Source organism: Seriola aureovittata, chromosome 18, assembly GCF_021018895.1.
Source record: "Seriola aureovittata isolate HTS-2021-v1 ecotype China chromosome 18, ASM2101889v1, whole genome shotgun sequence".
NCBI lineage: Eukaryota > Metazoa > Chordata > Actinopteri > Carangiformes > Carangidae > Seriola > Seriola aureovittata.
This window is the reverse complement of record NC_079381.1, coordinates 12,604,156-12,720,205: the sequence shown is the minus strand read 5'-3', so window position 1 is coordinate 12,720,205 and position 116,050 is coordinate 12,604,156. Positions and strand designations below refer to the sequence as shown.

Below are 116,050 nucleotides of genomic sequence, written 5' to 3'. Positions count from 1 at the left end.
GTAGTTGAATCAAAATGAGACCGAGAAATTGTGAGTGGGTGTTGTAACTGGTAGTTCTTTTCTCTTTTTATATTTCACATCTACTTTTTCACGCCACTGAAGCCTAAAATAATGATAACATATGAGTTTCAAGCAGAGACTGCCCCGTTGTCATGGAGGTGCAGATCTCCAGCTTCATCACTGCAGAGACACACTCTGTACCAGGCCCCTCTGGAGTGTGTGACAAAAGCAGCAGATGGTGATTGAAGGTCTACAACACAGCTCTATATCTGATACTCAAGACCCCCTTGGGATCCCAACAGGAAAACTACAGCTAGAAAGCATTCCCGAATCCTTCCCCTAATGGTTACGAGAAAGATTCAGGCGTGACGATGCTCTTTTAAACTACGCACATAGTGTAAATGATCAAATTAAAGATGGCTGGACTCCATTTAGTTGCTTCTGTCATAGTTTGCCGTGGGAGACTTAATGTTTGGACTTTTAGACTCTTGTTTGGACATTTGTTTTATTTCCTGTTTTATTTTGAAATCACTCCCCTTGTGTCTCTCACATTAGATCTACTTCTTGTCTTTGCCCCGTTTCCCTCCTTTGTGATTGTCTGCCCCGCCCTAATGTGTTACACCTGTGTCCAATCACCCACACTTCCCTTGTGTGTTTAGTCTCTGTGCTCCCACTTGTCTCTGTCAGTCTGTCTGTTGATGTCTTGTCGAAATGTTCCCTTGTTGTATCCTGATGAACTCCAGCTTAGCTCCTGTTCACTTTTGTTTTGGATTTTGAGGTAATTGCCATTTCACCAGTTTTGTACTTTTCCTTTTGTTTATTAGAATCCTGGCTGCTCTCAGGTTCTTACTAAGCTTAATTTTATTCCATTTTATTTGAATGAGTTTAGTTTAGTTTTTTTTTTTTTTTGGCCTCAATTTATATGCGAAGGTCTAATCTGTTTTCTTTTGGAAAAAAACTTGTTTACAACCCAAAATGCAGCATTCATTTGGCATGTTGCTCTAAATGTCAAGTCAAGAGTGTGATGTTTGCTTGTTTATACCCCTTGGACATCAATTATACATCTTCTTTGGCTTGCCCTTCAGCTAGATGTGTAACCCTTGAACATGGCATGAAAAGAACAGAGGCTGACCTCACTGAGAAAAAGGAATATACTCATTTGGCTCCACATGTTTTGATACTGTTTATTATCCTCTGCATGTTCTTGGTGTATTGGCCTTGGCTCATCAGTTGTTACATTCACCTGTTGCTGCTGTCTGTAGTGAAAGTTAACGTCTGCTTTTCAATGACTGAGTTTCAGTGATTGCTTTCCCTGCATCGAGCAGCAGTCAGTGCTTTACTGCAAAACGGAGAGGTTTACCAGAGTGAGAATTTTGTCCTAGATCAATGATTGAAACTGTTTTGTGTGAGAAAAGATACTTTTTTTTTTTTTTTTTTTGTTAATTTCTTAAAATTAAAGTAAATTCTATTGACTGAAGGCCTTTCCTGCTTCCACCACATTGCCTTGTGGATTCACCTGACTCTAACCATCTTTCCTTGTTATCTTCTGTCTGCTGTGATTTATAGAGCAAAGGCCTGTCCTCACTTCACCCTGTAGATCTTGCCACATATTCTGCCACATATTCTACCACCTGAGTTTTGTCTTTGTGATCATGCGTCAGGCAGCAATGCAGCAACCCCAAACTGTTCTCAGATGTCTCACTGCGAGTATGTGGAGGAGAAAATTACATTTGTGTTGTTGCTTTGTGAGAGCAATTAAAATGAGACAGTTTGTTTCTTCTCTGCTTGACTTCTTGACTTTGATGAAAAGTTTCTGTAGAAACTTAAATGAGAGCTTTAGAGGAGCCGGAAAGTAGATTTTCTTACCTTTGGACAGAAGCAGGCTAAGTGTTTCCAGTTTTTGTGCTAAGCTAACCGTCTTCTGGTTGTAGTGTCATACTGAACAAAAACGGATACAAGTGTCAGTGACATCACTCTCTACATCAGGGATCTCCAACAGGAGCTACCAGTAGCTCAATCCCTGTTTTAGAGTAGCTCACCAAAAGTCTGTACAGACCATGGAGGCATTGTTCAAACTTTAAGCAACACAAGTTCACTCAGTAACTCTTCTCCAAATGCAATTAAATCAAATAGACATACACCCCCACCCCTCTCCAACACCAAATCATTATTTGTCAGTCAAATGAGTTACGCTGTCAGGTTTGTTTACATCAGATATGCTGTAGGCGACATGCAGTGATGGAAACTCTTTTGATAACAGAAAAGATATAAACTAAAGTTTTCCAACAAACAGGAAATATGTTGCCATGGAGGAAGGGAGTGACGCTGCGGGCTTCAACTTGACATTTTGTAAAGTTGGAAGTGTACTCATTTATCTTTTTTAAATTCCTGTTTATGTACCATTGGATGACAACTATCACTGGATTACTGACTGAGGAGCTTATTTTTTTTCTCTTTATGGATGTTTATTTGCAGTGGTTTCATGTCTGTGTTCAGGTTTGAGTGTCTGATGTGCGTTTCAGATGTTTTTGATATTGATATTTGAGAAATTGTTACATTGTTCTTCATCTGATTTGGTTTGGAGAGCATTTTGTTATATGTGTGAATAAATGTAACCAGTAATATAAGACATGAGGAGCTCTCTGCCACTTTTACTTAGTCAAAGTAGCTCTTAGAGTAAAATGGCTTGGAGACCCCTGCTCTTCATAATGTTTTCACACTGAATGCAGTTAAAGTGTTGACACGATGATGGTTTATCCAAAGTAAAAACTAATTTTAAGCTACACTGGATGATAAATCAGCATTATTGGTTATTCTTTTTCCAAATTATCATATAAGAGCTGTTATATCAAAACATCTTGGTCCAGAGTTCGTATATGTTAAATATATATATATTTTTTTAAAAACTTAACATCTTGGATATTTCACAACATAAAAACATTAAACCGATACTGACACTTCTGCTCTACAGGGATGAACTGTTTTAGTTTTAACTTTCAAACGACTAGATCTTATCTTGATTTCTTATTAACTTATTGTCCTTTATCCTTTGGTCTTGGTGCTGCATTTATGTGCCCTGTGTTTTTGTTTTTATGCATTTATATCCCACTGCTGCATAACCAATCGCCCTCCTGGGGATAAATTGATTCACTGATGATTGCTTCACTTTTCCACATGTCTAACTCCAAGAAACACAAACTGCACCAGGGTTGAACTGAAAGTTGCATTGCTTTGACTTAACTGAAATAGCTGTCGTCCCTGTTTTTTATGATTTAATCAAACTCCTGTTATGTCTCAGCTTATTTCCTGTTACCACCTACGTATATCAGCAGCTAGAAAATTGAGCATACAGCATTCATTAGGACATAATGCATGTCATTGTGTTCATTCATCTATGCAGGATTCATTAAGCTGTGAAAATTGATTTGAACAGTGTGACCTTGTGCTCAGTACATTTCTTGAACCATTGCTGTCCCCACTTTGTCTTACACTGCTGGAGCTTTCTTACATTTATCAAGGATGTCCTGCGCGTCACAAACCTCGGAGAACATGTTTTTAATTAAAAGTGAGTGTGCAGATGTATAAAATGAGACACTTGAAACCTTGGCTGTCTTTGCATTGAGAATAGTTGATAAAGTGCTTTCCCTCGGCACGGTCACAGGTCTGGTTCATTAACATGATTTATGTCAGTCCTATTGAAATGTTCTTTTTAAATGGTCTTTTTAAAAAGTGCTTAATTGCATCGTGTTTTACAATGCACAATGAAAAAACAAATCCTCTTTGTGTTTAATAAATGGACTTCATACCATGAATTCAAATAAATGCAGGTGCTTGTAAAAAAAAAGCATTTATACTGACGCAACTATTTAAAAATGTTTGAAAGAATTTCATCTGATATTTGTACACTGGTGACTACAGTTGGTGGAAATAAGGGTAAAGAGGCAAAAATCTTGCACAAAACAGATATGCGATTGAGATGACGCCTCAGCCTCGATCAACTTGCCAGTTGCCTTGAAAACCTCTAAACGCTCGACAGAAAAAGACATAAATGACGGCATTTCTGTCTAATATGATGAATAATCAGCTTGAGGGTTTAGAGATGTTGTTCCTTCTTCATGTTTACGCCACAGAGTGTGTCCAGAGCCTGTGGGAGCACATGCCAGGTTCAAACAGAGGGGAGTCGGGCTCATTTTGTCCAAGGACACTAGTTATTCTGGTTCCACCTAGTGGTCACCTTGACTACAACCACTGCACATTATTTCCTAGGCTTATTGCTCTCTGATGGAGCTGTGAGTTTGTATGAGCTATGGGACGTCCTCCTTAAATTGATTAGAGCCCACTTTACTGCCTCCCCAAATATGGCGAGCATCCCGTTAATGTAATTGAGTCAAATGACACGGGGCTGACTCGACAAATGAGGAATTGCAACTAATTAAGCAAATGGACTTCACCGATCGGACAGTGATGAAAATGTTGGGCTGTAACAAGAGTGAGAGCTGGAGGCCAATAACACCCATATTTTATGTTTTTAAAGATGTGGAGGGTATATATCTTTCTTTTTAACTAATACCATAAATTAATCCTTAACACATGATCAATAACAAAAACACAGATGTGTGTAAAAGGTCACTGGTCTTTGGTTTAATTGGTATTACAAACAGTAAAACAAGGCACTGTGGTCAATCAGTGAAATGTTAAGGCCATGGAAGAAGAAAAGATAGGACACAGAGAAGAGGTCAACAACAACAAAAAGCTCATGTGGTCTGCAGAGTAGAGACATAGCTGGCGGTTGCTCTGATGTTTCTTTTACTCGCCTCCACACAGCTCCAGCAGGATTTTGCGGTAGTCACCAGATGTGTCTCCCTAAGCAGTGAGAGAAAGAAGTGAGAGATTTCAAAGGAACAGTGTTGGGAATAACTGAACGTTGTTGTTTCTTAAAGCTGAACCTTTGGCCAATCAAATGAAACAAAAGCAGTGATAAATTACAGCCTCATCACATTTCAAAGCTGCACTGAAGCGCCACATAAATTAGAAATTCCAATTATCATTATATCACAGTTGATGTATTGCAAAGCCTTTACTGACTACAATATTTCCCCCGTGTCTAGTATCCGGTGCTCACCTTGATGAAGGAGTAGAGAGTCTTGCCATACATCTTCAGGAACTGCGCCTTAATATCCAACATGTCAATCTCAGCCCTGGCAACCATTATTCTGATGAGGACAGTGTCTGTGGTGCCCAGCCCCTGGCAAGAGGGAGAAACACTTTATACTGTGTTCAACTGTGCCTCATGAAGTATGATAACATCAGTCTGCTTTTATTATGCCTGGTGTACAGTAACTACTGTAATTATGTTTAACCATTATTCCCTGTATATTCAGCTATGGTGCATAGAAAAGTCAACGCAATGAGAACAAGTTTGTGATGCATCTTTTCAGGAAATGGTATAAATTACATTGATCAGAAAATAGCACAAAACAACGGGGGACACGAGATTGAAAATTAGCAATCGCTATGCAGCACATCAGTTTCATGCTCTGTGTTGGAAACTATGTTGAACTGCATTGTCTCTATCAATTAAAATAAAAGCTGAAATTAAATTTAAGGTTTTTACTGAATACATTTAATTTATTAAGTAGAATTCAGGAAAATATAATTTTTTTCTATTACATTTTTTCTAAGGAGAAACAAAGGAAATTGCAGATATTATGTACAGTAATGTAATTTATATCGATGGCTATACATTACAGTATAGTAGCGCCATTACAAGCAATAAATATTTACCTTCATTGATTTGTATAATCGCTCCGCAAAGAATGCTGGCTTGTTCCTCATGCATTTCACTGCAACGCAAAAACAAATCCCAACACGTAAGATGCAATGCTTTCACAACAGTAACTTCAATCATATGGTGTGAACTGAAACGTCTGGCCCCTCTTTTGACTCAAAGCTGTAGTAACACAAATCTCTTCACAATAAAGGGAAAACACCAACAACAACTGAAGGCTCAAATCACTTCCACCAGACCTCTACGATGCAGTGTCAACAGCTGAATAGCAGCTTCACAACATTAGTATGTATTGCACAGTTTTTATAAAGGTGTTCCCATTGTTTGACAAGATCATCACGCCCTCTGCAAGAAAGTTCCTAACTGTTTTACATTTTGTTGACCTCTGAAGTACCAGGCAGTCACTACAGAGTGTTTCTTCACTAAATTTCCCACAGACCACTTGGTAAACCAGCAGCAGGTGCTATACTGTATGATATTTCCTTTTATTTTCTGTCTATAAAGCTTGAGTTGTTGTGGGTTCCGGCTTTTTCTTTGTCTGTGCTCCTTTCAACTTAAATGTTAACAGCTGTCTTTAACAGGGTTGATCTCTCCTGACATGTATTAGTAGGAGCAAGTCACAGAAGAGACAGACCTATGGCCAGGAAGACGTCCTCCAGACAGCCGGACATCTCCCTCTTAATACTGTCCTCGATGTCTCTTCCAGAAATCTTCTGATACTCCTGGAACACTGAAGGAGGAAACAATAAGATCAAAATTATAATTTCATTAAGTTAAAGAATACATCTGAATGACACACTGATCATTATTGAAGTCGTGACACGACACACAACATGAATGAAAGGTGTTTCAACAGAAAGAGTGACTTTGTTCCTAAAACTCCCACAAGGGGTCAGGCTTCTACATGACTTCTGTAGCTACTTTTGGTAAAAGGAAGTATCATCACATGACACACAACACTAAAAAAATCACAGGGATATATGGTCTGCAGATTTGAACATGAAGTAAGAATACCTCGTAACAGATGGTTTTGGTTCCTCACACAAAGCACCGTGAGGAATTTAACCTCGTCTGTTCCCCATCGAGCTTCACCAGCCTCGTAGATTTCCTACAATCACAGGAATTTAAAAATACATACATGGAGTGATAATTTAAACACAGCCTTTTATCAACAGGTCTCAACCTTTACCTTGGCATCTAGAACAGCCTGAGCCTCGTCCACTTTATCGCTTTCATCTCGTCCAGCCTGCGATGTAGAAAACACAGCAGCTTCAGATAAGATAAGCGTAGGATTGCTTCCCGTGGGAGGCGAAAGAAGAAGAAAAACTGGTAGAAAAAATACAGAAGTGACGATTCTTCCTTCTTCCTTAAGCAAACAGAAGTTAAGAAAAGTTTTCAACCAAAGTTGCTATTAACATTTTACTTTACGGGCTGATGTTTGCTTACTGTGAGTAAAGAGACCAAAACCCTCTGGAACATTCCAGATGTGTCTCCACACACGGCGTCTTCCAGGTCCTTTCCATATTCTGCCACAAAGAAGACATGACAAAATTATAATACAGAGCATATGATCTAATGCCTGTTTGAAAGAAAATCAAAAACAAGCCGATAGCCACCACACACTGCATGACTATGGATATATATATATATATGGCTATATATATATATATGTACTGGCTCACAAAGTTTTTATGGCTAATGCTGTGGCCACCTGATCAGTATAAAACCAATATTCACTCTCTGTTTAGATTTTTCTTTTGCTTCTCACAAACTCCTGAGAAATAATATCTTTGCTATAAGTTGAAATACTTTCACCAGTCAGTCAGTAAAATTGTCTAGCATGTGGTGAGTCCTTTAAAATCAAAACAATGAGCTCAGAGGGGATAAAAGGGTCAGCGGGAACTCTGGAATTTCTGTCATTAGGAGCAACCACATAAACAATAATGCGATTTTATGTTAAGATCAAATATATTGCTTATTGCAGGTTATAAGCCAGACTTTTCTATGAGATCAGTAAGATGAGGTTCCAATAATATTCATTGTGTTGTGATCTAAACTCACAAACTATGCTGGTATAATCGGTAAAAAAGAACATGAACATGTAAGTAATACCGCAAAGCACTACACCGATGATTCAGTGATGTGCATTAAAAGACAGAGCTCCTTTCAAAATACTTGCAGACTACTCTAAGTGCAACCACATAAGAACATATAAGCAAACAATAAACGGCCACAGAGAGGTTGCAATGGCTTTTGTGAATAATTTATGCCGTCCACTGTTTTCTAGTAACGCTTAGTCAGTGGTACACAATATCAGATGTCATGCACAAGCCCATAGGCACTGGGGGACGGTGAGATATACCATGACCTGACGTCAGAAATTCTGCAGTTACCTTTCTTGTAGAACGCATTGATGGTTTTTATTTCAGCGTTCGTCCTTGAAGCGAGAATATCGACGAGACACGCCTCTTCTGTTCCAGCCCCCTGCGATGAAATAGTAAGGATGTGTTAAAACGAGATATCAGGTGGTGGTGTGATGCTTTTCTGAGAATTATCTTTAAGGATAAGGCTGGTGATATTCTATATTGTTTTTAACGCGCACAAATCCCAACAATGTGCCAGTCAGTCTGTCGATACTTCCCGATCTCCCCTGTGGCTCGCAGCCCCAGCCCCATTTTTTCCTACATGCACTGATGATCACAAATACAAACTGCTGGGCACGATAGTTTTTAGTACGTGCTACTCAAACAGGAGTTAACTGTATATGTGTTGGGGACTATTTTCAGCTGTGGGATAACACAAATTTGGTGAACTAGTGAGTATTTAAGGCAGCAGGATAGTGTATGTGGGATTGTTTGACTGTAATGGGGAAACATGTCACACAGTGCAACAGTGCGGCTCACTGATGTGCTTTTAATAGCTTTTGGGCAACAATGGAGCTCTGTGGCTCAAAGTATTATGCTATATCAGGCTTTAGCTAAACTTGTTCATTGTTGGTTCTGGTCTTTTCAGGAGGTTTTCATGCCAATAAGAAAAATATAAACTATAACCAGACTTATCCTTTAAAGACAGGACACGTGGATAACACACACTGACCTTCATTGCATTTCTCAGCTCATAAGCATCGTACACAGGTGCCAGCATCAGCAGACCTAGAACGACACTCCTGAAGTTCCCACTGAGCTCAGACGACAGCTCATCGGCCAGGTCCTGCAGGGCGAGGCAGGAACAGACGGATTAACGGGGAAACAGTCATTCCCAGGAAGTCAGTGAATTAAATACAGGGTTTGTGCTGCCAACGTGGATATTCACACCTTCCAGCGGCGGGATTTGTGTGTCCGCTAGAGGGTGTGGTTTCTGAACAAAACTTTTTGTGAACAGAGAAGCTGTTCCACACAACTGGCCAGTGTGACCGCATGTGGGCGTCACCATGTGCAACATGACTCACTCTTTCTGCCTGCGAGGATTCCACTCACAAGCTTTTCTCTCTCTTCAGTTCCCTCAGAGGAACTTTCAGATAACTTCATCGACCCCTTACCAGACACAGCGCAGCGAGCTGGTCATTAACTCATTGGGTCAATACAATAAACATCCCAGACTTCCCTTTTAGTTAACGCATTGATCCACATAATAATGAAGCAAAGAAACGGTCAGTGTGGGCAGCAAACTTTCCCCTTTTTCTACAGATTACAAGACCGTCTCTGTCCTGGTCTTTGTTTACAGGTGGTACTCATTTCTGCTTTATAGTTAATAGTTAACACATACATTATCAGCGCTTTGTTAGCACAGTCAAACCCCACCTAAAGTGAAAAATGATGAGCCTGTATGCAGTGGATGAGAGGCTAAGAGGTGACACCTCCCCTGCTGCTGCCAGAAGTCTCTTTTAAGTCAACCTTTCAAATTCTTCTGGTTTTCGTTTCTTTGCTTATTTATGAAAAAAAAAAAGTTTCATTCACAATTAGGCAGCTCGTTCAAAACTCTCACCTTCCCAACTGCTTGTTTGAAGGCCTCTTTGATGCGCTGCCTTTGGGCAATAGTACGGTGTGATAGGACATCGACGACGGCTGCCTCATCAGTGCCTGCAAGAAATATCATAATACTGAGTCGTGTGAGCTTGTCTGCTGTTAATGTTAAATTTCTAATACTGTAAAGATTACATATGTCTATTCCCGGAAGTCATTTAAGAGCAGAGTCAGACACCAGCGCTGCTACCCTGGAGATGATCCTTACACACATTGTTTGTTGGCATCGACACAGAAACCATCTGTTTGTAATAGAGCTCAAAGTAGAGTCAGGGGGAGAAGATTATGCTCGCAAACCCTAACAGCATCAACATTCCTCGCCATACAATTTGCTGACAGAGAGAAACGTGTGATTGTTACACACTCCTGAATGTTTGTTAGGATGTACCTCTTTGAGCGGTACATACCTGCTAACATGGTTTCAGAACAGGGCGACCCATAATGAGGTTAGTCCTCTTACTGCTTCACGCACGATCAGCGAAATCAAGATTAATTTACACTCTATATCATGAGTGAAGAGGAAGCGTTACTATACAATGTGAGGTGAGGCAAAGTATGAGGACACACTCAGTGAGTGGATGGACTATAGCAAACTAAAAGCTGCCATGACAACGCCAGCACTTAGCAACTCTGCAGTTAGTTTTTAAACTTTCCTGGAGAGGAGGAGAGAGACCGAAGAAGAGAGTAATTATATTTTTCTTCCATGGAGACCTGGCCTTAAGGGCACAGTAAGACGTATCTTTAGCTTAATGATGGTTTCTGGATGACAGTGGCTGGATCACTCACCAGCTCCCTTCATGGCTCCTCTAAGCCTCTGGGCATCTGCCTCTGGGTCAAACCCAGCCGCCTCAGTCACTGTTCCACGGTTTCCGATCTGGTCAAAACAATTTAAAAATTACATTATTACAGCAATTCAACTGTTAAACATATAAACAAAGACAAAGCTTTTGAGTGGACGAGAGGTGTTTCGCTTATTCGCCGCTTCACAGCGCAGAATGAATGAAGCATAGTACATGCAGAGTTTGACACTAGGAAGCTATTTTCACACTGATCTGTTGAAGTGAGACAAATTCTCTGTGTTTGCTTCATATAAGGGTTCAAGACTAGTTCAACTAGTTTTGAAGCCAGTCATTGCCCAATATGTAATTTTTGAGTTTTTATCAATAAAAAAAATAAATAAATAAATCAACAACATATCAGATAAATGATTCAAACTAGACTGCTTGTATGTCTTCAAATGAATCAGGAAGGGACATTTAAAAGCTAAATAACATTAATTGTGGCAAATGGCAAAGTGTAAGGTAAATACAAGACACAGGACAGTTATTCATCTATTCATGTGACAGAATTAGAAATGCAGGACAAAGTTGAAGAGCTGTGAAAACAATTTTTTTTAGGAATTCACTGTGAACCTTTTGACAACTAGAGTTGGGCAATTTCAGTTGAAATCTCAACGATCAAAAATAGTTTTTACACTATCAATGTACTGCATTCTGACTTTTTGCATTATCTAAAATAGTTCAACTGCCAATTGCATTGAACTGCAAAGTAGAATCATGAGTAACATTAAGAAGAAAGTCAAACTTAAGCATTAAAATTGATTAAAATTTTATACCATAATTTACATCTATATCTAGCATGAAACAGACATGACATCAGACCTAAGACTTTACTTTACATCATGGGTTGCAATGGCATTTTAGCATTTTATTACAATATAATGCTGATAAAATATGAAACATTATAAGATTTAATTGCTGTGCAGCCCAATTCAAACAAACAAAACAAAACAGTCCACTGTCCAGTGCAGAATCTCTAGGCTACTGGTCAGGCAAATACATGTAAATGTTGTCGGACACAGCATCTATGGGAACGACTTACCGCTGCCATTGTAGAAAGAGTATAGATTTCCAAACTGGAGGTGCAGAAAGCTACAAAAGAACAAATAAATAACACTGCTACGTCAATTGCACAAGGTTAACACATGAAGATGAAATGAAGGGCAGCATCAGGTTTAGGGGCAGCAAACAGTCCCTGTGTTGAATGTGACCCTCATTAACCTCTGATCAATATTGTATGCAGTTCATCATCTCAGAGAAGGCCTCTGTCACACACATTTGCTCAAGGGCTCTCTTGTGTCCCTCGTCTGTGCAGGCTTCCCAGGAGTTAATCTCATTAGTCTAGTGTTTGTTTGGACACACCTGTAATTGCTCCACTGAGAGGAAAGATAGTGGAGGTTCTCTCTTACCCGTTTACTGACCTGTAAGGATCACCTTACATCATATATCTGTCAAAATCTATTTAGTTAAAATCATTTTGAGAAGACCTGGATAGATTACAAGCCATTGTGCAAGTGCGTCCACAGCTAAGATGTTAATTAAAAATGTTAATTATTACTAACCAGAATAAAACAGAGACAGGTACTAAAACACAGCGACCTGAATGAACTCTGTGTGTAGGTCAACAGCCACACCTGAGTGGTCTATTATGTAAATACAGCACAGGTGAGTCCGAAATACACACTTCACACCATATGTGTGGACAACACGCTGTAAAGACAAATGATAAATGACAAGTGATAAATGGCGCGAGTATAACCTTCTTTAGACAAAGTAACAACTTGTAGCAACAAATTCACATTTGTGTAAATGTGCACATTGTATTCTCCAGTGCTTGGAGCTGTCATTTAAATGGCAAAGTCAAACTTCCTAAAGTTAGCACACGTTTCCCGGTAAATGGTCTTTAATTCTCACATGCATTATATTCATATTTACAGGTTTCATTCTTCCAGACGAGTATAACGTTAGCGAGCTGTATGGAAATTGAGCAATAGTAGTAAAAGTCTATTCGTCCTCTACTGTACGTTAAAAGCAAAGACTGAAAAGACTTTACGCTGTAGAATTATTGTTCCAATGTTATTATTGCAGCTGAAATGTATTCCCCACAGCCGTACAAATCTGGACCACAATGAGCGTAGTTGAGATCATAAAATACAAAGGAAAAAGTCGCATCAAAAGTGAATCAGGAAGCAGAGTACTTTGCTGTTTAACAGTTAACTTGGCTTTTAGTTAGAGGGCACACCCTGCACCCAGAGAACCGACCGCCTCTGCCTGAGCGCTACTCTGTCAAATGAAATACCACTAAACATCTCTAAAATATGAATGACCGTGAACTGACCCACTCCTTACCTGTCCTGGAGACAATTTACTCTGCGGTGCCCGACAAGAGGGTATTGCGTCCTGGTCTGAGAAAGTAAAGCTTAATAAGCTACAACGTCCCACCCACTTGGATGCAATTTTTTTTTTTTTTTTTTTTTTTTTTTTTTTTTTTTACAGGATCCTCCTTTAGCGTGCACTTGCGTGCACAAGACCTACTGCTGCATTTAGGGATTATCGAAAAATGGGAAAAGCTCCCTTCATGCAGTAAGTCACTTTATAAATAGCTTCAATTGGCTATTTTATCGTGCTATACGTTTGAAGGGGGCAAAGTGGAACAAAATACAAAAAATGTGCGTAGTTTTTTTTTTATTAGCTGAATTACAGTTAATATAGATTTTTACCTAAACGCAACCCGCTAGTGATGCTGGCTTTGCGGCCATCTTTCCACTGGTTTGTTGAGTCCTCTATAGTTATTTTTATCAAGTGGACATATCTAAGCCCTCGGTTATTTCTTATGTATCCGACTCAGAACTGAAAGCAGGCTGAAGGGAACTGTCTTTCCCATCTGTTTCGAATAGTGGTTTGACCGATATGTCTTTGAACGCAGCATGTGATGACCACATACGCAAGGGGGAAGGGGGAGTGGAAAGGAGGGGGGGCTGCAGTTGCGCTCTGAACTACAATACCCATATTTCCGTCCGCGCGTCAACAGCAACAGCTAGGATGTTGCGATATCGCAGGCAGCCGAAGATTGCTGTGGTTGCAGAGATTAGGCTGCTGGGTAGAAACCTCCGTGTAATGTTTTGGTAGATGTCAAATTCTGCGGTTTCTGATTTGCAGCTACAGTTGCGACGGACGGACTCTTCAGTTTCCCGTCGACTCTGCGCTTGTTTGTATTGAAGAATAGCTGCATCGCGCGCTAATGCGTTAGCAAACTAAAAATCACTGTTTTATTGTAAATGTAGGCGAATAAATGGCTAGAAAGGCAGCTATGTGGCAACAAACGGTCGCTCCACTTGAATGAGGATGGAAAGATTTTCTCGGGCAACGCTATCGCACAAGTTACACGTCGGATACATCGCACTCGGAGACATTATCTTCAGAGGATAACCTGGATAACCTTACACGAAATGTCATAGCGCGTAAGTAGCTAGCACTTAGCTAGCTTAGTAATGGCTGGACGAGATGGAGAAGGACCTAATGTTATCAGCAGCAGCCGACCATGAACAGCTGGATGGATAGCTAAAGAAATACTTTCTCCGGAGATGCTTTAGCCTCCTGGGTGGTGTAATTCACTTACATAACAGCTAGTCGCAGCCGCTCTAGCTATCATCAACTGGCTTGTGTTGGCAAGCAAATGGGAAATTTGCCACCAAAAATCTGGGTTGTCTCAACATCATCATAAGTGACAAAGGCATCACTGCATGTTTTGAGGCTGCAAATAGACTCGCTTGAAGCGTCAGATTCGTCAGGTTTACAATCTGACCTGCATTGGTGCAATAATTCACTGCACAGGAAACAATCAGCTCTCCTGTGTTTCTGTGACTGAAGCCGCAAATACTCCCCCTGCCATTTCGACAACATGAGGAAGTTCTTTGATTCTCGTCGGGAGTTGGTCAGCTCCGGGCCTGGTTCTGGAGGAGGCGGTGGCAGCTCCGGGTCCAGTCATGCAGGCGGAAATTTCATTGGACGAGCCTTCACTGTCGGGCGACACCAAGTCACTGTCGAGGAGATTATAGCTGAAGGTGAGATGAGGTTGCACAGACCAGATGATGCCAATTTTTTTTCTCCTCTTTTTATTTTCATGCATGTTGTTGCTGTAATAGTGTGATGTGTGTATTCCTGCATGCCCAAGCCAAATACATGAGTCACATGACAGTACAGGGATGTAACCTTATACCATCCCCACAGGAATGATGGAGCTTTGCATCTAGCCTGTGTATCTTGGATACATAAATGCAAAACAGAGGCCTACTGCTTTCTCTTAGCAGCACTCAAGCTGTAAATCATACAATTGTTGGATTTCTTTGTAGATACCAGTGGCAGGCCCTTCTCTAATGCTGTTAGACATCAGAACAACATTACTGATGCAGAAATAGAGGCCTGTGCTTGACTGAAACAAAGTCATTTTATTTACCATTTTGAACCCAGGAGCACAGCAGCATGTTATTCTTCTATTTGTAGTGTTTTAAATAACAACTGTTGTCAATCTCAGGCATTCCTTCACACTAACACTAATTTTTCTAGACCACAGTCTGTGGTAATGATGTCTGCCTTACAGAATTAATCAGTGCGTCAGGCTGCTAACTAGTGAAGAGTTTAAAACCAGTGTCCAGTTTTTAAATAATGTAAGAAGACAGTTTTTTTGCAATTGACAAGAATGTCTGCACTTGCTGTATTAAAATATGAACATTAGAAGTGGTGTAGACCCTCGACTTGCACCCAGGTTCATAGGTATCTCTTGCACATATATAGTGCCACAGTGACATACGATACCATTTCACACAAGGTGTCAATTCCAGGATGCAGTATTAGTCGCAATGACTGCCTGAAATTGATGACTCTGTCACAACCACAACTCGGCAAAGTGAATTTGTGGGCTGAGATGTACCAGATGGTTAGGCCTCAATGTAGGCCTCTACTTAAACCCTGCAGCAATGACATGACTAATACATAACGCTATAAGGCTGCACCATTTGGCCCTGGTCGTCCGTATTGATGAAAGGCCACACACACACACACACACAAATTGCAACAGTTGTAGAAGTGATTAGGTGTAAAAATGAGCATGTCGGCCAAATTTCCAAAATCATGATGCCCTAAGAAAGCTTGTGAGAATGGTGTCATGCAAGATTTGTCTTATTGTGATATTGATCACAATTAGATATGGTAACTATCTTTAAGTGTGTGACAACAAGCATGTTTTTTTTGTCCCAACTGTTCACTGTCAGTTTTGCTGACATGGCTATCATCTCTTCGGGGACTGACAGTTTAATTTGGTCTCTTTCTCAATCCTGCAGGTGGCTTTGCAATTGTGTTCCTTGTGCGAACAAATCAAGGGGTGCGTTGCGCCCTGAAGAGGATGTATGTCAACAATGAGCATGATCTGCAGGTGTGCAAACGCGAGATTCAAATAATGGTGAGTTGCAGAGATTAATCATTTATCTGCTCGCTCGCGTGGTTTTGTATTTGGGTAAAACCACATGAAGGCAACAACATAGCAAATGTCGGTTGAAACCTAAGTTGTGCACATTTCCACACACACATTCACAAATGAAGGATGTCTTATTCTGTCCAGAATAACTAAGAACAAGTGGTGAATTCAGCCTGCAGTGGTGTTGTTCTGTATTTATTCATCTGGTTCTTGGTCAGCTTTGTTTTTTTGCATATTCTGCTCTCCTCGACTGAGATGTGTTGTAGAATGAGTTGTGGGGATATCTGTATGAACATGAATTCTTAAAGACTATTCAGTACCTTGATAAGATGTTATTTTTAAGTATTCATTGTTATTCTAGTCCTGAAGTTGTAGTTGTCCTCCTGTGGGCTTCTGACAAATTTATAATAAATGATACCTGTTTGCTAACATAACATAAAACTAAACTGAAGATGTTTTTGGTATAAATTCGCCGCACATAAGGATCACATTGTGGTAAAATGGAAGAAGACTGTTCTGGCGCTGTCAGACCTCTTGACCTGTTAAAATCCAAGAGCAGAAGTGGGATTTATTTAGTCTATAAATAGACATGTATGCCATGGTAGCCTCCCACAAAATGTAATTTTTCTATCAGCAGGAAAGTCATATTATAGTCTTTAAGCATTTTTGCAGCATGCACTGAGTTCACGGTCTGTTCACAGAACTCATATCTGAAGGAACACTCAGGAAGGAAGGAAGGAAGCAATGGATGTTCAAGTTTTAGAAGAGTGGCATATCTGTGGCGTATCTTTGAAACCAATGCTGACATTTGGTTCAAAGATAATGTCTGATGTCACTCATGGTGTTTCCTTTACCTCTCAGTCTTTCTCATACTCACTCACTCTCTCTCTCTCACACACACGCACACACACGCACACACACGCACACACACACACACACACACACACACACACACACAGGCAGGTATAGACTGGCAGTCCCTCACCTCAGCATCAGTACTTGACATTTTTTCATTACCTAATAGATTCCTGATTTTGATGGCCTTGCACTGCATCTCGTCTCACACTGACCATACTGAATCAAAGGCTTATGGCATTAAAATTCCCAATGCGCACTTTGCAGCAAAATATGGAAATATTTCTTCCCTGTCCCCCGTTTTCTTGGTGTCACAAATCATTTTATTTTACTTCAACACTCTTAACTAATCACCTCAACAGTCACATTGTATGAGCACACTATGCAGTGGCTTACAGTAGTTGCATGCTGCTGTGTTAATGCTCTTGAACGTGTGTTTGTGTTCTTGCAGAAAGACCTTGTCGGTCACAAGAATATTGTTGGTTATCTGGACTCCAGTATCACAGCAATGGGATCAAGGGATGTATGGGAGGTTCTCATACTTATGGACTACTGCAAAGGTGAGTGAGTGAGTCGGGGACATGGGGTGTGGCTGCAACCACATGCTTTCATTATAGTGATAATTAGAGTTTGGGCAGCAGTATGTTTGTGCTGTTGGATGGTAAAAACAAACAGTTATTGTATAATAAATCCGACCAACATCTGTTTTATAATAGAATAACACACACACAAGTTGAGATTCAGTCCGGTCCCAGTTAGGTTAATGACCCATGTTGTTTGTGCTGCTGTGTAACTGGATCTTGTTTTGCAGGAGGGCAGGTGGTCAATCTGATGAATCAGAGGCTGCAGACTGGTTTCACTGAGGCTGAGGTGCTGCAGATCTTCTGTGACACTTGTGATGCTGTTTCTCGTCTGCACCAGCGCAAGACACCTATCATCCACAGAGACCTAAAGGTGACACATTTTGCCACTTTTTTGCCCCGTGAGGTGCTCTGTTCTGCAGTATGTAGGATAGTACAGGCAGGTCCATTCTCTGTAGACACAGGGGCAACACCTACTGTAGTTCACCGGGCTGTGATGTCTTTTGAAGAGTCATGATTGATATGTTTGTGTGGGGTTGGTGCTGTGTTTAATTATGGATAGCTCTTATAGGAGGAGAGGGGAGATTGTCAGTTGTCAAAATACTCCAAACACTGCAGAGTCCAGTCAACTGCAGTGTGGCCTTCGCTTTAATTTTGAGTTACTGTCACTCAGAAGTTTTAATCCATATGGAAACATGACTTTTTATTGCACAGCAGATCGCTTGATTTACATAAAAAAATCGACTTCGACTTGATGTGTGTTTCAGTTTTCAGAGTTATTAGAGCATGATGAAAGGAGCACGTCAATTTTCACTCTGGCTTAAATCTGCATGTCACAATATGAAGATGGCTGCACCTTGAGATTTGTATTCATCATTATCTCAAGTGCACATGTTACAGGAAGCAAGCAACTCCAGTGTTTGACTTTGCAGAGTGGGCCAATTACTGCACCACCTTACACCTTACACAGTGCCACCTGACACTTGAGATCCAAACTGGGTCCCTTCATGTATAACCATGCTGTATCTCTACAGGTGGAGAACATCCTTCTGCACGACAAAGGTCATTATGTGCTGTGTGACTTTGGCAGTGCTACTAACAAGTTCCAGAGTCCGCAGACTGAGGGAGTGGCCGCCGTGGAGGAAGAGATCAAAAAGTTTGTGCCTCTTTTCGTCCGTTTTGGTGATATTTGCAGCTTTCATTTATTCACACTTTTAGGTAGGGCTTTGTTTTTTTATGGACTGGTTCAATTTTTAAACATTTTTCTCCTGATCCTCATATGGATCACACATGAGCAGTGCTGTGCTGCTGAAAATACTATGATGTGTGTGCAAAGGAGGTTTTGGTTGATGCAAAATTGAATTATTATCAAATAAAGTCACTACTTTAATTTGCATTTATGCACATTTCTGAGAGCATAATACTGCGTAGGCTGTTTCATTTCAACTCCACATTAAAAACAGGTCGTTTTCTTTCTAATTTATTCCTGTTCTGTCCTTACTAATATATTCCTGTCTTCTTTCAGGTACACCACTTTATCATATCGTGCTCCTGAAATGGTGAACCTCTACAACAACAAGATTATCACCACAAAAGCAGATATCTGGGTAAGTGAAGAAAGAACTCTTCTGTGGTTATCCTGATAGGGGTGCATACAGAGAAACAATACAGATGACATATACAGTACTTATCTGGTAAAACTAAGCCACCATTTCAGTAAAATATAATAAAAGTGTTGATTATAGTGTATTTTGTTAAACTAATATCTAGCGCACTGATACTGGATGTTTTACACTAGAACCCTGTTTGACATCATGGCCCATTGTTAGTTTATTAAACTTACAGGCTCAATAAGTAGCAGAAGTTTGAGTTTTGGGATTGTTTGTACTTAAAAGAAAAGTTTAAGATAAGTAAAGTTGTATTTGTACAATTTAAAAGTCAGAAAATTTTGGTTTTATCTTGTGACTGAATATTTTTATAACCTTCTGGTGTTTAGAGGGGAAAAGGATTTTTGTTGTGACTTGCTGTGCAGTATAGTCTTGTTTAATCTTCTCTTCTCTTCTCTTCTCTTCTCTTCTCTTCTCTTCTCTTCTCTTCTCTTCTCTTCTCTTCTCTTCTCTCCCTTTCCTCTCCTTGTTTGTGTCTGGTGTGATGGGGCATGCATGTGATTGTCTTCTCCAGGCACTGGGTTGTTTGCTGTACAAGTTGTGCTTCTTCACTCTGCCCTTTGGTGAAAGCCAGGTGGCCATCTGTGATGGCAGTTTCACCATTCCAGATAACTCGCGCTACTCTTACGATCTTCACTGCCTCATTCGTTAGTGCCTCTTAAACATTAAATCATGTTTTCAACATCAAATTCAGTTTTGACAAAAGGCATGCACTTGTGATTTAAGTGTAAATGTCTGTTCACTGACTCAGTTTTTGGAGTCTCACTCTTGTTTCTTCACGGTGTTTTGTTTTAGGGTACATGCTGGAGCCGGACCCAGACATAAGACCAGATATCTACCAGGTGTCCTTCTTTGCTTTCAAACTAGCTCAGCGGACCTGCCCTGTTCAGAATGTGAAGGTCAGTCTCTCTCAGCACCAGGGTCAGCTGAAATATTTGGATTTGCTTGGCTTTCTCTCATAAGGAATTGATTTTCTTGTATTCAGTGGAATCTGCTGTGGGTTCGCTGCCTGACCTACATAGACAGACGTGTTAGTTGTCACACTGTGGGAGCAAAATCTGCACTAATTCATCAGTTGCATAAAGTAGAAAATACTTAATAGCCATGATGATATTATTCATTAGTGATAAAAGTACCAACCTTGAGGATCAGAGTTTTCATTGTAAAATTTTGTCTGTGTGGACTGATTGATACAGTATTCATTGATTCATTGATTTCTTGTGGAATTTCTTTTGAAAAGCTTTTGCATTTTTTCCATAATCCAGAATTCTCAAATTCCCTCTAAACTTCCCGAGCCGATCAAAGCGAGTGAGGCCGCCGCCGCAAAGAAGAGCCAAACTAAGCCCAGGCAAGCATGACCTGCTTACATTGTATTACCAATCAAGGCTGTAGTAACACTACATTTTGCGGAAGTAATTAGGTACAGTCAGTATTCTGATACTCATTAAATAATTATGTTAACACTGTTTGCCATGATTAACAAGGAGGCCAACATCCTCCCTTTGTTGCCAGACTGACAGATCCAATTCCCACCACTGAAACCTCCATCACCCCTCGCCAGAGGCCCAAAGCAGCCCATACCCAGCCTGCTGCTGGCATCCTACCCATCCAGCCTGCTGCTCTCACCCCTCGCAAGCGGGCTAATCTCCCTGGTGGTGCAGCTCAGCCTGTGGGTACGTACAGCACTCCGTCTCCATCCTTAGTCTCCTCTCTGTCACAGGAAAAAGACACCCAAGATTTTGAATGAAGACGCACATAAAGACAGGAATCCCTCTAATCCTTTGTGCACACTTTGAATCCTGCAATTCTCAACAGGAACAGATCAAGTATGCAGGTTAAGACTCATGCAAATTAAAGCCATCTAACCACAGGCCCAAAGTGATTATGAAATGATTTTCTCCTGCACTGCTTCAGTTGATATCAGCTTTGGACCTGTTACAAATCACTTAGATTTTTTTTTTTTATCAGCATTTAACAGATTATATAATCCTCTTTGAAACATTTTGTTTGAGATAAACATCAACTCGAATGCTCCTATAAACCTATCTATGTTGCTTGATCTTTTCATTGTTCTGCATCTGTGTAAGTATGAAGATTAAAATACTTTGATGCTCTCTCAAGAGTAACATGTTCTTGTTAACATCCCACAGGAGTCAGCTTAGACCTCTCTCAGCCAGCTGCAGCTCTGCAGTCACAGAAGGCGCAGACTTCAGCTCTGCCTCTCATCCAGTCACAAAACAATTCCAGTCAGGCTGTGGCTCCGCAGAAGCAGGTACGTACCAGCTAAATATACAATGAACAGCCAAAAGAGCTTTCTGCAGATGCAAATTAATACGAAACCAGCAACCTATTTTTCTTTGGTGTATGCAAATGTGCAAAAACACAAAAAAGGTAAAAAAAAAAAGTAAACAGCTTCAGTACAGCATGATTGATGTCTGGCTGTATGTATCAGGGTGGCATACACTGGTCGTCACACTCGTGCTTTTCTATCTTTTTAAACCATATATTTCTGGGTTTTAGTTTGTCAAGCTATTTCAAGCCTTGGTTTCTGGGAAATTGTTCACTATTCTCTGACATAGATTAAATAATGAATTAATTGATTGTATTAAAAAAATTACAATTATCAGTAGTATCAGCCATGCATATAAACTCACAGTTGCTTTGGTGAGGTGGAGCACTAAGTTATTTTTGTCTTGACAGTGGTTTGCAGATGTAACATTTTATGAAACAAGGGATAAAAGTCTGTGTTTCTGTGACAGGCCGCGCAGCCAGCCGCCGCTGCAGGAGCAGACACTACAGCAGCAGCAATATCACCAGTGACCAAGGCTGATGTCCAACCGCAAGTACAGCCAGCGGTCCAGCAACAGACCACACCTTCTTCTGTGGGCAGCTCCGTCTCCCAGCAGGCAGCGCCGACTCCGTCCAGCCCAGCCCCACCCCAACGCCCAGCTCGACGCAAGCAGGCCAGCCAGGCTCAACAGCCTGCGGCTCAGCCTTCGCCCAGTAAACCGGCCCCTGGTCAGCAGCCTGTATCTCAGCAGCAGATAACGCAGCCAGCAGCTGCCCTTGCTCAGCCTGCCTCCACTGAGATCAGCCAAAAATCAGCTGAGGCGGTAAGTGGTCTGCTGCTCACCATCCAGCTTTACTATAATCATTATACAATTGACATGGTTAATTTTTTTTTCTCCTACTTTTTAAATTGGTTCTTTCTATTTTAATCTTGTGTTTTGCTTTCATCCTGTGCCTTTTTTGATCAGACTCCACCTGCTTCTCCAAAGACAACCGAAGAACGAGGCCACCAACGCATCCCGAGTGATGCCACAGCGAGTAGCGTCGCAGCAGTTGACTCACAGCAGCTGCAAGGACTTAATGGAGATGCGGCCCTCAACCAGTAAGTGGCACATACACTTGAAAAAAACCTGAAGAGTAGTTCAAATTCAGGTCATCTCCTGTGTGTTTTATTCATGATATTTTGTTCATCTCTCTCTCCAGATCACTTACATCTCAACCGAGCAGCACCCAGCCTGCTCAGCTCGGTGTTGGAGATGCAGTCCAGGACCAAAGCAAAGCTGGACCCACCGCTCCTGCCTCTGGCACCCCCACACAGCCCGCATGGAACCCCTTTGATGATGACAACTTCACCAACCTCTCTGCTGCAGAATTCAAAGCAGAAGACATAAAGCCCAGTGGTAAAGTTTGTGTTTCTATGCATGCAGTATATATATATATATTAGTAGCATTATTATATACACTAATAAACAGTAGATGTTATAACTGTTTTTAATTACTTTACCAGACCTACCTTCAGAAACTGAGACAACATCATCTGAAGAGTTGATACCAGGCCTGCAGGCCTCAACTGTGGAAAATGAACCCCATGAAACTGGTATGTCACACTTTTCCCTTAAGAGTCTACAGACTCAGTGTTTTTCTTCTTTTCTGTCTTGTATGTGGACCTGGACCCATTAACACAGACCTTTCAGTGCCATCATTACAAATTCAAGCTGTCCTAGAAACATATGGTGACCCTATGTAACTTCATTCATTCCAGATGTTTAATAAACAGCTCATAAACTTGTTCCATCCACTGTAGCTCTGCCATTAGAATATGGTGTTTTTAAAGTAAGTGTGATCAAATGCAATGAAAGTCTGGAACGGGAATATGAAGGTAGAATAAAAGGTTTCAGTTAGTTTAGCTTTGTTAAGTTTAGGATTCAAGAGATTACTGCCAGCTGTTAGCATGAGCTAGCATGCTAGTTTATGGACATCAGAGTGAAGTAAATATAAAGACTGGTAAGTTAACTCAGACTGAGATTTACAGTAAAATATCTTGATAAGTTGATCCCCACTCTGATACCTTACTGCTGTCCTGACGCCACATAATGCGTTTGTACTGTATGAGTCTGAAGGAGTCTGGTGAGATGTCAAACCAAGACATAAACCTCTTAATGCACCCGGTCCATTAATCAGCTTTATCAAGCTTTCAAAAGCCATGGCTGCCTTTGTGCATCACACAAATAAAATGAGGGGATTGGTCAGAATGAAAGAATTGCCAAGATTTAAATGACCTTTTAATGTGAAGAGTTCTGGCAGCACCGCTGCTGTACAGAGCAAATGTAGCCAACGATGGTTTTTATGAGCTGCTGTTATCAAGACAGAAAAGTGGGAGGATTGATTTGCTAATATACTGAATAAGTTAATGCTGTATCTTAAGCAGTTCAAAAACATGAGGAAGCGTTATTAATTTTCATTCATTCACTGGGTCTGATCGATAAATTAAAAAAATTGTTTGACATTTTGGGAAATACATTTATTCGCTTTTTTGCCGACTGTACGCTAAATGTGTAGCTACTGCCAGCAGCTGGTTAGCTTACACTTAACATAGACAAGGTTTCAACCAGCTCCCTCCTACATTGCTTTTATTGAGGCTAATTTTTAGACTTCATTACACATCATTACTCTGTCACATTGCTTTGTCACCCAGTTGAAAGACCTTCAGCCATTCTTGACGTGGATTCTGGAGCCTCACTGCTGGTTGTCCCAGATCCTTTCTGTACACTCGAACTGTCGGATGCACCAGGTAAATATCCACACTGTATGGTCTTTTTGGTACTGTCTCATACAAACATATGACTCACAAACTCACTGATCTATTCAGATACTTTTGCCGTTCATGAAAAGCTTTTGACTTCCAGAGAGAAGTCCAGACACATTATCTAAGAAATCTATTGTCCTCTGAAAAAAATGTTGTTGTTGGTTGTCCTAAGTAAAATGAACAATAATAACAAATGAATAATAACATGAATAAATAATGATATGAAAGTAAACATCTAAGCATCATGTAGACGAGCAGCCAAACCAAGTAACATACTGTACACACAAATAACACATCAATGTCCTAAATGGCTTTTCTCTCCTCTGTTGCTATGGGAATTTCTTATGTTAGTAACTTCTTATATTTAAACACTATTTGATGTATAGGTTTTATATACATGGCTCACCATGTTTTACTTTCTTCACTGGCCTTTAGAGAAGCTGATTGAAGGACTGAAATCTCCAGACACGTCTTCACTCATGCTTCCTGACCTCTTGTCATTGTCTGATCCCTTCGGTGGTTCTGTGGAAGAGTCTGCAAAAGGTGTGTGTGTGTGTGTGTTGGTGGTGTTGGTGTTGGTGGTGGTGGGGTGCTCCTCTACAAGCAGGCTTGTGTGTTTCAGCACAGAAAGAAGAGCTCTAAAAACCCACTGTACACTATCCGCCCAGGTGGTGGGATCCAGCTGGATATGGAAATGAGCAACTGTTTGCTAACAAGTTTGCCATAACAACTTAAAAGCTGATATTATTTCAGTGTTGTGTTCCCAGTTTGTTTTTGCTGCTCCAGGTGGCCAAAGATGTCACATGTTTACGATATCACAACTAGTGCCACAAGTATTTGGGTTACAAGAGATTTTTGGCAAAAAATGATATCGAGATGTTTTCTGTTGGGAAATTTAACCAAATGTATTATGCTCTATTAATAAGATGAGAAAAGGGAATTTATCTTTAGTTTACTTCACTTTGATCTAAGAGTTAGTAAAACCTTGAAATATTACAGTTTGTAAATAGTAAAAGTAATAGGTTCCTTTTACTATTTACAAAAGGTCAATGTATCTGTCTGTGTCCTTGTCCATAACTAAACTTTACCCTCTGTTCTGTCCCAGACTCTCTCACAGCCGACGACTCTCTCCTGGGCTGCTCTCTGATCTCTGGTCCGTCCGCCCCTCCAGCAGCGAGCAGTGCCACCACCTCCGTCTCCTCTGCCCCCACCTCCGCTGCCTCTGTGTTGGATGATTTCAGTCTGTTGTCTGGAGATTCTGCACAGCCTAAAGCAGGTAAGAATCTCAGGGCCTGTTGGAGAAACTTTGCTTTTTCTGTAACTCACTTCTGCCTCTACGCAGCTATCTGCCAGGTTTCCAATATTCACTAAAAGAATAAACAAGAACCATTTGGAATTTAACCCAGATGCTTTTTTATAAATGACAGAAATGTGTCTGTACCGTAGCACTAAGTATTAACTGTTAAGGAACACAGTTTGTAAATTTCAGCAGTAATAGTGATGCACCCTTTAACAGCAGAAAACATGTGTTCACGTTAGTAGGTTAGGTGCTGTGTAGAACGGTGATGTTACTGTTTTATGGAGCAGATATGATTGGCTGTACAGACACAAGTTCTCCATCAGTATTCTAATCAATAATGCAGAACCAAGCGGCGCCTCATGAAACCAAAAAACATTTCTCCATTTTGGTTTCTAATCTTTTTTTGTTTGTTTTTTTATTTCCAAAAAAGAGCACAGTATCTGTGAGAGCATGTTCATAAGCAACATTAAAAAAAAATTCAATTAACTATTAGTTGGACTTAAAGCTGTTGTTGACACCAACGTCCAAAATCAGCTACTTGTAAATACTATCATACTGTACTGTAACTTTCAACCACTGGGTGGCAGCAGAAGCATTTCTATCACAGCTGAACCAATTCATCTAATCCACATTCATCTTGACAGTTCGTGTTGTGTTTATCTTCATAACCTCATAAAGCTTTTGACATTAAAGGAAAATGCTTCTTTTCAATGGCGTCATCTGTAAAACTACATTGTGCGTCCCGCACCGAGCGCTCCACAGCTGTGGCTGAGTTGTTGGGTCTTGGCTGGTGAAGGAAAGGCATTTGACTGTTGTTGACAGTGCCAAGTCTGAATCACAGCCTGAACGTTTGCACCAGCTGCATGATCCTAATTACTACTAATCTGTCTTCATGATATCTTATCAAACAGCTTTTTTACCACAGGACAGCTTTGGATGTGGGGTTTTTTTTGGGGTTTTTTTTGCGATGGCTTTGCTGATTTTATGAACATTTTTATCATGGTGAGGAAAAACAAGTGCTAGTGCTTATCATCATTGGCCTAACTTATAAATGTTTATTTGGCCACAGTGCTCCCTTTTCTTATTTTTTCACCCCTTCATCTAAGAAGTTTTTTCTAAAACACTTGGGATTTCAAATGGTAACATCAAACACCCACTTTTTTTTTTTTCTATTCTTTGCAGACTCGTCTCTCCTGATCTCAGACTTTGAGCCCCAACAAGGGAGTGGAGAGGGAGGCACGGAGGACGAGTTTGATCCTATTCCCGTCACAGGCCGAAAGAACTCCCAAGGTAAGTCTGTACAGTATCTGCAAAGAAGCACAGGTGGGTCAAGGTGGTCTTAGAAATTGTAGACACACCCAGGAGTGTTTTTTTTTTGGGGGGGGGGGTTCAGTGGCATGCTCATTTGCTAAATAATTAACAGCACTCAAACCTACTGATAACAGGATCAGGTGCCTGCGCTGTTTTTACATCTTCAGTTGAGAATGTTTGAAAACCAGTAGCAGTAAATGGGTAAATTCTGCCCTCTTTCTCCCTCTTCTCTCTTCTCTCTCTCTCTTTCTCGACCTCTCTCCCCCCCTTCTTTGACTGCTGTGTTTTGCTTGTTGTGACTCCCACTCCTCTGCTTCTCCTCCCCTCTGTTTGCCCGTGTTCCCCCTTGTCTCTCCGGCCAGTTTCAGGAGGCCACTCGCGCAGTAACAGTGGCGGCTCTGAATCCAGCCTGCCCAGCTTGGCCCGCTCCCTGCTGCTGGTGGACCAGCTCATCGACTTGTAGGCGGCCCTCCCCCTCCCCCTCGTAGAAGCTGTAACACTGGATTATAGACTGGCATAGCATAACTGCAATCAACACTGTTGTCATAGCTAGCTTCCTGCACCCCCTGGCTGTCATCATCATTGTAGTTCCTACAGTAGAAACGTCCTTCGCCTTTCAGTGCTTCTTCATCCCCGCCCTCTCCGCCGTATCGACTGCATTATCTGGCTTCTCTTCACCTCTTATCTCTCACCCTCTCACTCACATTTTCTCTTTGTTGTAGTCTCTGCGCATCATGTATTGTCCATTGGTTCAAGAGTGGCCAGTACACTAACATCATCCTAACGATTAACCATTACAATCTTTCTGTCAATCAGGATATAATATTGCTATCCAGTTTGTTTGAACAATATCGCATTATGTCAAATAGCAAACAATAGAAGATCATCGTTGTAATGTACAATAGGCATAGTTATAAGTGGTTGTAGTTATTATCGTGCACAAGTGAATTTGTCGTTGTTTGCCTTTTTAAATTCTCCTCCCCAGATTTATTTGCACATTTTAAAGTAAAACCATGGAAAAGTTAAATGACAAACTTGTTCAAATAAGGTCAGTTTATTTCTTCTGCAAGCGGAAACTTATTTGAAACGTAGTCATGTAGCCTGATTTGCACAGTAGCATAAGTGTTACCTCTGTCAGCCTGTTGGTGGAATATCTTTAACAATTTAAAGCTGCTAAAGAGCAGACTGAAAAATGAAATCAAATTGTGCCACAATCTGGAAACAAAACAGTCATAACCACACCTCCTACTACTCCTCTGTCTGCTTCTGCAGCACGAGCACCACACTGAGTTATTGTGATGGAGAGAAAAGCAGGACACAAAAAGTTTCCCTGATCAGACGAAACAGTGAAGTGCCATAAAATAATCTGTGAAGCAAACTACTGACTGAAACAGCCCTGAAAGTGTGTACAGGATCTGCTAATCTATAAATATTAGTACAATTAAAATAACATCTTACAAATTCTGTCATCAATCCAAGGTGAACTTGTTGTCCAGACAAAGTGTACTTTTAAAACAAGGACTTGTTCTCATTTGCTGTTATTTTAAGCTTCCTTTTGATTTTATCCTTGAGGCAAGCAAGAGGTTGCTTTGGAATTAAATGGCAAATCCTGGTCATTTAACAGTGTTTATACCAGTGTGCCATACCGACATTAAATGCATGAAATCATGAAATAAATTTAAATAATCAACATTAATAGGAAATATTAGAACTACAGTAGCTGTTATATATAGAGAGAACATTCATGACGATTCAGGTAATTTTTTGGCACTAACAGAAACAAACTAATGTGGCATTTTAAAAATGATTTTCACTCATTCACATTTTTTCTTTAATATCAACACAAACATTAATTCCCCATCATGCAATCCTTCCTACATTCCTGTCACTTGTTTACTCCTTATTTATGTAAATAGATATCTGGACCCCGTGCAGGCTCGTATCCAGACCATAGAATTGGTTATTCTTCCCGTGTATATATGAAGTCATTGTCATAAAGCTTTACTTGTGGAAGACATATTGCTTTACTTGTGAAATCTCTCTCAGTATATATATATATATATATCTATACATATATAGATATATATAGATATATATGTATACATGAGATATTGTTTTCCTGTTAATAAATGTTAATATGAATAGAGTGTTAGAGAATGAATGTAAGAAATAAATATTAGTCTATAATAAAAAATATCTATAATTCTTAACACCATAATCACTGAATAATATTGAAGAATACTCTATAAATATTTCATTCCTCTTTGTGGAATTGTGTGTTGAGAAAGTTTTTTTTCTTGGTTATATCTATTCAATAATTGTCCGTACATTCAAATGTATAGATAATAATCCTAGTCTTTGTCCAACCTGGAAGATTAGGCTGAATCCCATGTCTTATTCCACCTTTGTGAAAAGAACGTGAGCCTGTGTTCTGTTTGTTTACATGGACTGATGAAGGATTATATTTTTACAGTTTTCTGGAGAGTGGGAGCTTAACCTCTTGAATCTTAGTCCTGTTTCATTTCATTGCTAAACTAGAACTTTTTCTGAAATTGTGCTTTACCGGTTTTAGTGATCACAGAATTCATATCAAAAAGCATGGCAGTGTTGTTGAATGTTATGTTCATGTGTGTTGGTATACAGTGTTATGATAAGTATGTATGTGTGTGTGGAGTCAGACTTGTTGGATGTGTTTTCCAGTAGGCTACTTGTGTTGTTGTTCGCTGCAAACATGGCGACGGTCGCGTTGTCATTAAAATCTCCTCTTGAAGCACAGGCCCCCCTAAATTCTCTCAGGTAGTCAGAGCTACATGACTCTCTCTGAGAGTTGGATACGTATTGGCTTACTGCTCCCCAGTCTCACTGTCCTCTGGAAGTCTGCGCTCCATATTACAGTCAAGAGAATTTGTCTGATGTAACGTGTGAGGGGCTCTCTGAGGTGCGAAGTCTGCCAGTCTCATAGTGATGATACGTCACTGTTGCTGTAGCAGTGGTTTGATTATCAGGCAGCATGAAAGTCAGCTGTTCAGGGTTTGAAAAATCAGCTCCAATCAGCAATATAAATGTTTCTGTAGGATCAAACAAAGTCATTTTGCTTCCCGTGCATGGTTACAGTGGGGAGGACGACCTCCGCCTCCTCTTTTCAATTTTTGTCGTATTAAAAAATGATTTTAAATAGCATATAGTGTACGGTACGGTATGTTTTTGTGAGATCTACTGAAAATACACCTTTCTGGAAGAGGAAAAATACATTTAAATAATCAGGAGTTATTTTATCATTATTTAACTCTAGTTATTTAAATCAGTCACATTTTAATTCCGATAAAGTCCACAAATTCTGGTTAGATATTAATAATATCATATATATATATATATTCATATATATATATATATATACAAATTAAGTAATTAATTGTAGTTACCTTTTGAAGTCAAGGCAGCAGTATTCAATAAATCTCACATCGCTTAAAAACTTTGAATCTTAAATTTTAAAATCCAGAATAGGCTCAAACTAAGTTTCATGATAATGAGCTGAAACATATTGATTTCTGAGTTATTTCAACGTCAGTCCATTTGCTCCCAAAACGGAGAGTATTTTGAGTAGAAATCACTGATTAACAATTGAAATTATGTCCTTTATTATTGTCTAAATCAATAAACGTCGAGGAGCGGCTGGTTTCAAAGCAACAGCCTCTTTTGGCCGCATTTACTGTAGGTACTGCATGTGCAACTGAAGGCTTATGTTTGTTTAGTTTTTTTATCATCCTCTCTATGATCCTTCCACTGAACAGCTCAGTCATTTGAAGTTACTGTTTGAACCTATGCAACTCCCGAGCTTTCTCCCTGTAGCCGCCTGTGTGCTGTTGTAATCGGTAAAGCCAAGCAGGTAGTGAGATTAGTCCTTGATGTGAAACAGGAGCCCCTTGTTCTCTCTGTTGTTTTGCCAAAAATGAAATCTGATACTATTGAGTGTTTTGAGACGCCTCCTGTCTGTATGGCCCCAAACCTGCGTCAGAGCTGTGGTATCGTGTGCTCCTTCTATTTTTGTGAGATAATTAAAGAATTATAAAGGGATGGCAAATAAAATACAAATGTGAATGTCAACGTGTTGAGTGTTGATTGTACGATTTTCTTTGTCTTGTTTTTCGTTCAGATTATTGGTTACTATAGCTCAACAGAAGTTTTTTTTTTTTTTTTTTTTTAAATAATGGCGTCTGTCAGTAAAGGGGGAAAAAAATGAACATTTACAAGTTTATTCCACATTTAAACAACTTTTCTTTAGACATAGTCCGATCTTTAAATTGTTATAGTGAAGGGGAACTATTTTGCAGTCTGCTACTAGTGCGAACATAACACTCCTGACTGAAGTGTGAGCTGTCAAGTTGCATTGTGGGTAAAGTAGGTGCAAATTTTTGACAAAGGAAAAAATAAAATGTGTAATAAAAAAGACGATATCTGTGGTTCAGCTGCTTTGATTCTGATACTTTTTGTTCTAAAGTGTTTTAGGAATGTGCCGCTAAATCGATGGCACCCTCTTTTAATTGTTTGTCATCAGACTTGCATGCAAAGATATGTGCATGAAATACTTGGGTGCGAGACTGAGGGCTTAAGTTTATCAAGTAAATTAATTTTTAAACTGTAGTATTTTATAGCAGGGTTGGTTTAATCATGTAATGCACTAATCTACGTTTTATTCTACTTGGATAGCAGGTTAAATCCACTCAGGTAAGATCAAACATCAGCTTCATGACCCATTAAAATCTCAATCCATTTTTTGTTTTTCCATTTTTCCTTCACCTTCTAAAAGATGATCATTTCTCACTTTCCTAAACACAATAGTTATAGGAATATACCTGACATCATGTCATACTCGAGCCTGACCTGCCGACATGTTGCCAGAGTTTAGCTTATCGCAGATACAGGACGTTAGTATCAGCTCATTTATTGATCCATTAGTGACAGGAATATAGCAGTACAGAAATGACAAAGATGCGTTTGACACACAACGATGGGACAGTCAAAAAATAACTGAGAAGTTTATTTTTCAACAATAAAACGTCCCACTCAATACATATCCTGAACACAATGCTTTAATAACCAAATTGATTAGTTCCTTGTGTGATATGTTAATATTAAAAAGGGGAAAAGAAAAATGTCGGCCAATGTATTATCAGATTTTTTAAAACTCTCAAATAGAAATATAAGTCTAGGCTTTTATCACTGGAGACATGTCACAGTAGGAAAAGCGCAGATGTGAACAATAAATTTAATGATGGCTGGATTTCATTTAGTTGCTTTGGTTTCAGGGTCCTGGTGTTGTGCGTGCTGGCTCACTGTCGCACTGTCATGACTTATTGAGACACTTAAATTGAAGAGAAATTGTTAATGTGCTTTTAACTCTGTTGGCCTCAAAACTTCAGTACTGATCAGACTAATGTTTCACACCACCCATCTGAGCTCACTGATAAACATCACATGCTCCACACGACGCAAAAACACTGGAATATTTCGCATTTTCCACATTTTCTCTCTAAAACCTTCCATGATTTCCAGTCCATCACTTTCTGTCACTGGGTTTTGATCCATTTGAGAAACATTTGGTTTAGGTAAACATTCCTTTCTGTTGCATTTAATATCACTGATAGAAAAAGATGCTATTTTCCAGAATATGAGCTTCATAAAATGAATTTCCCTTTGTTGTAAAGTTTTTAAGCATCTATCTTCATGTTTCTCCGATGTCTCCCACATACAGACCTGCAGAGGGAGCTCAACAGTAATGCACTGCGAGGCTCTGGGACTGTGGCTTCTGTGCAGTTCTCTGAGGAGAAGCAAGGGCAGAGGATCCAGCAGAGGACTGCTGCATGTGTCTATAACAAACACATGTTGCAATCAGATGAGAGGAGCAAGCAACACCATGTGATTTCAACTCCTTCCACCACTTTTCACTTCGTACCTGACAACCATGTACCCCTGTTCCAGCCTCCAGACGGCCCAGTGACCTCTGATGTCTTCCAGCTGGCCCCTTTTAAACCACCAGAGAAAGAAAGCAAGAATGCATTCAGCAGCTCCTCCTTTTCTGCATCTCATAAACCTGTTGAGGCATCGGATGTTTTCCTCCAGGCACCGTTTGGAAAGAGGCAGGAAACCACCAAAGCAAACGATCACATATTTAAGTCTGTTACACAGCAGATTCAAACCAGCAAACACAGTCACCTGGTCCCAGTATCTGCTCCTCAGCCTCTCGGTGTCCGGGTCCCTCCTCAGCCTCTGCTCCAGCAGCCGGTGGCGGTGCACCGGGTCGTCTCCAGGATTGGTCAGCAGGCCGCCGTGGGTTCTGTGGCTGTGGGGCCTCTGCATTCCTGGACCATAGGGGGAAGAGCTCTGGATGACCCGTTTACCGCTGCACCTTTTCAGCCAAGATGCTCTCAGGGGAAACCTTGATTATATAATTGTCTGGTAAAAAATGCCAAGTCAGAGCTTTTTCTGCAGCTCATGAAGGAGCCAAAGTATAAGTCAGTCGCAGTATTACCCATTTTCTAATGTAGTTTTACTATTGTCATTATTGCTGCAGTATTAAAATGACTAAATTATCCCTTTTAGCAACTATGTACTTTAAACTTCATGTTCTACCTCAGTCATCTGATCCGCTCTTAGTCTGAGCACAACAGTGCGTCATTTCAGCACTTTACAAACAGTCTGAACTTGGACTGAGAAGTTATTAAGATGAACTTCAGTGGATTGATCCTGTAATTTAAAGCTTCATGTAGGACATCAAGAAGGGTTTGTTAAACTGTAATTTTTTGACTGCATGTTGCTCTTTTATCCAATTTGTCAATATTTAGTGTGTTTCTCAGTTGGTGCCGTCTTTCTAAAACCTCTAAAAATATTCACGCATCAGAAAACTTTAATATCTGAGATGTAAAGTCGCTGATTTCAGTTTTATTCTGTGTATTTCAGTTTGGCAGCGGCTGCAGGGTCTAATCCTGTTTTAAATCTATATCGCGGTTGACCCTTCTGTTTACATGTAGATTACAGATTGTGCCTTTTTTAATATCAGTGATCGCAGGTGTCTGGTTTAACATTCAGCATCAGTGCTGCCACAGCTACCAAACAGACCAACGTGATAAATCAAATGCAATGATGAGAAACATTTTCACACAGTTGAAGGAGGGAAAATATTTCAAGCACAGTGAAATTAAAAAAAAAAAAAAAAGTTACAAAAAAATCTGGACAAGTACTTTAGTGATTTCGAGCTCGATTTACCGTCTTTACTACTTGATAATTGTTCTCTGGTTGCTGCTGCTGCCGTTTTCTCACAAACTACACCAGTGTTATAAGACTTTAGTAGTTATCTTGAAAGGAGTTAGACTTTTTTAAACCTGCTAATGTTGTTTGTCTTTGGTCTTTTTGTATTTTGAATGAAACATATCATGTCTGTGTCTTCCAGCTTAAAGTTACACAATAGGTCAGAAGGCAAGTCACAGAAAAAAAAACAAACATCATCTCTACCGAGCCGAATTTTTAGTGTGTTTTTCTTACAGTGATAAGATTTTAAATGTTTCTTATTATTTTGCTTCGTACTTTGGCAGATATAAGGACTTTTTGTAAACCATGCTGCCTTTACTTATGGCATTTTGTTATTGCATAGTATTTTTCATTCTTATTATCTGGCTATTAATACTGGCCTTTAGGAAAGATTGTCAGTAGAAAATTAAACTTTGTATTTTATTAAAGGTTTATGAATATAATGGTATCCTAGTTGTTTAGTTATATGTCATTTCTTCCTCTTCAACCTGTCAATAATGTGGTGGTACGGTTTTCAAGGCGTATTCCAGTGTCCTGCCTCATTACTGACGTGTTTCACACCAGTGGATCCAGGTTTTCGTGGTTCTACCTGAGGTGGGACACGATGGCAAATGTCTGTTTGAATCTCGGCCAGATGACAACAGTGCGAGCGCTGCAGGGATCTTTCATGTCCAAAATGGTGTTAGTGTCGTGCTGGAGGTCTTTCTTGTGTTGATAGACTTGCAGAAGTTTGCTTCACGGGACAGAGGCCAAAAGTATCTTCTTTCCAGGAAAGTTTTTGTTTTATCTTTGTTTTTTTATGAATAACAGATTAGGCAGATTAAAGTGCATGCAGAGGAAAAATGGAAAAAAGATAAACACAGGATCAGCCAAAAACACTATAAACTAGTTCTGCTATTTAATGAGTATTTTTACTTCAGACCCAGTCCCCAATAAACCCGCACAAAAACACACAAGGTATACGGCTCAAATCTCTTCTTCGGGGGGAAAAGTAAGTTGAGCTTGTGTGAAAGATGAGCCGCTTGTTTTTGCTCTGCTGTGCGCAAAACGTCATGTGAGCTTAGTTTTTGTAAGAGGTTCGCTTTTCTTGAACTTGGGACAAGAGCAGCACATGGAAAAAAAAAAGAAGAGAGTGAGTGAATGAAAATTGATAAAGCTGGAGCTTTGTTTTTTTTTTTAATTGTAAACCGGTTCAAGGCTGTGTGGAAACTGCACTGGTTCATAAACTTGCATAACTGTGGAACTGCGTGACGTCAGTGATTGCCTTTGTTTGTGCAGCCAAGGCACTGGCGAAGCTGAGGCCACTGATGAGCATATTTTTACACTCTCTTCAAATGCATTCAGAGTTATACATATTTCCGATGTTACAGATGGTGTTTCGCGGTGAAACGTCAAACGCAGAACAAATAGGTTGATGAATTTTTGTCAGTTAGGGGAGTCCATTTGATCATTCATATATCACTGATAAATACTGGCTTAACACTGAGCAAGGACATAAATACTGAAACATATTGAGGGAAAAGAAGTATAAACTGCTTGTCAGACTCATGCACGACACACTGGTGACAAGTTTTGCTTTGCTGTCATTTTGTAGATTGAAGGATTTAATACTGCGTATGTTCATCATGACATACGCAAGGCTGGAAACAGCCAAGAGAAAATAGTGCTCAGGTGTCCTCAGCAGTGGTGGACTCTGTAAAAGTGTTAAACTGTGTGAATACCTCTTCCAGATCTCCATGGCGTCATAGTTGGATTTTGATTTTATTGTGTGCCTATAATCCGACGTCCTGCCTCTGCTCCTGGCAGTTTTCTCAGGCACGCCTCCATGAGCTCACTGCCCACAGGACTGCAGGTCCGACTGCATGCGTCTGCGAAAGCATTTCCTAATGCAGAAAGAACTGAAACTATGGAAAGCACATGGAAAAGATGCATTTGGGTTTATTTTAGTTCATCTGATTGGAATAAGGCTCAGCTGACCAGCTGTTCCACAGCTTGTTCCATAATTCCCAACCCTGAAAATAACGTTTTTTATTTAGAGAGATTCAATAGAAATCTTACCCACAATGGAAGCGATTTACTCCAAACTGTTTGGAGTATTGTTAAAGTAGTAGTTAAAGTGGATAATTTTGTTCATCCTTCTAATCATTCAGCCACATTCTAGCTGTATGCATATTTCCTGCAGTGCCAGCCAGGAAAGCAGAGAGCAGCAGCCCAGATCTGCTTATTACCAGGAAATTCCTCCAGTGTTTCCATAAGTATCTAGTGGTGCCCAGGGAAACCTCATAGTACCCAATAATCTTTGTGACATCAGGGGCATCTTTACCAGGTGTAACAACCACTGAACTCTTGTCCTGATGACAAAGACGTGAAGTCAGTCAGCCACTCGACAAAGAAACCTTAAACTGGTCATTTGTATCCCCCTCCCTCATTCTTCGGTTAACTAACAAATAAATCTTCTGACGGACGATTCAGTGTTCTCTAAGACGACAGTGGATAGTTTCACAACAAGTCTCTGAGAGCATTGCAGGCATAACAGCAGGCAGTTCATTTGCAATATACAAAATCCTTTTTTAAGACAAATTCCTTTATCCTACTGCAGAATTATGACCTTTAGGCTGGAGACGGGTGGAGCTCTGCTGAGGATTACATGATGTCTCTAAACTTTATGCAGTAATAAAAGCCCCTCCTTATTAACTATATTGTGCGCTATGTTAATGTGCCATAAGGAGCTCAAAGGTTCCCACAATAGAGCTTTTTGAATCGCAGGAAAGTCAGGGAGACGTCTCTACACCTGCAGAGCTTTGAGCTGTGACCACCTGTGATTGAGCTCAGTATTCAAAAAACATCTGCCAGAGCTCTGACAATGACAAATCCTGACTGGAGCATAAAAGAGAGGAACAGCTATTTACTGACCTGTTGCACATCATATTGGTATGAACAAATTCGATCACAAGACTCAAAAACTGCAGTCCATTATTCCGGCTGCTAAATCAGTGTCAGAGTAATTTTCCACTTTCAGTGCTACAGAACGGCTCCTGTCAGCAGTCGGTGTCACACACCACGAGAAGATGTTACACCTGTGTTCAGAGTTTCTCGCTGACAGCTTTACAGATTAAAGTCAAAATGTTCAAAATTTTATTTCATTATTTCAAAAAAAAAAAAAGAAGTGTTAACTGCATTGAGAAGACTAGTCTCTGCGGGCAGCTCTTCTGAGATGCGTGTGACACTGATGGATGAATCTTAATGGAAGTTTAACATTTTGGTAAATATGTTTATTCACTTTTTTTTCCCAAAAGTTAGATGAGAAGATCAACACCGCATCATGTCATGTCTACACCATGAATGTGAAGCTAGCTTAACTAGTTAGCTTAGCATAAAGACTTAAAGCATGGGGAAACAGTTTGTTCAAAGTTCAAGAAATCTACCTATTATATATTTTTGTAGAAAAAAAAAATACATCGTGAGAACTGCCAGCATCCATCAGAAGCAGACATCAAATATATCTATATTTATACATATATCATTTTTGTGATTCAATGAATATTAATTCACAACATATACATTTTTAAGGCAACACTTGCCAAACACACTTGCATGTATAAAACACATGACGCAGTTGCTGAGTTGCTGGATTTTCTGCGGTTTAAACATCTGATTATTGTTTTTCACTGTGCAAAGCAGTGAAAGATTATTTTAGATCAACAAATCTAATTCATATCAGGCAAAGACTAAAATGCAGATTTATACAATAGCGCATCGACCAATTTGTCTGATTTAGTATTATGAAGAACCGACTAAGTTTCTTAGCTACAATAGCATTTAATAGCCAAAGCTGCTGTGCTTGCTACACTAAATATTCACTTTCTAGACTTAAAAAAAAGTCATAGTTCATGGCACGTAATGCGTGAGCCACTTGTTGAGGCAAACCGACTTGTTGAAAGTTTTGACTGTGCTTGGGTTGAATCAAAAGGCAACATCACACAGTCACTTTAATTCTGTTCTCTGTTTGGACGTATTTAGAGGGAGGCACAGTGAAAAGGTCTTTTCAGGTTTCCATCCTGAGCTTGGATCCTGCTCCTCAGCTTCTTCGCTCTCCATCATCATCAGTGGCCCTCGTGATTGGGGCGTGGAGGAGGGCGTGACGGAGGAGGCGCTCTACAAGGAGGTGGCCCCTGAGGCGGAGGCGGCAGAGAGCCGGTTGGAGACGGGGGTGCGGAGACGGGGCTCATGTTGGCCGGGGGCAGGGCTCTGTTTGGAGGTGGTGTGTACATGGGAGGGGTGGTGGAGGACGGGGGAGGAGTGGACGGCAGAGGGGGGAGCGTTGAGGTTGGCGAGGGGGGCAAATTGAAGAGGGGGCTGCCCTCTGATGGACGACGCTGGTAAGTGTGGGGCAAAGTGTAGACCGGCGTGGACGGATGGTTGTAGATGGGGTAGCGAGGAGCAGGGTAGGATTTGCTTCGGGTGAAGTTTATGCACCTGCCCTGTAATAAAGAAAACCACATTGTTTCAGCACAAAAAGGAATCACTGGTCATTGTAGAGGCTTGTTTCATTATTTCATCATGAACTGTACACTGCAACATGTAGAGAAAACCTAACTATAAAGACTAAAAACTGCAGTGGATTCAGTTAAATTTCCTAAATCTACTTCTGCTGGCGCAGCTATTGGCAGGTTCAGTGGGGTAAAGCTTTCAACAGACAGAAAGAGGAAATTCCTCTGTTAGTGAGTGTCTTGGAGGAAAACAGCATTCCTGCCAGCCCAGCCGCGCTGACGCTGGGAGCTGGAGGAGACAGGCAGCATCTACTCCTAATGACTTATCCAGACAAGATTGTTCCTCCAGACAATACTGCAGTTGTTTTGTACCTTTGTCTACTCACTTTGCCACTTCAGGCTTCCCTTTGAAGGCACTATTCTTGTGATTTGAAGCAGACATTACTTTTTTTTTTAAGTGTTTAGTCCATGGAATAACTGTAGCTAATGTCACGCAGATAAGATTCCAGCTTGGTTTCCACCGTGTTATTTGATGCTGAGCCGGAGGCCATCGCTCCAAACTTCCCATATCCCTCATTTCCAGAGGTCATGGATTTAAACTCTGGTAAATTCTTAAACATCTGCGTGCCAAAAGTTGACATAGTTGGTTCACAATCTTTTCAATTGCTTTTCAAATGCTTGCACGCTTATCTTACAGCTGTAAAGAGCTGATGCTGCTTTTCATTACAGAGTAGAGGAAATGATCCTTGACTTATCCCTGGTTTGTTCATAAGTCTCACCTTGTCTCCAGGATGAGGTCTCATCACAGACACTCTGTCATAGCCTTTTCTCAGGAACACACACAGAGCGTCCAGCTTGCCCTGTAGAAAGATATTCATAGATGATCATACATTAGAAAATAGTTGTTACACCAATGATCTCCGATAACCATTACAACAACATAATTAGCAGTGCGGCAAGAACAGTCATTTAAAAGACAAACAAAAAGCTACAGTAATAAGGTGTGTTTATTTGTGGCTCTGCCAGACTCTATCTGCTCTACTTTCTGCTCCAGATGTGTCTCTTTGATTCTTGCATAGGACGCTTTATACGGTAGAGAGACAGATAAATAAAGAACGTATTTTGTTAGAAATAACACCCGCTCAACAGATTCCATATTCAGGGGTTAGCTCAGTTCATGTCTGGTTCTTATTACTATCCATTCAGCTGACTAATACGTGAGGAAACGATTTTATTAACTATTTCCTGGTAACAAATCATTCCGGCAAACACTCACAAAGTGACATTTTTAGGTTATGGATAGGGCGATCGTAAGGAAGAGGTCTTAATCTCAGAACTAACATCTGGACTCGTAGTGTATATTACATATGTTCACATTATGTGATCCGTGTCTTGAAATATAATAAACATAGCTCTATGATGACTGAGCAAACCGAGGAAGAACAGGGGATATGTTTGAAAAAGCTTCCAATGGGACGTTTAACAGTTAAGATTTCATTGTCAAAATATCAATTAAAATAAGCAAAATATGAGCAGATACCTTGGTGACAAATCACAGAATCAAACATAAGCTAAGAGGTAAAATAAGATCAGAAAGACATACGCAGTACGTTTCCTGTAAATGCCTGAAAAGAGTGAATAACTCTGAGCACCTTGATGGGAGAATACCACTTCTGGGGGCGGTGAGATTTGTGCATGTTGTAGTAAGGCCTTGGTGGAGGAAAATCAAACTCCTGTTCAGGCATCACAACTCGAGCATTTTTAGCCTTTTCCAGTTTGGCACCTTCTTCAGTGGAACCTTTATCTCCCCAGCGGACCTGAACAAAGACAGAAGCTTGGAGTTACAAGGGAATATGGCCGATAGATCAACCCAACCATCACAGTTGCTTACATCTACTGCAGAAGCTGAGAACAGAAATACTTGCAGTGTGGCGAGAAGTAGTGTCAATGTTGATTTGTTGAGGTCCAGATGGCAACATCTGCTGGACTGATTGCCATGACATTTTGTAGAAGCATTCATTGTTCACAGACGATAAATGCTACTGACTTTGGTGATTCATTGACTTTTACTCTCATGCTACCATGAGTTTGACGCTTCTGTGTTTTTAGTGAAATTTATCGATTGTCATGAAATGTGGTTCAGATATCCACAGTGATCAGAGGAAGATTTGTTCCAACTTTGGTGATTTGGAGATTGTACCTTTCCCTCTTGCGCAGTCAACAGGTCAAATTTTAGTCCAGTTCTTTGGTTTGTCATTACTTGTAGAGGTAATGACAATCCCATCAGCCCCAGCTATACTTTGCATCAATTGCTAATTTGCAAATGTTAGCATGCTAAGATGCTAAACTAAGATGGTGACCATAGTAAACATACTTGCATGTTAGCATTGTCATTGTGAACATGTTAGCATGCTGACTTTTAGCACATACAGCCTCACAGATCTGCTAGTGTCGCTGTCGACTCAGATTCTTGTTGAAAATTTGATCATAATCTGGAATCTTATTTGAGATGATAATGTTATTTTTACCAATGCAGCTGCATCTATTTTGCATGTAAAACATGACATCTGGTTGTGCTATAACCAGATGTTTATAGCATATCTACATGGAATTTAATTAAACCAAGTCCACTGAAATACAAGAAAACAGAAGTTGGCCTCCTTGCCACAAAGTTTTATTGTGTCATTACATGCAGTTTCAGAATTGGGATTTGTCCTAAACTTCTGAGAGCACATACATTATATATGATTCTGTTTTATGGCATAAAACCTCAAAATTCAACAAGAGACCAACAGCCACAGGTAACTTGCCTCATTCTTCCTCTGCCACAAAAGCAAAGAATATCACTAAATCACTAAAAGCTTTTTTCCATTTTTTCCCCCTTTTTTTCCCCCCAAATTATGACGTTGATGCTCAGAGAGCCACTAAAAAGCTAGGACTAAATGTCAAGAACGCTTCGGCACATTGAGAGTGAAACCAACACTGTCAAAGCAACCTTGGAAGTTCATTACTCAAACACACTCCTTTGCAGCTGCCACAGACAAGCCATGAAGGCTTTGACTTGGCAGAGAAAGCACTTAAATGAAGCTGTGCATATTTTCCACAGCTCTGTTTGGAAGTGGTGCCACTTCAAGGCAAATTCACAGCACAGACTCCTCAGACTTGCACCAGCAGTTGGTGAAGCATTTCACACTGAGAGGGTGACTTCTCTCTCCTTGACCTTCATTTGCTTAGACAACATACACATCTGGTTCCTCTTGACCTGAAGACGTGTCAGTCTCCTTTCTGTTGTTCACGTCTCTCAGGTATCATGTAGCATGCAGGGCCCAGATGTCAGTTTGCCGCTTCTTATTCTAAAAATAAATCTCTTGATGACTGAACTTTTGCTACCTTTTCCTCCTCTGGAAAAGAAATTGTGATGACTCTTTCCTTTTATCACCTCAAGCAGCTAAATCTAAATCTTTTAACAAGATTTTTCAGAACAGCACCTTTACTTCGCCTGACTCTGCCAAACTGCAGAGAATCAAATACATTTGTCTCTTGTGTAACAACCACAAATGAATCATTCAAGCTCACATGATGCGGCTACTAACAGAAAGCTCATCTTGGCTTCTGGGCCTTAACACTTTGCATTTTACCGGCCAGATGGCCTCATCTTAACTCTCACTGGCTCTCAACAAAGTGACTCAGTCTTTTCCAGTATGGACTTGCGGACTCATCTCTTTTAAGGAATGAGTCGCTTCCTGCTTCCCTTTGTATTTCTGCTGCACTTTCGTTTGATCTCAGTCGATTCAAAACGAGCTGAGTCATAGATTCAAGCTCGCCATATGTACTGTCTGCAAACCTGAAGTCGACTGATAGATGCAGATACATGGCAGATTTAATCACTGTTTTGAATAAAAAATCTAATTTCTAATCTTGAATTTAGTTGCAGTATTAAAGCCCTTTGGTTTAAAGTCTAATCTTATACAAACATTTCGTCTCAGTGTCTTAGATCCTGAGACTCTTTTAAAGAAACTTAAATTTCCACATACAATCATCTGTTGTGGCCACTGTGTAAGTACAATGGATATTATATAAAATATCACACGGATTGTGATCACATACTGTTTCAATCGCACTTTGCCATCTGTGTTACCTCCATTCTCTTGATGCCTCCGACTCCACGCCCTCCGTAGTACGAGGCATCCACAGTGGGCCACCTCTTCTTGGGAAAACCATCCTCATCGTCCTTAAGAAGAAAGAAAACGGTATTCATGTTTGCAAAGAGTAAACAGATTTTTTAGACTCTTGCTGAAGAGCAGATGCGCTTTGCTTGATTAAAAGTGTCACTGTTTCTAACAAATCTTATCTCAGCACCATTAATATTCCAAACATCTGCAGAGGTAGGCTTCTCTCAGTACTTATACTCCTATGTACGTGTATGTATGTTTTTTGTGCATGTGTTTATTTGTCGTTGTGATAACAACGTAATCATTATTGTAAAGAAATTAATCATTTATATAATTTTGTCATTCCAAAGTGGAGAACAAAGCCACTTACAGAGATGTCCTCTATTACTGGAGGAGGCGGCTCGTGAATGACCTGCAAACAAGAAAAAGAAAAATGTTCTGAAAACCTCAAAGGATAGTTGTGTACTAACAAACACATTTGCCTTCGTATGTTCTTCATTCTGAGAGGATCCAAGATGGCTGCCATACCACAGTGCAGCAGAGAGGCCAAAACCACCACAGAAGAAGGATGGTGAGCAGCAGCAGCAGGATGAGCAGAGCTATGGCCACAAAGGTCCCATCAGACTAGAGGGGACATAACTGGTGTGAATAGGTGATCACTAATTTTCTATGACATTTGTTGGACAAAATCACAACATGAAACTGAAGACCTGAAGATAACTACAACACGTACACTCACATACATCCCTCCCTTAAAATCCATGCCTCACCAAACCCATACACAACCCTACTGAGCCTCATGTTGCTTTCTTAAAACACAGATCGTAGAGATTGCCACTTTCTTGTCTTTTCAACCATACTTAGCTACGTGGATATAAATGGCTGCAGAGGACATTCAAATTTTATAACATCTCGTCATTGTCACGGCCACTAAAGTGAGGAAGCGAGAATAAGCATCAAGCTGCTGCTTCCTTCAAAGATGAACTGAAACGATGCATAAAAGAGCTAAGGAGCCATTGATTACAGGGTGATGCTATTCTATATGTACAACTAATATATCATTTGCTTGTAGTTATTGACTTTACACAAGTGACTAAATGATAAGTCAGAATCTCTGCTGAAGTTCAGAATCCCGTGTGACTTCAGTTTTTTTTTTTTATTCCCTCCTTGTTTTTCCATTGTACTTACACAAGTGACTGCAGTTATTGTCACAGAGCTGGATATGAAGCTCAGGCCGTTATTCATGCTGACATGGAGAGTGGCAGAGCTGTAGAAACAGTGAGAGAGTAAATGAGAGCGGCGATAGTGAGAGCGTCCGCTGGCACTTTCAGCACACCTCGAACTCTGACTTTGATTGTGGTTAGAAATAACAAATAAAAAAATACTTGTTTCCACTCTAAGTGAAAAGCTCACACAATAAAAATGAAAGGATGCTCAGCAATAACAAAATGTTCATGCAGAATCAAACTGTAATAGAGTGATTACACTATTATGAGAAGTCTGACATGAAGTTACTGTTTTGGTGAAAGTTTTCTGTTTCAGTCTCTTTGACTTGATATGACCCAGACGACCTCATCTGTGAACATTAATGGTAATCACTTACGTTCCCTCTTTTTCCAGAACAGGAGCTGGGCACAAAAGGTAGGTATCCCTCACCACCAAAGGTCTTTTCACTGTGGAAAATTTTGAATTTGACACAAGAGATAGGAGGGTAAATTACAAGATAAGTCAGTATCAGTGGTGAAAGAGAAAGTAAAGTGATGCAAAGGAAAAGTTTACCTCACTTTTTCTACCAGCCCTGAAACTTCATGAAATTCAAGCCTCAAAATATTCTTTTTGTTTTTTAAATTCCTGGACTTCCTCTCCTCATGGAAAATGAAGCAAATGAGGGAGGGTTGTGGTTTATTTACCCTGGCTGAGCGAGTGTCTAGTGTGTGCAAAGACACTGCTCGTCCCTGATGAGATCCACATTCCCCTTTAGACATCTGAGAAGCTTTGAGCGTTGTACCAGCTGATCCAAAGCAGAGGAAGATGGTGCTGATGGTTTTTGGGGAGGACGGGGATTGAAATCATTGTGAGCCGCAAAGAGCTGCTCTCCCCCTCCCCCTCCCCATCCCCGACTGCATGGCCAAAATAAACTTAGCATGATGGTGTAAATGGCTGCTGAGCACAAAACTGTTGCAGTTTTTGGATTCACACACCCACAAAGTTTTGCTATTGTCTGAGTATAATGCGGAGGACAGAGGGCGGAGGATACATGGTTCTCATTCACACACATATTAAGATTCTTCTATTTGAATAAACATTTAGTCCAGCTACTGCACCTCTCTGTATCTCAAATGTCCTACCAAAACAATTATATATTATATACACTATAAGATGACAGATTCATCCTCTCTCTGTAGTTATGTCTTTTATTCTCCACCAACAACACATGTTACCTTTGGACAGCGCCAGGCTAGCTGTTTCCCCCTGTTTCTAGTCTTTGTGCTAAGCTAAGCGGCTCTCCAGCTGCATATTTACTACACAGGCATCAGAGTGGTATCGACCTTCTCATCTGACTCACAGCAAGAAAGGAAATAAGCACTTAAGAACGTATTAGCAAATATTTGCCCATTTACACATCCAGTAGAAACAAAACAACATTAGCAATCATCCAAATTCATGTGTCTGGCAACCTGACGAATGTGAGACCAATATTCACCCTTCATTTAGCTGCGGTTGGTCTCTACCAACTCTTGAGAGAAATATGTGGCTCTTTAGCTACTAAATGTTCCACTACATTCACCACCATAGTCACTAACTGTGTCTGTCTTCTGTTTGCCGCTGGGCTGGTTACACAGCAAACTGTAAAACCAAAACTATGAGCTCAAAGATGCTAAAATGCTCCGTAGAGCTGAGGGGAACTGCAGAGTTGGATGAAAAGTTGATGTGGGTTTGTGACCACAAACTACTCCTTTCAGATTACACTTATCCAAAACATAAAAGAAAACACTGAGAAATACATACTTTATATCCCAATACATCCCGATTCTTTATTCTAGTATATGATTGTCTGCCTGTAAAATTCTACATAACTGAAGTTTGTGAATGAAAATCTTGCAGGAGGAACTTACTCAAAGTAACTGTGTCGTTGATGCGGAAGCTGCAGAGAACTTTCTGTACGTCTCGGGCGTGAAGGAAACCATTTCCTTTGACTACAACCTGGAAGGATTCTGAAGTGCGATTAAAACAACCATTTATATATTTTTTCCTTGTAGTAGGTTATGTAATAATATTCATTAAACCTTAAAAGAAGCTCAGGTAGAGTCATCAATGTAATGTAACTGGAATAACAGGCCTATGTGTAACTTTGAGTTCTTTACCTCCTTCACAGATGCTGGACGGCTCCACAGCCAGGATCTCAATGCATGATCTCTTCAGGATCTGAAAGGTAAAATAAGGTCAATTAAAATCTGTGAGCGTTACTTGCATATTTCCATGATATTGAAGCCTCATGCTTGTGTCTTTTGTACCGAGTCAATGACGCCTTGTAGTGCCTGAAATCCATCATTCACAGGGAAGACGTGGTCCTTACTGTCAGCTATCGTTGAAAGCTGTCAAGAAATGTGACTGAGTGATTAATTATGTGTCTGATGGTTTGGTTCATTGATTGATTAAGACTGATTGGTTCACCTGGGTTTCATTGAAGTCTTTTACTCCCACACAGTACACAGTGGCACCCAACTGGCGTGCTCTGCTGGCCTGAATCAAAACAAGACATTGAACAAACAAACAAACAAATAAGCAACAGTAAATTCACAAATGCTCACTACATCACAACAGGAATAAACGTGCTGCTGCACCGCTCTTCATGGACTGAAACTAAACAGCTTCTTCCACTTGTGGCCATGCCTCAATCACTGATGTCACTGATGGTGTTATGCCACTGACAGCTATTGGAAAACGCCTGGTGTGACGTCACTCAGAGTGAGGGACTTAAAGGTCCCATATTGTATAAAGTGAAATTACCATGATCTTTTTGATTATAAAACAGGTCTAGGTTCTATATTAATGCTGTGAAAGTATCAAAGCGCTCAGTCCACAGAGAAATGCACACAGAAACTGGGACTAAAAACGAGCCATCGGAACATCTGCAAATTTGTGATGTCACAAAAAAGCAGTCATCGCCATCACCCATGCCCCAAGCCCAGCCCACCTGGACCCACCATCCAACCTTTCAGGATTTGGTTTCTCCAAGTGTTTACCTGAAATCTGCTATATTTTTATTCGATCACTCAGAAAACAATCAGCCACTCTGAAGAGAGACTCAGAGCCTCTTGGCTCACCGACCTGTTGTTGCTCGATCTCCAGAGAGAAGCCTGAGAGAGGGGTTATAAAACTACATTGAGATTGCTCTCTAATGTCACATTATTTTCAAGTGACACAGTGAGGAGAAAATATGTGTTATTGCTTGATGAAGTTATTATGTATTATTATTACTGGCCTTTGGTTTAGGTTTATGAAGATATAAATTCTGCGCTGAAATGGCTCAATAATTGTGTTATTATAATGTTAAAATAATGGTATCACCCTTCATTTAAGTGCACAAGCCAATGGGTTTTCATGTCACCTCTCTCACCTCTCTTTGTGCCAAGTCAAACTGATTTTCTCTCAGTTCACCATCTGTCAGGGCAATGATGACACTGGCTGTCCGGTAACCTGAGAGTCAGAGCCAGAGTGGAGAAGAAAACATCCAATGAGATCAATTTTTTATTATATTTTTCACAGTAGGAATCAAAGTGAACCAACAGCACAAAATATTTTGGACATAATTGTCACGTGATCGAAAGAGCAGCTGTGTTTTTGTTGTTGTTTCTCTCTCTATTTGATGAGTTCACCATATGCTTGAATAAGTTTCTGATGACAAAGATTTCACTATGATTAAGTGCTAAAAAGGAAAATCTTCTACTCACCATCTCCAGTCCCGTAATATATTTGCTCACTGGCCTGGGAGAGAAGTTTTGAGGCGTCAGTGGCTATAAATTTAAATGGACCTCATTTAAAGCGTTAAACGCCATACTGTTGGGAAAACAGGATCAGTTTCCCATCAGCTTAGCAGATGACTTACTCTTTGAAAACCTCTGTGCATGTAGGTGTCGCCGCCTGGCTGCACCATGCGTAGCTCCTCCAGTCCCGCACGAATCATCTCTCTGATCACAGACGTAATACAGAGAACGAGAATGGATATTACTTGAAATGTTATGACACGGGACAGAAGGTAAAGGTAAAAGTGCAAGGTAAATTATAAAGGCATTTGAGTGACGCTGTGTATGTGCCACCTGTCTTCCGTTAGTGCCATGAGAGTCCTTCCTTCTGTTGAAAACACAATAAAAGACATCCGCAGCTGAGGACTGGAAAAAAGAAGAGACGACTGTTTAACCTTCTATTATTTTTCCTTCTCTCTTTACTCTTTAAATCCCAGCCGTGCACCCACCTGATAAACTTGTGCGCCAGGTGGTCAACAAAGTAATATATCTCATTCCAGTAATGCTGCACGCTGCCAGACCTGAGAGGAAGAGGTAAGGGGATAACAATGACATATCTTTGAAAGTATGACAACCATATCAGTCCTGCATCAGCTCCAGTTTGTTCTTTCAGGTCATTTCCTTTTCATTACCACACCAACACTTTTAATTAGCTGGACACAAACAATGAATCAACACATGTACATAAGCTGTCACATGATAAAACACTGCACTTTGTATCTAGTCTATGGTGTAAAAACCCAAAAATACTCAGTTAACTATCATATAAGAGAATCAGGAAATCTTCACATTTGAGAGGCTGGCAAAGAACGAGCGACTTTTTTTTTCACATTTTTGCTTGAAAAATGACTAAACAATAAATTGATTATAAGAATTGTTGCCAATTAATTTACCGTTGAGACACTAATCAACTAATCATCAACTCTACTGTGATAAAAAACAAAGTCTGATCAGTGGCACTGTATATGTATATATATATATATATATATATATATATATATATATATATGTATATAACCTGTTGATTTTACGTTGTTGGTTGATTTGTTATGCTGTAGCTGCTTTTTGAATCAGTTTTGCCATTGTCTTTGTGCAACGAACTGTTAGCGTCTTTATATACTGTAAAGGGCTGTCATGATAACAGATTTTCACTACATGATTATCGTTGACAAAAGAATTCACAGTAACAATATTATCGCGATATCTATAGAAACATTTGGGAAAAAATTTTGTCAAATTCATCTTTAACTTTGTTTATTGTGTGTTTTGTCTCTTTTTTGGCAAATGAATTAGACTTAATTAGATGTGAGTGTAGGGAGGTGGAGAGAGTCTGTAACCATAACTGTACAAAACGAACAACTACCCTTTATGGATAGAGAAAAGGCAACAGGATGAACTGATCGACAAAAGACCTAACATCTGCCATCACAATAATATCATATATGTATTACTGACTCAATCAGAATTTCATTTTTTTAAATACCACGGTTGTTGTCAATACCGTTACATCGCTACACCCGTAACACTATATATGTATGTAATGAAGGGGCTCATCCATATATTCAGTATAATGAAACTTCACCGAGAAGACCAGTGAAGTTCAGCCTTTGTATTTCTGTCTGAATGCTGATGCTTAATATTTCCACTCTTTCTCATGTGACCTCCCAGCCCATTTTATAAAAAAAAATTCCAAACAGAAACTGAAGTGCCACGTCATTGTCTCGGCTGAGCTTAACATTATATCACATCTTGCAACAGGTGCAGGCTCGACAAAACAATAGAAGATAGCAGCGTTTAAAGAGGAAGTCAGAAATGATAGAGAATTGCGTGGCAAATCAGCATAAACACTAAAGCCTCTTCTCACGCTGCGCTGCCCCTCTTCTTCTCCCTCGCTTATGTTTTCATTTATCCTGTGATGTGACTCCCAGGGCAGAGACAGCCAAAAACTTCTTTGGAACATCTGGCTCTAATGGAGAAAGGGTTCTGCAGACTGAGGCACAGGGAGCTGATGCTGGGACTATATGTGGGCTGTGCCTTGTCTGTGAAGCGTGGCTGCAGTCTGACAACAGAAATCCCTTCAGTGCGCTTCATCATCAAAGTGAATGCATATGCATAAACACAACACACTGCAAATGAAGATGTCAGCATGTAAACACTTTCTGTCAAATCTTACAACTTCAACTACATTTGTATTGGCTCAGGTGATCGCAAAGAGCAGCTAACACAGCTGCAATGTATTTTTCAGAAATGTATGAATGGGTCTATTAAAAGTGAGTTTACAAAACTGCAATTTCCATCCAGGAAAATATGACTACATGAGCTGACTAACAAAACAAAACTACACCACACTGACACAAAACTTGATATAACTCGTTCATTAGCTTCATGACAGTTTAATAAATAGACAGTGTAATTCAACTCTCATGTCAGCCCTCAGTGGGCATCTGAGTCTCTGTGAATCTGCTTCTGTGTTTGTTCAATGAAATGACACAGTGTTGAAAACAGAAATCTAATTGGTAACTATTTTGATAATCAAATAATTGTGTCAGCCTCTGAAATGAATCAATCTCTGGTTGCAGCTTCTCCAATGTGGCGATTTGCTGCTTTTCTCTGTTTTGTATCATTGAAAACTAAATATCTTTGGGTTTTAAATAGTTGATCAGACATCACCTAGGTCTCTGTGTGCACTTCTCACTTTTTATGCAACAGCCCAAACAACTTAACAATAAATCTAGAATCTAATCAGCAGATTTACCCATAATGAAAATAATCATGAGTTGCAGTCAGTTTGTTGCAGGCCAAAATGACAATGAATGTATTCCTGGCAAGTGCAATGCTATTTATGGGTTTTCTCATCTGTTTTCGAGAATTGGAAAATGATGGAGCAGGGCATACTTATCCGCAAGAAATCATCAGATATGACTGAATTTAAACTTAAGAAAAACTTCGCTAAAATGCCACTTCAAACAGAAAGAGCTGGACAGGTGATATTACAAAATAAATATACATTATAGCCACATCCATGCCAGCTGGGTTGACTGGACTTGATCTTTGTTTTGACGGCTATGACTCCAAGACGCTCACTTATTTTCTCTTTGTCTCCACAGAGCCCAGAAACCTGCCCTATTTCTACTCCACGAGGCTGATACTTATCATCAACAGGTTATAAAAAACCTGCAGTAGCACATTCATGCATGTTAGTAGTTTATTAATGTCTCTGGAGAACATGAATGATGTTTGCACCTGTGTCTTAGTTCAAAAAAACCTCAGCCGCTCAGATGAGTCATGCACCAAAAATCATAAACTCTCTTCAGCAGTGGAGTAAAAGTGGAAGCACTCACTTGTCCAAAACAAAGTAGAGGTCAAATCCTCCATAGCAGGACGACCCTGCTTCCCTCCTGTCATGGACCTGTCCTGCACTGCCGGCCACCAGGACCACCATCAGAATGCCCAGCTCCAAACCGAGCAGGCCCTGCCTGCACCAGCACTGGGACATCACTCCAAACTTGAGAGAAAGCATCAGCTCAACCTCAGAGAAGGTAAACGTAAACACTCTCCTGTTGGAGTTTTCCTGTCACCTTCTCCCTCACAACACAGTGACACACCGAGCCATGCTCTGAAGACTGATCTCGGAGGCATGAAGTGCTCCTCTCTGGATCAGTGTCCCATCTCCTCAACTGCAGATGTGTGCTGGCAGAGGAGGAGTGAAGTTGCTGGCTGGGACTAAGTCCTCAGCTCTCTCTCTCTCTCACACTCAATTATTTTAGCACACGACGCCATGAGTTCACACAATGAAAGAAAACATGTGTTAGTATGTGATTTACTGTGTCTTTCATCAGTTTGCATGAATGACCGTAGAGTTTTCATTATTCTTTTGTTCTTGTTCATACTTTTCATTGTTTTTTTTCTCTCACTTTTCTTGCAAGTTTACTCAGTTCTACCTCTTACCCGTCAGTGCCACTTAGTGGCAAACACATGCATCATACACTGCACTGCACTGGAACATTCAATTGTGATTCAGTTTATCTTCATTTAAGTATCTGTGAAAACTGGAATAATGACACAATAAATCACTCCTAATGTAACACTTGAGAGAATGTGACCTTCTAAAGGCAAACACTGTAAAAACCTTTAACAATTCACAAAAGAAAAGATGCTACAGGCTTTTAGAGAGATGCAGATGTTTTGCCCTGTCTCCTTTTTCATTTCTGATTTCCCGGCCTGTGTGCATCTTATTCCTCACCTGTCCACCAGGTGTCCTCCATCTGATCATCACTAATCATCTGCTAATCATCTGATCTCCCAGCGGCTGCTCATCACCAATAAGCGTTTCTGTGTGTATATAAAGCGAACAGTTTTTGTGGTTCATATTGCCAGCTGCTGTAGTTTTGAAGCCATCTTTGGTTTCCTGTTCACATTGCTTTGAGTTTTCAGCGCTTTGCCCTACATGAGAGCTACATGTAACATGTTAACTGGTGAGATTCAGAGGCAGGGCCGGCCCAAGCCTTTATAGGCCCCGAAGCAGAATTTGATTTCGGGGTCCCCAACCGCCATACTATTAGCACTGTTGTCTGTGCTTGATCATTCAACATCATCATTATCAATATTAGCTGCAGGTGCCAGTAGCACCAGTAGTATTAGCTAGCCAGTCCGTTAACATACTGTGTTTCTGTACGACTACCGTTGACATGATATAATATATCACAAAAAAAAAACGTGCTCTTGAGGGTCCTCTAGTGGCCACAGGAACCCTAAGCATGGGGCTTAGTTAGCTCATGCCTTGCCTCTGTTCAGAGGTGCTGGTTGGCAGATTTTGTTATCTGGATGCAGGCTAGCTTTCCCCCCTGTTTCCTGTCTTAATGCTAAGCTAGCTGCATGGTGGCGGTAGCTTCATGTTTGAATGACAGATATGTGAGTGGTATCGATCTTCTCGTCTAACTCGCAGCAAGAAAGCGAATAAGCGTATTACCCCAAGATGCTGGACTGCTCATTTTAAAGTGTTCAGGTCATGATACTAAGGACTCTTATTGTCCTGCATCACACTTTTGAAGACAGGAAAGAAAATTGGGGTAATCTCAAAAGCAACAGGGGCCGCTGCTATGGAGAACCAAACAAACTAAACTGAAGTGACAGTAGTTGGACATCTCACCCCAAAAAATCATGGCAGTGTTCCTGCCTGTCTGTGTCAGCATCAAAAGTAGTCCGTAGAGGAGGCTGAATCTTCTCTTGTAGCCGCACACTAGCTCAGTGAAGGAGCAGAAAACAGGATTTATCACTTTTGAAGTAATGTTTTGCCTTAATTAAAGTCAGCAAACTAAATGCTGCAGTTTACATTTTGGTTTAATTGTGACATTCAGAGATGATGATCTTAGGGGACCAGCTGTGGGAGAACATTTCACTCCTCACACCCAGTAAGTGAATCCTTTTCTCTCTTAAAGTGCTCTTTAAAACTGAACTTGAAGCAGCTCCTGCACTCACTGATGAGTCAGTGTGTACATTTATAAGAGACGTGTGTGTGGGGGGTAGACCCAGCAGCCTGCAGGTGGTGTATCGGGTCAAGATTCAACACCTGCTGAGAATGACTGAGGAGTCAGGCTGGGTTTTCTTTATTGGAGTAAGAACTAGCTTTACTTATCTTATTTAACCAATCTTTTGAATTGTCAGTAACCTGTTTGTCTTTGCAGGTAAAGATCACGTGGCAGTGTATCACAGCTTGTCTTTGTTTCCCTCTTGTTTTTAACCTACTGACAGTGTTGCTCCATGATCCTCTATAGTCCAACTAAACTAAACCAAACTAGTATTAAATACATGTATTAAAACAGAAAGAAAGCAAGAAACGTGACATGAGGTTGAACACTCACTTCCACCTTATATAAACGTGTGTAATGGCTCTGAGTCCAGGTGAAGCACCTCTGTACTGCATGGATGTGTGTTTTGCTGTGAACTGTGTGAGCTCTGCTCTCTTCCCTGTATGTCAGTGAACCACTGCTGCAGCATTGAGACGTGAGAAAACAGCGCTGAGTTCATGAATCCAGGAACTTTTTTTTTTTTTTTGCGCTGTTTTCTCTTCTTTTAATCACGAACGCTGATGAACTTTAGCTCGTCTACATATTTGATCAGAAGTAATGGCAACTCCTGCGTTTTTCCTGCTGCTCTGCGGTCTGCGCGTCTCTCTGGCGGTTGATTGGGAGTTTGTGGACACAAATTTTACCTACCTCGGTGATGAAATCGACTACAAGGATCCATGTAAAGCTGGTACAGTGCATTTTTACCTCCTCTGCCAATTTATAGATTTTTTTCCCCTCCATAATCACCGTGAGATCGGCTGAAAAAAACGCCTGAAACCTTTTAAAGTTAATTGTAGCTCTCTGTGACGTTGACGTGAAGGCAGCAGAGAATGTAGCCTTAATTGCAAGTTAATGCAAATATTTACATGCCAAAAATAGCCTTTTTATTTTTGTTTTATTGTTAATTAACAGTTGACTAATTGTTAATGACTCAAAAACATAACAGGATTGTAGATGCATTACCACACACTAAAACACACTCCACCACCAGTGACAGTCATGTGTTGTTAGTTTTATTTAAGTCAAAAAATCTGAGCAGCAAAAAAAAAAAATCACAATCTGTGTTTCAAAGTTGTAGTGGAGCAGGAGTGTAAAGTGGGAATACTGAAGCAATTAAAGAACAAGTAGCTCATATTTGTAGGCCTGCTAATGTTTATAATGTTCACCTTCAGCAAACAGCACTAACCTGAAGACACTGTTTCCTTGACACAGCAGACAGACCAGTGCAGTTATCACTGTTACAGGCAGATCAGACTGATGCAGACCAGATCATGGTCATGTACATGCAGGGAAATCATGTTACTGCAGAGTGGAGATGTTTGGAGCACTATATTCATTTCTTTCCATGTGAATCTGTTTAATCCTGGTTTAATAAGTAAAACAAATATATTGTAGCCTTGGTTGGGACAAATCTCCTTTGTTCGTCTGCTCTCAAGTGATTTACAAGTTTTAAGCAGTAGTGGAAAAAGTAGCGATACCACACTATAAAAATATCACATGCAGTGAAATGTGCTCCAAGTAAAGTATTCATCAGGCGACAGACTGGCCCCTTTTATCAAGTTATACTATTAAATTATCATTACTAAGGCATTATGGTAACAGTTTAGTTGGTTATTTTAATTGTTGTGTAGTTTTAGATAGTTCTCCAGCAATGCATCATATTTTATGAGCTTATATGTTTTGAATGTAAATTATTGATCTTCATGGTAACTAGTAACTACAGCTGTTAAATAAATGCAGTGGAGTAAAAGTAGTACAAGACTTGAGTAAATGTAGTTTGTGACATTGCACTGCAGGTTTTCAAGTGAAGGATGATACTCTACATCCTTCACTTGTTTAAAGAAAGTCAGGTTTAACACGTTGGTAAAATAATAATAGTCTAATCTGAAAAAGAAAACGCTTAGTCAAACACACTGTACTACAGATATGCAGATATGCAGGGTACTGATAATGAATGAAATCTGCATTATGAATAAAAAGTCAAATGGTAAATCATTGTCAGGAAACTGAGTGTGTCTGATCGGTTGAATCCGTCCGCCTTGACTTTGTAACGAGCCTTCTCCGGTGAAAAAAGAAAATACAACACTTTTTTTCTCCATCATCTACCATACTAAACAGTTAATTTGGTTATTAGGGGGCCTCCAGCTGGTTGGGGTTCCTTTTTCACTTGTGACTTCTGAAACTTCTAAAACACACCGTTCTTCTCCTCTGAGGCAGTTGCCTGGAGACTGGAGGTCATTGAGGCCATGCCAGCGCCGTCCTTGGCTGGGCGCCGGTGAAATCCCTCTGGCTTCAGGGCATGGGGTGCACACTGCAGGGGTGACAGTCATTTACAGTCACCCTTTGCATGAGTGAATTCACTTCAAAGGCCGACACAGGGCCCGCTATGTCTTTTCATTTCGACTTTCAAAGGCTGTTACATCGCGCAGCTAAATGAGGAATTTAATGGAAAAGACTCTAGTGAGCTGCTCTGCTGGACTCGTGCAATATGAGATTCTGATTTGGGCCAAGATGTATGTCTTAAATGAAACAAAATGTCAATCCCATAGAGGTAGAAGCAAGTTTCAGAAAGAATGTTTTGAAGCAAGAGGGGTCACCAAGATGCACATTAAAGGATGTGAAATTAGCTGTTGAGATTCTTATGTCTTGTCGGGAAAAAAAATTTATTGACTTTGTATTTCAGGACAGAAGTTGAGGGTTTTCCCATTCATTTCAACACAGTCTGTTGGAGCCAGCAATCCAACTTCTGTCCAACTTTCTGTCACAGTTAGTCATCCCTGCTTTTGGCGTGTTTAATTTCTTATGATTGCTCATAATTGCACTTCCTTTTCTCCGGATTCTCTGCTGCTCCGGTTAAATTATCTATAATCTAAAAAGAAACATCTTTGTCAGCCACTCAAACTATTAAGTTGCAACTCTTCACAGCTTTCACTTTTGGTGCTCAGTCCGTGTGTGTGTGTGTGTGTGTGTGTGTGTGTGTGTGTGTGTGTGTGTGTGTCAAAGGGCAAAATCAGCTCATTTCTACATGCTGTAGAAAAGGTTTAGGATGATATCCATGTCACTTAGTAAAACATGATCAGGAACTACTTTGGGCCTCGTACAAGAGGTGAGGTTAATGTTTGGGAACTCCGTGCTGCTGAACACACAAAACAAACATACAGTGTTCCTGAATTGTACAGTGGATAATATCGGTCCTGCTGGTTGGTCACAAGTGAACGACTTTATAGGACAACAAATTCTCTGTCATGGCGATTTGACAGGTACAGAAATATACAGTAAAGCTGTTAAATGATCCCTTACTTCACCTTATCAGGAACGTAAAGGTCTTTGCTCCAATGTTCATGACTTCACTTGCAGGTTAATCAGTTGCTGAACATTTAAGCAGTTTGCTGCAGGAAAGGTGCCACAGAAACACAAAGCAAATTTCAAGGTTTTATTGTAGTATCTTGAATAATGTATGAATGTCTGCATATGTCTGGTTATTGACCAAGGCCAATGGTCTAAATTGAAAATGAAGCTTAGTAAAGAAATGGGACATGCTTTACAGACAGCATCTGGAGGCCATTCATAAAAAAGCTCCTGTGACAACGGAGCAACCATTGTACAAAATGCTGATTTGTATGTCACCACATTGTTTGTAGGCGTTCAGCAACACTGCAAAGCCCAGCAACACGGTGCGATCACAGTCCTGTAAAGTATCCAGTGCACATCTTCACCTTTTGAAATGAAAGAGCAGCCGCACCACATGGTGCAGACTGTATTCAGGAGCTGTGTTAGCTGATCAAACAGACACACAACACCACTTTGCTTTCTTGCCATGAATTAGATGAGAGGATTGATACTACTCTTATATCTGTCCATTAAGCCACAGCCGGGATACAGTTAGCTTAAGTTAGCATAAAACTGGAAAGAGGGAAACTGCTTGCCTGGCTGTGTCCTAAGGTTTAAAAATAGCCTCTAAAATGGACTATTTACTCCTCTGTGAAACCACAGCATGTTGTTTTTACACTTATACTAATGTGTAATGCTGTAATGAGGGAACTTTGGAGCTGCTATTAGGCAGATGTTGTTACCTTTGGACAGAGCAAGACTAGCTTCCCCCACCTGTTTCTAATCTGTATGCTAAATTAAGCTAACTAGTACTATTTAGCACGTAGGAATCTAGTCATTAACATTCATCTTGAGTTTATTGTTTTATTTTTAACATAATTTCAGCTTTATATATCTACTGTTTCCCTGTGTGTTCATCTGCCTGCCCCAGCTGCTTTTTTGGGAGATATTGCTCTGGATGAAGACGACCTCCGCATGTTTAAAGAGGCCCACAGCATTGATGATGAACAGCACACTATCCAGACCAACCAAACGGACTCCGGTATCAAAGCAATCTATGAATATTCTGACTGACACTTTCTCTTCAAAGTGTAATTTCACCCTTTTTTTTTTAGATTAAATAAAGGGATGACAATCAATGCAGATTTCCCATTCACTCGTTGCAGAGAACAGGTCCACCTCCAGTGAGGGTGTCAGGAGTAAAAGAGCTGCAGACAAACTCCATCGTCTAAAGAGAGCGGCCACCTCCAGACCTGAGCGAGTGTGGCCAGATGGCATCATACCGTATGCGATCAGTGGGAATTTTAGTGGTGAGTGCTGAATGAAAACCATAAATCCTTCAACTGTTTTTACACAGGAGTCGTCAGCTATACTGTGCAGCCAACCTGTGTTGGTTGGCATGTGTGGTTTTGACATCCTGAAGCTGTCATACTGTAAGTCAGAGTTTCCTTTCAGGCAGTCAACGAGCCATTTTCCGTCAGGCGATGCGTCACTGGGAGAAACACACTTGTGTAACATTCACCGAGAGGACAACTGAAGAAAGCTACATTGTTTTCACCTACCGGCCATGTGGGTGAGTTGGGAGCTCACTAACAATCTTCAAATATATATATATATATACTGTATGTATAGGTCCATGCATGTTTGCCTGTTTTAGCCTCTTCACCACACTACAAATCAAATATACTTTACATTACAGCTATCCATATAGCAAACCATGCTGATGTGTTTTAGAAACTTAAATGGATGTACTGTCATGGGTATTAGTTGGTTTCCATTCATTTCTGTACAATGTGAAATATCAATTATCAGACTCTACAAGCTTTCTTGCATTCAGACTTCATTCCTTCCAGCTCCACAGAGCCTTTTAGCATCTTTTAGCTCATTGTTTTGTTTTTCCAGCCCACAACTTGTTTTGGTTCAATCTCATCATCATCATTTCCAGCAGCAGTAGGCAGCTGTTTAGAGCAACAACAACATCAACAACTAAAAAAAGCACTAAAAACCCAGTGCATCCTGCCCACAGCACTTAAAGATAGATAAAATTAGTGACTAAGTGGTAAACACAGTGTTGGTGGAGAGCAAAACAGAGTGAATATTGCACTAAGATTAATAAGGTGGCCAGAAACATGACCAATAATCAGTTTTCCATCCATCCTAATGGATATATACCTATACCTATACCTGGTTATTTTTTGATAATGTAGCAAGCACACAAACTAATTTCAAGAGTCAGCGAAGTGACAATTAAAACGTACTGAAATAAACAGAAGGCAAAGCTGCCTGGAGCTGTAGGAAAATAACCTCCAGGAATCTAACTGTGCATAACCTGCAATCAAAAATGATTTGTAGTGAAAGAGCATGAACTTGCAAACACACCTTTAATATTAACAAGCAGCAAAGAGTGAGTGTTTGTTCTGCAGGTGCTTCAGGGTTTGGACCTGAACAGTGTCGCCCCCTGCAGGTGTTGCTCCTACGTGGGGAGGAGAGGTGGCGGCCCTCAGGCCATCTCCATAGGGAAGAACTGCGACAAGTTTGGCATTGTGGTACATGAACTCGGCCATGTGATCGGCTTCTGGCATGAACACACACGTCCGGACCGTGACGAGCATGTAAGCATCATCAGAGACAACATCCAGCCAGGTACTGTTACTGCATGTGTGCTGACGCGAATAAGTGTGAATGGACGCGTGTGTGCTCACTGACCCTCCAGATGTTTTTCTTTGCATTTAGTCCAGTGACTGTCTGTATGTGAATAGGACAGGAGTATAACTTCCTGAAGATGGAACCAGGTGAGGTTGACTCTCTCGGGGAAGTCTACGACTTTGGCAGCATCATGCATTATGCAAGGAATACGTTTTCCAGGTTTGTTATCCTTCACATTTTTTCTAACCTAAAGTTTAGCTTTGTGTTGAAGGGACTGTGAGGAGTTCACCACTTTTATTGCCCACTTGTGAGTTTCCTGAGAATGCACGCTTTATTTTTAGCTCTACCCTGGCTCACATTAAGAGGCCATTAAACAGCTCCACTGGGGCAATTACTGGAAAAAATACCTTGCTCAATAGCCTAATTGCTCAGCACTGGTGATTCACTCTGTCCACTCCATCTGTATATTTGAACTGACAACATACAGTGCACCAGCCTGCATCTCTAACTAGGCCATTATTACGACTGCCATTGCTTCTGACATCTCCCGCATTTCTGAGGTCTTGAATTTGAAATGACCACTTATTCCACTGATAAGAGTTAGTATTCAGTGCAGTGTTTACAGTCATTTGGAGAAGCAGACATCAAATCCGGTCACAACCATATGAAAAAAAATCTCCCTTACTGTCACTAATATCATGCTGGATTATCAGCTGAGCTACTGCACTGACCTGGTGTTTGTCCCTTTATTCAGCTCTGCTAAACAAGCTCCATAGGAAACCTCTGGGATTTGGTTCTTTATTGTCACAGAAATGGTTTCACACTAGTCTCCTTTTCATTTCTGTCTCGTGCATGTTGTTGCCCCGTTGCTTTTCTCTCTGCTTTGGTGTTTTTACCTCCATCACCGCTCTGCTGGTCTGGGTCATGGAGGAAAGCCAAGCTAAATAAAGGCCTGGCAGTTCAGGCTTTGTTGAACAATTTGGGCTGGAGTGGCCTTTTTCTCTGGCATTCAGGAGTGGGCTCCACTGAGCCGGCTGGCACCGGCAAAAGGCCCCATTCAGAGCGCTCTGTTTGCACATGCCTGTCATTCATGGGTGCATCACCATGGGAACTGAGCAAGAGTGAGCTCCAAACCCAGTGAGAGATTATCAGAATCAATAAAGTATCAAGGTGCTGAACAGGAGTCGGGTCTGAAAAATTCAGTTGAAAACCACATTTTGCTGCACATCAGTGAGGTTAGGCTTCATCAGGCTTTTCTCTGCTAGAATCAGTTTTTGAATCGTGAGATGCTTTGATCTTCTCTGAGAAACGAACTGCTCATGTTTTGTGATTTGTCTGAATCAGAGGAATCTTCTTAGACACAATCTTGCCTCGTTACGATGTCAATGGAGCCAGGCCACCTATTGGACAGAGGACCAGGCTTAGCAAAGGGGACATTGCACAAGCCCGCAAACTCTACAAATGTGCAAGTAAGATACATTGATACAAGATACATCTAATGATCACAGCTGTAAAATGGCATCATACCTTGATTTTTAGACTTTTTTCATTTTCAAAGCCAATTATATTTTTGCCTATTGACTGAATGTGCACCAACTAAAGCTAAACCTTCTATAAGCGAAAGAGGAAAAACAAAAAGTTCAAAAACTCTTCTTTGTTCTGGGATTTGAGTGTTATTTTTCTGATAGTTATTGTAGTATAGCCCTGTTGGTGTGATGGTGTGTTGTTGTGACAGAGTGTGGGGACAGTCTGCAGGAGAGCGCTGGAAATTTCTCTTCTCCTGGTTTCCCCAACGGGTACTCAGCGTACGCTCACTGTGTCTGGAGGATTTCTGTCACCCCTGGAGAGAAGGTGAAGTTAAAGAAGTTAAAGCACCACTTCAGTAAAGGGTGGAGAAAAAATACTGAATGCCCAAATTTAATGTATGAATACTTCGCCTATATTGTCTGAATTTGACAATAACATTTCATCTAAGTTAAGGACAATCAGAGAACGAACCAACATGACAAATGAAATATCATCCGTTGATCTTGCAGTGCACTACATTTATTGTTAATCAGGTTATTGTGGAAATAGATTGTTTGTAATCATTTATCTGAATCATATCATCCAGGTGCATAACTAAATGTATCTTCTTACAGATTGTTTCCTTTCTCAAACCTTAGTGTCATTTGCTCGATATTTTCCATCCTATTTTGATGTATAACTTTATAACACTGCAGAAATTTACATGCAAATAACACTTAATAATTAAAATGACAGTTTAAAAACGTCTGTTTGACACAGTACAAGACAATTAATTACCTCCCTGAATTGTTCAGTAATCAGTATGTGGTTGGTTCAATGTCAGAACATTTCTTGATGCCGTAGTTACTCACTTGTACCCACCCAACCTCCGTCTGTCTCTTCATGTCTGTGTTTCACTGTGTCTCTCACAGATTGTGCTGAACTTTACTTCCATGGACCTCTTCAGGAGTCACTTGTGTTGGTACGACCACGTGGAGGTCCGAGATGGGTTCTGGAGAAAAGCTCCACTGAAAGGTCTTTAACCTTGATTAACAATAGTCCCACTTCTCCATCTGAGTGTCATCCAGAAACCTGTCATCAACCTGATACAGTTTCATAAATGCATTACCTGGTGCTGTGAAGTACTCACTGACGGTGTCATTATTCCCTTATGCACTTTGGCAGGCCGTTTTTGTGGAGACACACTTCCAGATCCAATCATCTCTACTGACAGTCAGCTGTGGATTGAATTCAGAAGCAGCAGCAGTTGGGTGGGCAAAGGCTTTTCAGCGGTTTATGAAGGTACGTCATCTGTGGCGCTCACTTCATGTGAATCATCAGCCATTTGCTGCAGGTTTTTCCAGGTTTTACATTCACTTTCACTGTATAATGTGAAAAACTGAAGGTAGAAATAGAGGAAGCAAGTCTCTGGATGAAACAAAACGCCATTAATCTCAATTGTCCCCTCCTGTGCAGCCATCTGTGGGGGAGAAGTGAAGCGGGACAGCGGCCAGATCCAGTCTCCCAATTACCCAGATGACTACCAGTCCAATAAAGAGTGTGTGTGGAAGATCACAGTAGCAGAGGGTTACGATGTTGGCCTCTCGTTTCAGTCGTTTGAGGTAAAATCACTTTTATTATTACTGGTCAAACAAGAACGATGCTTCACAAAATATCAAGCACTGCAACTGATGTTTGAACGTTCAGTATGATCCATGTTATTGTCCTATGTTAAAGCAATTATATTTGTATAACCTTTAACTTAGTCCTCTGCTGTAATGTCTCTTTGTGAACTTCACTGTCGTTGTTTCGACTGCAGATTGAGAGACATGACAGCTGTGCCTACGACTATGTGGAGGTGAGGGATGGCAGTTCGGAGAGCAGTCCGCTGCTCGGCCATTTCTGTGGCTACGACAAGCCGGACGACATCAAGAGCAGCTCCAACCAGCTCTGGCTGAAGTTTGTATCTGACGGATCAGTCAACAAAGCTGGGTTTGCAGCCAACTTTTTTAAAGGTAGGTAGGTTGTTTTAGTTGCCAGCGATGACACAGATTTATTTTATTTTTTTTACACGTGGCAGATGATGCTTCTGTTTAGCACAGAAAACTGATTCTGTCGATTTTTCATTTGCCAGAGATGGACGAGTGCTCCAAACCTGACAATGGTCACTGCGAGCAGCGCTGTCTGAACACGCTGGGCAGCTACAGGTGTGCCTGCGACCCTGGATATGAGCTGGCAGCTGACAGACGCAGCTGTGAAAGTGAGTGCAGAGCACAACTCCACGCACTGACATGATACTCACACCCAACATTATACAGAGTGCTATCATTTCAAAATATGATGCGAAGCCTGCAAGCTAGTGGAAGCGTCAGCTGGAGTCCGCTGCTGCCCTCATGTGGTAAACTCCTCAGACGGCAACACATAGTCATTGTGCACTTTTCAGTGCTCTGCTCACTCATGCTGCTTGCCTGCTGCCACACTTTTCACCTGAGAGCTGTTAGTCACTACTACTGCTGCCAACACTACGGCAGCTGTTCATATAGCCCCCCAGCAGCCGCCCGGAGGCTCTAACACTCGCTTCCCCTCGGAGAGATGTTATTATCATCACTCCCCACTCCCTGCTGTGTGTTTTCTTGTAGGGAGTGATTAGGTTTGTGCCGAGCCGAGACGTCAAATATCAGGACTGTACATACTCTACATTAAAGTAGTGATCCATTCCACATGAGGGGGCTGGCTGAAGTCGAAACATACCTCTCTGTCGGACGGGCCTGAGGACTGATGCTGGGAGGCATCCACTTAGACAATAAAGTCAAAAAACATTTTTCATCATTCATCAGGATAGATGAATACTGAAAGTTACACATGGCATTTTATGTGTTGCATTAATGCACGTCTCAACTGCTTCCAGTACAAATGTTTGTAATGAACACACAGATGTTTTAAGAGAGTCATGTGATGTCTTTCACCCAGTGTAAGCTCGATTCTCTGGTAGTTTCCTCTTTTACCACAAGAGGGCACCGCTCCCTTACTACTGCTTCTCTAGGAGCTTTGACAGTCACTTGATTCATATATAAAATAGGAATTACATTTTTTCTCCAGCAGAATTTAGTGGGTCCCCTGATGTTACCTTTTCATTAAAAGGCTGTAATTATTGTTTAATTCCAGTACTACTACTTTCTTATTACAATGATCTTACATGGTTTATTTCATGACATTACTTTGTCTAACAGCCTGTGATTTGACAGGTTGTCTTTTTCTGCAGCTGAAGGGTTAAAGAAAAGGTTAAAGAAATCACAAATTCACACATGGGTCTTGTAATTTATGTAATGCAAGTGTTTGTCTTTCACGCATCTACCACTAAAATCAGTGCTTTCTCCCACCAGCAGCTGCCTGTGGTGGGTTCATCACCAAGCTGAATGGTTCACTCACCACCCCCGGCTGGCCCAAAGAATACCCACCCAACAAGAACTGTGTGTGGCAGCTGGTGGCACCCATTCAGTATCGCATCACTCTGGCGTTCGATGTGTTTGAGACCGAAGGGAATGATGTGAGTTCACAATCTCAAAGTTTTGTTTGTGATTGTCATTCTGTTGACCGATAATACAGTCTCTCTGCAGAGGTTTTATTAGATAACTTGCTAAAAATCATGACAGTTTCACAATCCAGTTCTTCTTTTGTCCTTTGTAGTAAGTAAAATCTTCTAGTGTTTACCATCAGGTGTGTAAATATGATTATGTGGAGGTGCGCAGTGGGTTGAGTTCAGACTCAAAGCTTCATGGGAAGTTCTGTGGAGCAGAGAAACCCGAGGTCATCACCTCCCAACACAACAACATGAGGATTGAGTTCAAGTCGGACAACACCGTGTCCAAGAGGGGCTTCAAGGCTCACTTCTTCTCCGGTAAGTCTGAAAGGGTCAAATTAAAGAGTCAAATATTTAGGAAGTATCGAGGAAGGAAATATTGAGTGTAATGTAACACAGACTAATGTCCAGATCTTGTCCAGTGAGAAAGACAAAACCATCATCCCACTGCAAGAACAATGCAGGCAGCTGTCTCCAGTTTCTGCCACAAGGATGAAAGCAGTGTAATTTGTGCTTTATGGGAAGGTTAGATTGAATTTTGCACAACCTAAAAGATTGGTAGTATGCTTAATGTTCAATTCAAATTAATTTCCTGTCTACATTCACATTTATAATCACATCGTAGTATCATCATAGTATATGCTCTGTGCTGGTTAAATTAATAATTAATATAATAATTATATTAATAGTTAATATTTCTGGTTCAATAAATTTGCCAAATGTTTGATTTTTCACACATCCACACTCGTGTAGATATATCTGGTATCTTTTGCACTCCATTCCAGCCTTCCATCCACAGCACTTTTAAACTCTTTCTAAAATCTTCTTTGTTGTGCGGACAGATAAACTGCTCTTTTCAAGAATACTGAGGAATACTGAGGAATACCCAGGAGGTGTTTTGCTGAGATATGATCGGGGGGTTGTTGGTGTGTCATACAGCAGATTTCTTCCTTCTTGAAGAATACAGAAAAACCTTTGTGTCTGCAGTCAGCAGCAGATCCTAAAATGTCTAAAATGTTAACTCAATATGTTCTGCAAGTTTTCTGCAGCCTATTGTGACAGATTCACATGTTGCTGTGCCAAGGAATTCTGAATTAAAATTACTTAAATGTCAACAGATATAGATGAGTGCTCCAAAGACAATGGAGGCTGCCAGCATGAGTGTGTGAACACCTTCGGAAGCTACAGCTGTCAGTGTCGCAGCGGCTTCATGCTGCATGATAATAAGCACGACTGCAAGGAAGGTACGGTATGTGTCTCTGCTGTCCCTCATCTGCGAGATTTAAAGGGTCAGTTCGCCCAGATTACAAACAGAAAATGATGAAATTGTGAGAATCAGCTGACCCCAGCTTGGGCCTTCTGGGGCTGGGTATTAAGCCATTAGGGGGATGGAAGGAGGGGCAGAGAGTCCTTGCTTTCTCCCATGTGGCCACATGTTGATTGACATGATAGATTGACTTGTGAATAATTCCACAACGCCACAGACCTCACTGTGGAAGGTCGTCGTAGGAAATACTTATAGACACTTTTAGTCTTAGCCCCCAAAATGTTTGAGTGTGGAAAGCTTTTGCTTTACTTTTATTTTGCTGTTCTGTTTACGATGCCTTTTCCAAGGTAAATGCCTCAGAGGGAGTGATGTGAGCACTCAGTGATGCAACTTCATTGTTTTCTTCTGGTGTGTCGTGTTTTTTTCAGCCGGCTGTGATTATGTTGTGAACAGTGTGTCAGGCGTCATCAGCAGCCCCAACTGGCCTGACAGATATCCCAGCAAGAAGGCCTGCACCTGGTCTCTGTCCACAACCCCGGGCCATCGAATCAAACTTGTGTGTTAATTGGTGTTTTTTTTTTCATTTATACATTGTGTTTTGGTCCAAAGTGAAGACTTTAAAAGCAGTCAGCGACTTATCATGGTTATTCACAGCTTTTTAAAATGAATTTCAGGTGTTCAATGAGATCGACATGGAGTCTCATCTGGAGTGTGCTTACGACCACCTGGAGCTCTACGACGGGCGAGACGTCCGTGCACAGAGCCTGGGGCGCTTCTGTGGCACCAAGAAGCCGTCTCCAGTCGTTTCTAGCGGCAACAAAATGTTCCTGCGTTTCTTCTCGGACAACTCAGTGCAGAAAAGAGGCTTCGAGGTTTCACACAGAGCAGGTGGGCAAAGCAGCTGAAAGGTTACTGTTCTGCTCCTAAAAGAGTCTGGAGATGTATTAAAATGGTTCTTTGGAGAAAGAATAGAACTACAACTATGGGTTTGTTTTCTGTTGTGTTTAGAAAACTGCATTCTTTCCTCACTTTTACGAGTTCCTCCTTTTTGACCCTTTAATTTTGTGGTTGTGAATTCCCAGAATGTGGAGGAAGCCTTAAAGCCGAGGTCAAGACAAAAGATCTGTACTCTCATGCACAGTTCGGAGATAACAACTACCCTGGGGGCTCTGACTGTCTGTGGGTGGTCACTGCTGAGAAAGGTTACGGAGTGGAGATCGTCTTCCAAGTGTTTGAGATTGAGGAGGAGGCAGACTGCGGGTACGATTACGTGGAGCTGTACGATGGCGCTGACATCAAGTCTCCGAGGCTGGGGCGATATTGTGGATCTGGGGTGAGGCTAAAAATATCAGGCCTGTGTACTAAATGCTGCTTAGACAAACTTTTGCTTCAAAAACCAATCTCTTTTTTGTTCCGTATCTTGCTCCTTTTCCTCAGGCTCCAGAGGAGGTCTTCTCGGCCGGAGACGCCATCGTTTTAAAGTTTCACTCAGATGACAGCATCAATAAAAAAGGCTTTCATGTGCGCTACACAAGCACAAAGTTCCAGGACACGTTACACGCAAGCAAGTGACTCTTACCCCAAACCTAAATGGAGACTCCCCCCCCTAACATTTGGTTGTACACACCCTTCTCCAGACGAGGAGCGAATGCATGGATTGATACCACAAACACCAACACTCATACTTTACGTTCACATCTGCTAAAAAGAGTGAAGCCATGCGGAGATGTGACATCTTTGCTCTTCCTCATTATAGAGCTATATAGGACGAAAGGCAAGGATTAGTTTGAAGTGATTATTATTTTGAGTAAATTCAGTCACACCACTTGTAATGAGCTGATTACATCATAACACTGTGCTAAGATATAAAATGTATATATTGTGATATAGTTTGCCTTGTTTTTTTAATCATGATTTCAACTGTGTCACTTTTTACTGTCTGAGGTTGAAAAGCTTGATCACTTCTAATGAATGTAATGCACTTTGCTGTATTATATCACAAAAGCATATAATGATAATAATTATGGAAGAAAACATAATGTCAAAGATTAATTGTTTAATATTATTTTCCGACCTGCATTTGCTTTACTTTAGTTTTTTGAATTTCCATTAACATTCCCTCACAGTATATTTTCTGATGCCTTTTTTCCCTGGCATTTTTTTAATATTTTTATTTTAAACTATTGTGTTTTCAAGTGTTTTCTTCTGACTGATGTTCCTGTGCATCAAATTCTCACGCGACACACGGCACTACACCATGACAACGGATGGAATTAGCACCTCATTCATCAATATATTGAATATTTTTCCTTCACATCTACAGTGCATTGACCCTAAAGAGCAACTGAACTCCAGATGAAAATCTTACTTCGGGTTGTCCCATAGGTTTAATTTCTTTACTTGCTGCTGTGATGGGATGTAGAAGTGGACTCCAGGGTTTGTCAGTGCACGATGACATCACTGTCGGGTGTGGTTATAGGTGCAAGAGACCACACTTATGACACACCTAGCCGCACCCATCAGTGGTGGTGGTGGTGGGTGTGGTCAAGGGAGCAACTTTAAACTTTAACCTAGAAAGGACTGGCTGCTCTTCAGCCTGGTATTAAAGGTGCCCTGTGAAGTTTACTTCTAAACAAAGTATTGTTTACATTCAGTTTTAACTCACCAAGTGTATGTATCTTAAAAGTCTGACAAATGCATGCAATGTATTGTTCATCCTCGTAAAACACAAAATGAGGCAATGTTTACATCACATGTTTACTAGCTTGGAGTCTTCTTCACTGCCTATGCGTTGCAGCATTTCTGTGAATGTTACAGCCACCAGCTCTCAATTAGTGGAACAGAGTCTAACCATTATGTGTGTGTTGCGTCACCTGCTTGTTTGTGCGTGTGCATGTGCATCCTCATGTGAGCACATACAAACAAAACAGGGACCCACTAATAAAAACATTGCTCCTTAGCACCACTAGTGGCTAAAAACTCCACAGGGTACCTTTAATATGCACTTACACTATGACAAATAGTGCTTCATATGCAGTATGTGATGAAATGACACTGATGTTTTATTTATTTTCACGCTGGATTAATAAGCACACTTTGGAAAATAATTTTCAAGAAATACTTTTAATAAAATTTTACCCATACAGTTGTGTGTGATATTGGATGCCACTTAACATGCATCAGGCTTGGGATCAACAAGGTCAAACAGCAGGTATACTAAATTCATCAAGCACAGCAAGTACAAAGTAAATATCCAAAATTCTAACCATTTGCTCACATAAAAAAGACTATTAAAATCAAGTTGCTTTTATGTAAGCTTAAAATTTCCCAAAGCTCCTGAATGCACCAAATACATTAGTTAGTATGATATGACACGTTAAAATCATGATGTATATTTTTTTCAAAATGTAAAAAAAAAAAGAAAAATCACAGTATTAAACGATTAAGATGTTTACTTAAATGTATTAGTGTATCATGCACAGAAAAATCATTGAATTACAAAAGTAACCATAATACTACTTTACATTTAATGTCACAATAGTCAAGTAACCAGACAGTTTCACATTCTTTACTGAAGCACAGCTTCTCTGAAATGAAATGTGTGGCAGTAGATCCAGCCTACATATTGAACTATGTGTTACATGTAAGATACATGTGTTTCCATTGGACAAATGTCAACTGTTTATTGCACAAATACAAATAATTTGTTGTATCTAATACTGTACACTATAAAGTATGTTTTCTCTTTTTGTGAAATGCTCTTTGATTTCATGCTTGTTTGGTAACTTTTTGTAACTTATTACCCTTTTGTTACCATTTTTCCCAGTTTGTTAAATCTTTGGTAAGAAAACTTTAAGAGGCTCATTTTCATGCACTTTATCCAGGAAGCCCAGGTTGAAGTAAGGGTAGAGCGTCTCGGTGAAGTTCTCCCTAAAGGTGTAGAGATGTGTCATGCTCTCTGCATTATAAAAGGACACCAGGCCCCTCTTGTAGTCGAGGTACACTCCTATCCTGGCCAGTGGCTCCTCCAGGGACAGGACAGTTGGAGGTGTGGTGCCAGCCATGTACTGTATCCCATAAGAGAGGGAGAGAGTCCAGAAGCCGTTGGCTGGTAGGGCTTTGATGACTCCCTTCCGAGGCACCGACTCACGAGCCACCCCCACTGTCCAGACTGTGCTGCTGTAGACTTCAATCTCCCAGTAGTGGCGTCCGTGGGTGAAGCCCTGGCTTCCGAGCAGGGACAGGGCAGCGTTGAACCTGTAGGGGTTGTCCTGCACGGTGTGGTTAAAGGTCTGGTAGCGAACGCAGGTGAGGGAGGAGGTCAGGCTGAGCCAAGGGTTGGCCGTGCTGGAGTTAAATGTGATGGCTGCAGGAACTAAAAACAGGAAAATCATATGATAACAGAGATTAATTAAAAGATTGATTAATAATATGTTTCTGCTAAGATTATCAGTGTTGGTTTCTGTGTATTTCAGTGTTTGTATTTTACATTTTTAAAGGGAGATGGGGCCACTTAAAGTACCTGGGTAAATACTTCCTTTCATGGATTTCCACACTCTGTACTGCAGGGGCCCTGCAAACCGACCCTCGCACAGACTGGGTGGTGTAAATGCAGGTTTCTCAAACTTCAGCGATGGCCTGCCAACAAAAGCAAAGTCAAAACAATGAACACAGAGGAAAAACAAAAAACGATCCAAGATAAAACAGTTGAACCTTTCCCACACTCACCTCTGGAGCAGGACTTTGATGCTCTGAAATGAGACACAGGAACAAACACAGGAAAAGACAGAAAGAGACTGATGATTAGTTTTGTTGTATCTGAAAGAAGAGAAAGCTTTTTCCACATTACATCAATGTCTGAGCTCACGCTATCCCACCCTGTGGGATCTCCCTGTGGCTGGGGAAAGTCCCGCAGCCATGGCCAGAGTAAATGCCTAAACTGAACTCCTTATCCTGCAGATCAAGGAGTGAGATCACTGGCCTACATCCTGTCTGCACTCACTGCGCTGCGACCAAATCCTTTGCTATTAGAAAAGTAGCAATAATTCAAACATTACTCTTAAAATACATGGAAATATGTTTATGGCCTTTAATTGTGTGCAACCTGAAACAGGAAAGCCAAAAAGGTCACACCCTGCTCAATGAAATCTTGAATGTTGATGTTGGAGCTTAGTTAACATTTTGGCAAAGAAAACCTGAAACATCCTTGAGTATAAAACAAACAAACCCTCACAATTTGCCTCTTTACTTCCTCTGGCTTCAATGTCATATAAAACGTTTTGGAAACAAACAAAAAAAAAGTTTGAAGTCAAAAGCTCAGCATTTCTCGCCTTAATCATCCTCAAAGCTGACTCATCATGCTGTTAATCACTCCCAGATGGACTGTATTCACGTTCATATTTAACTGAACTCACTCGCAGCAGAGTGAACGGGTCCTGCTCTCTCAGCTTGTCCTCTATCTCGTGGACGGCTCTCTGCAGACGGGAGATCTCCACACACAGCAGGGCCTTGTGCTCGTCCAGGCGGATCAGCTCTCTCCGCTCCTCCGTCTTCAGCTTCACCTGCAGCAGCTTCTCTTCCTGGTACAGGAACTGGTGCAGGTCGCTGAACTGGGCCTCGATGCGCTGCTTGAGGTCGGCTGTGTGCTCCTGAGTGGGTGAAAGACAATGGACATTTGTCACCCGGGAGTGAAACAGTGAAAGCATGCGATCCCTGCCAAATATAAGAATTTAAAAGAGCTTTGCATGTAGATACTTTCTTCCATTTTGAATGTAACTCTCACAGTGACAAAGGTCAGTCCCATTTATTTGGATTCTTGTAGAAACAAATGTTTATAACTTGAAACAAGACCAGATGAGGCAGAACATAAGGGAGATTACAACACTTGTTTTGCAGAGTGTGCATAATGACATATATACAGTATATATACATATATATCCTGAAATCTTCTCACCTTGAGCTTTTTAACCTCGTCCTCAGCTTCTCTGTCACACTGCAGCGCTGTGTTGAGCTCAGCTTTGAGGGAATCCATGGAGCTGTTCAGAGACGCCTGACAGGACAGAGACACAACGTCACTGCATGCTGAACTTTTCACTTCACACTCATTGTCAACTGGTTCTACATTGACCAGTTGTTTTTGGAGCAAAATTATTTTTAAAACAAGGAGATGCAGATAAAATCCCATACACACACACACCCCATAAGAAATATTAGCTGATGTTACCTTTAAATTAAATGCCCAAATATATGAAACAAAGACAAAGCAGTGACTGATTTGCAGCAAACTAGAGTAACAATGGCACGTGCCATAAGTACTAGAGACTCTGACATCCTCAAAAGATGCACCAGGGTCTTTCCTTAAACACAAACATCCAGAGAAGAAAATTAAGTTTTTCAGCAAAGGTAAGTTGTCATTATTACAAACAAGTGTACCAAGGGAGAGAGAGAGAGGGGACAAAGACATAAACAAGATGCCCTAGTGTTTGCACTTCCTGAGAGGCAAGTTTATGTGTAGAATTATGGCAGAGAAATCATTAAAACTCCAGCTATCTTTACTGCTACACAAAGTGTCTCAGAAATGTTCTTATATAGTCACATTTACATATAATCTTAATATTCTGCTGAACCTTTTACATAAGTCAAAGTGAACTCACCCTGTACTTCTGTTCAGCCTCCTGCACACACACCATGGTATGATTTCTGTGCTCCTGGGAAACACCACACACCAGACACACCAGCTCCTGGTCCTCGTCACAGTACAGCTTCAGCTCCTCTCTGTGTCTGCTGCAGCGGGGGACCGGAGCTGGAACCCTCTCTGCCACCCCAACATCTGCCAGGCGGGCTCCAGTCCCGCTCTCCTCCAGGCCCTGACAGTAGCTCTCCACTATGTTGGCAACAATGCGGTTGGGCCTGTAGCTCTGCCCGGGGTACACCTTCCTGCACTGAGGGCAGGAGCCCGTGCCACCCTGCCCGGAGCCCCGGGGACCAGTCCAGTAGCCCTCGATGCACCCCTGGCAGAAGGTGTGATCGCAGGGCAACGACACCGGCTGCTTGAAAAGATCCAAGCAGATGGAGCAGGTCAGGTCTCTGCTGATTCTGTGGGCTGAGCTTTTGGTGACTTGTCCAGCTATGGGAGGCTGCCGCAGCTTTTCCATGGCTGTTTGCACAGCAAAGTCTCCTTCCTTTGGTTTCCAACTTTTCTTGTCTGGCTTTATCCCCTGGTTTAGTTTGTCCAAGTTCTGCAGATAAACTGACTGGATTTTCTTCACTTCTTTCTGAGTCTTGCTCATTCCTTTGCCTTGATTGTTTCCCTTTGTTCTGACTGTACAGCTGGACCTCTGAGTCCTTCCTCTCCTGCAGAGTGTGGCTGCTCTCCTTGGCCTCCAGTCTTCCTGTTGACTGTGGGGAAATGGAGGGGGTGGTGCAAAAGCGGCCTCAGCCTCTCAAATCCTCAGCAGATAGTGAGGGGCTCTCAATACGCCCCCCTTTTCCCTCCAGAGTGACATCACATCTTAGTCAGGAAACCAAGGCAGACCATGGATATTCTATCTTTGGCTTGTTTTCTTCAGACTCTGGGCATTAACTCTAAGAAAGTCCTGCTTTGCAAAAATCTTAATCTCCTTCAGAGTAACTAAAGAAAAATTTAAATCCATTTTATGTGACTTTGAGTGTGTATGTGTGTCTGTGTGTGTGTGGGTGTGTGTGTGGGTCTGTGTACAATCAGAAACGTGTGGGCTGTAACAGATTTCCTGCTTCTTTTTCTGGCAATGATTTCTGCCCATGAAGTAATCATTGTCAATGAAGGGTAAACAAGATCATTAAGAGATTTATACAAAGACAAAAAATGTCCAGCAGGAAGAAAACCTCACCATGGACAAATATAAATACTGCAGGCATCCTGTGAGCTCCCTTTCTCCTTCATCTACTTCTCAGAACAGATATTCACAGCTTGTTCCATGGGGGCGGGAACATCTGTCCGGTAAATTAGTCCTTCTCTCAACACACAAGCTGTTTGTTATTTACTTCTGTGAAACAGCCCTGAAACATATTAGCATATGAACAGTTTGAATATTACAGAGTGTTACATCAAGCTAATCACAACTCATCACACAAATACACACACACAAACTAAACACAGACACCCTGTGATTATGCACTGGGTCATAATCACAGGTCTGGTGAGTAAAACTACAGCTGAATTACATAAATTTAAAAATGGATGTGTGTGAGAAACAGAGAGAGAGAGAGAGAGAGAGAGAGAAGAGAGAGAGAGAGAGAGAGAGAGAGAGAGAGAGACAGAGACATTAACATCTTACCCAGTATGTGGAGTGTATTCAGATAGTTTGGACGTTTTTTAGGAAGAAATGAGATCGTCAATAGGAAGAAACTTTGATCCTTTTGTTCATAGAGCCTGTGAGCTGCCTCTGTCTACAGTATGTTACGGACAATAGTGACATCTGGTGTCCAAAGTGAAAATTTAAATTTTTGTTTAGTGTAGTGTATGTTATGCTACACTATCAAAAGCGCCAGGATCGATAAATATAGTTTGTTTGTTTTTTTTTAAAAAGTGACTGTGCATGCTATTTATGTAAACGGCCCCATGGCTCAGAAAGCATGGAGAAAACAGATGAAGTGGTAAATAACAGAAAGCAAATGAGAAACAAGTGTTACACTCATCCAGTCACACCAGTCATGTTTCCAAATACAACAAATGAAGACAAGACTCCTGCTCCAACTCCGATTGACTTAGTAGTCAAACTAGAACTCAAACTCTTTACCAGCGAAACTTCCTATTCCCTATCATTTTTATTTAATGCAATTCTGTTTATTAGTTAAGTCTCCACAAGCTTGCATTCACTTTGAATTTATATATATATACACATATACATAAACATATACAAAGTGCACATCATAACCTTTATAATAATTGTATTTTTTAGGGTTAGGGTTTGTTATGTAAAGAAAAACCCTCTGCTATGATAAATATTTTTTGTTTAACATGGTTTTTTCCCACATAAAAAGTGAATAAAATGGGGCTGCACTATGGATGTATTATAAGAACATCCATGGGATGTAAGCAATTGTTCGCTTACTTCCTCATTGAAAAATCTGTCGGGCCTTATGCCCCGCCCACCACCGCTGCTCGCGCTAAGTTGACAGGTGAAACAGCAGCGCCAATCAATATGATTAGCTGAGGAAACGTCAGAGAGACTCAGCCACATGTTTCAGCCTGAGCCAGACCCAGACTCAGGAGTTTTTGAGGAGTTGGTTGTGCACCAAAATGAGCGACTAGAAGACGTATCAGCATGGTAAGCGTAGTTATTTATTTACGTTGTTTGTTAGCTTGTAACTCGCAGTGGTTGACAAAGTGTTAGCGGCTGGCTAATGCAAACTGTTGCTGTCTGTACTAACAAGGTTTTGGTGACTGGTGTAGGAGCAATGTGTCTCATGATGGTTAGTGTTAGAGGAAACAGGAGAGACTTGGCCACATGTTTGAGCTTCAGTCGGCCTCAGATGAGGAGAGTCTTCTGCACCAAAATCAACAGCGTAGTTAGCATCTTTTATTTGTTTATGCTGTTTGCTAGCTCGCAACTGACAGTGGCATCATAAATGTGTTAGTGGTTATGTTAATGCAAACTCTTGCTCCCTGTACTGACAAGGTTTCAAGTTTATTTTGCCCACCCCTTGTCCCCAAAGTTGACGGATTGGTTCCTCAGTTATATGATGTATGAAATCCTGGCTGTATGAGACTTCTCATTGGTTCACTGCAGTTCGAAGGTGGAAATGCGCAGCCATGGTTTTGACTGCTTATTTCACTCATGATATGTCTCAACAATCCTGATCCGTCCCCTGTGATATGATATGTCTTGTATTATATATATATATATATATATATATATATAAAACACGATATATATATATATATATATATATATATATAAAACACGATGTAGACATGTTAACAAGGTTAAAAACGTGATTTTCATTGGAGGGGGTCTTTAAATGATATCAGTTTTATTGTTTTCATATTTTTGTGTCTCCTTCAGTGTCAACTTCAGCAAATAAAAACTCCATAAATGCACAAATGGGGTTTTAAATGGTTTATTTTGTTTAAAAAGTAAGATAATGTCGATATAACAACGCTTCATTACTCAATTTATCTGAATATACACTTCTCACTGGACAGCGACAGTACATGAGCAATCCTCTGGCTATGTTGGTGGTTCTGTGGCTTCTTATTGTATCGCACATAGACAAACATGTACACATACTGTATGTGTGACTGAAACACAATAAGATGGACACATGTCAAACACTGTGCACTATGCCGTCTATTGCAATAACCCTGCAATAAATTAGGTCAGATATATCTTTTATGGTGCAGGTGTTGCATTAGTTATGATGTGCAACGACTGGAAAACACAGGCAGGAAGAGAGGCTGTGTGAAATGAAACTTTTATCTGCAGCCTTTCACATTTACTGAGGTTTTACTGGAAAATAAGCGATGCCACACAGTGTAATTAACTTTTAACCTTCATCTGGTCCCTAATAGAAATGTCCATGACAGCATCTTCAGAGCTGCGAGTTAGTAATTAACACAGGGGACGGATTAGGACTGTTGAGTTAATTAAAATGTTGAAATGCTTTGGCATTGTGATTCCTCTAAGCCTCATGGGCCGGAAAAAAATTGAGTGGGGTGCAGCAGAGGGTAAATGATTTTATTATACGTCTTCAGCAACATCACATCCAGTTTGCAAAAGAAAGTTCAAACATTTTTTAGCTGGATTACTAAACTGGAAGCTGCCTGGATGAAATAAGTCAACAACTTAGATACTGAGTTAATTAACATTTGTTTAAAGCTATACTTCAAAAACAGAACAGCAGTTTCTGCTTTTTACTCGCATTAAAGTGCTGGAGATGAACTGACAGCAGCAGTGCAGAGAGGCAGAGGCAGAAGGACGAAGAGAGGAAGAGGATGAGGAATGTGTTTTTCAAGGAAAACTTCTCCTCATGCTGAAAAAGACAGAATATTACCTCGAGTGTGAACAAGATCCTGTGGCCAAAGAGACATTGAAAAGAAAACACATCCTCACTTTTTAATAAAAATCTTTATCACATTGTTTTACAGCTGAATGCTGTTATTTCAGAAGCTGTCTAGTGATCACAAAAAAGTATTTTTCATTTATTGCCTCTTAAAGCAATGTCAGATTTTAGAGGACCTGTCTGTTTTATTGTATAGTTTTGTGTCTTGGGATAGCTGTGGAGAGTGTAATTTTGTCTCCTCTGTATTTTTTCTTTGTGTTTAGACCTTTGGGGAAAGAGTTATAACAGCAACAAACCTTTAATGTCCTCTTTGCTACGAAGCTACGTAACTTCATCTTCCCCAAATCCTATAACATACAGAGTTAATTAAGTCAACATGTTTCATAATGTCACATTTCCGGTTTATATTCATGTCTCTTATCAAAGAAAAGGATGAGTAGCGGTGGATGTTTGTGGCACAGTTGCAGACATAGTATGAATGTGTGCACAAATGTGTGCAGCCATGCATGTGAGTGTTTGTGGCAAATCCTCCCAAAAAAAGGAAAAAAAAATGCAACATTCATGAAGGAAGAGAGAAAATAAAAGAAACCACCTTTCGCAGACACACACACACACACATCATAGGCACATCTACACTGAACACACACCTTCAATTAAACCCTGAGCTGATGTGTAAGGCACCAGGGAAACTGGAGGCTCTCTGGAACTAGTGAGGCTAAAAATAACGTAAGTGTCTGCAGGAGTGAGACAGACCTGTAGGAAGATGAGAAGTGCAAGGACAGACAGACAGAACAGAAATATTAAATTTCACCAGTTTAGTTATCATTGCTGAAACAGCGGGGGAGATTTTGATATTTCAAGTCAATGTATTCTCTGATTAATGAGAATGATCTCAAGCTATTGGTGTATAATTAACTAAATGATAACCACCCACATTTTTAAAAAGGTACAGACTGAAATATCTAAACACCTGTTGGATGGATACAGTTTAGAAGAGGCATTCATGGTCCCCAGAGGATGAAACATAATGACTTTGGTGATACTCTGACTTTTCAGCACCAAGACCACAGACAGACTTAGTCTTTGTTTGATGAAACATGGTCAAAAGTGGAAGTGGAGATTTGCACTCAAGCTGTTTCATTTCATTCATAGAATAATGCAGAACGTTCTCATGTCACCAGCAAATCTTTTTGAGTTTGTGCATTTTACACTTTCATTTGCTCTTGCCAGTTTTTATGTTTCATTAATCGACTTTCCCTCTAATGTCTCTTTTTAATGTCTATTCCACCTGAGATAAAGCGTTGCCTTCAAACATCACATTTCTCCTTCTTAAGCACTGATGGACAACATTTCCTATTGTAACAAATACATCTTGGAGATAGTGAAGAACATTTCTCCTTCATTCAAACCTCCCTGTGACTTGTGGGAACAATAACCACAAATGAGACAAATGACATTCATAGAATTTGAGGAGGCACTTTAACAGATGCAGAGGCCATGTCAGTATATTTTGGGCAGCTTCCTGCTCTCATATTCATTTTTCTTTAATGTGATACCATGGATGGAAACAGGTGCACGGTACAGAGTGTTCCCTTAATGGGGTGTAGTTTCAAAATTCAAAGTCAAATTAAAGGAGCTTTGCAGCACAATGCCATTGTGACGCTGTGGTGTCAGTACATTGCAGATGTAAAGCCTGTCTATTTGATGTTGATGGGAAGTCTTGCTTTTTTATTGTTTGAGAATATTTGGTAAGAACAATTCAACCACCCAACCAACCTAAATTGGATAAAAGTCACAAAATAGTATTATTAGTAGTAGTATTATAATTATATCTGAGTATACAGACATAACACAGCAAATCAACTCGGACAGTGTGTGTGTGTGTGTGTGTGTGTGTGTGTGTGTGTGTGTGTGTGTGTGTGTGTGTGTGTGTGTGTGTGTGTGTGTGTGTGTGTGTGTGTGTGTGAGAAACACAGTAATCCTGTTTAATTTCCTCAGAGAGTCTGGGTCTGAGTTTGGACCCACACATCATCGCTGCTCGTTATAATATGTCTAGCACTTCTAATAACATTTGTCACGATGCAAACACCTCGTCCGCACCTCGCTCCTTCTGTGGCTCTATAAAGCGTCCGCCTCCTCTCGGTGCTGTTTGCTGGATGAGCCGAGGATCACGACTCTGCAGCTCATCACGGACTCAATCACACCTTCACTCTCTCACTCTTCAGGTGCGAACTTTTGCTGACCTGCAACACGTAGATGTGGTGATTACGGTTTATCCTCAGTGCATCTCTCTCTCTCTCTCTCTCTCTCTCTCGCTCTCTCTCTCTGTGTCTTGTCTCTCTCGCGCGCTCTCTCTCCATGCAGCTGCAGCTCACTGGGTCGTTTTGAGGAACGCGAGCTGAGGACCGTTGCAGCGATTCTTCTCCAAAGCATCAACACAAGCCCAGACGCAATGCAGGTGCAGTAAACATCTATTACTTTATGCTTTAATGTACTTATTGCTGGAATAGATTCCACTAACATGCAGAAAGATTAATCATGGCCATTGCTGCTGTGAGCGTTTTGTAACTCACAGTATGATAGCCTACTTTTTAAATTAACAGCGCAAAGTCCTTCAACTCAGCTGAACATTAGAGAAAAAGAGCTGTACATCACATTTTAAAGGCATGAATTAGTGGAGGAAGTGTTCAGATCTTCAGGCTGAAACAAAAGTCCTGCGTGAACTAGGCATGTATTATCAGAAAAATATACTTAAAGTGTCAAAAGAAAAAACTAAAAAAAAAAACTAATTATGTGGAAATAAAAAATTGTAATTAGTTAAAAATTGCATTATTGGGGATGTTGTTATTGACGTATTACACTAATAGAAGCAGCATTTAATGTGGTGGCTTGTTGATGTGTGTCTAACTTTAACTACTTTATCTATTGGAGAGATCTATAAATATGCATTAAATTTTATTGGTTGATCATATTTTTTGTATCGAAAGACTAACTAAGGCTGTCAGGTGAATGTGGTAGAGTAAAAAAGTAAAGTATTTCCCTCAAATGTAAATGTACCTTTTTTATAAAAATAAAAAAAATGCACTCAACTACAGGAGGCTACTTGAGTAAATGTACTTTCCACCACTCCTGATTTCACACTATAAACAGAATTATAATATGGAAACATGCATGTTGACGTAATGTGCTTGTTTGACCAGTAACTTGAAGCCAAAACATGTTAACCACATGGCAAACAGAAATCAAAACAGATTAGAAAAGCATAACAGGTGGCAAAGAGTTGAGCTGGAAACCAGACTGAAAACCAGGACACAGACTTGATGGGGTCCAAGCAGGAGAACAACTTCTTTTTGTCATTTCATTGAAACAGCCATGAGCTCCTCTTCTCTGTGTGTGTGTGTGTGTGTGTGTGTGTGTGTGTGTGTGTGTGTGTGTGTGTGTGTGTGTGTGTGTGTGTGTGTGTGTGTGTGTGTGTGTGTGTGTGTTGTGTGTGTGTGTGGTGTGTGTGTGTGTGTGTGTGTGTGTGTGTGTCTCTGTGTCTGTGTCTGTGTGTGTGTGTGTGGTAGCATATGTGATGATCAGTGGAGGAGGGTCACCCACAGTGTTCATGATGACTTCATGATCACAGGGAGCATCTCACTACTCAGCACACATGGCTCCTTTGTTTTTACTAATGCAGCGCTTTGGATGTTAAGACCCTAAATCACCTTCTGTTCAGATCCTTTAAAACAGTTTTTCATCCTCACAGACAATTTAGTATGACTGACAATTTATAATTTACTTGATATAAAAGCACATTTTATTATAAAGGTTTTAAATAAATACCTTAATTAAACTTGACATTAGTGAAGTTTGAAGTAACTACTTCAGTCACTGCAGAAGGATATATGCTGCATATATGAATGAGACTGCTTTATGCACTTGAATATACATCCGTGCATTTAGTTCTTCAGTGTGATTGTGTGTCTGCCATGGATGCCTATTGTATGTTTGTGTGCATGTCTGTTTGCATGTGTCCGGTTGTTTATGTGGCTTTTGGATGGTCCATCAAGTGTACGTCTGTTTAACTCGTCCTCGTCACTCACCTCACCGTGGCAGCAAACTCTGATCTTTTATTGATGCAGATTTAAGTAGTGTGAATTATTGAGCGACATTCTCGATGCTCTGTATGCTTTGGCATCCTTTCGTATTCAAATACGGGACTAAGGGGAGATCCCCAGACAGTAGTTCTGTCTATTTTCTCTACAAACTCTATACCTTATATTCTCAGCAACCTCTTAAAGAAAGCTGTTTTATTCATAAGAGCCCGTTATCACAAGCAAGTAAAAGACCTTGCATAGACAGAGAGAGAGATGAGATGGGAGCCTTAAGAAGGGAAGAGAAAAACCGAAGGTAACTCAAATGGGCGACAAAGAACCAAACAATAAAAGGAAGGAACAAACCTCACACACTGTGAACCTGTGCCAAGAAGAACAGTCCAATAACACTGACAGTGACTATGAGTCAACACATACTCCCTGTTTCTCAGAGCCAGACAGTATAGCTCAGAAAAACAGTCTCACAGAGAGATGGTGACACAACAAATTATTTCAGAATGGAAAGAGAACCAAACACATGCAGACCCTTAAAAAGAAAAAACAAAAAAAACACCACAGTTCTCATCCTAAAATTGTCCTGACACAAGTGTAATTGGATTATTTTAGAGCAAGTGAGTCATGTTTGAAAATGTAAAGCTTCATTATCACTGAAATATTAATCTGAACATAGAAACACTGAATGCGTGCCCAGTGTGAGATGACAACATGTTGTGTGATGATGGAAATAACTGGAAATATAGTAACAGCTGGTGTGTCCCTGTTCCCAGAAGAGCTCCTGTTACTGGAATATTATACCTTTTCCAATTCATTCTCTCTTTGTCCGGAAGCACCAGTTTTGTCAGAAGCACTGTACATAGACTGATCTCCTGCTACTTTCAGTGTTAAAATATGTTCAACACAAAGGCAGGATTTAGCTGCAAAGTGCGCAAGGGATTCCTACGAGAGTGGCAACCGCATAAAGACCAATACATTTTGTAATAAACACTTAACTATTCATATCAAATGAGCTGTTTGAGTATCAAGGTATTGATGACCGAGGCACTGATCTGTTCACCCTGTTAGCTGCATGTAGCTCCTCCTGCAGGTCCAGCTATCAAGTGCCTTGCTGTTTCACAATATAAAGCTATAAAAGCAGATCCAGCTTACAAGTACCAAACCTTCTTTTTTTTGTCATGCAACCATAAGATTAAAAGCCTCCTTCAATATGTAACTTGTGCTTCCTAAAAGTTATTAGGTTTTGTGTATAATGTCTCATTTAGATTAAATTGTTCAGGAACTTCAGGTCTAGATGGTGTTAGATGTTCACCGTACTATAATCTGTAAACTGCCTGTAAACCAATGGAACCGCAACGGGAAGTGCCATAGAAATTGTAATTCAAATGGGAAACATCAACTTCAACACAGAGCATAGTGCTGCGTCTTTGTCGTTTAAAACCTGTATCCAGCGATTGTGTGCCGCACGGTGGCAAAGCAAATAAGCTGTGAATACTACACTGACATATTAAGTTCATATTTACCCAACCAGGAGCAACATTAGCATTCATTTGGACTCATATTTGAGTCCACCTAATGAAGTCTAATATCCACTCTCCTTTCTAAATCAGTTTTTAGTCATCAACAACCCCTGAAGGAAATAATGTAACTACCATCATGTTCTGCAGCTCATCCCTGGCTGTGTGTGTCTGCTGCTTGGTGCTAAATGTACATTAGGGCTTTAGAGCTTTATCACTGAAAAACATCTAAAAATAACGCTGCTGAGAGCTGTGAGGAACTGTGGGTCATAAAACCAAAACAATGGGCTCAAAGATGCAAAAATGTTCTGTAGATCTGAGGGGAACTGCCACGGTAACCTCTCTCCCTCCCTCCAAAATCAAATCTGTAAACAGAAATTGTAACTATACCTGATTTAAATATTAACTGATGAATCTAGCTTATAAGACACACACAACACGCAGTTAGGTGTCAGAAGATAAAGAATGGAGGCGACCTATAGCCTGGAAGTGGCTGCTTTTCCAGGCATCACTGGTTGTTTTCCTCTCCCTGCCTGAGGTGTGTCAGGTGATCCCTCTTGTAGGGGCTTTTGACAGCGGAGGAGCACCAGAGGGTTTATCTTCAAAGAGCTTTTCTTTTCCCTCTCAGAGGACACTTTCTTTTCTGTACTTCCTCAGGCGGATGAGAAGACGGTGGATGGCGGTCTGCTGCCTGATGCCAATGGAAAAGATCCAAACCCGGGCGGACAGACAGAGGGCTCCAAGTGGCAGAAACCGCGGCTCTCACGTAAATCTCTCATGAAGTGCTGTCTCGTCAAATGGATCATCGCCAGCACCAAGCAACAGGGACCAGGTAGAGGCACATGAACAGAGCCACCACCAGGCAACAACACAATATATTGAATATCAGCATGATTGTGACAGCAGGGGAGGTGGGAGATTCAGCAGGGAGGCAGGTCTTCAATCTCCCACACTACAGAATACATTAATTTTTGAGCTTCTTCACCATCCACAGTATAGATCTACATTTAAAATGCTCTCTATTCTTTCCCTCTACTCAGTGTTTACAGCACATACCTCTCTGCTCACTAAGCGCCACTTCATTTTAGCAGGTCATCGGTCAATGACTGGACAGCTGCCACTTTCCCTTTAGCCTCTGATTGTGCTTCGTAGAATGAAGTTTGATCCACTCCACATTTCTCCCTCCCCATCTAAAACTCGCTGTACACACAGAACTTGCCACTTCATCTCTGAGGAATGATTTCACCTTTGGAACTCGTTTCTATCTTAACTACTCAATTAGCGTACTTTGAAATTATAATAAGTTAATTAAAGAAGGTACCACGCCACACCACCAGTCACAAGTGTTAAATGGCGCTTTTTTTTTTTTTTCCATAGATAGATGAAGAGCACTGTGTCTTCGACTGCCCCTACATGCCCCAGTTTTCTATCTGAATTATTGACATTGCCCTCCTGTGTGGGCAAGACAGTGCAGACAGTCTGCTGCGTGCATGCACAATCTTTCCTGCCAATATCACATTTTGTCTTGATTCCCCTAATGTGCAAACAGTCTCTTTGATTCATTCAAATATTTGTCTGTCTTTTGTGCTTTGATAAGCCTCAGTGAAAAAATACAGTGGTAAGCAGACAAAAGCCGTCATTTCCAGAGATGACCTGCTGTTGTCATCTAGACTCATTTGCTGCCGACTTCTCTCTCTGTGCCAACAGACAGATGGCCGAGTGCCTTGGACAGGACATCGAGGCTTTAATGGCTAACAAACCGTCACTTCAAAGTAAAACAGCTACACATTTACAGTTCAACCATATATCCCATCCCTAATTTAGACATCTGTGAGGAAATGGTCTTGATTTCTTTTATTTATGAGGCCTTTAATTATATCTGTCGTAGAACTCTATTAGATGTAATGCACTGAATCACTAAATTCTTGTCATCACTCTCATCATTTCTTACCTTTTATTTTTCTTTACTGTTTGTTAACCTCTGAAATGGAAACATTCATTGAGGTTTAAACGTATGTCCTTCACATCGTAACAACTTTATCGCCATCTGCTGGTGTGTAGACATTAATACAACCTGAGTGCCTCCTGTCCTTACAGTAGATGTTGGTGTGCACTCATTCTCATACGTGTGTGTTTCATACACAACACCACACTGGAAATAGTCTGTGGTTTTTCTGAAGAATGCTTGCAAAAGTAATACAACTGCTTTGAAATAAAAAAAATCATGTTTGATAATAGAGAATCGCTGCTGAATGGAGACAAAGATGTCTTCTGTTTCTCTAGTTATGAACATGAGAATGAGAATATGAGAATAAAACAATTGCAAGTAATAGATACTTTTGCCATCACACAGCAGGATTCAGCTGAGGATGCTGCACTTAGAACACTTAGCTGTAACTAAGCTCTGAAAACAAAGTTTGTAGATGTCTGTTTGGCTGTAATTACAATGTACTTGTGTTACTGCAGAGGTAGCACTTAAAATGTCTCACTGCCTTGTGAGTTTCTTTGTTTTTCCACCTCATACTCGATATGAAATAGTAGTTTGTTGCTTAGTTTACAATAATATAGAGAGTGAAAACATTTGTGCATTCTGTCACATCAGACCAGCTTTAGGAGTCGTCACGTAAGGTTTGAATACTAGTACAGATAACGTAAATCCTGCTGCATAAATGCCCTTTAGAATGGCCGTCAAAGCCATCAAGCGTTTGCAGTAGAGTCAGTGTTTGACGATGTAAATCAAAGTTTAAAGAAACCTGGATAACAAGTGTATGAAGGACAGATAAAGTCCCTTCCTAACCTCCTTGTTTGTATGAAGTTTCTAAAAACAGTTCTTAGTTAAGTTAAGGATGTATAATTGTGTGATGAGAACTTGTGTGATATTTTGATCGATGGGCTCAGGCTCTGAGTTGTAATGTTGCCCTCACCGCAGTCATTAGAGCCTGGCGTTGAGTCTGATGGCTGCACTGTCGGCTTCCCTGCGTTCCCTTCACTTATGTCTGTGTTTAGTAGAAGAACACGGACAGATCAGCACTTAAGGTGCATTAAACATCAGCTTTAATGTTGTTATAATGTTATATGGCATGAGATGGCTGTGTGCAAAAACCCTCAGTTGTATTTGAGGGTTAACTTGCAGCACTTTCTAAGCTACATGATCCATCACCCCTGATCTCACAGTTTACGCTCTGCTGACTCATAAAAGGCAAAGTTCTGGATATCATAATGCCGGGACCAGAGGCTTTATGTTTTCAGGTTGTCCGTCTGTCTGTTCGTACATACAGTATGTACGAACGTTGTACGCACATCCCATTCTCGTGAACACAATATCTCAGTAACACCTTGAGGGAATTTCTGCAAATTTGGCACAAACTCAAGGATTAACCGATTAGATTTTGGTGGTCAAAGGTCACAGTGACATCACGAAACAGTTTTCACCGTGTGAACGCAGCATCTCGAGTAGTCGTCTAGGAAATCCCTTCAAATTTGGCACAATCGTTCACCTTCAAGGAGGTTAATGAAATGGTTACAATTTTATATGATTCTGGATAAAGCCAGAATAGCTCATTAGTTATTTCAGTAGTTGTTTGACTCGGACATTATTAAAGACAAGTCCATTTGGTGTCTCTAACTTACATAAAGCCATCTAAATGCATCTCTGGCCCGCTTTCTCTGCCTGCTCTAGGACCAATATTTTACCTCTCAACAATTGATTTGCCCTCCACCCTCCTTTCCTACTTAAACTGAGTCCATTATGTTGTGCAGAGTCATCATATACTCACATTTTTCTTTAGTCGTGTCATCTTCCAGCACGGCATTATCATACAAAGGCTCGCTCAGGTCTTAACAACAAAGGTATTTTTAGACTGCCAGCCGTCATGTTATGAGGAGCATTTCACAGCAGATAGAAATTGACCTCTGATGTGTGCAGCACAGACGTAATTCAACTTTACTATTCTTAACTGCGATGTCATAAACGAAGCACTGTTTTTACAGTCAAAGCAGTCACGTCCGAGTTACTGAGCCTGTGTATCGCTGAACGACCCAGCAGACGCAAGCAGCGCCACAAAGGGCAGGGCAGACTCCTTCTCTCTAAGTGCTGTTCATATCCCAGCCATCAGCGGATGTGGATCAATGCTTGGTTTTACAGCTTTGCATCCTTGAAATGACTGAGCAAATAAAGACAACTTAGATTGTCAATCACAGACTATTAGTAAAGAAATTCCTTCAGTAAGAACATCACCAACCTCATACACACACACACACACACACACGCACACACATATAAATATATATATGTATATATACACACACACACAACTCAAGAGAGAGTGGGGGTGGAGCCCCTGAGTCGATGGAGTTGTGGGAGAAACCCTAAAATGAACTAGGCTGGATGTAAAAAGCTGCCGAGTAGTAACACAGATGGATCGTTTGCGAGTGGAGATAACTGCGGCTCATTTTGGGGGATTAAGACGATATGAATTTGATATGTCTTTGCAAGAGCACACCATGGACTGCACCTGTTTACTGAAAGGAGGATGCTCTTCAGTCACTCTAATAGCATTTTTTTCCCCCTGACTGGTCAGTGGTTGAAGTCAGGAGTTTCATTTAAGTGTATATAATTGCTGATGCCTGTACAAAAAACACTGATAAAGAGGAGGCGGCTGGAGGAAGGAGATGATTAGCAGCAGGTGATGTTCAAATGCGACGTTTAGAAACACATCGGGAAAGAATTTCAACGTTAAGTTTTTTTAAAACGTGTTTTGCACAGGTTATATCTAATGCAGGGCAACGATGGGATTGGAGGGAATGGAAATTATTGCCATTGCTGTTGTTATTGGACTGTTTATTGTTGTGCTCAAACAGTTTGGGATTTGGGAGCCCTTGTCGTTGGAAGGTAAGACATGAAGAGCAAGTCTGGAGAAAATAATATTGTAGGTTTAAACTTTTGTATTCTGTATAAGAGTAATACTGTTAAACATTCTTGTCATTTGATTTTGTTGTATGTAATAACAAAGCTAAAGTTATGAGTATATAATTGTAGTCACACAAACAAGCTGTAAAATATTAAAGGATAGGTTTACATTTCTTCAAGTGAAAAACACTCACATCAGAAATGTGTGAGGAGGGGATCTCCTCACGGCCTGTATGAACCTCTACAGTGAGCAAAATATTTTTTAATGTACACAATGGCATGTAAGTGCTGTTTTAAAAAAAAAAAAAAAAAAACAGACTTGACAAAATGTGAATCTGTCCTTTAATGGTGTGTTCACTGTGTTGGTAAATGTAACTTGTAGATATCAAGCCAAATATTTTAACAGTCCTGCGACTTTCTTCTTCCCCTCTGATTTCTTCATCGCCTCTCCTCAATCCCTGCCTTGTCTTTTTCAACTTTCTGTGCGTGTTGCTCTTGTAAAGACGGTGAGTACCTGCAGTGGTAGTTTCATTTTATCCCAGCTCTTTCTGCGCTGGCTCACTGGGAGTTAGTGACACATGTGCTTTCATTGCAAGTCAGATGCTCTGTCTAAAATCCCTATTCGATCCCTGCATTTGCTTTGTGCCATTTTATGCAAGTGCCAGACTGACAGTTTTTGTGAAATCTATGCTCTGTTTATACAATAGTGACCTCAGAAATGCCCACAATAGCTAAAAGAAAAGGATTAGCATGTTTATCTGCTTATTTCCATCCTATTTCCTTTGCAGTTCTAGAAGTTCCTCTTACTCGTACGTTTTCTCACTTTTCTGTAAAAAAAAAAAAAAAATCTCTCTTTCTTTCGGTCTCATCTTCTTGTATCCAATACTGAACATTCTTCTTACCATCCTTTATCTTCTACCCATTTCCTTGTCTCACCTTCCCTTTTCTAACCTCTCAATTTTATACTTTGTTTTGTCTGAAGATGGTGAGCATTTTGAGTTACGTGCAGTCATTTTAATTTTTCGCCTACCATCTGTTTGATTTTCTAGTGTTCGATTCCTCCCCTGCCCTTCCCTTTTTTTTTATTTCTTTCTTGTCTTACCTCTGTTTCCTCCCTCTTTTCTCCCTCCCCTCTGTTTCCCACCTTCCCCGACTTCTCTGTTTCCCCTCTGACAGACAGCACTGACGGTGACCTTGAACTCTCCATGGTGCGACACCAACCTGAGGGCCTTGACCAGCTCCAAGCCCAGACCCAGTTCACCAGGAAGGAGCTCCAGTCGCTTTATAGAGGCTTCAAAAATGTATGAAAACAGTCAGAGGAATGGCCGGGATTCCTCACACCCACTTTCTCACCTGTTCCCCAGTCACTCATTAGCTCCTTAGGAGCCTATATGTCCTGGTCCACCTCCACTTTCCCCCTGCCAGATTCTCTGTTGTGTCATTCCTGCTGTTGTTTTCAGCCTTGTTGCCTGTTTTACCTCCTGCCTGTTTTTGGACTTGCACCACTGAGCCAAGTTTCGGTTTATTGTTTATATATTTTGTGTTTTACCAACACATGCTCGAGCGTGGGGGTGACGTTATACATGCTTTTGCTAAGTGCCGATGCAAGTAATGCATATTGACAGTTATTGGCTGTAATGCGCCTTTAAAAGTTGCAAAGTGCCATTAAAGAGGAGAGGAAGAAGACCACAAGCTGAAGTAAACAAAACTGCATCATTAAAAATGCTTTGCTTTAGTGTAAACAAAACTGATTGTTTCAAATGAAATATCTTTTTCACAGCAGAAATTTGTCATAGCAGGAGAAGCACATGTGCAATTAATAGGATTGTGAATGAGGGTTACTGGGAAACGTCAGCTAAACAGATCTGTATTTAATATTATTACTTCCACCTATATTTTTGCTGCTATGTCAATAATAAAAGTAAAAAAAAGCAGTTTATTTCAATTATCAGTAAAATCAGATGCTTCATGTTCTTTGGATGTAATGAAAACCTGACTTGCATTTGCATAGGTTGTATTTACAAGGAAACACAACATCTCAGAGAAAGCAAATATTTAGCTTGTGACTCATCATTTTGGCCAGTGATGTTAGGAAAATTCCCACTGGTGTTGGTGGCAGACCAAGAGCAGCGGGTGGAAAAACATGTCATTTCAAGAGATTTTAGCAGCTTCTCCAGCTCCCTTTTTCCCCCTGTGCTCTTGTTGTACTGATACTGAACTGTTTCCCCTTCTCTGCATCACTTGCATTTTCCCTTGACCTGAACCAAAACGTGAAGACACTCTCACAGCAGCTTAAACGCAGTAATTCTGTGTAACTGCATTCTGTGGATTGATGAAAAGCTCGAAAGGCCTCAGACAAAATCTTCTCAATTCGCTATTGCTACTGGATATCCTGCTCTTCTCACCCTCTAGTGACCATGTCCTTGCACTGCAGCTAGGGATCACGTCTGCACACTACAACACCATTTTAAAATCTCTTTTTAAAAAATAACAAAGGAGCAGAGAGTAGGTTAATCATCAAGAAACACTTTGTTGAGCTGCTTCCCATAATACAGAAGAATTAAATGTGCATGTGTATATTCAGTATAATCTTGTCATTAAGTTTCAAAATAATGGCATTGTGCTGTTCCTGTGCATCCTGTTGTGTGAAACTGCTGGTGAGTACAGAAAAGATAAAAGGAGCTATAAAAAAAATTTTTTTTTACCCTTCAATAGGAATGTCCCAGCGGACTCGTGGATGAAGAAACATTCAAGACCATTTACTCACAGTTCTTCCCTCAAGGAGGTACAGTCTGAAATGTAAACTATAAACCTATGAAAGATTGACCTGATAGATTGTGAAACAAGCAAAGTAAGTCATGGTTGCAATAAATAATTGGGGTTTGCAAGAGTCACAAAATGTTCATTTTCAACCCTGTATGTCCATTATTTGTCCTCAGATGCGACCACATATGCACATTTCCTGTTCAACGCGTTTGACATGGACAGAAGTGGCTCCATCCGCTTTGAGGTGAGTGTACAGAGGTCTGCATATCTGTGTGACGTGTATTTGGTTTTAGTTTAAAGTAGGATGCAATGATTTTTGTTTTACAGGATTTTGTGTTAGGATTGTCTGTGTTGCTTAGAGGCTCTGTTACAGAGAAACTCCGATGGGCGTTTAATCTGTACGATATCAACAAGGATGGCTACATTACAAAAGAGGTAGGGTCAAAATTCTCTTAAGAGAAATACATCAAAATCTGTTGCAGTGTCATGATTTCTACAGATGTAAATCTGAGCGGGTTTTGTTGCTATTTTTATTTCTCTATAGGAAATGTTGGCAATAATGACGTCCATTTATGACATGATGGGCAGGTATACCTCACCCAGTGTACGAGAGGAATCCCCCTTTGAGCATGTGGAGAAATTCTTCCAGGTGTGTTATCTCTGACGCCACTAAACGACACGGTCTAATCCTTGGCATCTAAATAGATGTTATTACATCCAGATATTGTACTGATCCAAGACCACAACCTGTGTTACTGTACACAGTCATTACAATAGAGTCACAAATTTGTTGCAGGAACAAAAAAAACAAACCTAACTAAAATGCACAGGTCAAGAAATATATTATCACAAGGTGCAGAACAGCATCGGTTTTAACACACTGCAAATGTAAATGTGCGTCAGTCTGTCTCGTAACAATGTTATTATATGTCTGGTGACAGGGTGAAAGTTGGTTTTTAGTACACTGCATCACAAGCAGTGGACAAAGGTCAATAATCTCTAAACTGTTCAACACACAATCAAAAACCTTGTGTTCACACATTCCTTCAGTCCAGCTGAATCTCCTGAAACACCTTCACTACACAGATTTCTTTTTTTGTTACAATTTCACAGAATATCCTAAATCTACTTTCGGACACTGGACTGTATCTTTGGGTTTTGTGAAAAAAAAGATACAAACTAAAAACCTAAAACTGCACCTAAACTTTTGATGTGGCATCTCCAGATTCTCAAATCAAAGAATCTGAAGACCAAACTTCTTCCAAACCCACAGTTTGTCACTGTGATTTCATGACACACTTTTAAACCTTAGATGAAAATCCTTCTGAGTTACTCTTCATAAAGTATTTTACTCACTTACTTTCCTACTTGACTAAACATGAAGTCTCTCTCCTTTACATGTCTGACATTTTTCAGAAAATGGATCGTAACAGAGATGGAGTGGTGACTATAGATGAGTTTATAGAAACCTGCCAGAAGGTAAAGCAGTAATAAAAGTGACTAATGTGCTCAAACTGCACAGATTGACTGTTCACTGTTGCTTTTTGCACAACACCACATGTAGCCTATTACTTGGATCTTTTGTTCATTTTCTCGACAGGATGAAAGTATAATGGCTTCCATGCAGCTCTTTGAGAACGTCATCTAGTTTCTTTAGACGGATGTGGATCAGTAATGCTGCATAGCGCTCCCAGCTGAAACAACTTTCATCCTGAAAAGGAATTCAAACTGTTCTATGCAGAGAAATGTGAAGAATTCACCAAATCACTTGGAGAAATGTTTCTTTGCATGACAGTTTTAATCTTCTTTTTGCACATGAAGCAAATGTGGAAAATTAAAAACTTCATCGTTACCAGATGAGCATGCGTTTGCCCAACAAATCAAAGCATGTGATGCAAACCACATTGAGCACAAACAGGAGGTTTTATTGTTGACCACTCTGAAACTCGGGCATAAGTGGGATGATACTTTGTTACTGTACTATACTGTAAAGAAAATAATTATGTTTCTAAGTTCCTCAGATGTTTGTGTAAACATGATACCCCGTCATTGTCATGTTGACCCAAAACCTGCTGAAATAAATGTCTACCTTCACCAATTGTTAACTCTATTTTCTTTTTTATGTCTTAAGTTCCTCACAGAGACCAAAAATAAGTCTGAAGTGTGTCTCCTTTCCACATGTGCAGGTTTTAACTTGTTTGTATCTTTTGCTAATTTTCACACGGACAGCACAAAAAGGCTCAGGTGTGTCCACTTTCAGAATAAAATACAGAAATGTAAGGGTCTAGCAAATGGTTGCATCAGGAGTGTTGCATTGTATTTCAGGCTGTGGATCTGTAAAGCTGCAAAAAAAAAAAAAAAAAAAAAAAAAAAAGCCATGAAGCAAAGTTGTGTGTAACTGGCTACTTGCAGCCAGTTACATAGATGTTTCACTGTGTTTAAACCATCGCTTGAGTTAAACTGAACAAAACTACAGTGTCCAAAGTGTGCCCTCAGGTGGATCCTCTAAACCCATGACACAAAGCAAAAAATTCCTAGTGCTTTGATTCCGCATGATGGAATCTTTTCCAGTTTTTAGCAATTTGACCAGTCTCCTATTTCTGAACAATCATCTCTCTTATTCTACATCCTGTGGTGTCTTTTATTTCTTTGCATCACAGTCTTGATATGACACACGAAAAAAGAAAAAAGTCAGCTGTGTTGTTCATTTTATTCTCTGTACATTCTCTGTGTTCAGTTTCCTGCTCTGTTTTTGTTCGGCATGATTAATCTTTCAATTTATCATTACAAAAGCTTCTTCTGATTGGTGAATATAGTCTTGCTCCTCTGGACCAAATATCTTTAACATCTCGATCCATAGACAGCAACACAGCAAAAAGAATAAAATCAACCATCAGTGCTTTTTAATCAAAGAAACCATAAGACTCGACACTCAATATAATGACACAAACATATTACCTCTTACAGTCTATTAGTATATCGGCAGTAGGTTAAAAAATGAACTTTTCATTTTTTAAATAAATTTTAGTTGTGGATGAAAACTTTGAATATAACACAGTACCACCACATCATTACATCACATTTTTTTGGGGATGCAAAAGTGAAATTTGGCTGCTAAAGAAGATGCCAATATTATTCCTTTAAGAACTTCCACTATATGAGATGTTGAGAAACTGACTGTAATAGTCAATAGATGGATGGTAGTTCCATTTAAAAACCCATATAATCACATATGAATGCAAGTGCATGTTTGACTCAAGAAAACTCTCAAACTGGTATCCAAATCACAGAATTTAGATATCTGGTTGAATTAGTACATTTATTGTTAATCCTGAAGAAAAGAACCACAAAATAAAAGCAACAATGCAAATTAAACCTAAAAACAATTATTCTTCGGTTAAACTTGCAGGTTGACCCCCCTCTTTCTACAGGTCAGCCTTTCATCTGGAGGGTCAAATAAAATGAATGGGCACTGGTTAAAGTTAAAGAAACCAATAGTTCCCTTAAACACTGTTGAGCATTATAATCATGCAGGCAAAACGTGTAAGCTTTTAGTGAATAAAATGAAGCCTACAAACATATAGGCAGACCTTTGATAGTGATGCATTTGTTTTTGTACTAGCCTTTGCATTTGCTGAATAATGAGATGAAACTAGGTCTCACAGTTGTATGTGAAACGCCACCATCATCAAAAATCATTGAACGTGCACTGTATTATTGATCATGAACCAATAGCACCGCAGGGTTTGTTTTGGGGAGGAGCTGCGCTGACTCTGTTGAGTGGATGTTGGTATGGAAATGATACTGAAAAGCAACATGCAGCTCTGCTGTACTGCAGGTGTTGTGGTTTGAAAAGGGACTGCCACTCCAGCATCACAACTTCTTGCTCTGACCAGTCAGAAAGGTAAATAAAAATATTCAACTAATATTCTTTGCATTTTCATGTTTTTCAACTGCAGGATGGTTTTGAATCAAATCAGAAATCTACATTTTTAATTAAAACTTTTTACCTAAATTTTATGCATAATTTCTTTTCAGGCAAATTACAATGATGTACACAAACTGCAAATCTACATCCTTCGATACTACATCACTGATATATTTTTATAACAACCTATGGTATGGTAAATATGGTATAATGGTATATAATGTATAGTGCTAGTCAGAGCCAGGAAAAGCAAATGCATCATGATAGAGTGAAATATGCATCACACACATAATGCCTGGCTAATCCCAGTGTTGACAGAGCATGTGGATTGTTCTGGATGTCTGTTGTGTTAGTGCTGGAGAGCATGTGACTTTGGATGTGCAGTGAACTAAATCAAAGGCTTTAATGCCAGTTTGAATGACAGCCAAGAGACTTTACTCACTCCTCTCTCTTTGTCTCTCAAATAAATAAATATACTGCATGAAAAGAAAAAAGAAAAAGTTTGTGAGAATAAAAAGTCCAGGTTATTTGCCCTCAGCCTGCATGCGTCTCTTTTAGATTAATACTTGTTGATGTGTTTTTGCATGGTGCAGATTTCCAGTGATGGCTGGCCAGCAGAAGCTTCTCTCTCTGTGGGTTTGGCTGCTGCTTATGGCAGCACTGTTCCCGGGTGCACAGTACGTGTACAGTAAGCGTGGAGGCTTCAAGGGTCGAGGAAAAGGTGACAGTAACAAAGTGCCCCCCTCCCAGAGCGGAGGCCTCTCCAAGCATGGTCTGAAGTGGGCCGGAGCAGCAGCGGCCGGCATGCTGGGGGGCACAGGCACTGGTTACGGGCTGGGCTTCCTCGGTAGGCCCAAGCATGGTTCTGGGAATCATAACAGCCATAAAACTAGCTCCTCTGAGCAAGATCAACGGTTTTACTACAATGAGCGCCAAGCATATCAAAACCGGTCTCTGTGGAGAGCCCTGGTTAGCACGGCTGCCCCTGCTCCCATGAGTAACATCTTCCTCACATTTGGACATGTGGTGTCTTTCCTTATAGCAGCCTGGATCAGAGACATTTGATCTAACCTCTGATCACTGGGCTGAATCATCAAATCAAATCAAATCAAATCAAATCAAATCAAATCAAATCAAATCAAATAAAAGCTCCTTTAAATAAATTATCTTTCCTGTCCTTTCTTGTTTAACATGGGATAATTATGTTTGTCCATGTTTTAACTCTAAGCTTTATATGATTGGAAAACTTTAAGTAGCATTTAGGACACTGAGGTCATGTCTGTAGTCATGTTACTTCAGGACTTTTCAGGGGAGAACATATACTAATTTAAAGTCACAGAGAAGCAGCTAATTTTCCCATTTGAGAAGCTGGAACCATCAAATGTTTGTGATGAAAAACCACTTAAAACTATTGTTTTTAATTATATAAAATTGTCTGTCAGTCAGCTAATTGCTCCAGCTCATTCTGACCTTTTCATGATTCAACAAAATATATCAAACTACTCAGTGCATCGTTGTTAAATAAAAAAGCCAAATATGTAAAGTTAAAAAAGTTTCATGATCCAGAAACTGTAAATGGTCTATAAAACAGAATAGCAGAAACTTTGCCATCAAAATAGTGAATGAGAGATGAACTGCAAGAGCAAGATTATAAATGCGAACGTGACAGTGTTTGTTTGTGAAATTATATTATTTAGGGAGAGAAGCCTTTATTTCGTTATTTATTTTATTCAACACATAAACATTCATGACAGACCATATTAAATCATATTAGTCTTGTTATTTGATGTGTAAAATGTTTATAATGGTCAAAACCAGAAAATTCACACAAGTGTTTACACTCCCTGTGTGATGCAGTTACAGAATATCCAGTCCTAAAGGGAAATAAGTGCACTTTACAGATATTCAACATCCTAAATAGTACGAAAATGCCAAATTGTTCACTGAATTCACTTTACCAGAATTTAAAAAAAAGAAAAGGAAACACCCTGGGTGGAGTATGGAAACCAGTAAACTGGAAGGACGGAAATTTGACGTAGGACTGGCTGGGTAAGAACAAAATAAAGCGTCATCACAATAAAAAGGTTCGTACGATCATTTCCAGATATACTGTACAGTATACTTTGCAAGTATTTGAACAGCACAACACTTGACTCTTCATTTTGGTTTGACATATAAGTTATAACATACTAAATATTGTGTGTGTGAAGAACTTTATAAAATACAGACTTAACTGAATACACTATGCCAAAACAGCAGACTGAAATGAACAGTAACATTTTTTTCTTTAAACTTAACATTTACTTGGGTGAAATCCCTTGAAATGGCAATACTGGCCTGCAAACTTTAAGTAGCATTTTTCAAAACACAGCTACCAAGTGCTTTACAAAACCTAAAGGGAATGAATGCATTAGATAAACGAAAACAAGCTGGAATAGTAAAATAACCACAAACACGAGTAAACACAGTATCACAGCAGTGAACAATACCAAACACAACTGTCAAAAAGGAGAGCTCCTATTGGAGAGAGATGCATCATGACAGCCAGCGGAGGCTAAAGTTTGGGAAATGCAAACAGAGGTATCTACAGACCCACCCACATCTGAACTATGACTATCTCACTGTGCTGCAGGAAGACGATGAGATGCAGAGATGCCCTGATCAGATCAGGCCCGGAAAGTCCGGAAAGTTTGAGTGTCCCTGGAGACTTACGAGTATGCCCGGAAACATGAACATGAAACCAAGGTTGGACCAAGATATGGGTACAAGGCTCCTAACCAAGACAGCATTATCCATGTACAGTGTGACAGCGAAGCAACACCCTCTGTGGCTTCCACTGTTTCCAGGCAATTTTAAGCCAGTGCCAGGACCTCCAGTTTCGCTGTTAACCTTGTCTGACTGTGGATGTGAGTAAAGTCACGGTACAGAGATATAGATTAGTGAATTGTTGTGGACCTCCTCTGTTCAAGACCCCAGTCAAATCCAAGCTCTCAGCAAGATAGCGCTGCACAGAGTAAAAGCATCAGACGCCATCATCAATAAATGCACCTACTATTCTCAACAGCTGCAGGTATGGTGGCGGCAACACTAATAACATCTTGCTGCACATCTAAAGGCGTGCATGGACTGAAGCCTCTTTTCTGTTGAGAGCTATTAGATGCAGGATTTTACAGGCAGCTGAACAACAAAATAATGTGTGAGTAGCATGTACCTGAGAGAGAGTAGGCCTATTCTTAATGTGAGGATGTCTTCACCCTTACCTACTTTAATTTCTATCACACAAGTGTTTAAAGGTGCTAGATGTGAGCTTTCTCTGCCATCGAATGTGGTTTCTTGCCAGCAGCGGATGCTGGTGATAGTGGTGATAATGATCACTTGCCAAGAGCTTCAGCGATTGTTGTGTTTACAAGTTCAGAGGTTAGAATACGCCCTCTGAGCCGCACTACTTCTTCATCCTCTCATGCTGAATGGGAGCAGACTGGACACGACAGTGAGTCGCTATTACAAAGTACTGCAAAATAGCTGTTTAGCAGTAGACCAAAGAAGTGATAGAAATAGGAGCAAAACATGAGTTAACATTGATGTAGCTTTCCACCACTCTTGGTGAGTACAGGAAAAAAAGTCAGTAAATAAACAGCTGTCAATGCTAACGTTGGCTATGTAGCGATAGAAAAAACTAATATATTGCACCTTTAACTATTTATTGTGTGATTAAAAAAAAACATCTGTCCATGGGAAAATCGTCAGTTCTGCAAAAAAAAGTCTCCAATATCTCCCAGTGCGTTTGAATGATGTTTACATATTTGGGGGACATGTGGTAAGTATGACTTAATAATGACTTCCAAGGAATCCCTCTAGGTTTTATCATTTTGCCATATGTAAACACCATTTGGGAACATGTTTGTACCAAACTGTGCACATAGCCGGTCTTGCGACCTTGTAAAGGTTTCGTCTTGGCAAACATTAAACCTAAGCACTCCTAATGGATGTGGTGAAAAACCCTGGCAGACCACATTGTGGAATTATCTCAAATTTTGTTCCCACCGCCAAATTATTATTATTTCTTCTTTGAATCTAATGAACTTTTCCTTTTGATATTTCGGCATATTTCACCAATTGAAAAGTCTGTATGTTTAATTGTCCAGTACAGATGAAAGCATGAATTGATGACCTGCACATATATGAAACTCTTAATGTCACATGCTTATTTTACACAGCAGATATATTGTCATAATAAATTGTCACAAAAATTGAACTTAAATTCCCTGAATCCGTTTTCTATGCATTCAGTGCTCAAAGTGCAAAATTAATTGTTGAAAAGAAACTGACAGAAAAAATAAGTGCAGCTTGTACAACACAAAAACTGATGACCGAACTGTGAGATTTTAACATGACTGCTGTCCCTTAAAATGTACTTGTTATTTATACATGGAAATTTTGTTATCTTCTGATCGTTTTCTGCGGTGATAATAAAAGGTTGACTAAGTATAACCCAAGCAACTTGTAAGTGTACAGCTATGCTTTGCAATGTAGAGATAATATCCATTAGCAGACTGTGGACGTGCAGGTATAATGAATTAGAAACCTATTTGGGGTATGGTTAAAGGAAGGCTATTTGTTTTCACTGGAGCAGGAGCATGCTGGAAAGTAGCATGAAGAGGGAGGTGCAAAGCTGGATCACCCCGTGGTTCAGAGGGCTGCTCCGACTGTTCTCCAATTGCTCGGGTTTTCGTTCCTGTAGAAAGCGCTCAGAATAAACCATGTACTGCTCAACACAGCGCCGGGCCTTCACTTGCTCAATTAGTGCTGGGTATCCAATCTCCTCAATGCTGACGGTGTCATCATCCTCCTCATCACCTCCACTCTTAGGAGTGGAGGAGCTGCTGCCCTGATCTTTCGGAGGGGCAGTGCTATTCATACACCGGTCCATGAAGTTATCGTAGGACTCTGCCCGTGGTGGAGGGTTGTAGACATAGTCACGGCCAAAATCTTTTTCATCTGTGGAGTGGGAGCCATAACGGCGGTACATGTAGTTGTTGTAATAGTACTCCTCTTCAGGGTTGCGGAAACCGAAATGTGGTCGAGGGAAGCGCCCGAGTCCATAGCCAATAGCCATCCCAGCCACAGCACCAACACCCGCAGCCACTATGGCTTTTTTGGCAAAACTACTTGACTTGGGCTTGTATCCCATATTCTGCACAGAACGAGAGAAAGGAGACCCTCCCATCCCATAACCACCATATCCATAGCCTCCTCCACCAAAGCGGGGACTGAGGATCTTATTATTTGGGTTCCAGTTGGGGTAACCACCAACTGCTCCACCAGGGTAACCTCCTGGATTTGAACCAGGTACACCCCAACCCTGTCCTGTATTCCCCCCTCTGACTGGGTAACCGCCAGCTGCTGGATACTGGTATGGGTATCCTCCCTGGTTGGTACCAGCTCTGCCTGGGTATTGGTTGGGATAGCCACCCGCTGCTGGGTAGCCCCCAGCAGCTGGGTAGCCTCCTGCAGCAGGGTACTGGTTAGGGTATCCTCCCTGGTTGGTACCAGCTCTGCCTGGGTATTGGTTGGGATAGCCACCTGCTGCTGGATAGCCACCTGCAGGATTCTGGTTTGGATAACCTCCAGGATTGGCTCTGCCAGGATACTGGTTGGGATAACCACCTGCTGCTGGATAGCCCCCACCGGGTGAATACTGGTTAGGATACCCTCCAGCGGCTGGGTTTCCACCTGCAGCAGGATAGCCACCTGCAGGATTCTGGTTTGGATAACCTCCAGGATTGACTCTGCCAGGATGCTGGTTGGGGTTACTACCAGCTCCTGGATAACTTGCTGGGTTTTGTCTGGGATATCCTCCTGAATTAGTGCCTGTTCCAGGATAAGGGTAACTTCCACCAGAAGGGTATGGATTGGTGTTTCGATTGGGACTCTGTGGCTGTCTGGGGTAGTTTCCTGGCTGAGACTGAGATGGTTTTGACTGTGTCCCTGCCTTGCTGCTGGTAGACGATGTTTTCTTGCTGCTGCTGCTGCTTTTTTTAGCCCATGTGGAATCAGTGCTCAGGAGACACATAATAAGAATGGACAGAACAGCCAACTCGCACAACCTCCCCATCTTGTCCCTACAGATAATGATCATAAAAACAATACACTATAAAAACAACATTGGTTTCCTTGTTGTTTTCCTATAGCATGACATGCAAAATAGCCTAGCCTTACCTTTTCGTTTAATAATGATCAACATGGGCAACAAAATATTATTATATACCCATTTATAATCTTCTATAGTCCATATAGTATAAAACAGTCTTATTCATCCTTCAAAATTAGTATCCTACTCAAAGATAGCTTATCCAGTTAGAACTCACAGCATGGTTCTATCATCATTTGGTTAATCAAAAAATATATCAATTAATTAAATCGACATGCCAGCCATAACCACAAAGAGTGAACGAAGATATATTTTATCTTTACATCAGTGAGTGATAACCGTTGCATCACTAACACCCTGCTCGCGTAGTTAAACCACTAACGCTAAATGAGTACATAATAACGGACATGTGTGCCGCGCTTCTTTCTATCGTCGAGCCATCTCACAAAGACAAATAACATCATCAGTAAATATGAATCAATTTGCCGTTATTTCTTACCGTGGGGTGATGGTTTATATGTATGAGTCGAGTATATTTCGGTTATAGGCTACTGCGTTGTTGTGCTCTCTTTCTCTCTCTCTCTCTCTCTCACTCTCCTTCAGTTCTGTTCTGTGCTCTTGCTCGGGCTGGGTCTGTCCGGATGGGGTGCGCTCGTTTTGATACACAGCAAGTAGGCTATGCTGTAGAGTGGAGGTGGGAAAACTACTTGATGTCTACCTTTTTTTTTTTTTTTTTTTTTTTTAAACTTCCCACTTATTATCACCCAGTGCTATCACTAGTCCCTCTTGGATGTGGGGCAACACAACGGTGCTGTAAACGTGTAAATGTCAGAAAATATTGGAAAATTCCCATCATTGTTTCGTGAATTGAACATATCCCGACCAACAGGCAAAAGCCCAATGATGTTGAGTTCAGTGTCATATAAAATAAAACAAGGGGAAAACAACAAATATTCACATTTGAGAAGCCGGAGAAATTACTTCAACAATTGATCAGTTATCAAAATAATTGAAAATTAATTTTTTGTCAGTCGACTAGTAAACTAATCAACAGGGGCCCCATCACAATCGTTTGCCCTGGGGCCTCCTGGGGGGTTAATGCACCTTATTAGAGGTAGGCTAAATGGTGCTAACGATGCCTCCGTTCGACCGGTACATCTGTGTTTCTAGAACAAGCGCACACCCGAAGCTTGCGCAGTTCAGTGGATCTGGGATCTCAGCAGGTCTGGGATCAGAAAGTATGTCAGGCCTGCGAGCGGCTCTTTCATTGGATAATATCGGCTGGCCGTGACGTCAAGCTTGTAAACTGTACAGTACCCGTATGTACTCGCAGCTCGCTGTCCGGGACACGGTGGAAACATGTCGGGAATGAGAGAGCTCAGTGGGGGAACTGCGTTTCTGAAAGGCACACCCGAGACCTAAACAGCACGGTAAATAGTCAAGACGGAGGGTGGCGTTTTTATGCGAGGTTAGAGCAACTGCCTGGGGCTGCGTTACTATTTCACGGAAGCGAGCCAGTCGGTGTCGAATGGACGGTTAGAAACCAACTGCCGGGGCTTGACACGAAGAAGTAGCCTAGCAGGTAGGCGGCCGGGTCGGGGGAAAGAGAGGCGGAACAGCGTGAGCGGGCTCAAATCAAGACGGGGCCGCTCCTAACCGGGGGATGTTATCCGTACTGTCTTATGGCAGACTGGTAGCCAGGGCTGTCCTGGGCGGACTCTCTCAGACGGACGGTCGGGACTACAGCCTGATCACCGCCAGCTATGGTTACGGTAAAGACTTTCGCAAGGGGATCCTGAAGAAAGGGATGTGCTATGGGGACGATGCCTGCTTCATAGCGCGGAACAGGACCGCCGATGTGTTGGGTAAGCTCTCCGACATATAAAACACTGTAACTGTCTTGCTGATGCGTGTTAGACACCCTCTGTGCTCGGGTGACCTTCAGTGAGCTAGCCTAACACGTGTACCGACCACTCGGATGAAAACACAACAGCCCCCACCTCTTTGCAAAAACAGAGCCATAACTTTTCACTCTCTTTTACAGAGACTATGTCAGTTTAACACAAAACAGAGCGGATGCTTACAATAGATCAGCCAGTGCATTACACCTCCAACTGTGTCATTTAATGCATTAACTGTTATTGTGTGGTGGTTTTGAGGTGAAACACCAAATGACCTTTCACCTAGATGAGCTCAAACTGCAGAATACATGGCGGCAGCGCGAGATATTGAACACATTAAATCAGGAGATGGAGATTTTCACCGTTAAAGGTGGACGGGGTTGAAATAGACCTTTTTACAACATCTCAGACTGAACACTACAATGTCTTGCAAAGGTCAGAATGGTTGAGCATGGAGGCAGCCATATTGCTAATACCGTCGGTAGCCTCCTAGCTTAGCTGAGTGTAATTGCTTTGTCCTCACTGCTCAGCTGACATGAGGAACAGCGAAATGCTCGACTAACCACGTGCCATGTCGACATTTAAAAATAAGTGTTTTATGATTTTTCACGCAATGTACAGTCCTAAATGTTTGGGCTGATGATATGAAGTAAAAATAGCCACCTCTGAGGAACAAAATCCCCCTCAGGACTTCACGGGTTTACACATGGCCCGCAGAAATAACGTGGTGGGGGTGGTGAAGTCTACTAAACTATCAAGACAGCTACAAAAAAAAACTTGGCTTTTGGCCCGGGTAACAGAAATGGATGGTGGTCCTTTTGTCCATGAGCACAGAGGGGGATGGAGATTCCCCAGCTGCATTATATATTTTCACTTTCTTTTTTGAGGGAACTTCACCAAAAGAAATTGACGCTAATGTGGGTCTGGGATTTGTATTTGTTTTATTGTCCTCACAGGGCATGGAAACACTACTTGTTAACGGTATTGGTGTTTTCTAATACCATACAATATTTTGTTCTGTCTGTGTTGAAAGTGACATCTCAAAAAAAGTCGGCTTTGACGTTAAATGTTACAGCTTCCTCTTGCCATCTTCTCTATAGCTCTGGAGTTTGATATAATGCACTTAGCAGATATCCAGTTACGTCATCCAGTATCATCCCACTGCATTCTTCAGAATACAGTTAAGATTCACCTCAGTGTGTTTAACTCATGGTGAGGCACAGATCATAGAGTATGAACTTAAATAGATTCAGTTAGCAGTGAAATTTCAGGACAAGAGAGTATGTTTGCAGGTATTCATGAGGTAAACTATGCTACACAGTTTGTTGAATTGTGAGAATATTCAGCAGGTATATTATCTGTGTAACAGTCAACATTTTTACAGCAGAGGTTAACTAGGTAATTGGGGTACAGATTTAACAGCAGTAACGATCAAACATTTGACTGATTTTTAAACAATGCTCTGTGTGACCCACTCATGAATCCACACATTCACGTTTAGCAGTTTGACAAATGTCTGCAAGGGGAACCATTGAAAATTACCATAGCAATGCCACTGACAGGAAAGGAAAGAACTGGCAGCAGCAGTATAGACCTGTAGATAAACACTAGACATGTTGATGTTGTCTTCTACAGACAAAGTACAAGCCACGGCAGTCAAAATATTACAATATTAAGCAGCAGATCCTTACATTTGCTAACCTGGAACCAGACTGTGTTTGGCACTTTTGCTTGAAAAATTAATTTTCTGTTGACTGACTAATTGGTTCAACTAAGAACTGTACAGCAGCTAAATACTGGTTATTACTTAGTACGACTAAAATGCTAGCATTAGTTTGAGGGGTGTGTGAGCACCAAAACAGTGACAAAATTAAAATTTTAATTCCCATTTTGTCCATCAGGTGTAGCAGATGGCGTCGGTGGTTGGCGCGATTATGGTGTTGACCCGTCTCAGTTCTCTGCCACCTTAATGAGAACCTGTGAGCGACTGGTGAAGGAGGGACGCTTCACTCCCAGTTATCCAGTGGGCATCCTGACCTCTGGCTACTACGAGCTTCTACAGAACAAAGTTCCCCTGCTAGGTGAGTACACACACTCACACACACACAGAGAGAGACACACACACAGATACACACCCACAATATGTTATGGTACACAGTCTGTGGTAGAGTGAGTCATGCTTCCGATGTGAACAGCCATACTCTGAGAATTAAATAACATAGCTGCAGGATGAGTCAGTCTGTGAGTAGCCTTGCTTAGAGAGTTGCATAACATGTTACTATAAGTCAAGACAGAACTTATCTCCTTTTTAAATTGCATGTCAAAATGTCTTTCACGTTTCAAGTTGACTGAAAAGTGCATCAAGGATAGAGGAAGGGGTTTTGTTTCTGTGTGTTTTCTTTCTTTTTTTTTTTTTTTTTACATACATATGCGCAAAGAATTGCAGTTTCACAAAGAATAGTATTTTGCTTGGTATTCGCATATTTATTAACATGAGGATTGTTGGTTGTCATTGATTTCGGCTTAGACCTTCATCCCACTGAGTGATGTAATATCCATGAGGTAACCAACTAACTTGATCAGTCTGTATTTTGTTATGCCACCAGTTGAAAGTTTAGACTCAGTGGCCTTGTTGGCCTCAACAGTTTTCCTTTTATGCAAGGTGAACATTTTGCCTCATACCAGAGGCCTCCAAAAGGCCAGGAGTGCATCTGTAACTGACACTGCTGGAGGACTGAACTGATTTTAAAAGCATGGCCATGTCAAACATGTGACCATGGTCACATTTCTTCTTAGACTCAGTATCCCTGACCCACAGCCAGTGCACACACTAAATGTTAACCTCCTCCCCCTCTCACTATGTTTGTCAAATGGTCTACTTTTATTTTAGGCAGCAGTGACAAGGTCTGTGTTTGACCTTCCCTGCTCAAGGTTACTGGGCCTATTGGCTTGTAACGCTGCAGTCACTGGGGATCTGGGACAAGCAAAGAATTTGACCCGTGTGTTTTGTTTTGTTTTTTTTTCTTCTCTCTCTCTCTCTTTTGATGGAAGAACATTTGGTAATTACATAATAATCTCACCCAGCCACAATGAAAGCATCAGATTCATCAGGGAGGTGTGCATGAAGGCGGTGATGCACTGGTTGGGCAGCATTCTCACTCTGTGAAGCGAAACACACATCCAGCCTCTACTTTTTTCTTCTTCTTTTTTTTTTCTAATCTTTCCAAACTGGAAATGTTAGCATTTTCTCTGTGGTGCTGCAGTATCCTCAACCCGACAAATGTTTCTTTTCCACTTCCCTCTATACATATCTATAACCTTATTGTTGTTTTGCTCTCCTATTTGTAGGGAGCAGCACTGCCTGTATTGTGGTTCTGGATCGGCGGAGTCACCGGTTACACACGTGTAACCTTGGTGACTCGGGTTTCCTGGTGGTTCGGGGAGGAGAGGTGGTTCATCGCTCGGACGAGCAACAGCACTATTTTAACACACCCTTCCAGCTGTCCATCGCTCCTCCGGGAGCCGAAGGGGTGGTGCTCAGTGACAGGTGAGTAGCTCAGTGTTGGTGACATCATTACAAGTCATGTGAAGGCAATTTAAAGAATAAAATCAAAAAAGTTGTATTGTACAGACACTGGAAAGTGGTGATGCTAGTAGCTTTGCAGCAATCTACCAGGGGACCAGGGTGAAGTTGAATTGCTCTTTGTAAACTTCCATTGTATCGCTGTGCTACTACCTCGCCCAGCTTTGAGCCTTTGCATGTGCCTGAGAGCGCATGCCATTTTGCAAAGCAGATCTTTGCAAAAAAAAAAAGAGGTTTAGCGTGTCCACTTCTAAACAGTTGAGTTAAATCTTTTTTTTTTTTTTAAGCAAATGTAGCTGCAGTGGAAACTTTGCTACAATGTTTGAAGAAAAAACAAGATCTGAGATGCTTTATGTAGCATTTCACAGTGTGTGCAGGTGTACATGGGTTTGCTGGCCAAACTAGGCTCGACTCTGCAGAGCAGCATCATGTACATGATCGTCTTTTCCTTTATCACTCGCATGGAAAATCCCCTCATCATATTCTGTTCCAGTTTATTGTTTTTGTTCAGATTTCAGTGATTTGTAGAGGTAAACATGCCTTTGTGATCACAACCTACTAAAATACATTATTCAACACAAGTACATGAATATTACATACCAACAAAAGAATATTAGGGAAAGAAGTTGGGAAATGTACAGAATCAGTTAGAAATGATTTGTATGCTTTTCACACAAACTTGTTTTCACTGCTGCAGGAATGTCATGGTGCTTTAAGCACACCAGCACTAAACCACTCCTCTGCACCAAGTAATGTGATTCTGTGGCTCCAGACAGCCCCATGCAGTCTTTTACAACTCGGTCTATAGCCGACGTGAGAGCATACTCTGGGTGTTGGCAGTTGTTGTAGTGATGATGTACTGACACATACTAGTGGAAAAGAACACAGATGGGATGTAAGATTTTGTTCTCTAATTTTTGTCTTTCTGCCTCTAAAGAATCTTTGAAACAGGCAGATTATGTCTGTCGTTGTCGTGTATCTTGACCTTCTTTGCCATCCGTGTATGAATGTATTCCAGATGAAGAGTTGACACAGGCTTTTTTCTGTTAGCTGGGTTATTCTAATCTGGATAGCTACATACATGTCGTTCTTTATACAATATATGTAACTTTTACAAACATGTTCCCTACTGCCCAACGACAACTACCTCAACTGAATATGCATTAGTTTAATGCATTATCAAGAATGTTATTACAGAATGTCTCAATGTGGCATATTCACTGACTTAAAAGGCTGCATCGATAGGTGTCACAATTTGATTCTGACAATGGCAGCCTGATTAACAAGGGATAAACCTTTTGTAATCCATTTGGAGCATTTTCAAGGTCTTGTTTTTGAATCCTTTTTCCCACTCTAGTTTAATCCTGTTCATCTGGTGTGAGATAAAGTTTAAGATTTAGCAATCAACAAGCAAACCTTTCCTTTTTTGTGGCTCTGTGGTATGTCACCTTTAAAATAAAAACCCTCCAGACCAAGCAGGAACATACTGTTAAAGGCTCCCAGGAAATAAAACTCGAGTCTTGGGTTAGGTGCCAGTGCAAGCTAGAGTTCTTCTCTTGTTTGGCAAGGACACGCAGGGCAGGCTGCTTCCGAGTCAGCTGTCAGATTAAACACCCACGCCATGTCTACCCTTAAGATTTGGCAGCATGACCTGCTTAATTCCATACTGGAAACTGTTGACAGCAGCTCAGGTGCCATTTGTGACTGATCTTGCCATACCCCCTGTTTCTTCCAGTCCTGAAGCAGCTGACAGCTCCTCCTTCGACGTGCAGCTTGGTGACATCATTCTTACAGCAACCGATGGCCTCTTTGACAACATGCCAGACTACATGATTCTTCAGGAGCTCAAAAAACTCAAGGTCTTACTTCTGAATGAATATATATATATATATATATATATATATATATATATATATATATATATATACGCGCGTGTGTGTGTGTACAGTAGTTACACACTATACATATGTGCACAGAGATTTATTTTCTTTCACCTTTTAATGCTTTTTATATTTGCTTTATTCAGACTACCAACTATGACAGCATCCTGCAGACTGCACAGAGCATTGCAAAGCAAGCTCACGACCTTGCCTATGACCCAAACTATATGTCTCCTTTTGCACAGTTTGCCTGTGACAATGGCCTGAATGTAAGAGGTAAGTGTACTGTGCTCAGATGTGTTTTCTCTTTTTAACACTATGCTTAATAAGGTATATGTAATTCAGATGTTATTAAAAGCTGAGAGACCACATAGGCTTAGTCCTAACCGCAATGACCATGGGTTGAGTCCGACTCACGGCCCTTTGCTGCATGTCATCCCCTCTCTCTCCCTAACTTTCCTGCCTATCTCTCACTGTCCTGTCAAAATAAATGTAAAAATGCCCCCAAAAAAACTTACAACAAACAAAAATGGTCCCTTTTTTTTTTTTTTTAATTATTATTAAAACGGTCAACTTTAAAAACTGTGTCTTCAATTGTCTGAAGTTTAAGAATTTAAAAATGTGAATGAAAATATTGTGTAAATTTAATGATATTTGGCATCATTCACAGCTTTAGTTTGGCTTCCTTTGTCCAGACCAAAGCTAAATAGAAAGGGAAATGTTATGCTCTCAGCACATGGTGGTCATGAGTTCCAACTGGCATTGCAGAAAAAAACCTCCAGCCCTACTTTGCATGGTTGCAGGTTTGGCACGGTTCCTCACACTCTTTTGTCTTTTTCTGCAGGAGGGAAGCCAGATGATATCACGGTGCTGCTGTCCATTGTGGCTGAATATACAGACTAAAAGTGCGTTTGTGTGCGTTTGTATATGCGCGAGTGTGTGTGCTTCTTTGGGGCTGATCCTTCCTTCCCATCTGCCTGAGTCTTCCACCTGCAGCCCTCCCCAAATGCACTGCGTCCTGTGGGCCAATTGGAGAGGCCCACCAACACGACACACTCCTTGCTGCGGGACTGGCGTCCATCCGTGTAACACTTTGTTTTCTTCCTCCGTTTTGTTTTGGTGCTTGAACGGTTGAGGGGAAGCAGGCAGCTAGACAGACATATTCATGTTGATCATGATGCGGGAAGAGCCGAGTACAATGGGCTGAGGGATGCCTCTCAGTCTCCCATGTCTCACTGTGTGGCATCAACACTTTTTAGGTGATGTGATGAAGAGACAGTCCATAACAGTTTGGATTAACTAGGCGTTTTAAAATCTGGCAGCCCTTGTGTATAAAAAGCGATATTATAGGAGGAGTAAGCCATGGTTTTGGATTGTTAGAGTAGTGATAGAGTTGACTAAACTGTGTCTGTTGTCCCAGTTGTTAATCTGCACCATGTCGTAAACGTGTTTGAACAAAGCGTATAGATGGACCGAGGAAGCTGACGTTGGGAGTGGATGGGCGTTAATGGAGAACTAAAAATAAGAGTTGGATTTAGGAATGTTTAACCATGGAAGAGCTAACTAGTAATTGGTGCAGATAAAAGAAATCTGTAAAGAGAACCCGTAAGACTTGTAAGAGCTCACATGTGATGGTTAATCAGATTTTGTCACTTGGCTGAGGGATCTGTCGGAGCGCACATCCTGATAAGATGTAAATATTTCTGTGTTTTCAGGGCTACATTCTGGCCTTCCTGTTGTCTTTGCTTTGTTGGTTAAAGCAAAGAGCTATTTCGTTACTGTTGTGGAGGATGTACACATGCATTCATAAATATATTTTTCTTGTATAGATGTTAATCTTGAAGTGAGCTTTATCAATTCTGCACTTCCACTCGCTGAAATGAACAAGATGACATTTGCTGAGATTGATTGCAACAGTTGTGTGGTAGGAAGGATGTTTAAAAAATGTGTGTGTGTGTGTGTGTGTGTGTGTGTGTGTGTGTGTGTGTGTGTGTGTGTGTGTGTGCGCGTGTGTGTGGAGCAGATGTTAGAGGTTGTTTTTGGAATGTGTGGTGTGTTCAATGTTAATATTTGTTATCTCACAAAGCTAAAGCTAGCATCTGGGAATGCTTAAATTGCAATGATAGGTCAGGCATGAATTTAAAGGAAAAGATGTATTTTTTTAATGTTATTTAGTTTTCAGAGAAAGAGTTTGAAGTGTCTGCTGACATGATGTGTGATGGATGACAAAAAGATCCAGCTATCTTAAAAAGAAATGTGTGTGTGTGTAATTGTAAGAGAGAGTGAGTGTGTGTCAGATTTCAGTTTTTTTTTTTTCTCAGTTCCTTATTTCCCTTTACATTTGTTTGCTGCTTCTTTTGTAATTCCAATGTCTGTACATGACTTGACATGATTTATTTGAACATGGTCATCATGATTGTAATGAGTGTGCGTAAGTGTTTGTTTGTGTGCTGGATTTCATCCAATTACAATAATCAAAGACATGATAGTCTGTCCCTTTGTCTAACAGCTCACCCAAGTGGTTTGGACAATGTCTTTACAGTTTAAAAAGCAGGTGCACCAAAGACACATTTTCTTTGTGTATGTCATTATGCTTTGTTGTTATAAACATCATACAGCAATACTGTAAATTCCTTGTGCTCTGAGTCTAGCGTGATGGCAAGAGGTGTGGGTGGAAATGTTCCGAGGAACACTGAAATGTCTTTTCTATGCCTAAAGTTGTTTGCGAACAAAGGTTGTATCATATTCTTGGTATAAATCATATGTGACTGATGTATTAGACAGGTTTATAAACCAAAGAAGGAAAGCCATATATAAATACATGATTAATCTGTAAGCCGAGTTGTAAAGGTAACACTGTGTTGGTGGAGACCAATATTGTCATTGTGTTGTTCTTTTAACAGTCATGGTAGAAATTCTACAGTTGCTGCCATAGTTGAATCCACTGGTCCTGCACATGTCTTGCATTAGTAAGCGGGGTTCTACAAATAATTCATGTATGTGGTGGATCAGCAGGACAACAAATAGCCACATTTTACATGAATCCAAATTAGACTGATCTTTTCTTCCTCATATACATAATGGCAGTTGTTGTTGGTTTCTGTCTGAGCTTTCTGCGCCATTTTTTTTCAAAGTTCATTTCACACAGTTGTAGTCTGTTCTTGTCTTAAGCATGGTTTGTGTACAAAGGTTCTGAACTTCTATTTATTTCAAAGATAGCTCCCTATTTGACAGGGAGATGTAACTCATATGCAGAGGGAGGGGTAGTGAGATGGGTAATGGTGCTGTGAACTTACGGTATGAGGGTGAGCACAGTTTCAGCCTTAACAAATAGCTATTCCCGTAATCAAGAGGCCTTTCCTGTCATTGCAAGCTTGTCTCGTCTCGGTCACGCTGCCCAGTGTTTGATGTAAATGAAGTCTGCCCCATTCTTTCTCTCCTGTAAAGTCGTTCTCAAAGGTGCTTCTGCAGTCTGTATGGTATGATTGTCCTCTTTCCAGAAAGCGATGTTTGTGCGTATGAAAGACACACCTATGTCAGTGTATATAGAGTGTAACAATGCAGGTCTAATTTATGTAAATATGTTTTAAAATATGTACAATATTTAAATAAAGAATCTAGTATTTATACTAAATTTGAGTGATTTCATGATTCCATGTTTGAACCAATTTTATCTTCAGACAAATCTTCACAAAAGATTAATTCAGTCTTACAAATGACTGACAGCTGTGTGTGTGTGTGTGTGTGTGTGTGTCAAGCCAAAGAAATGTTAATAAAAGTACATAGTCTTGTGTCAATGTTTATGTAATTACATTAAGTGCAAAACGAGTCTTCGTTTTAAAATGATCATTTAAAGGAAATGGCTAAATTTGTATACATGTATGTATAGAAACATATGTACAGCATATGCCAAGTATCTGCATATATCCCTACAATATACCTGGAAAGTAGCAAAGTACATTTACTGAAGTACAACTTTGAGGTACTTGTACTTTACTTGAGTATTTTCATTTTTTGTCATATAATACTTATGTACTTTACTATATTTCAGAGAGAAATGCTCTATTTTTTCAACAAATAAATCAAATTTTCTTCTGCACAGGTACAACATGCTGCTTATATGTCTGCATCAGTAATCCAACAATATAATATAACTCTAAAAGAGGACAGGATGCATTATGACTATTTACGAATAAAAAGCCTCCATTCAAAATCCTACTCAAATGAAAGTACAGAGGTATCATCAGCAAAATCTACTGAAAATAAATCACATTGTTAATACTGATCATCAATTTGTAAGCAGCATTTCATTGTTGTAGCTGCTTGTTGTGCATCTACTTTAAACTACATTTGATACTGTTAGAAAGTTTAGTCCTGTGGTTCCCAATTTAGAGGCAGGGCCCCTCCTAAGGGTCACCAACTAAATGTTAGTAGTAGTATGCTGATTGTGAAAGGAAAAGGGGAAAAACAAACTTTTGATACATGAATTTGCAATCAATTTTCAGGCTTCTCTAATCTTTGCCTTTTTATAAATAAAATTATAATAAAGATATATATAATATATCTATATATATATATATATATATATATAAAATCTGTACCTGGACATGTAGCCTAATGTTGAGCAGTAGATGGCAGTGGAGAGTCATAGCATGCCAGGGATGTTTTGTTTACTAATCTGCTCCAGCTTCCTTGTAGCCGGCAGCTAACCTACATTCCTGCTGACAGAAGAGATTCTCGAGGTGTGTGTGTCAGCTGACAGTTGTGTGATGCTAGCATATTAGCTTCGGAGTTAGCCGACGGATACTGTACTAATTTATCGTCAGTGCTGCGTTTGACTCTTTAATAGTTTGATCCGTTGGTGGAAATCATTTTGCGTGACTGATATATTAATTACGTGACCAAAGTCAGGAGGTTTACTATGAAACAAACAACCTAAGTGTTTTTAGCACTAGCGAGCTAGCAGCTAGGAAGCAAATCATCCTAGCAACCGTGGCTAGCTGTGACAGTAGGTTTGCTAACCGGCGGGCGTCTTCATGGAGAGCTTTAAAGTGTTAGCTAAGCTTTCAAGCTTGATCCGAAGTTATGTGAACAGACTGTAGACAGGCGGCTTCTGCTAAGATAAATGTTGATTAAATGGCAAAAACCGAGCAGGGCAATGGACTTGAAATGCGGGGCAGCACAGAGAAGCTGACAGATAATGGGAAAGGCAGTTTGTATGGATCCGACACAGAAGTAAACGGCAATGCCATCCCCAGGGAGGAACCGGTGGACAAGTATGGATTCACCGGGGGAGCCCAGCAGAACTCCAGAGACTCGTAAGTGGAGTTTCATAATGTTCAGATTGCCACAGTTAGAAACTGAATGAAATGTTTGATCGTGAGTCCATAGACTGCCACATATTTGCAGTATTTTTCTAGCACTCAGCTGAAGACAGGTAAAGGAAACGAGAAGAGCTCACACACATTGACACACACCATCAACAAACCCCCTTGTAAAAGCTGGGATCATCAGACTGTTGTAGGTAAAGTCTGTTCTTTCATCCATGTGGAGATAGCTGCTGTCATTGAATAAACTTGTAATAAGACAAACAAGTAATAGATCATTCCAGATTGTAAATTAAATTATAAATACACTGATTTATATCTTAGTTTCTTGTCACCTGGACCAGTGTTTGCCAACCTTTTTGGTTTAAGACCCTTCAAAGTGAAGCAATGTCCACTGGCCTTGTCACAGGTTTCATATGTTGTGTTATATGGTGTTTCATGCATGAAGATAGAAGATATTAATGTCTTGTAGATCAACAAGTTGATTGACCCACCTTCCCACCTTTCTTGTTCAACCTCCCTCTGGCACCAAAAAGACAGACCACTTTACTTACGTGCTTGACTCATAATATATAGATGTATAAAATATGTATAGCATTGTTTTTGAAATCGTGTCTCAACGTTTGTTGTTAAAAGGAAAAATTGGGTTTTTCCCATTCTTGGCTCAAATTTCCTTTACGTCTCTGAGGTATTCTGACCCAAAGCTGTTGAGTATCCCACGGTCTAGGCCAGTGGTTCCCAACGTGGTGGTTGTGATCCCTCAGTAGGGTTTCAAAATTAATCTGATGGGTCATTACATGATTAATGAGATAGCACAAAAAAAAGATTCTGATATGCAAAATTATGTTTATTTTTCAGACGTTTCTATGATAATCATCTTAGGTTATTGCATAGTGAGTTAAAGCTGTTGGTTAACCAGTAGACATTCATGCATTTTAAGCGGACATAAACCAAAGAGGCAAGGAACCACAGGTAGAGGGTGATCAAGCCTTTGTCATTGTGGCCCTTAGATATTGGACCAGCCTCCCTGTGTTAGTGTCCCAACTAATGAAACCTTTAAGTTCTGCCTCAAAGACCATTTTTATTTTTTAATATTTGGACCTGCATAACATCCAACATTGTTACTTGTTCTAACACAATTTACTTTTAACTTTGCCTTAGAAATTGTACAGCACTTGGTTCATCTTTTGTTGTTCTTAAATGTGCTTTATACATAAATTGCATATAAACATCTTGGGCTCAACATCGGCCACAAAATGTTTAGAGGTTGTGTTTTATTTTGAAGATATAAAAGAAACAGTCCCAATTTAGACGTATTAGTCCAGCCAAGTCACTGTGATATCTTTATATAGAGATAAGTGATTGACAACTTGTGAACTTTCTTTAGCTATTGCATGCAAAACCATGTCAGTCAGCTCTTTAAATTTGTTAAAATTTGCTTGCCAAGAAGACCAGGCTTTTGTTCAGGATCAGTACAGGAAATCTGTGTGCGTCAAAATGGCAGCTCTGATCTTCAGTAGGGCTGTAGTGAAGTGAGATATTGGTGTTTTGTGTAGGAGGTTGTAGGGAACTGAACTAGGGGAAAGTTCTCGCATAGCTTCCTGTTTTCCTTGTACTTTGCTGCCGATGGCAAGTGTTCCACTGTTTCGTCTGAGGGTAGATTTCCTGTGTGGACAAGGAAGAGATGAGCCACTATCCCGCCCCCTCTGACTACAGGGAAGTGACAGAGTACAGAGGAACTACTATATATGAAAATCATTATTTTTGTCTTTTATCAGTGACATTGTCCGTCTCTACAGGGCTGAAGAAATTCCCATCGAGGTGCTGAGACAGCGGGAGGCAAAATGGCTGGACATGCTCAACAACTGGGACAAGTGGATGGCCAAAAAACACAAGAAGGTCTGCAATGTTTCTCACCTCTTCACTGATTATAATTTTTAGTTTTATATTACTACTAAGTGCACTTTGCAGGAGTTATTCATTGTGCACAGATTCACTTTTCATTATATGTATTTTTATTGTTCACACAGTTGATACAATTGTATGCTTCAGTTTTCCACAAAATAAAACCAGTAAAACAGAGCACATATACCACAAGAAGTCATATCGAACATAGTTAAAAGTGTTCAAGCTAACAAAATAAACAGATTATCTAAAGAAAAGCACATACATTTCATGAATTGAGGAAAAAAAGAAAGCTGTCTGATAAAGAGTGAGAGTTATCATTCAAATTGATATGGACTTTTCACTTAAGCAGTGAAAGGGGATCCTCAAGTTTGTCCTTCAGGTCAAACTTGATTCTTTCAGGGTGGGGGTTACGCAATAGTTTAAAAAAATATATATATATAATTGATGATCAGTCATAGTGCTGTATACTGCAGTATTCACAGTGTGCAGTCCAAGCTGTGAAACATTTCCCCATTCCGTCTTTCTCTTGCTCTGTGCTGCCTCTTGAGTAACGTGTGCATGTGTTGAATAACAGGTGAAAGACCGCTGTCAGAAGGGGATCCCTCCATCCCTGCGTGGCCGGGCCTGGCTCTATCTCACTGGGGGCAAGGTGAAAAGGGAGCAAAACCAGGGCAAGTTCCAGGTCAGTCGTATATTTTTGTTGTCCCTGCGAGTGTTTTTCAAAAAACTGATGCAAATTAAACATAATGTACATTCATAGTACATGTCCGTATAAGGCTGTAAGTTTCAGAATTGCCTTCTTTATGTAATTGCTAATAAAAAAAAAAAAGTGTCTAGTGAGAAATTATGTTTAATGACAAGATTCTGTGTTTTCAGGAACTGGACAACCAACCAGGAGATCCTAAATGGGTAGATATTATTGAGAGGGACCTGCATCGACAGTTCCCCTTCCACGAAATGTTTGCAGCGAGAGGAGGCCATGGGTAAGCACTGCCTATCATCATGCCCATCAATGTATTATTTTTTCTGAATATACAGTAGTTTCTGAACACAGTTTATACCTGTTCGTACATGAAGGCAGCAGGACCTGTTCCGTGTTCTGAAGGCTTATACTCTGCATCGTCCTGAAGAGGGTTATTGTCAGGCTCAAGCTCCCATCGCTGCTGTTCTCCTGATGCATATGCCGGCTGAGGTGAGCACACACTAGAAATTCGACCTTTCCAGA

General features: G+C 40.6%; 9 protein-coding genes across 16 annotated transcripts in view; 5 read left to right on the top strand and 4 right to left on the bottom strand.

Annotated features, from left to right (window-relative positions):
• Nucleotides 1–4,619: 4,619 nt before the first annotated feature.
• Nucleotides 4,620–13,121, bottom strand: anxa4 (annexin A4). The gene is made up of 13 exons (XM_056402883.1): nt 12,999–13,121; nt 11,692–11,741; nt 10,597–10,684; nt 9,773–9,867; nt 8,885–8,998; nt 8,182–8,272; nt 7,235–7,314; nt 6,978–7,034; nt 6,803–6,896; nt 6,423–6,518; nt 5,785–5,843; nt 5,123–5,245; nt 4,620–4,863 (listed from the first exon to the last, which is right to left on the bottom strand). The coding sequence occupies exons 2-13, from the start codon at nt 11,698–11,700 to the stop codon at nt 4,807–4,809; spliced, it is 963 nt and encodes a 320-aa protein (XP_056258858.1). The 5' UTR covers nt 11,701–11,741; nt 12,999–13,121; the 3' UTR covers nt 4,620–4,806.
• Nucleotides 13,122–13,648: 527 nt separating this feature from the next.
• Nucleotides 13,649–34,684, top strand: LOC130186118 (AP2-associated protein kinase 1-like). 2 transcript variants are annotated; one of them, XM_056402872.1, is made up of 20 exons: nt 13,649–14,713; nt 15,989–16,107; nt 17,429–17,537; nt 17,789–17,931; nt 18,593–18,714; nt 19,084–19,165; nt 19,740–19,872; nt 20,021–20,124; nt 20,491–20,573; nt 20,738–20,898; nt 21,376–21,497; nt 21,985–22,338; nt 22,483–22,616; nt 22,718–22,914; nt 23,022–23,111; nt 24,210–24,305; nt 24,756–24,863; nt 25,426–25,596; nt 26,803–26,910; nt 32,684–34,684. In XM_056402872.1, exons 1-20 carry the CDS (start codon nt 14,551–14,553, stop codon nt 33,370–33,372), a joined length of 3,288 nt encoding a protein of 1,095 aa, XP_056258847.1. In that variant the 5' UTR covers nt 13,649–14,550; the 3' UTR covers nt 33,373–34,684. The 2 variants fall into 2 exon arrangements, with proteins under 2 accessions (XP_056258847.1, XP_056258848.1); XM_056402873.1 differs by lacking the exon at nt 32,684–34,684 and adding an exon at nt 27,294–31,035 and having other exon boundaries at nt 13,651–14,713.
• Nucleotides 34,685–37,482: 2,798 nt separating this feature from the next.
• Nucleotides 37,483–51,615, bottom strand: antxr1b (ANTXR cell adhesion molecule 1b). Its single transcript, XM_056402880.1, has 18 exons — nt 51,267–51,615; nt 48,375–48,446; nt 48,220–48,291; nt 48,009–48,090; nt 47,854–47,887; nt 47,520–47,599; nt 46,574–46,642; nt 46,414–46,494; nt 46,264–46,324; nt 46,015–46,113; nt 44,502–44,571; nt 44,087–44,165; nt 43,427–43,522; nt 43,269–43,310; nt 42,865–42,957; nt 40,379–40,543; nt 39,506–39,586; nt 37,483–38,717 (listed from the first exon to the last, which is right to left on the bottom strand). The coding sequence occupies exons 1-18, from the start codon at nt 51,443–51,445 to the stop codon at nt 38,340–38,342; spliced, it is 1,833 nt and encodes a 610-aa protein (XP_056258855.1). The 5' UTR covers nt 51,446–51,615; the 3' UTR covers nt 37,483–38,339.
• A 1,543-nt stretch (nt 51,616–53,158) lies between these two features.
• LOC130186120 (bone morphogenetic protein 1-like) lies at nt 53,159–68,964 on the top strand. Of its 5 annotated transcripts, none has more exons than XM_056402876.1 (20): nt 53,159–53,336; nt 57,754–57,864; nt 57,989–58,132; nt 58,278–58,395; nt 59,287–59,465; nt 59,582–59,687; nt 60,813–60,937; nt 61,204–61,319; nt 61,907–62,009; nt 62,160–62,276; nt 62,451–62,596; nt 62,794–62,989; nt 63,109–63,234; nt 64,358–64,521; nt 64,692–64,872; nt 65,673–65,798; nt 66,250–66,377; nt 66,496–66,709; nt 66,904–67,154; nt 67,259–68,964. In XM_056402876.1, exons 1-20 carry the CDS (start codon nt 53,285–53,287, stop codon nt 67,391–67,393), a joined length of 2,838 nt encoding a protein of 945 aa, XP_056258851.1. In that variant the 5' UTR covers nt 53,159–53,284; the 3' UTR covers nt 67,394–68,964. The 5 variants fall into 5 exon arrangements, with proteins under 5 accessions (XP_056258851.1, XP_056258853.1, XP_056258852.1 ...); XM_056402878.1 differs by lacking the exon at nt 53,159–53,336 and adding an exon at nt 53,493–53,539; XM_056402875.1 differs by lacking the exon at nt 53,159–53,336 and adding an exon at nt 53,897–54,180 and having other exon boundaries at nt 64,361–64,521.
• On the bottom strand, nt 68,926–73,444 carry trim69 (tripartite motif containing 69). The gene is made up of 6 exons (XM_056402881.1): nt 72,475–73,444; nt 71,775–71,870; nt 71,236–71,469; nt 70,550–70,572; nt 70,344–70,459; nt 68,926–70,196 (listed from the first exon to the last, which is right to left on the bottom strand). The coding sequence occupies exons 1-6, from the start codon at nt 73,108–73,110 to the stop codon at nt 69,652–69,654; spliced, it is 1,650 nt and encodes a 549-aa protein (XP_056258856.1). The 5' UTR covers nt 73,111–73,444; the 3' UTR covers nt 68,926–69,651.
• A 1,567-nt stretch (nt 73,445–75,011) lies between these two features.
• On the top strand, nt 75,012–92,245 carry LOC130186125 (calsenilin-like). 3 transcript variants are annotated; one of them, XM_056402884.1, is made up of 10 exons: nt 75,012–75,129; nt 79,229–79,322; nt 83,130–83,304; nt 88,558–88,682; nt 90,097–90,166; nt 90,321–90,391; nt 90,475–90,582; nt 90,692–90,796; nt 91,564–91,626; nt 91,748–92,245. In XM_056402884.1, exons 1-10 carry the CDS (start codon nt 75,041–75,043, stop codon nt 91,793–91,795), a joined length of 948 nt encoding a protein of 315 aa, XP_056258859.1. In that variant the 5' UTR covers nt 75,012–75,040; the 3' UTR covers nt 91,796–92,245. The 3 variants fall into 3 exon arrangements, with proteins under 3 accessions (XP_056258859.1, XP_056258860.1, XP_056258861.1); XM_056402885.1 differs by lacking the exon at nt 75,012–75,129 and adding an exon at nt 78,852–79,089; XM_056402886.1 differs by lacking the exons at nt 75,012–75,129; nt 79,229–79,322; nt 83,130–83,304 and adding an exon at nt 83,317–87,363.
• A 3,537-nt stretch (nt 92,246–95,782) lies between these two features.
• LOC130186123 (calcium-binding protein P-like) lies at nt 95,783–100,873 on the bottom strand. The gene is made up of 2 exons (XM_056402882.1): nt 100,726–100,873; nt 95,783–100,197 (listed from the first exon to the last, which is right to left on the bottom strand). Exon 2 carries the CDS (start codon nt 100,188–100,190, stop codon nt 98,697–98,699), a length of 1,494 nt encoding a protein of 497 aa, XP_056258857.1. The 5' UTR covers nt 100,191–100,197; nt 100,726–100,873; the 3' UTR covers nt 95,783–98,696.
• A 668-nt stretch (nt 100,874–101,541) lies between these two features.
• On the top strand, nt 101,542–111,224 carry LOC130186665 (protein phosphatase PTC7 homolog). Its single transcript, XM_056403912.1, has 6 exons — nt 101,542–102,091; nt 104,029–104,208; nt 105,476–105,674; nt 107,446–107,569; nt 107,737–107,866; nt 108,435–111,224. The coding sequence occupies exons 1-6, from the start codon at nt 101,890–101,892 to the stop codon at nt 108,491–108,493; spliced, it is 894 nt and encodes a 297-aa protein (XP_056259887.1). The 5' UTR covers nt 101,542–101,889; the 3' UTR covers nt 108,494–111,224.
• Nucleotides 111,225–112,292: 1,068 nt separating this feature from the next.
• The window catches only part of tbc1d10ab (TBC1 domain family, member 10Ab), an 8,240-nt gene continuing 4,482 nt past the window's right edge, over nt 112,293–116,050 (top strand). Inside the window, exons 1-5 of the mRNA XM_056404176.1 lie at nt 112,293–112,908; nt 114,717–114,816; nt 115,400–115,507; nt 115,702–115,808; nt 115,903–116,017. Coding sequence (XP_056260151.1) covers nt 112,727–112,908; nt 114,717–114,816; nt 115,400–115,507; nt 115,702–115,808; nt 115,903–116,017 — 612 coding nt within the window. The 5' untranslated portion in view covers nt 112,293–112,726. The remainder of the gene's footprint in view (nt 112,909–114,716; nt 114,817–115,399; nt 115,508–115,701; nt 115,809–115,902; nt 116,018–116,050) is intronic.

Coding starts and splice junctions, on each gene's coding strand:
- LOC130186665 (XM_056403912.1), top strand. CDS start 101,890: ATGTTATCCGTACTGTCTTATGGCAGACTGGTAGCCAGGGCTGTCCTG. Junction 107,570..107,736: donor AGGAGCTCAAAAAACTCAAG/GTCTTACTTCTG, acceptor TGCTTTATTCAG/ACTACCAACTATGACAGCAT. Junction 107,867..108,434: donor CAATGGCCTGAATGTAAGAG/GTAAGTGTACTG, acceptor CTTTTTCTGCAG/GAGGGAAGCCAGATGATATC.
- LOC130186125 (XM_056402884.1), top strand. CDS start 75,041: ATGTTTCAGCCTGAGCCAGACCCAGACTCAGGAGTTTTTGAGGAGTTG. Junction 90,392..90,474: donor GTGGCTCCATCCGCTTTGAG/GTGAGTGTACAG, acceptor TTTGTTTTACAG/GATTTTGTGTTAGGATTGTC. Junction 91,627..91,747: donor TTATAGAAACCTGCCAGAAG/GTAAAGCAGTAA, acceptor TTTTCTCGACAG/GATGAAAGTATAATGGCTTC.
- LOC130186120 (XM_056402874.1), top strand. CDS start 54,051: ATGGCAACTCCTGCGTTTTTCCTGCTGCTCTGCGGTCTGCGCGTCTCT. Junction 66,378..66,495: donor CGGGCCATCGAATCAAACTT/GTGTGTTAATTG, acceptor AATGAATTTCAG/GTGTTCAATGAGATCGACAT. Junction 67,155..67,258: donor GGCGATATTGTGGATCTGGG/GTGAGGCTAAAA, acceptor CCTTTTCCTCAG/GCTCCAGAGGAGGTCTTCTC.
- antxr1b (XM_056402880.1), bottom strand. CDS start 51,445: ATGCTTTCTCTCAAGTTTGGAGTGATGTCCCAGTGCTGGTGCAGGCAG. Junction 46,325..46,413: donor TACAAGGCGTCATTGACTCG/GTACAAAAGACA, acceptor TTTACCTTTCAG/ATCCTGAAGAGATCATGCAT. Junction 43,523..44,086: donor CAATAACTGCAGTCACTTGT/GTAAGTACAATG, acceptor TGTCCCCTCTAG/TCTGATGGGACCTTTGTGGC.
- LOC130186118 (XM_056402872.1), top strand. CDS start 14,551: ATGAGGAAGTTCTTTGATTCTCGTCGGGAGTTGGTCAGCTCCGGGCCT. Junction 19,873..20,020: donor CGATCTTCACTGCCTCATTC/GTTAGTGCCTCT, acceptor GTTTTGTTTTAG/GGTACATGCTGGAGCCGGAC. Junction 21,498..21,984: donor CTGTGGCTCCGCAGAAGCAG/GTACGTACCAGC, acceptor TTTCTGTGACAG/GCCGCGCAGCCAGCCGCCGC.
- LOC130186123 (XM_056402882.1), bottom strand. CDS start 100,190: ATGGGGAGGTTGTGCGAGTTGGCTGTTCTGTCCATTCTTATTATGTGT.
- anxa4 (XM_056402883.1), bottom strand. Junction 8,273..8,884: donor AGCTGAGAAATGCAATGAAG/GTCAGTGTGTGT, acceptor ATTTCATCGCAG/GGGGCTGGAACAGAAGAGGC. Junction 5,246..5,784: donor GATTATACAAATCAATGAAG/GTAAATATTTAT, acceptor CCCTCTTGCCAG/GGGCTGGGCACCACAGACAC.
- trim69 (XM_056402881.1), bottom strand. CDS start 73,110: ATGAGCAAGACTCAGAAAGAAGTGAAGAAAATCCAGTCAGTTTATCTG. Junction 71,470..71,774: donor ACGAGGTTAAAAAGCTCAAG/GTGAGAAGATTT, acceptor TCACCCACTCAG/GAGCACACAGCCGACCTCAA. Junction 70,460..70,549: donor ATCAAAGTCCTGCTCCAGAG/GTGAGTGTGGGA, acceptor TTTTGTTGGCAG/GCCATCGCTGAAGTTTGAGA.